The 144,179-nt window shown below is 42.5% G+C and overlaps 3 protein-coding genes across 3 annotated transcripts; 1 reads left to right on the forward strand and 2 right to left on the reverse strand.

Moving 5' to 3' along the window:
• Positions 1–30,411: 30,411 nt before the first annotated feature.
• LOC306696239 (protein ELFN1-like) lies at positions 30,412–35,973 on the forward strand (the record flags this gene model as incomplete). The annotated part of the gene is made up of 4 exons (XM_079159804.1): positions 30,412–30,701; positions 30,793–30,946; positions 32,322–32,488; positions 33,882–35,973. The coding sequence occupies 4 exons, from the start codon at positions 30,412–30,414 to the stop codon at positions 35,971–35,973; spliced, it is 2,703 nt and encodes a 900-aa protein (XP_079015930.1).
• Positions 35,974–50,249: 14,276 nt separating this feature from the next.
• Positions 50,250–98,496, reverse strand: mad1l1 (mitotic arrest deficient 1 like 1). The gene is made up of 18 exons (XM_079160285.1): positions 98,400–98,496; positions 97,887–98,102; positions 97,654–97,794; positions 97,380–97,559; positions 97,170–97,294; positions 96,978–97,059; positions 96,435–96,565; positions 95,594–95,708; positions 95,358–95,419; positions 91,633–91,719; positions 90,747–90,891; positions 87,316–87,456; positions 86,405–86,461; positions 84,856–84,947; positions 84,543–84,633; positions 73,291–73,522; positions 67,821–68,014; positions 50,250–52,104 (listed from the first exon to the last, which is right to left on the reverse strand). Exons 2-18 carry the CDS (start codon positions 98,028–98,030, stop codon positions 51,955–51,957), a joined length of 2,169 nt encoding a protein of 722 aa, XP_079016411.1. The 5' UTR covers positions 98,031–98,102; positions 98,400–98,496; the 3' UTR covers positions 50,250–51,954.
• Positions 98,497–129,982: 31,486 nt separating this feature from the next.
• On the reverse strand, positions 129,983–133,275 carry LOC306696333 (neuropeptide Y receptor type 2-like; the record flags this gene model as incomplete). The annotated part of the gene is made up of 2 exons (XM_079159918.1): positions 129,983–130,943; positions 132,410–133,275. The coding sequence occupies 2 exons, from the start codon at positions 133,273–133,275 to the stop codon at positions 129,983–129,985; spliced, it is 1,827 nt and encodes a 608-aa protein (XP_079016044.1).
• Between the last annotated feature and the right edge of the window lie 10,904 nt (positions 133,276–144,179).

Raw genomic sequence — 144,179 nt, forward strand, 5'->3', positions numbered from 1 at the left:
ACTAGTCTGTGAGCATAACAATAAACACCCAGCTCCTCTCTGCTATCCTCTCCATTCAGCCGAGGGGACCACAGAGGGGCAAACGCACTGCTGATGCACAAGGAATAGCTAAAGAGGAGTGCTGCGTGAGTGTGTCTGTGTTTGTGTGTGCGTGACAGTGCTGTAGTAGTTGTTTAGCTAATTTGCCAGCAATAATGCATCAGAGCCTCAGATTTTAGTTATTGTTTTTCTGCAGGCTTTCTCATCCATCTCTCCCCTCGTGTTTTTTCCCCTTTTGTTTCTCTTGTTTTTTTTTTTCCACCAAAGCTACGAGACCTGCTCTGTTTCCTCTTGCACTCCATGCTGCTTCACCTGAATGATTTTCATTTGTATTGTTTTCAGTGAAATGCTTAATGCCAAATGACGTAGATACAATAATGGCCAGGTGGACTAAAGCCAAATTTCCCTTCTGAGACCAAATTGTCCTCACAGTTATGTGTGCGTGTGTGTGTGTTTGTGTGTGTGTGTGTGTGTGCAGCTCTCTATTGGAAGAGTTTGTCTTCATGGCCTGCAGTGATTAAAGAACGTTGGTGTTGTTTGAGATGAAATACTGATCTCTGCAGTAGAACTCAGAGCTCAGAGATATTGACTGAATGTCTGACTGTTTATTTTGTCCAGCAGGCTCATAGGACTGCTTGGACACACATGCAAACATACGTCAATATCGCGACATGTGTTAGCATCTGTCATGTGCCAGTAACACTCAACAACTATTCATTTCAAACCGTTTGCTGTTCGGCTTTTTCACTCTTTTTTTCCAGCATCCCTCTCTTCCTCATTCAGTCTTTCTCTCTTTTGGTTCTGTCCATCTCTACATCCTCAGGCCTTGCTGCAAATAAAAAAAAGCATAGCTGCTGGATGTGTGTGTGTGTGTGTGTGTGTGTGTGTGTGTGTGTGTTGCTGTCTGTTCAGTTGTGTAACAGGGCTGTTTGTTCCATCATTCTTTTTTCTTTTCTTTTGATAATAGTAGGTCAACTAGTAGGTTGAGTGGATTTGGTTCAAGGACACTTGAGCTGGAGACTTTAGACATAATGACTCGACTGAAGACTCAACTAGTCTGGGAATAGACTTCGCCTGAGACTCGAAAGCAAAAACATTTGACCTCGTAAAATCCTTTATTATCATTTATATAATTTATTATTATCATTTATTAACATTATAAATTAGGTCTATTGAAAATAACATCTCATTGAAGTAAAAACATGATTTCCGTATCACATTTTCAAATACTGACCATTTTTTAACTCCTGGAATCACTGTTTGTAGAAAGACTTATGACCTGGACTTGAGAACTGACCTGTGACTTGCTTTGGCAGACTTGAAAAATAAAGACTGAGACTCTGAGGGGGTTGTGAATGGACCTTCATCATCAGGTTTTAAGCCAACACAGATGTGAGTTCCATAAAGTACTCACGCAAGGGGAGAAAACTGTTGGGAAAGTAGCGTGATAGAAAAACCACAGACTATTGAATTTCAATATTAATCAGCAACGAAATCACATCGGCAAGACCAGCAGAGATTAAAAGACTTGATTGAGACCTCAAATAGATTTAGACTCGACTTGTCCCGAAAGCTGTTGTGTAGGCGCCACATGTATACCAAACTGTGTGTGTGGTGTTGGGCAACTAGAGCGTCTTAAGATACACATTTGGTGATCGGTGCAACGCTGCCTATCCAGCATGTATTTTTCCTTTGCCTGTGTCATAAAATATTGCCTGATTTTTTATGTCTGTTCTGCACTGACAAAAGGTAATTCCCTGTCAGGGGAATGCTTTGAATATACTTTAAATGAAGAACCCTGTGTTTTTCGTAGGATTCGTGCTGCTCAGATGACAACCACTGCGTGCCAAATGATATCATAAAGAGGATGTGATGCAGCAAAGCGCCCTGACAGAAAACTCAACTTGTCAGAATAGTGGATGTATAATACAAACATTCAGTCAATTTGCATTATACTGTCATGCATAACGTAGATAATCAGATTAATTCGCTGACATTATTATTTCATTTTTGTCAAATCTAAATTATACATTGGGATTTGCAAATGTGCTGCAAGGGAATCAAATAACACATATTATCATGAGAACTATAGGTCTGTTAGACTTACAGGGATGAACTAAATAAAAAAAATCATAGAATAGCATGTAATAAAGAATATCATAAAAACGTTTTAGCATAGCGTGCCATTAAAATGTCATCGTGTAGTGTCATAAAAAGTCAAAGTATAATAAATATGGTATACCATAACAATATTAAAAAAAAAGAGTCATAGCATAGTATGCCATGGAAATAAAATATGTAAAATATGTAATAAAAACTCAAAGCATAACGTGAAATGAAAATGTAACCGCCTTAGAAAGTAATATTTAAAATCATAAAAAAGTTGCTAGTGAGCAATAAAGACGTACATAGCACAGTATCTCATAAAACAGTCATTGTATCGCATGTGAAGTCAGAGTAGTATATCAGTATATCAGTATATCTTTATGGAGTCCAATATGTTGAATCAAGGTTTCTGGTCACTTTTGGAGTCTCACTGTTGTGGAGGAGCTTGTCATATTTTGGTGGCGGGTTTGGACGAAATAACAGGACCACTTCAAAGTAGACCAGGAAGCTGCTGTCATTGCTGGGCCATTGTAAGCCTCTTATTGTTTTGACGACAGTCTGAACAATTGAAGTCTTTATTTACGTCCCTTTTATAGACTAAACGCACACATTCACACACACACACACACAGAGAGAGGTCTACTTGACACTTAAGGATGTCAGAACAGTCATGTGAGAGGATAAAGAAGGCTGTAAACGCTCTCTGTAGGAAATTGTATTTTTGCTGTGAGGCAGAGGCTCAGATTAGCCTTGGATATAGGAACTCTTTCTCGCAGTCTCCCTCCCTCTCTGTCCATCATCGTCGCCAACTGTCAGACGTTGCTGTCATCCTCAGCCGTCCCTTCATCTGTCTCTCTAATGGGAATCCCCCCTTTTGTTTTCTCCTCACACCGCCCTTATTTCAACAATCCCTCGCTTTTTTTCTCGTCTGTGTCCCATTTATGAGTCCATCCCTCCTCCCCACTTTGACACACATAGAGCTTTGAGGTGTCCTATTAATTGCGTTATATAAATCATTTTTTAATTATTATTTAACGAGTTTCACTTTACTACAGTAACCAAGTGAAAAAGCTGAGTCCAACCTAAATGTTCACTACTTTTTTTTATCTTTTATCTTAACTGTTTGAGATGTTTAATGTGGCAGACTGTCAGTCTCTGCTGCTGCCATTCTAACCACCCTCTGTCTCCCCCCCCCCTCCTCGCCATCTTCTCTCTTCTTGATAGTGATGTGAAAAGCGCACCGAGGCTGAAGGCTCTGCTGGTTCGGGGAGGTCCTCAATCTGCAAAGGTAAAGACGTCTTCCTCCTTCCTCTTTGCCTCTGTCTGTTTTCCATTCTGCTCTCCGTCTCCGGCTTCTGAACGCCAACCTTCGCCGACGTCAGCAGAATACAAAACATTGCTTTAACGGTCCGGACAGAAAATGGCATGCAGCAAATATTAAGAACACACACACACACACACACACACACACACACACACACACACACACACACACACACACACACACACGCACACGCACACGCACGCATGCTGAACAGGATATTCATCATGTGATTTACTCGTTATTTCCTTTGGGACACAAATACTAGAGTGTATTTGGTATTGCGTGACTGTGTGTGTGTGTGTGTGTGTGTGTGTGTGTGTGTGTGTGTGTGTGTGTGTGTGTGTGTGTGTGTGTGTGTGTTTGTGAGAGAGAGAGAGAGTGAAGGTGCAGAAAATCCTATTTTCTTTTCCCTTTATGAAAAATTGTGAGCTGTCAAAGGTTTAAGGGTTACAGCCACCCAAGGACGGTAAGATTTGTACCAGAAAAACAGAAAAGCTCAATGTACACGCAGCTCAATGCTGTGTGTATCAAGTAAACAATGCTATTAATCACGTTTAGCTTATCCAACATTACAATACGATCTATATATATTTTAGAGCATCTCTCATAATAAGGTCAGATTTTTCCGCTTTTTCCCCCAAATAAGAATCAGATCGGTGTTGCAGTATCACACGATGCAGCTGTGTTTCAGTGTTGAGGTGCCTTCAAATCTCTGACTCAATTCTCTCGAATCAATATTGTAACAGTAACACATATTCCCACCTGGAAGCTTCCTAATACAGTCTGATCTGTGGCTCACTGAGCACCGTGGAGCAGTGGTGAAGGCAGGTTAAGGGCCCCTCACAGGTGGGCACAGGGCAGAGCTGTAGATGATATTGAGGCCACTAAGTCTAAATCTTTGTCCTTTTTTTTTCTGGGAATTTGGCAACCTGAGGGTAGTTTTATTCTATGATTTAACAAACACTTAAATATTTTATGCTGATTCCAGTATGTTGAGACTGTATATTTCAATTTGATTCCTTTTCTTGGTAGACATCCAAGAATTTATCCACCAGGATGTTATTTTGGGCAGCGCTGAGAAAGCTTTGAAACAGACTTAATGTTTCAAAGCTTTCATTCTGGCCCTTCATGTTGGGAAGAATAATTAAAAAGATATATAATCTAATAGTTAACTGAATAAATAAGATGAGTGTAATGTAAGATGGGTGTGATTTTTGGTGATGCAGGGACACATGAGCGTGCCAACATCTTGGACAGAGTGGACTTAACTCTAACTGAGTTTGATTGATAGAGGTTTTGTTTGGATTTCAGATTCAGGGGATAACTTGTGCGATCTTTAAAGCTATGAACAATATTTTCCCTCAGCTCAACAGATGTTTTTTATTTTTATTTCACAGCTGGACCGTTACTGGTTTAGACTCTCTTAACATAGTGCCCAGCCACAGAAACAGCTCCAGGAGTTGGTAGAGACCAAAAACCAGAGCTAAAATAAGATAACCAGAGCTGAAGATTAGTATTTGCCAAGTAGCCAAAAACACAACTCTAAATGAATGTTGTCCAGAAGTGCGGTGACATATGAAGAGCGAGAAAGTCCTCCAAAAATATACTTTTTTTTAATACATTCTGTTAATTTGTACGCACAAATAACTCCTCCGGTGGAAAAAAAAATAATAATTTTCTAAATTTTCCCTCTGAAACCTGCCAGGCTCCGATGTCTATCAGAGCTGTGCACAAATCGAGATTCTTAGAACAAATTAACAGCGGGGGAGTTACTATCTAACCTGTCTGCCACGATCAATAATCTCTTCAGCTGCACCTCGGACTCTGAATTGCAGTTACGGTCGCAGTGCGGGAAGTCGTCAGTCAAACCTGGAGTTATCGCGGAGCCCATCGACAACATTCACGTGCAGCTGAAAAATCACGGGGCTTCATCGCTGAGGGAAAAGAAGAGATAAAGATTGAGAGAACATCATCATTATCTTCACTTGCATCGCTTATATTGCCACCGTGACCTTTATCAGTCATCGGTTTAATCACAATCAACATTAGTCCGACCTTCACGACTGTGTACATCGTTGTGGGTCCGTCTCTCACTTATTCCCGTTGCCTCTCCGCCAAACAGCATCTCTGATCTCATGTGGCCTCCTGCTCTCGTCTGTCAGCATTTACACACCAAATGATGTTTGACCAGGATTCAAGGCTTTTCTATTTCCACCCCCTAATGCATGTGAATGACCTGTTTGTCTATGTCTGTCTGCGTATGTGCGTGTGTGTGTGTGTGTGCGAGGGGCTGTGTATGTGTAAGGTTGTACGTAATGAGGTGATTTTTATTCGTCCTCTCTGTCCTATTGCCCTGTCAAGACCACCGATTCAATTTATGTGTCGAGATAGAAAGAGCAAGATTGTGTGTGTGTGTGTGTGTGTGTGTGTGCGTGCGTGCGTGCGTGTGTGTGTGTGTGTGTGTGTGTGTGTGTGGGTGTGAGACAGAGAAAGAGAGAGAAAATTTCCTGCCAAAGGATTCTCATCTTTGAGCCCAGAATCAGAGATGGATGCAGAGATGAATGCTATTTTTTGCCAGGCTGTGCTTACCTCTGTGTGTGTGTGTGTATGTGTGTGTGTGTGTGTGTGTGGGAAAGAAGATGGAAAACTCAAATTTAGCAACTTGGCATAAGCGTGCGTGTATGTGAGAAAGAGAGGAAAGGACATAGGAGGAGGAGAAAGGGGGCAGGAGAGAGGAAGAGAGGGGTTGTTGGGTGTGAACAGAAGAGTGTGTGGAGAATTGTATTTATAAGGACTTGAATCGCATTGTTAACACTTCACTTTAACTCTCCTATTCAGCATTTTAAGCAGAATACACTCAGTTATCATTTTATTAGGTACACCGAGCTGAAACTGATGCAGTCTAATACAACAGTCCTGCATTGAGCTCTCCCTTAAGGACGGGTCTAATGTTTAGTTTTTAAGACGTGTTGATTCGACCGTATGGTCATTTTGGAGGCCGCAGTTTGTGGCGCTGTTGCTTTGCATCACATTATACAGAGAGGTGTTTATTCACTTTACCATCTGTGATATAAATGGGGTGGACAAAGTCGCCTAAGTGCTCGCATAACGTGGTACAAAAGTGTAGCACTCTTTGTTTGACACCACAATCCAGACAGCGATTGTGTCTCCTGCAGAAGGTGATTGGGAAAATGAATTAGTAAAATATAAAAGGTGTTTCCAAGAGACAAACTCAAGCTATTGCACAGTAGTCATAAAAAACGCCGTAATAACAACGTCCCTTTAATGACTTGCGTTGTGCTTTTGCGATACTTACCCGGCAGAAATGTCTGCTGTGCAGAGGAAGTCACAACGATGAGAACTCAATGAAGGCTTGACTCCTTGAAAACTTGACTTGAAAGCAAAAAACTAAATGTACCTGTGCATTTCCAATTTCCAATTTTGACTTGGTAAAATCCTGGTACAATGGGGGAAAAAAACACAATAGCAAAAATCCGGGCTTGCACGATCACAGCTTGCACATGTATGCATTTTGTTCTCAGTCGTGTAAAAACACCATTAACACAGCTGCAAAAGCAGAGTATTCTGATGCTGTGTCGTTTTAATGGTCAAAATGTGTCTTTGAACACGAGATACAAACTAATCATGCAGTGGCCCCTGTGGTCGCTGCATGGTCCCTTTAATCTGTTCACAAGTTGAGTCCTGGGGCCTCAATAGAATCTCCCGCAGTGTAATTTGTACAAGCATGATTTTTATTCCAGCAAGAAGAGGAGCAAACAGCTTTACACATCACTCCAGACGTGCAGCAAAAACGCGTGTCAAGAAATAAATTATACCCATCCCTGAGTGATCAATCACGAGGCTGTTATGACTCGCAGTATGTAATGGTGCGTAGTGATACAATAGCTGCTGCGGGGCTGTTAGTGCATGCTGACTAAGCACGATTGAGTCTTATTTTCTGCCCTGCGATGATGATTGAAGTTTATGCTCGGGGAAATTTTAATCGAGGTGTTTCAGTGCTCATTCATGGTGGAGGCTGTGAACTCGGCATATGGCGTGCTCATTATAGAATTAAAAATGAAAATAAAAAACCTGTCCAGGAAGTAATTATAGCGCTCATTAAAAAATGTGAAAACCTGAGTGTGAATATATATCTATATATGTATATAAACATTATCAAAATGTTATTTTCAAACAAATTGTAGTTGGTGCAGAAACAGCCGTTTTCTCCATATTTTTCTCTTCACACTACCATTTTGAGACATTTTGCAGACATCATTTTCTGCAAACTATGGTAAATAGCAGCAGAAAACACACCAATATTTGGGTGTGTTGGAACTTAAAATTCAGGGTGAAATCAGACCAGTCAAACCAGTCTTCTTTTTAAAAAGGCAAGTTTTTAGGAACCTGGGAAAAAATACTGCGTATGCATGTTTTTCCATTTTTGTGCCGAACCCAACTTTTCTGCTTTTGACCAAATATACTTTATCATAGTAAAGTCCTTATGTTACAGATGACACAGAAGCCGAGCTACAGATTGAGCATTTTCCTTCAATATAGCTCTCGTTGATTTGATGAAGTAGGAAGGAAGTAGTGTGCGCAGCCTGATAAGATATCATTAAAGCCGTCGATCTCTCTCAGGTTGGGTGTAAGCTCCAATAAACAACTAAATCAGACGAGAAGGGAGCAGCACGCAGAGCAGATCCATCTTGGTTTATTGATAAAGTTGCAGCTGCAGAAACATTTCAGCACTCAGACATCATCAGCACCACACTCTAATTATGTGTCTATCTGACCGAACAGGCGCTACGTGTGCCATTTGTAAACACCGATACGTTTTTGTCAAATTAATAATTACAAAGCAGACCACGTCAATGACAGTCCATAGCTTTCCTGTGTGATTTTTTTTTTTTTTTAATTGAGAGCACATTTCCCATAAATAATACATTTCTGTCTTCCTGCCACTCTCTGGCATATATCTGCATACATTTATAGTCTTTTTGGGGTTTTCTGTAGAAGATAAATATGTTGTAATTTATTTTTCTATAACCTTCTCATTCCCTCCACATTCTACAACAGCAATACATCTGTTTATCTGCACTGCACAAATCTCCATATTGTCAAGCCATTAATTATCTTAAATGTTTTTTTTAGTGGAAAACAAGCAAACAAATCTGCCAGTGCAGTGTTAGTTTCGACGCGTTGCTAATACAAATTAACAGTTCAATGTGAATGAAGTGTTTGTAAACAACATTTGACTTTTATTGTCATCTTTCAAGATGATCCTGCTTTTTTTTCATACAGGAAGCTGGTCCACAAAAATCTCACTGCTGATCCTTTTTCACTCGTGTTGAGAAAAACAAGACATTTGTGGCTCCATGACTCAGCATCGGACACAAATGGCTCCAAAGAGACGGTGGTGTGCTCCAATGAGTTAATCTTGGGATGCACTCGGCAAACAAACACTGATGGTCTTGAGGAAAAAGGGTTGAAATCTTCAAACAACAACACGAGAGCAAATACCACACACTGGCGTGTAGAGGAGCGGGAGTTATTTGGAGTTTTGAATGAATGTATAAAAAGGTCAGGCAAGCATCCTCTCCTGATTTGAACCCTTAAGCGGACCGCCGAGGTCGAAACCAGACAGTTATCTAATTGTTTTCAATGAGCAGCTTCTCATCCAAACATTGCCCCTGTGAGAAGTTTGTACATGTTTCACAGAACAATACCCGAGATAACGCACAAATTCTGATTCAGAGGGATTTAGAGGAAAAGTAAGAAGCCGCCAATTCTCTCAGTCTCTTTTGCTTGCACTGATTATGCTAACGTCTTAAAATGTAGGTGGTAATGATGTGTTTATGTTGAAATGCTAAGCTTAGCGAAAGCAATAACACATGATGCATGTGATAAAAAAGAAAAAAAAAGTCCCGGGAAGATCCTGTCTGCGGCCTCGTGGTTCATTTGTCACCGTGGCGCAGCGGTGACAGCTACGCCACGGTGAAAGAGAGACAGACAGAGCAAAAGAAGGACGGAGAGAATATGATGCAGAGCCGGCTGACAGTTGAAAGAAGATCAAAATCAGCCACATAACTTCTCCTCGCTTTAACACGGGCCCACACATCCACGTGCACAGACGCCTCCGAGATGTGACAGACGATCGTCTGGCAAGGCGACGCGCGAGGAAAACCAAACCGAAAACCAACAAAACGGGCAACAAACTACTACCAGGAACATAGAGGGACAGAGCACAACAGACGGTGTGTGAGCCTGTGCCTTTACTTTGTGTGGGGGCCTTAAATAACTTTAAAAAGTGCTTTTTATCGACTAATGTAAACAAGGAAAACCCAATGAACAAATAAAATAAACTCATATACAGGGTAACAGAGCTGCAGCTGGAAAGTTTCTGGTTGACGGTTTTCCTTTCATTCACACACACACACACACACACACACACACACACGCGCACGCACCCTCCACAACACCACGCGCACTTTAAAAAGTCACGGTTTTAATTAGAATCAGATTTCAAAGTGCGTACATGCTCTGGGGCAACAAAGATGAGCCTCAAATAGCCGATTATCTGCAGGAAATTAGCATCTTTGCCTGTTTGCAAAAGTCTGTCTGTGTGTCTTGTCCTAAAGCATCTAATTTGAATTCTTCAAATGTGAAATTTGCAAGGTGGGACTCACATTCACAGACAGATGTCTCTTGGGATTATGCAAAACGGCCGAAACCTCGCTGTAAATCTGCAGCCTAGTCAGATCTTTTCCACCCGGCACCTAAAACCATCTTAAATCTTCCCCAGTACATTATTCTGGTGAGGAAAAATGACTAATAGAATAATCCCCCGTCCTCGCTTTTGAACCATACTGTAAGATCATCACAAATCCAAAACAATGCCCGGCTGTCGTCGGAGGCAGAGGAAAACCAAAAATAAGCTGTGAAGAGGGTTTTTTTGAGGGGGGGGGGGGGGGGGAAGAAAGAGCTCATTCCCAGCATCAAACAGTCCTTGAGAGATAGCTCCTGTGATAGCAGCTATGAATGCGGGGTGCTTCATTTGGAATACATTTGTAGAAGTGCCCAACTATGTTTCACCACATGAATATTCATCTGGGGAAAGCTCTTTATCCAGTGGAATATTTCTGTGAGGTATAGAGTACATTTTAAAAGCTGTAAAAAAAATCAACTGCAGGACCAAACAGCGGACAGATATTATGAGAGATATTTCCCACAGGAGTTGGTAGAGAGCAAAAACAGAGCTTAAAGCAGAGTAAATATTAAACTTTACAACCATGAATCCAAATCTGCTGGATTGGTGAAAAAAGAGGCAACTGTACGTTGACAAGTTTGCCATGTCAACATGACAAGGGGATATTATGTCATTGTTGTGTTCACAGTAGAGAGAGAGAGAGAGATTAAATCATCCATCGGAAATCTAATTAAGATAAAATTACAAAGGTATTAATAGCTAAATGTACTTAAACCTGCATCGACATATCAGCACATTTTGAGTGTTAAGATGTCAGCAAACAGTTGCTTTATTTATACGTCTTCTTCACCCAGTAGTGTTTCGTCATGGTGCAACATACTTATACCTACTGTGCTTCTGCATGTGATACGAGTGGGCCAAGGTGAAGTTAGTTTACTATAATGTTATGATAGCTTGTTTTAACCATAATAGTCTATAATCGGATCATTTGGTTCATGTGTAAAATCTTCTTCTTTAAAGTAACTACAGGTGGTAAATAGACGCTAAAAAGTACAATGTGTCCATCTAAAAGGTAGTGAAGTAGAGCTGTAAGGTGGCAACACATGATAATGCAAAAACAACCTCAGATTTGTCCAGCAGATGGGTAAATGTTAAGCTAGTTAAATTCAGACAGTGTATTCAAATTAGAGCGTATTGTTGTGTTAATAATAGCTACAACACACAGATGCAAAGGTCACTTGCTGCTATAGGAACAGGCTGGTCCACTGGTGCACGACACTGGTGTGTGCGTGTGTGCGTGTGTGTGTGTGTGTGTGTGTGTGTGTCTGTGTCTGTGTGTGTGTTTGTGAGAGATGTGATCTGAGAGAATTGATGAAGACACAGTTATAATCTTCAGCCGGAACGTCTTCGAAAGCGCCTGTATTACAGCGCGTCGCATGTTTTCAGGAAGATGTGACATCTCAAAGATAAGAGCATGAAATCATCAAGTGTGGTGGATTTTCCTGCTGTTCGAGAAGCGTTAAAGTCACTATTTTCAAGCGTGTCAGAGCTGAATTATGAAGAAATATCAACAGGATATCAACAGAAAACAGACACAGTCTGAAGTCTGACTTCTATCAGAACCAATATGTCAAACAGCTGGTTTATCTGTGAAGGAAATAAATATGTTTTTGTTTGAAATCCGGGCAAAAGAACATTGGTACAAAACATCATAAATCATGAAGAAGAAATGTAACTTGATGAAGAAGATGATTCAGGCAAGGAATTAAAAAAAAGTTACCTCTTGTGTCCGTGCTCCTTTATTTTCTGGTTCTATTTAATCAGATTTGACAGTTTGAATTATTCTCTTTTTGAGATTTCCACACCCGGCGACCTCAGACTTTATGGATGTACTTAATCTTCAGTGGACATCGTATAAAAAAAAGAGGAGAGGCAGGCATTACGATACATCGGAGTGCTGTTGAATGGCCCTTTCAATATGTGCATGTTGGCCAAGTATTCAAACACGATGCAGAGAAATGCGGAGGTTAGCATAACAAAGAAAGGAAGCGCTGGTGAAATACGACGGCGGCCAAACTGATTATTAATCGCTTGATGTGTGTCTGAGAGGAACTGTGACCGTGGAAATGGAGCTTTGATGCATGCACCTCCAGCTGGCTCCGAGATGTCCATCAAGCTGTTACGGCTGCTTGAGTAAGCAATTGTTCCCAGAGTATTTACACAAACAGTGGAGGTGGGAAATGATTTCTTAGCTGTTATTTTGGTTAATTATTTGTCGGGCCTTGTCACAAGTAATTCCAGCCTCTCTCCAGTTTACTGTCACTGACTAATTTTAACACTTCCAAAACCAAGGGAATCTATCTGCTGCTGTAACAGCCCCCTAATATTCTGGGATGTGTTTCCTGAAGACATTTGGTGGTTGCAGGGACTTGCTCCCATTCAAGTACAAGAGTTAGGGGGACCACTGTTGTTGGGCGATAAAGCCCGAGACTCACAGTCAACAGAGGTGTTGTATGAGGTTAAGATCAGGCCTCTGTAGTCAACTACACATTCCTGCAAGATTACTTTGTAACACTGTTTGCTGTACCTTGCAATTTATAAAGCCAGAAAAGAAAACGTTTGCTTTCGTGATAACTGTCGTGAGACTTCCTTTTAGTATTTAAACAGCTGTTTTTGGTGTTTGCATCCATTAGATTGCCACCGGGCTTTTGCTGCAGACAACATTATGCTTCTTCCTCCGTTGCTACTGCCTCCCTCCCTCTCTCCGTTTCTCTTTCCCTCTCCTTCCTGTTCCGTCAGTGGATGTGTTTGTATGAGAATGACTTTGTGTTTGTGTCCGGGATGTAACAACACATTTATCACACATTGTGCTAACCGTGGCTCGCTGCCTCCTCCTTTCCTTTCCAACCAATGTGTGAACATGTTCTGGAGGACTGAGCGTGAGTTTGCTTGTGTGCGAAGGCATTTTGTTTACACAAAGTCATGTTTTATGTATGTAGCGCACGGAAGCATTGTGGCTGCAATGTAACGCACGTCTTAGCAAATCAACAAGCTCTGCATTAAAGCCGTGTGTGTGTGTGTGTGTGTGTGTGTCAGCTATTTATTGGACGATTTAGTGAAGCGGCGTCCTCACGTCAACAGATTTTACGAGGTTTAGACACAAGGTTTACTGAGATCACGCACACTGAGCGTGTCCATGAAGGGTCATTCCAATCACACCTCTTGAGACGCTGTTGCTGTGAAATGACCTTGGTTCCTGTTGGTTTGTGCGGAGTCGGATGAAGCTCGAGCGGGATGAGGTGTTGACCTCGACTCCCATCTGGTTGGTAGCTGCTTTGTGGCTCATGTCACAGAGCAGCTTTCCGACACACACACACACACACACACACACACACACACACACACACACTCACAATTCAAGTTAAGAGGCGTGTACGATGTTGTTTTTCGCGTCCCCGTACACTGAAAAATAACGAGGCTGCTGGTTCCCATGATGCCCGACTAGCCGAGTCACCCTCCCCTCTCGGCCAATCAAGTGGTGGACACCCGCTCGTTAGAGCTTAAGCAGGCAGTCGGACATTGTTGTACGTACACCCACACACCCACACACACACACACACACACACACACACACACACACACACACGGTCTGACTTCACCTAATGCTGATTTAGCAGCACACACACCATCTGTCAAGAATGATTAACCTTTCCATCAATCATTGGTTTCTCCATTATTCCAGACACACATTTACAAAGCAGACACACACACCGGCTCTCACACGCACCGACATATTCATATAAACATGTTTTTATCTCCAATGTTTTAATTGACTGCCTGCCACAAGTTCATGGTTTTAAAAATCTATTTTCCTAATTAGCCTTTAAGCGATGTGTTCCTAGAATAGCATTAATCAAGTTATTAAAGGTACGATATGTAGTCACATTGTCTGTTGCTGTTGTTGACACAGAATTCAAAAGTGGCCTCTCCTTTCCGGATAGCAGTGCACAGCAGCGGTCGAGCCAGCTAGAGAGTGAATGAAGAGAGGGACCAATATGTTATTTTTCCAATTGTTTCACGGTGGTTATGTCTTAGAGCACAAATAAAACAGACCCGCACCTCCTTACAAACCTCCGGGAAGGTGTTGCTGTTGCCTGTCTGCTCTGTGTGTGTGTGTGTGTGTCACGTACCCTATAATAATAGAACAGGGTTAAAACATAACTACAGTACGTAAGTACAGTTGTAAGATCCTGAGTTGTCCCCCCCCCCCCCCCCCCCTCACATCTTGTCCCACCAGGGAAGCTGTGGTTATATATGTGTTGATCCATGACACCGCTAATACGGTAGAATCTTTCATTTTAAACTCTCTAAGATCAGCGTTTTCAAGACATGTACACGTCATAAATATTTACTTTGTATCCATGAGATTGGATTTCACCTTATTTAATCCTTTAATTAATGAATGCACAGATTGCGGTGATTCCATTGTCCTGAATTGATTTTGGTCTGAAGCGTTGCGGTTATAAATTCGGCCCTTACAATGGATTCAAACAGTGAACCGGAGTCATGTGAATAAAAAAGAAAACTTCAACTTTCAACAAACTAAACACACACTTCAACAGCGGAGAAATGAATTATGGTGCAGAAGTATAGTTTGAAAAGTTTTGACACATTTTAGTTTTGCCATGACTCACCATTGGGATCTATAGTAACAGCTGTGGATTCCAATAAATCACAGCTGTCATCCTCTGCAAAGAAAAGAGAAACCCGCAGAGCCGCCTTTCAAGCAACATATATTTCATGCTCAAAAGATAGACTGATCCAGTGGAATGCTCTTTCAACAACACCTGAAGACGAGTAACCTCACATCTTGTTCTCCAGTTCCTACATAATATGTGTCGGTAATACTGTACTGGTAGACTGCATGAGCTAGCCCGTCCGGCTATACGTAAACAAAGCACAGATAAACTCTGATTACAACACACACAGAGGGAGAGCAAATTCACTCTCTGCTCAGGTATAAATTACTCCACTACATCTTTAACATTGCAAATAGTTGTTTGCTGCTATATTACTGCTCTGAATATCGTAACGAGAACCTCTAAAATGAGCACACCCATCCAGTCAACACTCACTCACTTGTCTTGACACTCAGATGGGTTCGGATGAAATGATGCTCTTGAAGGTCCTTTGGGTGTTTCTATAAAGCATGTGTGTGTGTGTGTGCTTCTGTAGTCATTGTACTGTATCTGCATTTTCTGCTGACACACAACTGCATTTGCACTCATGAGCAACCACAAAGGCATACACATTTTTCAAGCGTGCGTGCGTGTGTGTGTGCGTGTGTGTGTGTGTGTGTGTGTGTGTGTGTGTGTGTGTGTGTGTGTGTGTGTGTGTGTGTGTGTGTGTGTGTGTGTGTGTGTGTGTGTGTGTGTGTGTGTGTGTGTGACCATGTGGTCCATTGGCCTGTTGTGTCATTGAGATGTCGAGACTGTAGGTGCCCTGCAGCTACTGTTTGGCAATTTGTGTTTTAGTGCAGACTAGGGAATAATACACTATTACATTTTTGAGAAAGATGACACACTTCATACTCAGGACAATACTGAGCTGAGAAAGGGGTTAGAAATGTTTGGTTACATTGTTAAAGGAGCCCTGGGCGGGATTTTTATGTGAAACTACAAAACATTTACCAGCCTAAATCACAAAGTAGAGCAGCATTAGAGAAGGACACCAAACTAAATGAGACACAGAGGATTTGGTGTGTATTATACGAAGTATTGTTGTTTTGCTAGCAGTAGAGATGTATCCAGTGTCCTCCTGCCCACATATAGCCAACGCTTCAGCATCAGTTGAGTTTCAAAGTAAAACAGTAAAGTGTTTGTGTAATCGATGTAGCTGGGCGAACATAATTCACTCTCTTCTTATTTTAATCTTTTCATAATATTTCGTATCCAACAGTTTCTCTTGGAGAGATGAGTCACAGCTCACATCTAGTGAAAGTTTGACTTTACTAGCTGTCTTTGGCAAGGATTGTCCAGCCATGTGCTGTTTACATCATGTTTTGACATTATGTCAGATGATTAATTGGCGTTAAAGCCTTGCAAATTGCCAGTGTGCATAATCGCAAAGTTCAAGACCAAACACTAAAAAAAGTAAAGATGACTTTTCATGGCAGTACAGCCGAGACAGCTGCTGTCATTTCATTCAGTGGCCGGGTCACCGCTCAGGGCCAGGAGGCGCAGGACGGCAAAATCAGGTGGGGCAAAATGTTAGGACAAATCATTACAACCAAATTGACAATTTCAAAAATGCTGCACAGACCAGACGGGGCTGCAATGGTACTGACAAAAGACAAAGGAAGCCTACGGAGTCAAACCAATGTCAAAATCCGCGAGCACAAATGAGATCCACGCGCGTGCAAATCAAACAGTCGCGCAACGTAAATGACTTTTGCGAGCGTTTTTACGTCACTCCGCGCTGAATATCTCCGCTCGCGCGAGCAAAATTGCAGCCTGCCGAGGAGAACGCCGTGCTTTGAGCGCGAGGATCGTCCCCTAGCGCGCAATTAATAGCACTGCTCAGATCTGCTCGTGAAACGTTCACCTTCTCACTCGCGAGTAGTTTTCCACTACATCTCAGAGGTAAATATTGTACTTTTACGAGCAGAAGACCAGTGAAAGATGCTGCGCGCTAGGGGATGGCCCCTCGCGTTCAAAAGCATGGTTTTCTCCTACCGGGCTGCAATTGTGCTCGCACAAGCAGAGATATTCTGCACGGAATGATGTAAAAGTAATATACATGCGCGGCTGTTTGATTTGCACGAGCGGGACCGCTACAGACACACGCGCGCGCTTGGATCTCATTTGTGCTCGTGGACTTTGACATTGATTTGCCTTCATAGAAGCCCCATTCCAAGCTCATGGTCTGCTGTGCAACCATCCTCTACATTTCCCTACATTCCCCAGCTCTTATATAGAATAAATGACATTGGGACAAGAATGAGCATTTTTTGCTGTAAAATCTTGTCATATGCACCAAGTAAAGTAACTGCGTGTACTCTTTGCCTCAGCCTGCTTCAGCTCCAAAAATGACACCATGACAGAGACCATGAACACAATCTGCTCACTTCAAAGCATCCATTTAGATTGCTAAAATGTAACCCGGTGTATGTTAAAGCAGATGGTTTCTGAAAGTTCGTAATCATAATGCATCACAGTGCGGGTGTTGGTGGTTGTTGCACAAAAAAAAACCCCGAAACATATGTTATCTGTAGTTGTACGGCGTCTGTGTGTGTGCTTGTCCCGTAGTGTTCCATTATTTGCATCATTTATCTCAATTGCCGGTCCCACCATCACAGCAGAGGTTGTCTCTGTCTCTGTCAACACAGCAGCAGCCTGGATAGCAGGTGAGCAGCATTCCCATTATGTTCAACCAGTCGCCAACCAACTGGTGTCTGTCACACACACACACACACACACACACAGAGTGAACAACACAAGCCGACAGGCACGCAGACATACAAACATGTGCTTCGTGGCAGAGTTACAGGTCGTGTGAATACTTTTAACCATAATGTGTTTATCAGGAAGTGGCAGTGAAAAAGGGATTTTGGTTATGTGTGTGTGTGTGTGTGTGTGTGTGTGTGTGTGTGTGTGTGTATGTGTGTGTGTGTGTGTGTGTGTGTGTGTGGATGTGCTCAGCGGACACACCGCTGTGCTTTTATAAAATTTTACAGTTGGCTGCATGTATCAAGACGAGAGGGAAATGAACAGCTTGAGGTGTCTGAGTGATGCCTCTTCAGCTGCTGCTAGGTGTGTGTGTGTGTGTGTGTGTGTGTGTGTGTGTGTGTGTGTGTGTGTGTGTGTGTGTGTGTGTGTGTGACAGATACTGTAGAAACAGAAAGAGAGAGCGAGAGATGCTTTCCTCCGTGAGTTATGGCATGCGTAGTCGTGGTCATTTGTCTGGCAAAGTTCTGAAGCTAAACTTTGCAAAAGTTTTCAGACAGGCCATAACACGGTCCACCTACCAGAGCACATAAGCTCTGCTTTCTATTACTGAGAAATCTCTCTCTCACTCTCACTCACTCTCTCAGCATAGAAATCCCATATTTTACTGCATGGCTCAGAAGAAAACAAATAACTACGGCGGAGCTGCGCGTTTGGTGAAATCCAGACCACTTGGCAGAGATCTATTTTCCGGAGGAGCTGTAGATTGATCCATAACACAGCCGTTTTTGAGGATTATCTGCCTAAAGAGATGTGCTCTTCATAATTCACACACACACACACAAAAAAAATCAATCTACCAAGTATCAAATACTCACTGCCTGCAGGCTTGAAAGGTGGCTCTGAGAGGTTTGTTGCAGCTTTAGTCAGCTTGGATTCACAGCAGTTAAGTGAGCGGTTAAACCAGAACGGAGCACTGTGAAATTAATTTGCCCCCTCGCGAGATAGGTGGTGCCAGAAGGATGGCGATGCAATGACTACGATCAACACACTCAACATCATGTTAGTTATTATCATACACCCCACTACTGTCACACGACGTGCATTGGATAACATGATACAGCTAATAATTAAATCTTCTTTTTTGCATTTTGCCTTTATTGGATAACAGATAAGACTTGATGGAAATAAAGCTTTTATGTTTGTTACAGGTTACAGTCTCTTCATCACGTTTAAGTCACATGATGAATTTGCTGAGTCGGTTTCCATTACACTCTTGCCTTTTGCTTTAATCAACATCACAACTTTTCCCCCTCACGCAAGCATAAAAACTCTTTTGCAATATTTTCCCTTATCTTTGCCAAATTCCTGGCGTATAAATTTGCAAATGAAAAACAGGCAGAGGGAAATGCACTCAGTTTGACACATTTTTGTTTTGCAATGACTCACCATTGGAATCTATAGTAACAGCTGTGGATTCCAATAAACCACAGCTGTCATCCTCTGCAAAGAAAAGAGAAACCTACAGACTTCTTTCAAGCAACATATATTTTATACTCAAAAGACAGACTGATGCAGTGCATCCTTTAACAACACCCGAAGACTAAAAGGTGTAGCATTAGTCCAACACTGATGCTGGACAGACATAATGGCATATTTGCACAGAGGATACAGCTTCCTGTGTGTCTGTGTTCTCATTGTGGCAGGTGTGTAAAGCCTCGTCTTCTGGAAATGAGTGAGCAACAGTAATGTTACCGTGTAGATATTGGAGTCCATTAGTTTTGCATGTGTACAATGTTGGAGCCTGACAAATCCTTTTATATCAGAGTGTGCATGTGTGGGTGTGCGTGTGTTTATCTGTCTGGGTTCACACATAGCTTTCAGACATGTTTATCTTCAACATTAGTGTGTCCGAGAGTGTATACGTGTGTGTACTTCGGAGTGTGAAATCCCATTAAGCGTGTTAAAACCCTCTTTGGCCTACTGCCTACACTCAGAGAGACAGACTACACACACACACACACACACACGCACACGCACAGTTACCACACCTGTGTACATGTTTGTTTTTGTGTGCAGGCCTGTGTATGTGTATCGGTTTTTGGAAAGGTGCCTCGTCAGGTGATGGTGGTAATTTTCTGATGTGCACTTCACACCATCTACCCCGTGATACCTCGTTACCTCATCTCACCGACGGAGTCTTTAGTGTCCCACACGAGTATTTATGGACTTTTTAAATGTTTAATTATAATCAATGAATAGATTAATACATTCTTTAAAAGCAACCATACGTTTGTGAACTAAACAGATTTAAATGACGCATTAAAAAAAATTCAGATGTTGGGAGATAAGACCCGGCTCCAAACTCATCCATTCCATTTGTTGGAAGTCAGTGCTGGAAAATAATTTCTTTTTGGAGCGATTTGTCATTTTGAAACAGGAAAGGTCCTTAATTAACTAAACTTCTGCCACAAAATTGGAAGCGTGTTATTGTAAATCCTTATAAATATATATTTTCTACTTCACAAAATGATCCATATTTTTGGGATTCTCTCTATTCCCTCTCTTTCTTGAAGGCCAGAAAATTAAATAATCTGGGAAGTGAAAATACTCACATGTTAAAAAACTTACAGATATCAAATTTCAAAAGTCCCAACAAATACGATTTTGGGAACCTCTGGTCTAAAACATTACGTAACACGCTCAAGGCCCAGACACACCAAACCGACAAAGAAGTTGCAGCGACGAGGGCGACTATCTTGGTGCATCTTTTTTCTCTGATACACTTCAACCAATGTGGTGAAGCACAGAGGGAGCAATAGAAAAAGAGAAAGAAAGAGCGACTGATGGTTAGAACATAACAGACGATGCATAATTGTGGACACGTGAGGACCAATATCGTGGCCAATCAATATCACGCTGAACAATAATCTCATCACATCATCCAATCCTAGTGGGCGCTATACGATTCCACGGCGTCGCCGTTGGTTGGGTCGCCGTCGGTTGGGACGCCTTTATTGGCTATAGAGGGGCACGCTCACATGCACTACTAACATGAACTAAGAGGCATGTGTGGCCGGCATGATTCAAATGCAATTTATTGACTGACTTAAAATAAATGCTGAAAAACTATATGTAGGATCGGTGAGGTTCGGAGTTCATTCTTGACCTTGGAAACATTTCCAACAGGTCCATTTTCTCCACAGCAGTCACAGAATGGAGCTCGAGGTGAGAGTGTTTTTGTAATTTATGTGAAGTATCGTATGTATAAAGTCATTCGAACAAACTCAAGATTTGGTCTTTGACCATAAAAAGGCACCGTTAAGATAAAAAAGATATTTCCACTCTAGCCTCTCATTTTCTCGACTCTCTTTCATGCAGCTCTGACTCTTTCCACCACTGCCTCCCATCTTTTCTCTGTCCCCGTTCTCATCCCTTTCTTTCCCCGCTTTCTCCTCTCTGAATACTAAACGCATTACGTAACCATACATTGCCTCGCCACAGAGGATCATCCATGGCGTCTCACATGTTCCCTTCCCTCGGCAGGGGAGTGACAAGTGGAGCACCGCAGGGCCGATGGAGGAGATTCATATCATCAGCGGTGCCTATTACTCTGGCGTAGCCCCCACACTGCGAAGACGGAGATAGAAAGACAGACAGTGAGAGACTCTGGCTTTAGAAAAAAAAAAAAGACAGAGACAGATGAGACAAAGATGTTATACCGTGATGAGAAAAATAAAATCTTGTATGAAAAGCATTGTTATTTTCCCCATTTTGGCCCATTTGCCATCGACTACAATACAGAAGAGAATCCCTCCCCTCCCCTCCCCTCCCCCTCTCCCCCCTCTCTCTCTCTGTCGACACCACAGGCTTCGTAGCAGGCAGTGAAATATTTCTATAATAGAAATGTCCGTCACGCTCCGTGTTTCCGTATCTCTTATAGAAATGTCCATCACGCCGAGTCTGGACGTCAAGCTCAACCCCCAAAACTCCACGACCCGTCAACACCCCCACCCACACCCCCCTTCTTTAAAAACCCCAGAGGCGGGGGAGAGGGGGGAGAAGAGACGTAGGCTTTCATTCCCCAGGGATGTGTGATGTTGCAGCCTTATTTCCGTAAAAGTCAATCACTCTTACAGATGGGGGGGGGGGTGTAAAATGGATGAGTGAGGATGGGAGTCAAAACAAATTACATTCTCATGGATGTCTTTGAATCGTGCGGACGACAGACAGACAGAGGAAGCTGTACTGCTTCTTGGTCTGACTCTCTTTCCCTGCCGTCGCCCCCTCTACTCTCTCTTTCCTCTTCACTTCTTCTCGCTCTGTGATCTGATCTAATCCACTTTCATCGATGGCACATATCACACGTGTCATTTATGCCCCGTAAAGCGTGTCTGTGTTTGCATATACTACACCAGGGGGCAAGTAGTTGTGTACTGCCCAGAACAGTTTGTGTAATGTGGTTTGATGTGAATTCCCGAGACGCCGAGATAAGATGTATTCTTCACAAGCTCGTCCACGGCTTGACCTCTTTGCGTCCTGGGGAATCAATAAACTTCATAATTAAAAGGACTGCAAAGGGAACTTTTATTTTCTTGGTTAAATCTATATTTTACCAGGTTAGACCTCCTGAGATCCAAAATCTGCAAGGGAGACCTCACCAACAAGGCAGCATACTATAGATGAAGTTTTAAATAAATAAACCAGAGGAGAAGGTTCTGGGGACAGACTGAGAGACTGAGAGACAGACGCCTCGCATCCCCCAAAAAACACACAAAAAAAACCCCAACTTATTCAGAGCAAAGACAACTCCCATGGATTCATCTCAAACAGCTCAAACGAAGGCTTTGAACTCCGGCAGAGAAATTAGTTTCAAGCTTTTAAGCAGACAAATTTACACGTTGAACTCAAAGCATCATAGGGACTGTCGAGCACATCTCTGTCAGAGCTTGAGGCAACAAAGGGAAGCGCTGTACACTACTAACGTCCATATTTCTGTGTTACATAAATATCTAAATTATTTGGGAGCAATCCTAAAATAGCCTTATATGTCAACATACAGCATTAGGAGAAGCTGCAGATGACAGGGCTTGCAGAGCAGCCGGAGAGAGTTTCAAAGTAAAATCAAGGACTTTGCAGTTGAAGCAAGGGGGGGAAAAAAACTAAAGTTGAACTCTCCACACTTTTTGTTTAAGGAAATATAAACTATAAAAAAGCTACTGCGCATCATTTTCCATTTTTCAGAAGAGCACTAAACTGTTTTTTGGACATACAGTATTTGTTGTAACAGTGTCTGAGCTTAGGCCTCTTGGGGGGCGATTTCCATGGCATTGATTCACTGACATTTAAGGGCCGGAGACGTGCTATCAATGTCTGTTGTGCCCTGACAACTGGAGCGTATCATAGCTTTTAACACATGACTTTAATACAAGACAGTTCCCCTGTTTTAACAACCACACTGTTCGAGCCTGTAAGCAAAGTCCACACTCAATGACACGTTGAAACTAGCTATTTTTATACTGAAGCTGTATTGCTATTTGGTGAACCACAGAGGTTTAAGATTTATCTCAGCTACTCTGGAGTAAAGTCCACACTAGCCACCATGACGTTGCAGAAAATTATGTTTTCCCTTCCTGTGCTCTATGGTAGTTATATAATATCTAATAATAGTGTGTGAAAAACAAGTCTCTCTGCCTGATTGTCTTTGAAACCTTTGCCCGGCAATAGCAAAGAGGCTAACGGCTAAAAACAGCTAACGTTACTCACCAAACAAAAAAAAAGGTAGATAACTACCGTAGAACAAAGCATTATGATCAGGTGATAACAATACAACTGCAATCTACAGTTAGTGCAAAAATGACAACAGTGAAACCATAAACTACAACATAATATATAGCAGCAAACCAGGAACCAGACAGGGCAGATGAAACTGTAACGTTATGAAGCATAAACACTGGCAAACTAATACTAACTAATGAATACCTTTGTAGTTGTAAGAGTTGAATCTAACCCTATAACCTGTCAAATGTCAAGTTACCAGCTAGAACATAGTGTAATGCTGTGTTGACGTTGGCTTGTGTACTGTTTCAGGTATTTGGCCAAGTCTGACTGTAAACCAACAGTTTACCAATTCACACATGAAGAAATCATCGTCCTGCTTTCAAAATATAACAAAACGGTATAATTCGCTCCTCCTCGAAGTTATCCCACCTTTCATGCCAACCGCTATGCTATGGAGGCTTTTACACCTATAGGCTCGCTGTGAGATGTAAGTTGTGAATTATCCCGACATTGGAACCATCGCAGCCGTTGCAGCCATTGAGATGTTACAGCGCATACACTCCAACCTAAGTATAACTTTCTATACCCCGTGCCGTCCCTTTACAACAATAATAATGTAAAAGACACAAAGTGCTATAAAGTCTGTATTTCACACAAATATTAGAAGAATACTGAAAAAGAGCATGTCTTGTTATGTATTTATCTTGGTTAGCACTGACTACAACAACACAACATTTCCTGTGGATGTTTCACAATGAAAAGCATTCCTTTTCTTATTAGTAGTTGAAAGTGAGACGCCAGCAGAAGGAAATGTTGGGTTTGCGTCAACAGCAGCTCGGCAGAGCTCTGTGTAAAGAGAGCGAGCCGTAAACAGTGAGGCTGATATCAATCAGATGAAATTGAGCTGGATTAGATGCATTCATCGTTTAGTCTGAATACAGACCAATAAAAACAAAACAAAAACATAGCGTTAATACTTTAAATGGCTATTGCATTGCAGACTTTAAAAAGGTATCAACAATGGGGTTTGAGATTATAACTTTATGAATAACACAGCAGTCCGATGCCACATTTTAACAAATGTAATCACATCTTTCTCTTTTGGAGCTGGACAGGTTTTTCTTCATCATTAGAGTATTCTCAGACAACTTTTGCTTGAAATACATTATGGATTTACTGTAAAGCCACACACACACACATGCACAGTACTGTATATGAGCATCATGGGTCATTTGTCTTGCTGCTTTTCCCTCACCTTCCTCATCATATTCCTGTTGATGGCTTCCTGTAGCTTTGTTGGTTGCTGCTCTTTTCCCCACTGGTTTGAAATAGCATATAATGGGAGTACTGGCAGACTGCGTGACGCCCCGCTACACACCGAGATGGTGATCTGTGCTGTGTGTTTGTGTGTCTCAGGTGCTCTGTTTATGTATGTGCCTATGTTAATGTCTGCCTGTTATTAATGTGCTCATATTTCTGCCTCGCTCACAACCTGCCCGGGAGAACAAGCCGTCTCCTAAGTGCTGTTCATCCGTCTCACGGAGGACTTAAGAAACGGACGGTGGGGTGTTGGGATGTGATGTGTAGTTGGTATCCATCATAATGTGGGGATGAAAATCTATTTCAGTAAAAGGATAATTCATCACAACTTTGTTTTGGCCATTATTAAGCATGTAATAAATATTTTTTTAGATCTGGTAACACAGCAGCAAGAAAACATCCGGTCACACAGGCTTTAAACAAATCCCCCCCCCCCCCCCCCCTCCAGGTTAGCGAATGAGAAATACAAGGAAAAAAAGTAAATTCTGATCCAAACAGTTTGTTAAAAACATCTATCACAAACATCCTGGTTTAACTTTGATGTCCTGTAATTACCGTAGTTGAGCACAGACACGGTTTTCTGGTCCAATTAAGGATTATTACCGCAATTAATCCAAATGGTTTTGATGAAACAACCAGACTAAACTGATAAGTGGCTTGTTTAGTCCGATCGTCCGAGACTGCTCATGTTTCTTGCCCTGTTGAACTTTTAACTGTTGTAGCAATGTTACAGAGAGATAGATAAGAAGACCGATACCACTTTAAAGCTTCAGTATGAAGACCTTTGCTTCATGTTCAATCCGTACAAAAACCAAGTTCAAAAGACAAGATGAGGTTTTTACGGGGAAATGACCAACAGCTTAGCGAATGCATCCCTAAAGCTGCACAATCCTCAAATGTTGCTATTTTAATACAAGAACATCTTCAAAGAGCAAATCAGCACCAAACTAAACTCACATGTTATTGGCAAACACTGAACATGTGTACCAGATTTGATTCATTCCAGTAAGAGCAGTTGTGTAAAGGCCTTTTCTTTGGCCCATGGCCTAACCTTCAAACAGATGCCACCGAAATCTTTTAAGCACCTGTATCAAACAAACAGGACTGAAAAATGTAGCTCTCTTGGCAGGGAAATATTAAAACTTTAACCTTCCTGTACCGGATACAACATCTTTGTTGTATTTCTTATCCTGAACTCTCTCTGACTCATCGTGTGGATCTTCTGTTGTTGCTCTTGTTGGATACTTCTGTGACACAGAGAGGTCTGAGAGGAGCATCAAACATTGGAAACACAATAAGATGTTTTTCTGTTGCAGAAGCTTAAAACTTTTAAGGAGGCGGTTCGATTTCAAATGTTCTCATATGCTGCCGTTCGCTTCTCTCTGACGAGCTACTGCCTCGCTGAGATGATGATCAATGAGTGTGTGAAGATATGAAGTTTTTAGATAGTTCCTAGATTCACTGACTCAAAGGACTCTGGACTTTTGTCGTTTTATCTCAGTCTTGTTTACAGCGAGTTTGGCTGCTTTTGACCACGTGCGTCTGTGTAGATGTGCTGAATGAAACAAGGTTGTTCTTCAGAAAAACACACTCCTGTAAAGAGGCTCGGTGTCCTCAGTAATGTGTGGGGAAGGTGACGCACCGCAGCCTCTTTGTGTGTCTCAATGTCACCAAGCACTGTTCTTCACGCTCTCTGGGTTTTTTCTCATTGCCTACATATTGTTTTTGTTTTTCATCGACACAGTTTATCCTGAAACCGCCTCGCCTACGACAACCATAGCCTTCAACCTTTCAGTAAAGCAAGGTGAGAGTCCACCTCAGTCTCTCTCCATATGCCGGTTTGTACGCTATAAATCTTTGAGTGTGACACGACTGGAGAGCGAGACGGTCATGATGCTGAGTGCTGGAATATTCCACACAGTTGTTCTCAGCGGCATGTGAGTGTTTGTGTGTGTGTGTGTGTATGCGGGGAAGGCAATGAATGATGCAAAATGGAAAAGAGGCCGACAGACTCTTAACAGTTCCTCTGCATGCATCACGTTAGCTACAACAAGTGTATTTACTACAAAAGGAGGTCAAGTGCAAACCAGTAACTGCTACTGTATCTATTCCTGCACTCCCGTTCTGTCTTCATGGCCCTTCAGCCGACATCACTTTACGTCGGTACAAAAAGAGGTCAGGCAGAAATCAGCAGTCTCTGCATGTTAACTAAAATGTTTGTTCCCCCCCCCCCCCCCCGCCCAGCCTGCTACGCATCCTTCGCTACACCCCCATGTTCCCCGTTCTCGACTGTTTGTTTACCCAGGCTTAACCCTTGGTCAGCAGAATGGACGTTTCCTGTGCATATGTGCGTTCGTGTGAGTCGCTGGCAGCGGTTCCTACGCTTTCTCTGGTGGCCTAAATGGGTAGTTTGTCTCATGCTACGTGGGAGGAAGTCTCACCATCAATTATAGATTGTGCTGACTGGGTGGAAAAGCCTTTGCTATTGCGTAAACGCCCACAAATCACATACGGCAGTGTGCAATTGTGACGTTTATATACGGAGCCTGTGAAGTCAGAACTTCTGGGTTCTGCTCTAGAGGGACACCTGTTTCGTATTCTCATTTACATTTGCAACAATACGCATTACAAATGCTCAGCAATATGTTGTGTGATTCACTCCGTTTGTCTCGACAGCGAGGGAACATTCTTTTAAAAACGTGTAATATATTGCTGTTTTTAGCTGCCTTTAAAAACGTTTCCCACAAGCCCAAGACTGTTGCAGATAAAATGTCACCAGGTTGACAGACTGAGGCCATTTGAGTGAGTGACAGTAGGGGAGAGCAATGTCACTAAATATGGTTTCGATACGATGCAAAGTAATACCAGGGCCAGAATCATCAATGCTAATAGCTTGTATGATTAAAAGTGTCTAATTTATTACTGTGTAGAGGAGAGCCATGTGTCATGATTTATGAGGGGCGTTTATCATTAAAAGGCTTCTGTATACATCTTCATTAACAACAAATGAACTGCAAGAACAACACACACACTTCTTTTCACTGTTCTTTGTTAATATCCTGATCACATGCACGTTAACACGCGGGACGGTTTTTATAGGTTAACAATAGAAATGTTATATTTGGGATGCGTACAACAGCAGCAGAGGTGCAAAGATACCATGCACTAAGAGTAGCGTTCATGTGTCTACAATGGGATCTAACATGAGATGGGTTTAGTTTTTGGTGTCAGTCTGGTTGCTATTTGCACAGATACTTAAAACAAGTTTGCTAAATTCAGAGCAGTAATAAAGCAGCAAATAACTATTTGCTATGTAAAGATATAATGGACCTTTGTTGTTTGCATTGCGTTGTTTGCACTGTTAGCGCTGCTAGACGCCGTTGGCGCTGCTAGTCGGCGCTAGCTGCCGCAAGCCGCTAGCTGCCGCAAGCCGCTAGCTGCCGCAAGCCGCTAGCTGCCGCTAGCTGCCGCAAGCCGCTAGCTGCCGCTAGTCGCCGCTAGCTGCTAGTTTAAAAGCTTGGGTTGGTAATCTTTAAAGAGACTAGCAAAAGTACGCTAGATTCTAAATCCAAAAAACAGCCCTACAGGGTTTTACTAGCTTCAAAAGTTTCTAAAGCTGGCGAGAAACATGACTATTGTTAATACTCACATCTGTCAAGCTAGCAACTTGTGGAAGACTCCGGTGAAGAGCAAAGAGTGCACAGGCAGATTACTCGCAGAGAGGCAGGCAAGTGGGCTGTCAGGATGTAATGAGATTTTCATCAAAAATGATTTTGAAGCAGATGAACCCTATCTCTAAAAAAATTCATAATTTTAATTTGTCAAAAAGTAACTACAAAATATCTACAAATCTAAAAATATTCTCATCAACCTCAGCTGTACTCTGTTAAGTATGAATTATCAAATCTAGCATGCAACATTAGATAGTGAACATTATACATGCAAAGCATCAGCACAGAGCCACTAGCGTGACTGTAGAAGCTCTTGTTCAGACAGCAGAGATTACAGCTAAGAAGCTGGAAAGATAGTAGAAGAGAGCGTTGGTCAACATCATGGATAATGAAGCGTGTTGTAAGGACATACAGTACATCATAATATGCTTAGAATATGCGTGGTTGATGCCCTTTTTTAAAAGAAAGATCAAAGAGACAGTCTAATGAGAGATAAGAAGGAGTCACAGAAGCTAGTGGAACGGTGGTTAGCCAGGATGTGACATCAGGACTTTTGTTCTCCACAAAGACACCAGAAAGTTCAGAAAGGCTTTGTCCCATTCTCAAAAAGAGCTTTGCTCTCCTTCTCAGAATAGAGGTGAAACACCTCTCTGCCTCGGCATTCATCTGTAATCAATAAGGAGGGAACAGCAGCCAAACGATGCTTGAGAGGATGGACGGACCTTTTGCTCCTCCCGACTCCGTCTTCTTCCCCCCTCCATAATGTCACATCCTGTTTGTTGCTCTTACAGCTGAGAAAAAAAAGGCTCTCAAAGAGAAGAGGGAGCCACTATTCTAGCAAATTCCCCCTGACAGAGAGCCACTCTACACCCCTCTCTCTCTTCCCAGCCTACTCTTTCTCTCACAGAATCACTGCCTCTTTATCTTCTTACTGCCTTATCCCTTCCCCTCTACCCCACTCGTCGCTCCATCTCGCCATCTCTCTCACCACTCTCTTGCACCCACTTCTTCATCATCCTCCTCCTCCTCGCTGCTCCGCAGCCCTTTGCAAGCCTTTTTCTCTTCCCCTCCCTCCGTTTCTCCTGTTCCATCAGACATCAGCTGTTTTTTTTTTTATCCCAGGAAGTGTTTTATTTAGAGCAGATTAATTAATCAGATACAGTATCGGAGTAAGGGCCATTCTTAGCCCAGGTCCATCAAGGCCCCGAGGCTAATAGCGTGGCAGAAAAATGTGCGTGGGCACGCATCAACAAGCGGTGTGTATTTTTAAGATTTGCAGGTGCCTATTGTGTATCTGCACCAATGTGCGCTAATTGGACTTGTCAAGAAAGGTCCTTTGAGCATAGGAAGTGAGTGTGCATGCATAAATTTGAGTGTGTTTGAGTGCCAGTCGGTTATATAAGAAGAAATAACTACCCCTATCTCATCATGCTGGTAACAGGGTTGTGTTTGTTGGTATAAACCGCTGCGTTTCATTAGCGAGTCTTTTCTAACACCCTCCTCCCATCTCTCTCTCTCTCTCTTTCTCTCTCCCCCCTTTCCCTCCAGGGACGAGTTCTCACACCAAGTGCAGAGCAGCGAGCGATGAGGAAGAAAGAAAAGAGGTGCTTGTCCAATCAGAGATGCAGATGGCCACAGAAGACATGAGCACCAGCCAATCTGGCACCAGGACGACTTCCTCTTGCCAATTTGTACATAACAAATCAAATGCGACCCCATAATTGAACAACTGATACAGTTTACCTAGACACGCATACTGCCAATGAAGTGATACGTCCCATTCCTGCATTTATCATTTCTACATTGATAAATCACAAATTCCTAACGTGAGTTTTATTCAACTCAATGTACAATTACAGGTCCAGCTAAGGAGAAACGGGGACATTTTTACCATGCTGTGACTTCTTTAGCAGTATAGACTCAAATCTGACAAAAAAAGGCAACACCGAGATATCACTGTACAACCAGGCCCTCGCTCCCTTTCAAATGGCGCTAGCCTGCATGAATGAATGTTAGATGGCAAGCATCTCTGCCCGGCTTTCTCCAATGGATATTGTGACGACATCCCAAATGGCCCAGAGGACAAGACAGGGACGGCAGAGACGCAACGTGACCGGAGGTTCCTCGTCAGTGGTCCTGTCCACAGCCAGCTCCTTCCTCTGTTGGCTCGCCCTGCTGTCAATAATGCGATTGCCGATGGTAACAGCTGACTGCTGGCTTATCGAAGGCGAGAAAGGCTTCGTGTGGCTGGCTATCTGCAGTATGAACCAGCCGCCTTATGAGGCCATCCCCTCCCACATTAACAGGTAAGGAAACTTAGGATAAAAGAGTTTTGTCGATACTATTTTGCCTTTTGTCAAAAAAAAAAATCTAACGCCTTCCCGCTTATCTCAACAGCACTATTGTGGATCTGAGGCTGAATGAGAACAAGATACGATCGGTCCATTATTCTTCGCTCAGTCGCTTTGGCAACCTCACCTATCTGAACCTCACCAAGAACGATATCAGCTACGTGGAAGACGGAGCGTTCTCAGCACAATTCAACCTGCAGGTGAGCAGTTCTAGATACAGGTTAATGGATGCACTTGTTCATGCACATTCACACAATACAGGAAAGTGCATTCACCATGTACTGTGTGTTTTTGGTTGACATATTTGGGTATGTTAAGAGAACAGTATGTTAAGACACTTTACAACTCAGCCCGTTCGCACTTCCAAGTCATCAAACACAGCAGCTTGGTCAGTAACCCTACACTTCAATCTATGATGCTCTATGTGGCCGTAGTATAAAGATAGGTCAAAACATGCAGGACTTTCACCCAGGAGGCCATCGTTAATGTCCTGTGTGAAACTGAAAGTCAGTGTTGAGTTATTTTAAAAGTAGTGTATGACGTAACATACTTAACTTACTTCAGGTACGTAGCATAACCTACTTAATTACACAACGAACACACTTACACTTATCACTAACCACGATCTTTTCCGTAACCCAACTGAGTAGTTTTGTTGCCTAAACCTAACTAAGTTGATTTCTGTGACCGCGGTATATTTAGAAAATGTAACGAGCATAACTGTACACATGCACAACTGACGCCACAGAGGTATACGTGGAGCTTCATAGTTTGACCAAGCTGCCGTATGTGACTACTTCACCTAATTTCAAGGGGAAATAATTTCCACATTTACATGTATTTGAGAGTTATGTTGGATAATGTTATCGTGTACTTAATGTTTTAGACAAAAGCTTTGATCAGCATTCTTACAAATTAAACTACCAGACAGTGTGTATGGTAGTTAAAGTTAGCTCCAGTTTAACCAACAGCAATATTAAAATGCAGCTTGCACATTAATGCATAACTTTCTTTTGGTAAATAGAAGAAAAAAAGGTATAATTTTGTTATTGGTACTGAACATTCTTGAGTTCTTCATAATGGCTACTATCACTTACTCAACACTTCAGAATAATTCATGCTAATTATGAATGAAGGACTTATCAAGGGGAGTATTTCCACACTGTGCTGCTTCCGCTACTTTTACTTGGGTAAAGGATCTAAATTATTCCAGAATTATACACACAGATGGACTCGCGGAAAAAACAAGAAAGAAAACACTCGCTCATTATGGCTTCCAGAAGCATTGAAGGCAAAAGTGTTTTCACCAAACTGAGCTGAACGCAGCCATAATGAGCTGGCGTACTTAGACATACACTACCCAAGCTGCTGGAGCTGTGCCAGGAGGTAAAATGTGAACAAAAAAGATCTTAGTAAATTGAGCACAGCATAGAGGCTTAGATCACCATGTGAAACATGAATTGTACTGAACCGTCGTCTGTTTGTTCTGCATGTTTCCAGCTTGTCGTGTGTGATGCTTGGCGCCGGCCGGCTCTTCAGAGATTAGAATAATCCCACTTGTGTTTGCCTCTCCAGGTTCTCCAGATGGGTTTTAACAAGTTGAGGAACCTGACGGAGGGAATGCTGCGTGGCCTGGGCAAGCTGCAGTATCTCTACCTGCAAGCCAACCTCATCGAGACCGTTACACCCAACACCTTCTGGGAATGCCCCAACATAGAGAACATAGACCTCTCCATGAACAGGTATCGACCTGGGTCCATGTATGTGTGTCTAACGAGAGACAGAAAACATGCTGTGGTGTTTCTAGATTAATCAATTACATCATTTTGAGAAAGGAATACTCAGCACTTATCAAGATTTGGTTTAAGATCTGTTTCATGACTGTGAATTGAATATATTTGGTTATTTAAACTGACAAAACAAGCTATTTACAATGTGATGATTATTATATAGACCAAACAATCTAACGAATAATAAATTGGAATTATTGCAGCAGTTTTGTCGTTTAATGACATAACATAAAAGGGGAATTCAACAGAAAAGCTGAAAAAGGCTCGTCGCAATCAAACTTTCTTTATGGGTTCATGATTCTGTGTTCATTGGTGTATGATGCTGACTTAAAACGATTTGAAACATTTTTAGATAGGAGAATATATTAACTTTCTTAAATGCAGCCAAAACATCAATGATAAATGCCAGGCTTGGTGTCATCAACCCATGATCAAAGATCAAGAGCCGCTTTCTAAAGTCACCAATTTGCACTGATGTTTTGCAGACTTGCTGAGAAAAAAGCATTGCAGAAGATGCATAGATACACTTTCTTTTCCTTCTCACTGACAGTATCCTCATTAAACCATGTTGCAAAGCTGCAAGAAGCCATTCTTTCAACACAAGTTGAGATACTTTTTCCTCAGTGGGAATAACTTGTCTTGTTCATACTATTAGTACCTTAACTGGTATTGATCCCTTGACTGAAAAGCAACAGCAGAATGTAAGTTGAACTGCTCTTTGGGGCTTGTTCAATTTGGGAAAATGTTTTACTGAAGTACAAGAAGACTAAGTAACAAGTGGATTTAAAGCGAGAGCCTGTAGATTTTGATCATTAAAGTGTGTTTACAGGTCTTGAGGAATACTACTGCATATGTGGAAAACGTTCAGAAAATATATATTCAATGTCGGATCGCTCAATTGCCTCCAGTGATGTTACTTGAGGAGTATGAAGACTAGAAGTTTGAAAATGATAAAATCTTGGGTTGACAGAAGTGAGTTTACCAGAACTCTGTAGCCCGCTCCTCATCTCTGCCTAAGCCAACATTGGCAGATAGAAGCATAATATATATATATATAATAGGATATATTATGTATGATATATAGCCTGCCGATTGAGTTTGATTGTGAGTACTGTAGGAGGTTTTGATGAGAAAGAAGAATACGTGGATACAAACTGTAGATACATTTTTCCCCCCACTGTCCATCATGAGTCCGACAGTGTAACAGACGTGCAATGCTTAATAGGTGAAAACACTTTTTGAAATTGATTGTTGACAGATTGACGATACTGAATTCAGCTATGAGAGAGTAGATGAAGGGGACATTTATCTAAAAATCTATAATTTTCCCTTTGTTCCTTTTCAGGATCCAGGTGCTGGATGGCAGTTTGTTCTCTGGACTCTCTAAGCTGACCACTTGTGAACTTTACACCAACCCCTTCAACTGCTCTTGTGAGCTGCTGGGTTTCCTTCGCTGGCTCTCATCCTTCCCCAACAGGACCAGTGAGAGGATGGTGTGCGACTCCCCTCAAGGATTCTTCGGCTACAACCTCCTGAGCCAGAACCCCCGCATGCCGACCCAACGCAACGCTCTGCACGTGCTCAGTCTCGTTTGCACAGACGACGGCAGCAGCGTGACGACCTACTACACGATTGGCATGGCAGATTCCACCACCCTGCCCCCAGATTTTGCCTCTCCCTGCGGATTGGACGATTGTGCTTCCGGGACTCCTCCTGATGAGGTCATCAACATAAGCCCCATTTTCTCTGACACCAAGCCGCTAATTATGCTAAAGCAGGTGCTTCATTCGATCGTTGTGATTACGGTTCAGATTCCTCACCCGTACAGGAAAATGTACATCCTGGTACTTTACAACAACAGCTTCTTCACGGATATCCAGAATCTGAAAAATCAAAGGGAAGATATTGAGCTCAAGAACTTAAAACCTAACACCGACTACACATACTGTGTGGCTTCTATAAGAAACTCCTTGCGCTTCAACCACACCTGTCTGACCATCTCCACTGGCCGCCAGGCCAGAGAAGAGACGACAGCCAATCAGTCATCGGCCACCCACTACATTATGACTATTTTGGGCTGTTTGTTTGGCATGTTACTCTTCCTTGGCCTTGTTGTCCACTGCATGAGGAAGAAAAGGATCAGCCAGGAGAAGGAGAGGAAGATGAACAGGATCCAAAGGACTCTGATAGAGCTCAAGTATGGTGGAGAAGGAGACATAGAGGGAGGGAGCGGAGGATCTGTTTCCCAGAAGCTTGGTGCCGGGGAGAGTCTGTCCAGAATGCCTTACCTTCCTCAGGGCGGTGAGATTGATCCATACAAGCTGCAGGAAGTGATAGAAACACCGGTGCACAAGCCTGCCAAACTTAACTACATGGAGGTGAGAGGGTCTGGCATCGAAAGGGAGAGAGATCGAGAACGGGAGCGAGAAAGAGAGATGTCGCCACAAGCGAATCCCCAGGGCTCAGTGGCAGAGATCTCAACCATTGCTAAAGAAGTTGATAAAGTTAACCAGATCATCAACAACTGCATAGATGCTCTCAAATCGGAGTCTACCTCCTTCCAACAGGGGATGAAATCTCCCTCCTCTGCAGGCGGAGGGGCGGTTTCTACTGCAGAGCCGCAGCTGGTGCTTCTTTCTGAGCAAGTAGAGAGAGAAAGAGGAAGCGAGTTCCTCTCCCCGGTGTATAAGGGAGGAAGAGGAGGAAGAGAAGAGAGGGGGAGAAGCTATCACCACTCTCTGCAGCGACACCACAGCATGGAGGCGCCACCGACCTCCAAAAGGCCCAGCACCTCCTCTTCTCCAGGTTCTGCCCGAAGCCCTCGCTCATTCCGTTCGGAGGGAGGCTACCACTCGTCCGAGACCCGTTACATCGAGAGGACCTCAACCGGAGAGCGAGGAGAAAGGGGAGGCGGAGAGGCCATTCGTACGGTCAACCCTGCGGCGGCTATCTTACGAGCTGAAGCACAGAGAATCCGCCAGTACAACGAGCACCGTCACTCCTATCCCGGCTCCCAGCAGCACCTCCAGGAGCTGCAGCACCACCCCCAGATCATGCAGGAGCTCCACCACCACCCGGGTGGCCGTAAGCCCTCCATGTTGGACCCCCTCACCCTCAGCAGGCAGGCCAAGCAGCGGGAGCTGGCCTACTCCCAGCTCTCGCCGCACTACCCGCTCTCGCCCCAGTACCACAACCTCAGCTACTGCTCCAGCCCGGACGAGGACGAGGAGGACGAAGGGCTCCTCTGCACCCCGACCCTGGGGCTGTGGGAGAGGTTCAAAATGCACCGGAAGCGGCACCGGCAGGCGTCCATGGAGGACGAGGGATACGTGGCAGCCGGACACGCCCTTAGGCGAAAGGTTCAGTTTGCCAAGGATGAGGATCTTCACGACATACTGGACTACTGGAAGGGTGTGTCCGCCCAGCAGAAGACCTGAACCCACATCTGGAGACCCCAAACACTTTGAAGATGGAAAATAACAACACAGACTGATACAAAAACGACCTGTAAATACACACAAACACACACACACACAACTCGCAGGATCTACGGAATCAAACTGCCCACATACATCTACACACACACACACACACACACACACACACACACACACAGACACGCACACACTTTACACAAACCAAGCCTTTGCTTCTGAGAACATGAAGGAGGACCAAACTAATATATTATATTGAACAACAGAAATCATAGCTTATAGAGAGAGACTGAGTTACTTTTTGTAATGTAATAAACATTATAGCTCAGACTTATGTAGCTATTTGTACTAAGTTTAAAAAAACAAAAAAAACATCAACATTAAGAGCCGAAACCTTAAATATTGCCAGGCAACCCATCCTGAACCGCCTGGCTGCGCTTTTAATCTGCCTCGAGAGCGACATTCTTTACACCTGACCGCGGCAGATTAACCTCTCCAATTATTGTCACCGCGGTGGATTGATTAAGGTGTTGCCTTGCCGGGAAAAAAAGGTTGTTTTTGCATCGCGCCCTGCGACGCTGCTTCGGTAAAAACAAGACATTTTGAAAGATCTACCGTGATTCGGGAGATTTAAATCGTCAACATGACAAATTCTGGATGGGTCGCCAGGCAACAGTAATATTCAACTGTGCTGAGAATGAGTAGGTAGCTCTCACCAGGAAGTGAGTATAATGTGCCAAATCAACCAAGTGGTGGGGGGGGGGGGGGGTAGTAGAGCCCTACTGTGTACCAACGTCTCCTCGCCACTGTTTTTATATAGAGAATTTAAAAACCTAGAATGATATGTTATTACTATTAATTATTCTTATTACATTACTGGTCTTCTTATTATTCCTATGCTCCACATCATTAATATTCTATTATTTGAATATGGCATGGCTCTGTCGTGTGACTGTGTTTTGACTGTTTTCGAACCTCTCAGCTGAGAAGCGAACACCAACAGAGACAAACAGAATAATGGACGAGACATTTGAGTTCTTCTTTTCTACCAAGAGGAACGCGCTCTCTGCTGAGCCCGTCGTTTCTCTCGGTGAACCCCCCCCCGACTTCACCTGCTCCTCATCCTCCTAAAGAGGGACCGCTGTACAGACGAGAGAGAGAGAGAAGTTCTATATTTGCAACAGAGGTGACTGTTTTTGTTTGTACAACATGGTTTTGGAATCGTTCAGACTTTTCAAAAACCAGAATCCCAAGTTAGTTACCTACCTGCTCACTTACAAAACGGTACGTTTTTGATTTTGAAAAAAATCGAACTAAAAATTCTAATCTTCAAATGAATGTCTTTTAACTCCCACAGGGGAAACATATCTGCACTGTTCAAAATCAAAAAACGACTCTTAGGAAAAAAAACTCTCAGCTTCCCGATACACTGTAGCTCCACTGTGTTCTATCAACAAATCATTTCCTTTTATTTCTCTCCTCCCACCGCCCAGGTTTTCACTTGTTTTTGTTTTTTGGGGGATTCCTCTGGTTCCACTGTGGTGCCATTGTGCCAACTTGACAAATCACCAAGAAGTATTTGAAATGATTTTAAATACTACTATTTACAGACCTCGTCTCCTTCTCATCGACACACATCAGTTTGCCAGAACAACGACAATTTGCACAAAACGATCCAAACCCCATTGGCTCACTGCTCCTCTTCTATCCTCCAATCATGTCTAAGACCAAAGTACTGTGGTAGTAAATTGACCCCTATAGCCCCTGACCCGGCCCCAGCTGTTTACCCACCATCACCCTTGCAGTAACAACTCTAGCACATGCATACACATTCAAGTGTACCCACACACACACAGATGAATGTATTCATTGAGAAATTAATACTGTTTAGCAGCTGGAATCTCTGTTTTCTAATGTACAAGCTGTATTCGAACAGTGTCCTCATCTGTCTTATAGAAACCTCTCTCCAGATGGCCACACGTGTTTCAGAACTGGACTTAAATAACGAATATTTGATAGATCTGACCACTCGGGGCAGATTCTCACGGACGACTTTCATCACATCAGTTCGTGTCACCAATTGAACCAAATGTTGTCCGCAAGAAGCCCAAATTTGCCACCGCAGACGTCTATTGAAGTAATAGCAATGGGGTTTTGCCTTATCAAAAGGTTTTCAGCCGGAAAATGTTCCCGGTATTAGAAGTGTTGTAGTAAAACGTGATAAGAATCAGTAGCGTGATGAAAAGGGACTACATGTATATCTGTGGGGATCTAAATACCGGAGGCTGAAAAGACGAGTAAAATGTGATAAAGAATACTGCTGTTTATTCTATACAGAGCTGTGCTACAGCAACTCATTTCAGAGGACTGTAAAGCAGGGATGGAGTCGAGAACATTTCAATTCACTGGATTTTGAATTTAACATGCTTGAGGTTTTCGCAGTATTGACAACCAATTTATAATTACAAAAAGGACTTTTTGAATTGAAACAGAAATGACTCCAGCCTTGAAGCGACGATGAAAACTACACTCTGGAAACAACAGAGCTGACAAACAATGAAACGTTTATTGGTGAATGGAAACACTGTATAAAATTGTCTTTTTCTCTGCTATAATGAGTTCAGAATGCTCAAGTCATTAAGCCCAGTTAAAGCCATAATCGTGGGTTAGTGAAATCACCACAGCTGTTTGTAGCACTGCAAAAGCACATTCATTAGTGTGTTTTTTTTTTCCTCTCCTCATACTGCTGCAGCTATAACGTGGTTCCTCTGCTGCTGCAGCAAACCATCCAGCTCTGATCCAAGAGGAAACAGATGAGCCGTGGTTGTTTCTGCATTACACGTCCCAGATTGTGGCTTTAACTTAACAACAGCCTTAAAAACATTCGATTTTCTTTAATCTTTTTAAAGTCGAAGAAGTTCCTGGTTTTCTTAACTTATACTTTCATGACTGCAATTTTTATAATTGCTTGATTCTTAAGCCTCACTTGAGCATTCTTTCAGTAACAGTAATATCAATGTAGCGATGTATTATAGTACTGTTTTTCTTTCCTGTTCTGTTTATGAACAATAATGGCCTGAATTGTTCCCGTGTCAGAGAGTAGCAGAGCTCGTCTGGAATCAGACGACAACAAGCTGACGGTCGAGGCGACTAGTCGCCAGTGACCCTAATCAGCGCTGCTATTCTGTGAAGCGTGAAGAAGATAAACTGTTTTTGAAACTACAATGCCTAGAAAGTGGAAATAAATAGAGGTCCTACTGACAACGGACAGAAACAACGGAGCATGATGCAAGGGAATCCTCAGCGGATGCTTGTGTTACATTCTTCTAGTGAATGACTCAGGAGCGAGAGAGAGAGAGTGTAAGAGAGAGAGAGAGAGAACGATCTGCCATAGGATCTCTCCGAGGCTTTCTTTCTTTTCTTGTCAAAAAATCTAAATGAGCACAATAAAATAGCTTTTCTTTCACCGTCTCCTTTCCTGGAGAAACCATACGTATGGCAGAAGTTTTAAACACACTCAGGACTTTCACATTTCTAACTATGTTTGATTGGTTGCTTTTGCCTAAGCACATCCTTGACGAGTCGGTTTGCCAAAATCATAAGCATGAATGTGCAGGTATCAGGCAATGGACAGGTTTGTGGTGCAGTTTGTTAAGGTTTTGAGATATTAGTCTCTGAAATGTCTGCTTCCCACCACAACACAACGGAGATGAACAAAATTGTGGTGCTCATTTTTGTAAAAACATGTTAAAAAAACAACCCACAGACCACACTGTCAAAAGCTGTCCATGAGGTAGTTGATGGTCAGTGTCCCTATTATTCTGGATTACCTCCCAAATAACAGGGACACTGTTTCGGAGAATGAAAAAACTAGCAAACAATTAAGACAATAAGCTCGAGTCATGCCGCGGCTGCTGCTCCTTCAGAAGCTTATCTGTAGTTAAACCTGTGTTGTCTGTGTTAAAGTCACGTGATTGCTGCGTCCTCAGAAGAGGCGTAAACAGCGGCTGTGGTTTAGTCTGAAGAAAGAAACTAAAGGCCGTTCCCAATATTAGCAGTAACAGCTTAGCAACATAGATAAAATGATAATGATAGTTCCATTGCCCCAGTGGATGATGTTGAAGCTCTCTGACTCGCATACGGTGGACGGCTCAGATCCCCGGTTCAGCTCGAGTATCGCCGTACAATCTATCTGGACCCGTCGTGAACCACAGCTCATCGAGTCGGGTGCAAAGTGACAGAACAACGGCCCTGCAGAGTTCAAAAACAACATTTTCTAACCTAACCTCAAGGGGCATCTTGCCACACAGAGAGTTTGGGTTTCACTGCCAAAAGGTTGCGATCTGTCTCCCGTGTCTGCCTCCAACCAACACGATGAAGATGAATGACATTGTGTTGGAGTTGCTCACAGCGTCGAGCCATTTTAAACAAGACAAAGAGCCTACGGCCATACTCGCTAAATGCTAACGTCTCCATGCTGCCATGCATCTGTACCGCTGAGGCTGATGGGAAAGTCAGTAGTTTTGCAGGTATTTGGTCATAAATGAAAGCACTGGACAAATTGGAATTTTGACCAGATGATGGAGCTTGAAGAGAAATTAAGGGACCGCCAAAGTTATTACCATTCATCCCGAAGGGAACAATGTGGGAAGAGTCATGAGCATACATTGTAAATCTCTATAAATGTCTCTGTGCAAAACTGTGTACCAATCATCCAAGTAGATGTTGAGGTATTTTACTAGATAAGTGGAAAAGTTGCTTTTCATAGAGCCGCTAGCATGGCAAAAATTGTGTTTGTTTAGAATTGTCTCCTTGGCAGATTTACCCAAAACTATCTGTCTGACTCCGTACTACTGGAGGCAAATGAGAAAACTAAATTTGACAGTGTCTGGTATGTTGTTTACTCTGTGGTTGCACAAAGTCATACAGAGTTCAATGATCGCTTTAACGTATAACGTGTAGCCAGTTTGTAGTTTTATAACATCAAACAACATGAAAACTTCACAATCATTAATATTTCAAATTGGTTAATCCATGACTGACTGGTATCTGTGAACAGTTTTTGGCTTGTAGTTAAATATAATCTCGTTAAATAAAAAAAATATTTTGGCATATCTACACTTTTTATGTCTCAGTCCAAGAGAAATATGGGTAAAACGTAAATATGGGCCGAATGCACTGCAGGAAAAACTTGGATGAAAATGGATACTGACAAACCCGGGGCACCCTCCGTCAAAACACCGCTTCAAGAAAGACTTCAAAAAAGGGAAGAAATGAAGTAATGTCATGTTGTATTGGCACTGTGGATGAAAGGCCTATTCGGAGCGTGTCCTTGGTGAGAGGAATTATTATGCTTGCTTTGCTGGATTTTTATTTGACAGCAGCAAGTGATCCATCTAAAGAGGAGTGCACCCGCTCTGAAATGTGGCGTTTAATAGGCAGAGAAAATGTCGCGTTTAAAATAACTTAAAAAATTAGAGACAATGTTTTTGTGTGTGTGTGTGTGTGTGTGTGTGAAGAACTACACAGCGTGTGTCGATATAATGCTTGATGATGTAACCTACTTCTCCAGCAATTTCAGGATGTTTTGTGCCAAACAAAAGGTTTGACGTGGTTGGAGTTTGAACTGTCAGCAGCTTAAACATCATCATCTGAAATCTAGGCTACCTTTAGTTACAAAAAAAGGGCTCCTAACTTTCTTTTTTCCTCCCACACTGCCGTTTTCTACAGCTATACCGTCCAATTTCATTCAGACTTTAAATGAGAAGCTTTACTGTGCATGACGCAGGTAAGTGCATGGCTCTGGGAGACGGCAGCGCTGCAGGACAAGGCAACAGTCTTTTCCCTTTTTTGATGCACGTGTTATAACACTGTGTGATACTGCGGTTACAAAAGGAAAAACTGAAAAATCCTCAATAATTCTCACAAAAACACGACTGCTTATGTTTTACTACAGTAGGGACACACGGATGACACTTTTGACACAAGTATATATATTTGGTACCTGCTGATACCGAGTGCCGATTTGAGTACTTAATGCCGTTACAGTGCTAAATGTCACTTAGAGAGTCAGGAATATCTGATGAAAATAAAACATGCTTTCAGACTGTAACAAATTAAATATAATACATGTTGTTTAACAGACAATAACAATGTTGATCATCAGTAAAAAAAATGTAAAAGCTTTAATGTGCAGGGTTACAAGCAAGACCTGGTCCTTTAGGACTTGTAACATTTTATTCAACAACAAATAAAGTGTACAACTGCTGCACTGCTACGTTCACGGCCATTACGTTACTGATAACTTCATACGGGCATCAGGCAGGTAAGGTCTCATGTGAACACACAATATAGCTGCATTTTCATAGTTTTTGGGGCTTGACCCACATTAGAGACTTACAGTACAGTCTTAAAGTTAGTTTATAATAAAAACATTGCTGTTGTCAGCTATAATTTTTGTAAAATGCAGAGTTCTTAAAACTTGTTTCCATTTTAAACATTATCTAAAGTGCTTAAAGGTATAGTTTCACCTTTTGGGGAATAAGCTTATTCACTTTCTTGCCGACTGGTCTCAGTTTAGCAAGTAGCTACAGCCGGGAGGTGATTAGCTTAGCTTAGCTTAGCATAAAGATTAGAAGTTAGAAAGTCTGGCGAGTCACTTCACCGAGTGGTTCGCCAACTATCCTTACAACCACAAATTGCTATTTTTAAATGTACGTTTGCGTACGGATTAAACAACCAAGATATAAAGTGTAAATTAGAGAACGGAGCCGAGCTAGAGTTATGCTAAGCTAACCGCCTTTTCCTGAAAACATCCCGAAAGAGCAACATGTTAATACAAACACAGTGACTCTGTGTAAAGGGACATAAATGTGCTTCTAGAATCAGCCACAGCTCCACCGGACTCAACTGTCATTTAAGCGAATAAGCATTTTTGGAAAATCTAAATGTCTGTTCTATTAAGAAATGGTTCTCAAAGAGTAGAGGAGCATGTAATTGATCTAAATGCTACATTTCTAATTTATAATACAATTTCATTGTCAAAAGCACATGTGGGCAACGACCCAGTACAATAAGCCTGGACCAGCGGCTCATCTTTTCAGGTGAAATAAGCCCTCAGAGTCATAATGGTGGTGCAATACATGTGCAGGAGCTCAATCCTTTTCCACCGTGAACTGAGTGAGAGAAAATTGCAACTTCAGTACAACAACGAAGAGGTTCATTACTCCTTATCTTCAAACTGCTGCGGTACAAATGGCTAAAGGGCCTGACGGTTGGAGGCTTCGAATGAAGGCGAGAACATGTCCTAACAGGGTCTTTTCATTATCCTTACATCTCCTATCTGTCCTGTGTGATTTTAACCCAGGGCAGGTGAGTCTGGTATGTCTCCGCGGTTACATCATCTTTCTCCCAAACCTCATTTTCCTCCCTTTACGGCACCTCAGATCTCTCCCTCACTCTCGGGGCTCAGGCAGACCGGCGAGCTCACAAGCAGAACTTATAAACCAACTGGGAGAGCGAGGCACACTGTTTATACTGAGACACTGCAATTCTTTCATTTGAAACTTTTTTTTTTTTTTTTTCGAGATCTGGGATTCCGGATGTTGAACTTTTAAAACTACACGTGATATTTTTGCAGAAATGCACACGACGTAGTCACGACGCGGTGCGGCTTATTATTAAAGAGCTCTCCCGGGCCGGCAGGAATGAAAGATTTCAGTCCCGTATAACCGGGTGGAGCGGTTGAAAAGGGCAGCCAAACAAACTCCTGGTATTACTGCAGGAACCTACATTAAGTCTAGTTGTGAAGTGCTGTGGTTGAGGGCTGCCCTTTCTAGATGCGCTCTTATCAAAAGCAGTCTGACGCAGAGCGGAGAGGAAGCCTCCAGCTTGCCCCGCTGTCAGAGTTTGGAACACAAGTAGTTGTCAGGCTCGTCACAAGCCGGAGCCGCAGTGACCAAAATATCTGTCTTTTTATGTGTGCGCCGCCTGTCTACGCCCCCGTCACTCTACAGCCGTCCATGGAGTACAAAAAGAGGCCCTCCCCAGGCACACACAATAACTCCCCGCTCCTCCATTCTCCACGTGGCATTTGCAGTGACACTTCCGGCAGAGATGGAGGGCAGAAAAGATACGAGGGACAGAAAGGGATGGAGAGAAAAAAAACAAAAAAAAACAGAAAGCAGCAGGAAACGGAATTTAAGAATAAGGGGTTAAGGAAGATAAAAGAGGACAGAAAGACAGGGTTCTTTGCTCATTTCCAGTGTTTTGATTTCTTTCAGAGCCTGGGGGGGTTGTCTTTGTGAAATAACCTTTTGAAAAACGGGAATCGGGCTCGCCGTCAGCGCCTAATGTGGGTCAGCCTGTGAAAGGAGGCGGCTTGATATAGAGCGCGATGTTAAGAGTCATAAAGGGAAACATTCTCACCACTGTATTACTACATATTAAAATCAACCCGCTAAAGAGAGGAGCCTGTGTCTCACTGCATCACACACACGCACGCGCACAAGAGGCCATGCAGCATTAATAATGTACAGGGTAAGTGAGAGAACACTGTGGAAAGGTCGAGGCTGACTGAGAGGCGAACAACATGACTTATGAGTTATTAGGTCAGCGGTTACAGTGGTTATCTCATCTTTGACTGGGTGAAAGCATCTATCTGCCTGCTGTTTAAATATCTTTACGAGGGGCCAATCATTTGGGAGATATGATCTCGGAGCGGAGCAGTGACACTGCCAGTCTAAAGTCTTTGAAAACGAGGCTAATTGCGTTTAGTTTTAAAAACACAGACAACGACTGAACAACTAGAGCCGGAGATTGTTGACCCTGAAAGTCGTCTGCTTTCATTTAAGAGAGTGCGAGGAGCACTTATGTGTGGAGAACTCCGGGGCCATATGCAGAAAAACAGGAACGAGGTGAGAGCTATGAACTGAAGCACACTTATAAAAGACTAAACGAATAAGCAGAGAATGAGAAGTAGAGGATGGACAAGTGATGGAGGCTAAATGACAGATATTTCCTCTTTTAGCCTTCCTCAAACTAGCTCACTTTTCCAAATGAACACACGAGGTGACACTGAAACATTGCTCGAAATGTACAAACTGTGCACACCAGCGCGCATTCCTGCACACGCGCCCAGATTGAAGGAGGTTAAGACGAAAGATCAAGGCAGTGCAAATTAAAAGCGCTCTAATTAGCCAAACTGTCACTCTCATGCAGCTCTGGCAGCCATATAGTGGAGTCTGCCTGGAGACCTGCCTGCACATTTTCCACTGGCCCTCTGATCAGCCATATATACTGTTTGGGAGTGAGGATTAGAGGCAGCGGCTGTTGAGAATTACATTTGCCAGACGTTCAGCACTGCAACGGCTCCAAAAACGTTATAATGAATGGACAGAGATGTGTTAATGAAACTGCTCTGCGGAGCTCCATCATCAAGAGGTATAAACGCTGCCCCGGTGCAGCAGCTCCGTCCAAATCTGTTCTCCTGGTCCCGCACCAACTCTGAGTGCATCATCGCGCCATCAGCCGTGGCTAATTGTTATGCCAGAGGAGGATCATGAATTCGTAGCCACTGCTAACTGCACAAAATATACCCAAATTTCAGTTTTTAGGTTTATGTCTTCTTTTTTTAAAGGAACAGGGTATTGCATGCTTTGACTGATAAACAACTGTGAATAGGACTTTATCGCAGATCAAAAAACACACTATGAGTTGATCGTGGTGAATTTCCATTATCGGGATAATCGGGAATATTGTCGCGAGTGACTTGGAAAAAGCCGTCTTACTATCTACCGTGGTAAAGAAGGAAAAATAGAGCCTGGTTTAAAAATACAGGAATTTTTAACAACAAAATGTTGCAATTTTGTATTTATATATTTATGCAGGAGGACCTTATGATTGATTGTTCACGAGAAAAGGTATGTATCCTATCTGTGATGCAGTAGAAATATGTGTTCCTTACTTTCACACAATTTATCTCACAATTTATTTTGGCTGAGATAATTGGGGACATAAACAACTATCTCAATATTAAGCTTTCTAGTGTAGCTTGAAGTCACTTTGTTGTATTGATTTTGTCATTAAAGCATCCATTAGTTTGCTTTGATAAGTATATTGTATTCAAGGACAAAATCCAATAAAGCTAGAGCAGCAGTCTGTGTTGCTCTCGGTTTCTTTTACTACATATTGCCACCATCACGATTTGACCTCGCAGGTTAGTAATCAGACGCTCATCACCTGGGAGTGAATTGAAAACCATCTGCACTGCTGCTCAACATTTTCCAAACACTGATTTCCCAACTTCCTTCCTCTGACAATCAGTTCATGAAAGAAAAAGCATGAAAAGCTGCAGAAGCTCGAAATGTGGTAGAGTTTGGTAATCCATCCCAACAAAGCGTTCTTTTCCTTTGGGTTTAGTCAGTTATGTTATTGTCATGAGGAAGGAGCACGTTCTAGAAGCTCCGCCTGTTGGTGCTTTCACGCGCACACTGACAGTTGAGCTTTCAGAGTCGGCCACAGAACACTTCATTTAGTTCATGCAAGAAACAAAAAAATACACATTTTTTTTATTTCCCTCAAATACTGTAGCTTGTCGATCCAATGCTTTCATTGGTCGACTGTTTATCTTAGATGTTAGAACTTCGTCTATGCGACAAAGAGTTTAGAGTCTAGATTATAACATCACAGCAGCATAAACAAGAAGTGTTCAATGTAAGAAAAGGACGCCTGGAAGGTCGGGAATCAATCACATCTTTGTTTTTTTAAAGGGTTTGCTTTGAAAATGTTAAACAAATGTAAACACAATATAGTGAATGAGCCGAGTCAGACGTTCACATGTCATATCTGTGGAGTCATAAGAGATTAAAGGGAGAACACAGAACATGATATGTAGCTGTTGGACAAACATGTTTATTTTCTGATTTCTGACTCTTGGATATTCTCAACTTTTAATTAAAATAGTAATAATTTAAGAGGACAAATCCACACTAAGGCCGTGACCTGTGATGAGGGGGTCACAAAATAGACACAGCTTCAATTTGAGGGGCAACAAGGTTGTGATTCATTTTGAAGCACATTCAAGTCAAACAATGATTAAGGTCAATTACACCTGAATTTAAAATGTCCTTAGTTAAAGGGGAACTCAACCCATTTTACACACCAGAGTCTCTTTGCAGGGGTCTTGAGTTCTACTGTATGTTTAAAAAGAAAAAGTTGTAAAAAGACTTCTGAGGCTCCGGAGCGAGCTGCGTGAAATCTGATAAATTGCCTCAAGTGATGTTAACTTGAGTCAGCGTTGTGAAGACCGAGAGGTCAAGAAATCCGAGCAGTCCGACGTTCAGACATGTTGTAAAGAAGTAAAAGTTCAAATCAGGTTAAAGTACACACTTGATCTGGATGTAAGACGGACTTTGCCTTATTTGTGTGCTGTAAATGTTGGTATAACCCCACATTTATAAGAACAAAAAGAATGTGTGCACAGCTACAGGGAGTACAGTAGGTCAAATATGAACCAGTGGGTCGTCTGTAAACTGTGATGAATGTTAACTTGTTATTGTAACAGCTGGAAATGTGAAAATATGACAATAAATTGCAATAAATAGGAACAATCCTTTAAAAGATGATCAGCTGCAATCACAAACACTATTTCAGGTAAATGTTGGACCCCAAATACACACACACACACACACACACACACACCTTTCCCAGTGAGTACAGCATCGTGCTTATTCTACTCTTCGGGGAACCCCAGGAACAGAAACTGGGATCTGAACTAAAACATGACAGCTGCTCGGCCTCTCTCTCTGTTGGGGCTTTTGAGAAGGAGCGACCAGAGGGCTGTGGGAGAAAGAATCACTTCAAGATACGGAGCTTCCTGTGCGATTTGAAGGCAGATGAAGACTTTAGCGAGGAAGGTATAGATTGGAAGAATAGAGGGATTAGCGATGAAAGAAAGACGTGACAGGACCCGTCTCTCTCTTTCTGTCCCATCGGCCTCTCTGTTTCCAGCTGAGACTCGTCTCTGTAGTGATGTCTCTTCACAGAAAGTCTCACTAATCAATATTTCTCTGTGGTGAAAAAAATATATAATCTGAGAGATGAAGTTGAAATGCCACTCCTAAACTTTTTTAATAAATTAAACATGCATGAGAATCGCCTTTAAAGTGCTGCCTCAAAATGATTTCTGCTTTTTTTTTTTTTTTTTTTTAAAGCATGCCTTTCAAAATGATTGTTTACCGCTTGATGAGGATTGGTGTGAGAAATGTGATGTATGCTGCAGAGCTTATAAAGCTCCGCTTTGGCATTTTCAATCTCAGTCTACCACTTCATTTATAGTTAATGAGATATCAGCGGGTGCACTAATTGTTTTCGACTGAGAGATGATGGGCTGATGAAATAAAGATAAAGGAATGAATAAAAGAGTGGAAAGAAGAGGAAAGAGCAGAGAAGATGAGGGGAAGGAAGACAATTAAGGTTACAAAGGTAGTGGAATAATGAAATGGGGGGGGGGGAACATGGGTGAAAGCTGGGTGGACAAAATCTTTTTTCTCTGTAGACAAAACTCAAAGAACAGAACATTGCAGCCATGTAAAAATATCAAGAGGACGGCCGCAGAGATGCTTCCTGCGCCGTTATCTACACCTTTCTAGGTTTTACCAGCACGTTAATGACAGTGGCATTCACTTCCTACCTGTTGTGTAACGACCATTACTCTTCATCATGTTCAGAGAATACTTCCCCCTTTATTTTATTACTTGCGGGTCGGTTAATTCTCACCGGTGAAATGGAGCCAACCATCGGTTAAATTGACTACAAGCAAAACCTTTAAAAAAAAAAAAAATGAATGGCGGCTTAAACACAGCTCCTCGGTCGGGCTTTAGCTGGAGGCCGTGTGGTGGAAGCACAATCATACACCGAGGAGCCACGAAGGCCTGGCCGGGGACAAGAACGATCAAAATAAAAAGCAGGATTACGACGTCATGACTTCCTCCAACGCTTCCCAAATCTGAGTTGTTTCTTACAACGTGATAGTAGACCCCAAAAAAAACCTTGTTCTTCAGCTCAACAGCTTCCTTCCCCACTAGCGTCCAGCACTGACTTACTGGGTTGCAACGAAGAACAAACTATCTTCTGGTCACCACTTCAAAAAAAAAGAGCGTCCAGCCTCTATCGGGGGTAGAGTTGCCGTTATCTACTTGGTGATGCTCCACCTTCCACAAGCTCTGGCGACAAAGAGGTGAAATTTCGACATCCAAAACAGCCAGCATCAAAAGGTGCCTGCCACCCAACTGGCAACATACTGAACTAGTGCAACTTTGTGGATGGTTGACCTAGCGTTGCCTAGATTGAGGCACAGCAGGGCAATGGGTACAACGGCCCAACCGCCAGACAATAAGCTGTGACCCCAGGGGGCCCGTGTGGTATCCTAGTTCAGCCAGGGAGAGGTCTTTGAATCACACTTGATGCCAATGGATATATTATTATTATTATTCCTTCAAATGATTGCAAAGTCAAGAAAAGAATAACAGCATTCAGATTCTACCTGGAATGTGAATTTGCATGCATGAATGGCCGACGCAGCACTTTGCCAGACGCAATCGCAAAAGCCAGTTACACAAAAAACCTCGCACGCAGTCCGGTGAGTTTTATTTTTAGTTCGTCGTGATAAAAAAAAAAATCCAAGACAAAGCTGAATTGAGTAGAAGGCTGCATTAGATAGTGCACCTAATGGATCCAATGAATAAATGACATTAGCAAGAAGCTCATCGTTTAACAGTCTACAGAACAATCAAGCGTCTAATCTTTCGTACGTTCTTCGTTTTGCGACCATGACCGTCACTTTATGAGCGCTATGTGCTGAGAGACCAACGAACGTGAAGTGAATCAGCTTATCAGATGACACTTCTGGATGCTGGTTGCATTTACGGTGGCAGTGAGTGGTCGAACAACTCTGGAGCCTGAGTCAGAGCGTAAAAGCGATTGACACAACACGAGGTCGTAATGTGTCATTTTTTTCTGTTTTTTTTTAAAATGTGCAACACTTTCGGACAGAAAATAAGGACTTGGTGTGCAAAGGCCTTTAGTCTAACTGCTGATCTGGGGTCTGACGGCCTTTGGGGAACCGGACAGAGCCATTACAAACCTGGCAACACAGCACTCAGTCTCAGCATCAACAATGTGGTGAAAACAAATCTTCCAGTTCCTCGGACTCTGGGTACTGAGTGTCGTGGTCACAGGTACAGGAGACCAGTTGCTGCAAAAATGAATATTCATTCTAGTCAAGTCACACATAAAGCTTTATTGATCACATTTGCATTTCAATTATAAAACAGTAAGGAGGTACAGCAGCTTTATTGAATGAGGACAGTCGTGATGAAGCCACAAAAGCGTCGCATCGCACAGCTTACACAAACCCCTCCTATATTATCTCAAGGTGAGAGCTGCGGGGGTGTGTGCAGAAGATGTGCTTGTGTTGTGAAAAAAAAAGTGTGAAAAAAAATAAAAATAAACAAGGACAGTATGTGGCATGTGCAGTACAGGAGAATATGTTTTCCCATGAGACATATGGCTGCACCAGCTGGAGTTCTTCTTCCGTCGCTGTGATAAGTGGCTTTATTCTGCGCTCGCTTCCTTTTGTTTCTCAGTTTTGTTGGACAGCTCCCCTGCTTCCTCCTCACCTCGTGTTCATTTCTGCCTCTTCTCTTTGCTGCTGCCTGGAAATTTCCCTCGTCTTATCTCGAGTACTCGTACTCACGAACAACACGCGCGGTCATTAACGAAGTTCAAAAACAGGAGGAATCTAGAGTTCTTTCCGATCCGATTCATGTCCAAAGACTTCGTTCAGTGTCAAAAAGGTTACAACAGTAGGAACAAATAAATGCATTCTTAGTGAACTTCAGACATTAAAGCTGCTACTATGAACAATGTGTACGAGGCCTGCGAGGAGAGGACACAACAGCTAACGCTGTGATGAAAAAGAATGAGAACTGTTGATTCGTTTGAATCAATTTAATCCAGACTGATGCGGTTCTCTTCATTCGCTGTTCGCCTTTTAACTGCCTCACATGAGAGTGACTTGTTGCAGTAATGAAATGGTAAAACATTAGCATTTTTCAAAAGGGGGGGGGGGGGTAATAATTACCTCTCAAATAGTTTGGTGTTATGATTATCGGTTCAGTTTTCTCCATTTTTAGACGAGCTGAACGAAACGTTCACAGACTCTCTGCACCCCGTTAGTGTGGAAGAATACATCGGCTCTCAGCGATAGTTATTTTTTTCACCGGTTGTTGGAAACATTTTAACACGTCGTCCAACCTTACGTCGCCCTTATACACTGTAAACTTTGAATTTAGTGAGGTTATTACAGATCTAATACAACATTTTTGATTTATCCCAATGAGAGAAAGAACAAGAATCCACAGATGATGTTTTCACTGGATTGGACTAGTTGTAAGCACACAAGATCAGTGTGAAACCTTCTACATACGGTCCCGAGAGAGAGAGGACTCAAAAGAAAGAATAAAAAGAGGAAAAAGACCTCGCAGCATGCATCTACTGCAGATCCAGAGGACCACACTGTGTGTGTTCAACGTGGTGGGAAATGTACTTCAACCTGCCACACTGTAAAAAAAAAACATGCTCTTAACCCAAATATCAGAGGCTCGTGTGACATTTTCACAACAATTTTGTCATGTTAAGAAAAAATATATTTCTCAATGTTTCATTGATCAAATATTCAGCGTAGCCTTTTTGAATACAAGATGGAGGTATTCCATCAAAGGTGTTCATCCTGCACAACACAGCACCGACTACACTATTCATATGTCAGAGCTTTTGAAAGAACTCTGTGAATATTGTATGAGATGAGAAAAAAAGAAGAAAAAAAAAAGGCATGAAAGGGAGCGGAAAACAGGAAATTAAAAAACAGAACCAATCCCATCTTTAATCTTTACAGCCCCGTGTCTGAGTTGGCGTCAAGTTACTTCAGACGGTGGTTTGTCGGCTGAAGAGGTCGACGGTCACAGCGGAGAGGAACGCTGGGATGCTCTTCTGGTGATGCAGATGAAGGGCCACCATCTCCCCCAGAGTTTTGGAAAACTCGGTCTCCATGAGCTGCATGCTTCCATTGGAGCCCTGAGCACACACAGACACACACACACAGACGCACACACACACACACACACACACACACACACACACACACACACACACACACACACACACACACACACACACACACACACACACACACACAGACAGACACTGTTATCAAAAGACAATATCAAACAATAAGTCCTGGGTTTTTACATCCATCTCCAGAGAAAAACGTTCAAAGTGAAGCAAGAACACTTAAAGTTGTTATTATCTACAGGGGATTGTCAGAGCATGTTCATGTGTGTGTGTGTGTGTGTGCGCATGTGTGTGTGTGGCACTCATTCACAGCAGGGTGAAGGTGTCTAAATCTGTGTGGATTAATTAAAAGGAATGAGGAGCAGCTCGGGGCGATGGAGTGAAGGAGAAAGGGATGAGAGAAACGAGGGATAAAGTAATTAAAGCATCGCAGGGATGGAGGACGGCAGCACGGAGCAGAGTCCCATGACATGCAGGGAAGATATTGAGCCGTCTGAGGAACGTCTCGTGTCATGTGTGCAAGAGACACAAGATCTCTTATTTGAAGTATCGTGAGAAGGCTCGTAAAACAGACGGCGAAGGTCCGCAAAGAAAAAGTTAATACGGCGTTACATTATTTCCCACATGGACACTTTTTTTTTTTTTTTTTACGGAAATCCCGACTCAGTAAATGTTCACAGTGATTTGGAGCGGAATACCTTTAAATATATATATAATTAAAAAAATTAATCCCACTTGAGCTCAGTGTTATTATTTGAAAATGTAATAGACTTTAGCTATAGGACTTTAGAAAGTGGTGTTGATGCAGAAAAAGAGAAAAAGAAGTGAAACCTACTTGATAAACCAATTAGTGTGCTTCCTCACACACAACAGGCCGAGGTGAACTCAGCTGTTCACTTCTGTGTGAACAGCGGCAAATCTCCAAGGGCTGAGCGGAGAGGATGACTGAACTAATGGCATCGGGCCAGCTGACTGCACAACGCTAAACACTGCTCGAGAGAAACGGACCCGATGACTTGATGACTTGCTGTTTCAATGTTGCTTTTAAACCCGATGCACCAACAGGAGCTCATAGAGCCAGCGCTGACTACAAGCTAGCACGCCGCTAAAACACTGACGGACTTTCATGGCAGCGACAGTTTTGTTTTCATCTTTACTTCAAAAAGACGTAATGTGGTTTCATTTGGTAGAGTTGTGCTTTAGTGGAGTCTCCTCAAAAGAGTACGCTTACACTAAATCCACTTTTTTTGAGTTAGGAAATGATCCCTTAAGTCACTTTATTATTCAATCAGGGAAACAACTTACGATTATTGTCGTCATCTATTCATCTGCTGATCGTTTTTTTAGAATAATCGATCTATTGTTTGGCCAATAAAATGTCAGAAAGAAACAACATTTCTCAAAATCTACGGTGAGGTCTTCAAATGTCGTTTTCCCAATTAAACCCCAAAGATATTTAGTTTTGTATGATGCAAGACAAATGAAATAAAAGCAAGAAATCGCCATATTTGAGGAGCTTTTTTTGTACAGTTTACGAGGGTGTAAGTTTTAAGTAGATATTATTTTCATACTTGCTAACAAGTCGTACGGTATGACCCTTGTGGTATTATAATAATCATAATAATTTCATTTATATAGCAGCGTTTACAAGGTGCTTTGAGAGACAAAGCAACAGTATCGCCTCTTCAGTATTTATTGGCAATCAGCCCTTTATGATTGTACACACGAAGAGGCTGGAGAGAAGAAATCAGGGAGGGATGGAGGATGACGTGCAAACAAGGTCTCCAGCTGGATTTGTTGCGGTTGTGTGGTAAGCGCCTCAGACTACTGGGCCACCATGACACACAACCATGCTGGTGGAAGTGGGAACTCCCGCTGTCTTTAATTGGGTAATTATCAAAAAGTTAGAAATCCTTTCATTAAAACAAAATTAAAAAGGGGTTACTTCAGCTTCCTCTGGGTCCCACAGTTCAAACAAAGCCTCTCCAATAACCTGCTCGACACGTTTGAGTACGATTACTGTGACTTTAGCAGACTGATGTGTATCACATAAACAATCTGATCCGATCTCACAGATACTTTGTGATGATGCTGTAATTTATCTTCTCATCATCCTCTACCTGCTGCATCCAGAGAGTTAACCAGAGAACTCTGGTTGATGCCGGGGAAGTTTCACACTGTCAGAAATGTGTTCCTCCTACCAAACATCATTTACATCCAGCCGGTTATCCGCCTTCTATTATCTTTCGGAAATGAAATACTTTCGTTGAAAAGGGTCCAATAATTCAAAAGCATCTCCAATAATCTGCTTCATAAGTAAGACTGCTGTGACTTTCTCAATAACATCTGCACAATGGACCAACTTCAACACATCTGCCACTGAGAACCGTCTCACACCGACAGAAAACCTCACAATGGTTCATATTTTTTTTTTTTTTTTGTATTCATCCTAAATCCATGTGCAGCACACAGGCCTGGACGCTGCAGCCGGGCAAACCTTTCCTAATCACTCCGGCTTTCTCACGTCGTCCTCCCACCGCGCTCTGTCTGAGTGCCCTCACTCTGTGGCTTTACTTCCCCGACGGTCCCGGGTGTTTCTCTCTGAAAGCTACGCCATGTCCTCAGGCTGCTGCTCTCATCTAAACGTGCGTGCGTGCGTGCGTGCGTGCGTGCGTGCGTGCGTGCGTGCGTGCGCACACGACACTAGAAACGGCCGGGGCTCTGGGAACATACACCAAAGACCAGTTACCATGGAAAACTCAATGTCTGTACCACGTGTTTGTCCACACAATTCGTGTGCGTGTGTGCGTGCGTGATAATGTTGCTTTGAATGCTCTTTCAAACTCTACCTGCTGCATTCGTATCGTTTTACATTGCAGCGTAAAGCCTGTAATAATAGTGATCGTCATGCCGGGGATGTTTCTCATTGTGTAACATAATGTCTCTCCTCCCTGACTCTAACATGATAACATAGTTTACACTCAGCTTGGTATAAATGGAGAAAAAGAAGCGTTACACCACCGAACAACACAAAGTGGAACCCATAGATGCAGAATTACTCAACATAGCTTCTCTTTTTTTTTGTGTTTCTCTGGTAAATGTGTGTTTTTGTGTCAGACCAGTGTAAAATAAAGAAGATAGTGTTTCATGATGTCCTAGTCTGTTTTGGGGCAATCTTTCTTTATGAATATAAAGTTGATTGTGCAAAAACTAGAGGTATTAAAAGCTGAAGGTTTGTCATGAGGACGAAAAACAGGTTGAAAAAAACCCCAAAAATAATTCTTGAATTGATAAACAGTTGGATAAATATACGCGCGTTACTGATTTACTGAACAACTAAATACAATTATCATGCTTCACAGAGGGTGACTGTACATTCAGCTGTACTTCGGCTAATCTGCCTGACAAAGCACTTGCGACGTCATGCGATTATATTCTTAACACACCGTGCTCTTTGGTTCAGATGAAGCGGCGGCGTCATTTCTGCTGATCACCACCTTTAAGGCCATATTCTGGTAACTTACGGATTTAGTTCTTGGTTAAAACTGTATTATATGAGGGCTAAATAGTGCAGTCACAGGTGGAAAAAGGCCTTTTTTGATGGTTAAAACATTGAGCAACACTTGTTATTATTCTACGCATCTCTTTCCTCTTGGATGGAAAAATTCAGAAACAAGTTAATAAAAGGTCAAGAGAGGTTTTTCTGAAATCAGCTTTATTCAAATATCGACCTTATCAATTTACATTTGCATATTCACGCTTCCTTATTGGGTGTTTTAAACAATATCTGACCTTTATGAAAACAACAAGGTGCTGTTTATATTTGAAAATAACTGGAGTTCCGTCATTCAGCGGCGTGAGCGCCATGCGGAACACATGTAAGGCGGGGTTAAGGTACTACAGTCTCTCCCTAATGTGAGTAAAAACAGACACGAGTGGGAAGAAAAACGTGGATTTGTTTCCTTCGGGATCAGCGGTAAGAATCAAAAGACGTAAGATTCGGAATCTAAGAAGGACAGACCTCAACAATGGAGATGAGGAGTGCGGCCCCATTCTCCCCCTCCTTTCATTAGTCCATCCAATTAAAGGAAATCGATACGTCCTGGCTTGAGATGCGGGGCGGGGCTTTGTAGTGACCTCATCCAACCAAGGAGCGGCATGCTGCCTGAATGACAATCGCGCTCCTACTCCCAAAGTAGACGGAGTCAGAGTGAAGGTGCACGCCCTGAGACAGCTCGCCGGACAGCAGAAAAACTAAACGAGCGAGGATTCAGAAGACACGAGGCAACACGGCACGTCTTCTTGAAACGAGCTTTGCCTCTACATCGTGTAAAATTGTATTTATTCGCAACGCTATCTTTTGCTTTGCCCCGCACAGCATGCATTGGGCCATGCACATTTACCTCAAAGGAATCGACCAAAATAACACAGTAGTGTTGAAACTTCTATTTCTAACTGCCATTAATCCTTTTCGTGACTATTTGCATGTTTATGCTCGCAGCCACAGCAGGAGTCCTTCTATTGTACATGTGCGTCGGCTCACTACTGCAGCACAAACAACCCGTACAGAAATCCTAGTAATGCCAGTCTCGTCTTTTAAGATCTCTGCAACTAGAGGATTCATCCACGGCAACATTAACAAACCAGCGATGCAAAATGAATGCGACTCTAACAAGAAGGCCAGTACAGCGGTCCGTAGTGAGCTTAAGATCCACAGCATCGGTCACGCTCACCTGTTTCTACACTAATGGGTCACACACAGGCGTCTGCGGCATCCGATCTGAAAAGTGTCGTTACCCACAATCCTTCACTCCACTTAGAACCTTCACAATCTCACAGAAAAAAACACCAGATTGATGCCAAACAAATAACCACAGACTTCTGCACACATCAGACTCTTTCCTACCAATCCATTCGCCAACCTCCCCCCCCCCTCTCTCTCTCTCTCTCTCTCTCTCTCTCTCTCTCTCTCTCTCTCTCTCTCTCTCTCTCTCTCTCTCTCTCTCTCTCTCTCTCTCTCTCTCTCTCTCTCTCTCTCTCTCTCTCTCTCTCTCTCTCTCTCTCTCTCTCTCTCTCTCTCTCTCTCTCTCTCTCTCTCTCTCCCTCGTCTCCGTCTGCCACACTGCGCTCATCCAAAAACCACTGGGTTACCATGGGCAACAGCCATGCGAGATGTGGCCCTCTTTCCAATGTGACTAAAGCGGCGTTTCATTTTTATACCTAAAATATATATACTTTTCATTTAGATATGAGAGAAGGAAGAATTGTGGTTGTAATTGTTGTAATTTAACAGCTAATAATAAACTATTGCTTCATTCATCATTTAGATATTCACCAATAATTACATTATACTTGCACGTAAATGTACCAAACCTGATGAAATGAAACCTTATTGATCACGCCAGCACAACAGGCTGTAGAGACTTCTATTATACTCATTTGGATGTTGCAGAAAAGAAAAACAAGAAACCGCACAAACTTGGAGAAGCTCTCTGCATCCTCGTTCACATATTTGATGAGTTTCTGTTATCTGTAAACGATTAATCATCACTCTCCTACACTACACAACTCTCCCCGGCTCTTTACGCGTTAAATGCTGTGAGACAGCTCCACTGTCCCTGCAGACAGGACGTGCTACTTTGCAACCTCATGTTTTTTTGTTTTTTTTAATAGAGGCCTCAGACGTGACAGATGGGCTTATATTGAGGTGGTGACACGCAGTTCACAGATCAGTTGACCCTCGGCTCCGCTCTCCAGCGTTAACGAGGGACTTCTCTTCATCCATGTCTTGCTGCGTCCTCCGGCTGCTGCATTGATTTCTCTCCGGTTCATCTCAATGCAGCGGCGGAGATGAATAGAAAATCTAAAATTATCCAATTCAATTCTCATTTACACCTTTTGCCTCCTTTCAGATCCCACCTTCACCCAACATGCTCACGCATCCACACAACGCTGTCCCACCGACAGCAGCAGCAGCGTCGACAACACACACCTCCGCTGCACGGCTGCTGATTGGTGGGGTTCAAAAAAACAGAAGGCATTTTAAGTGGATAATCAGAAATATGCAGATGAATAGCTTTCAATTTAAATGCAGATTTTCGCATTTTTCTGCAGTCGGGAGGAGGATGAAGAGCGAGAGCGAGAGAGAGAGATAGAGAGCGAGAGAGCGAGCAGAGCTCACACCAAAAATAATTAATTCTATCCATATTTATATTCTAATCATCTTTTTGTTTACCACTTTTAGAGCGTTATTCATGTGTCTGGGCAATAATTAACAAATGACGATGTACATCTAACGGGGAACTATTTTTTTGCGTGGCTTACCGAACGACTCATCAACCTGATCCTCACGCGCACAAATACATTAAACATGTTATTAGTTACAGCTGTCAATTTAAAACTTCAGATGCAGCTAAATGTCAAAGACGTCTTTTGTTTACTTCTAGAAATGTTTCCTCTAAGCTAATCAAATACTTCACCAGGATGTTGGCTAAATAAATAGATGATTATATTCGTCACAGACTATCATATTTGATATTTCAGCTGTTTGTTCTGATGCATTCATAGTACTGTATATGTACCTCTGTCACACCAAACGTGTGAGCAGAGTTTTCATGAGCTTATCTTTGCTCATATTTTAAATACAGAGTCAGGACTTGACATTAAACTTTGGGCCGGTAGCTGAAATGTTTTACTTGCCTGACGGCCAAACTTAACCGAAAATAGAAAATGTAGGCCTATGAATAAATACATAAAATCAACAGAGATTTGCACAATTTGGCAAAAAAAAGAAAAGATTTCTAAATGTTATCCTTTTTACTTGATTTGTCATCTAATAAGGTTGAGACCAGGAAGCAGAGTCGCAGTCTTTTTTTGTTTTTTTGTCAATTCTCTGCGGCTGCCCACCCAAAACAAACCCATGGAGACTGCGTCTGCCCCGCGGCCATTTCAATTAATGAAATCACAAGCAAACGGAAGAAGAGTTACAACAAAATAACCTAATACGGGTTAACACCACCAACGCAACAGTGCAACAGAATAGGATAATTAAATGTGGACTCGTCTGAAGCTGTGTTAGTAGATTTAATATCAGGTAATCATATTGATTTATTGTGTCTTCCTGAAACCTGTGTCATGAGGAGTCTAAATGAATCAACTCCTCCGGGTCATAATAACACTCGCATTCCTCGAGGCAGCGGCCGAGGAGGTGGAGGAGCAGCCATCTTTGACTCAAGCCTATTAATAAACCCAAAACCTAAATTAAATTGTAACTCATTTTAAAGCCTCGTTTCTTAAGTTCACACTCAACCTGGAAACGCTACAGCCTCTTCTGTTTGTTATAGTGTACCGGAGCCCCGGGTCCGTATTCTGAAATGAGTTAAACATCACATTTATTTTTCATTTGCACCGATCGGACAACTGCATGAGTCATTCCCCTCGCTGGAACACAGCCTCCATCTATCAATTCAACCACTTTTGCAGTAAAACATTTATTAAAGAATCCATTTCTTATGTAGAGAATATGAAAAACATTAGCTGTGCTTTGTTCTACCTCTAGCAGGAGTTTATCAAGATGTTGGGAGCCTTCCTATTAGCTTTTAATCTCCCAGGAATGCCATCAGCAACTGTTAATTGTGTCCTTGTTGGTTTTAAACTGCAATTCCATCGTTTGTTTTCCTCTCAAATGTTTGGTTTTTAATTATTTTTGTCACAGAGGAGAAAACTCCACATAAGCATTGCAGCTCTGCCCTGAACGTCAGATGTGTGATTGACAGGTTATTAATCAGCTCATTAAGAGTTCAGTGAACAACCTCTGAAGAATTGAACAAAAAGGCTGGACTGTTACAGAGTAAACTCTACTGTAAACTCTCACCATTAACATCCAGACAACGTAGCCAACACATATTCTTCCTGCAGCCAGAGCTGAATAGGAAACATGATATGCTGTATGCATTTCAGATTGGACTCCAAGCAAAACAAACTGTTAAACAGGATTGAGTGGCTGGAATGTTAAGAAGCTCAGCAACTAAATAGACCGTGAATGTGCATTCATACTGTGTTCATACTGTGTTTGTTAACATTTATACCGTCACAGAATGAAAGGTTGTTTGTTTGAATCGCTAAGATGATGCAGACATCTCACTTTTAGTTGCAGGTTGGGTTTAACTGCTTTCTTATATTTTGATTGAATTTGTGTATAAAAAGTGTCTATTTTGTTCGAGACTTCTGAAGAAACAATTGTGTTGTCCCATTTAAAAAAAAAAAGTGATATTTGAATGTCTTCTTTATTATAAATAAGGTCGAAGTGTTATAAATAATGTGAAGAGCTTCAGACACAGGGTGACTACGGGTATATTAGGACAGACAGTATGAGAAGAAGAGTGTTCTAGTGGAAACACAAAATACAAAATATGAACCTGAGAATGAGCACAAACATCATTGATAGTTTGCATTGCTTTAGCTGCAGTACATCACATGCACAGTACACATAGCTGCAAATAAACTTAAACACAAACCCACATCAAGTTCATAAATCAAATGACACTTAAGTAGCCTTCTATAAACCCGCTTTTATTTTTTGAGCGATGAGATTAGGTGGGTAATCACGACGAAGCATTGCAGCGACCATGCTACAGATCTGCACCGCTAGCATCCCTCTTAAAGGGGAAACTTCACAAAAGGATCAAAGTCGTTGCAGCTGAATAAATATCGTCTTTTTCCATTCTTCTTCACTTTAATCCTGGTGCCGAACATTACCCACAATGCAACCGACCGTTGGATCGGTGAGATCCGGGTATGTCACGGTAGTAGCGGCGAAGCGTAGCCTCGAGCTGCTAGCCTCGAGCTACGGAGGTCTCGTAATCTTTGCTTCTTCCCAGCTCTACACCCTCAGATGTTTCAAACGCGTAGCCTTCAGTGATCAGACTTCACGCCGCTCCCTCTGGAGCCACAAAAAGGGGGCTCGATACAACTCCTTCCACACACGCAAGTAGATCTCCTATAAACAAACTTTGAAGTGCCTTTAGAAGATTTTCATCAATAGCGTCCATTCACTCTACGGTGCACAAGATCATGTTCAAGTCCATTTTGAAACATGGCAGTCAAGCTGATCCTTTCTAAATGCACACACGGTGCCGGTGAAATGTGAGTGACTGGTGAAGACAACCATGATGTGAGAGTCTGCCGAGAGTCTGCCGCTCCGCTCAGGAACAGTCACAACCTCAGTTGGACTTCAGTGTTGTTCTGGCGGATCGTGTTACCATGGAGACAGCAGACATATGTTCCGATCGACCGGAGTGACGCGCACACACACACACACACACGCACGCACAGACACGCACACACACACACACACACACGCACACACAAACCCCCCGAGGGCAAGCAGGACAGGAAACTGTCGGGAGAAATCAGAGTCAACATTCTCTGCTTTCTCTGGGACTCTTAACGCAGAGATTTCTCTCTCTGAGGGTTTTCAAACACAAAGTCGTATTCACGGAGAAGAGCGGTTAATTTAGTCACTGTTGGATTCCCATCAGCCTTTTGTGTTTGCTGTTCGTTAGCGCTCGGCTCGTGTTTACCTTCATAGCTATCGGCGATCTATCGGCGAGTGTTTTGTTTCAGTCGGAGAGCAAAAAGTGAGATTCAGTCCCAGCATGCCTTCTCTCTCTCTGCCCGAAACGTTTAAAAGCAGCCGCTCATCTTTTCCTTTTTAGTTTCATTGTCGACGCCGTTTTACACACATGAAGAGATCGTGCGTGTGCACACACACACACACACACACTTAGCCATTTTAGACAACGTAAAAGTGGGACTGGGAGAGATTTCAGATTAACATATGTTACGCACAAACATTCATCCACTCACACACACACAACGGCTCAGCATCTTCACAGAGCATTCTATTAGAACTGCACTGGTCTTTATTCAGCATCACAGGGCTGCACGATTATGGCTATAATGATAATCACGATCATTTTGATGTTGACATCACGATTATGCACACATTTAAATAAACGGAGCACTGCTTTCACCTACATGTTGTAATTTAAAGCACGTACATTGCTGCTACAGATCTGTGCATCAAAATGAAACGTATTCACAGCGCATCTGCTGGAAGCAAAATAAAATTGTCCCTCAAAATGAAATCAACAGAGCGCTGCTTTCATTATGTGCTACATTCGGGCTCATGAACAAATCTTTGCATCAAAAAGACTTCAAATAAGGTAATTTTTCAACTCAATTCAGTGCATTTTCATTTGGCAAAACTAGTAATATAGAGCATTCTAATTCTTTGAACAGAAATGAAACATTTAAAAGCGATTTGTTTATTTCTGTTCATAAATTCATAAAGGAGGAAGTAAGTACATAAGTGGTTCGTAACATCATTTGAGCTGTTGCAGAGTTCGGACTCGTTATCCTCGGCTCACTAACTTGGAATGCAAACGTCGGCTGCTGACGGGTTAGCTAGCGTTAACTGCAACGTCACCATGCGTTTATTCTAACGGTACGTTTCTTTCAACTCTCTTGAGTTAAGTCTATTAAGTTCCATCCTCTCTGATCCTATTTGTATCGTCTGCGGGACGACTGGGCGTCCTGAAGCTCGAGCCCCGAGGACAACTCCCCAAAACCTCTCCATCGCCCCCTGGTGGGGCACGACTTTTGATCGTCGAAATCTCAGTGGAGCATGTTCATCTGATTGTGGGAAGCCAAAATTGATTGATCGCGATTGATATTCGATAAAATGTGCAGCCTATACATATCGATCAGATCCAGGTATGACATAGGTATACTACAGTGCTACAGCAAAAGCATAACCCTGATTATAAACAGGATGGTTCTCCAACTGTCTAAAATCAGCCGTAATGATTTTTCTACACCCTACCGGCTGCAGTCAATAGGGTTGTTGTGGTGCTTAAACTGCCATTCAGTTTAAAATGAGCTCACTCATTCCCCTTTACTCCCTGTTCAATAAAAAGACATGGCTTAAGACGAAAACACCTTTATCGGCTCTAATCATTTTAAGTAGCCGCCCCAGTGCGTGCTGCAAATAACACAAACACTCCAGTGACATTAAATGGGATTGGTCTGAAAATAAGAGAGGCCGAGCGAACAGGCTCCTCACCGGGTGATAAAGGGCGACACCGTGAACCTTTGTGGCCCCCGCTGGGCCACAGTGCTCCCGTCCGACCCAGCGCTCCCGTGGCTTTAGCCTTCTGGCCCCGTTGCTAGCGTCAACTCTGACGGTTAGAGCTGTGCCTTAAAGTTACTTTAAAAATGAAGCTTCAACGGACGAATGACTCAACCATCCAGGCAGTGACGGCTTATACACGCCGTCTGACACACACACACACACACACACACACACACACACACACACACACACACACACACACACACACACACACACACACACACACACACACACACACACACACACACACACACACACACACACACACACGCGCAAACGCAGTGTGGCGTTAATCATTCCCCAGCGGCTGATAAAAACAGAGACAGGTCATTAAGACTCGACAGTGTTCATAAACTGTACTTTATCAACTGTCCTCCCCACTCTCACACACAGTCACAACTTATGTTGCTTTTTTTCCTCCAAAAACCATCATTTTTTTTAAACGTTCTGCTCCGTCTACGCGTCACCTTCCCTCAGAACATCCTCTGCTTTCCCTCCGTCTCTCTAAGGGTGAACGTTAATTGGGAGTGTGCGCTAATGAGCTGGCCCTGAGATTCTATCGTCTGCTTTCATTAGGAAGGGAAGGCGGTAAGGAGGGAGTGTCAAGGAAGTGAAGGAGGAGTGCGGGAGAGCAAGGGAGGGAAAGAAAGAAGGAGACAGAGGAGTCAATCGGTCGATAGGGAACATGTAGAAGCTTTCGGTCTCTGCTGTGGAGTGTATGTGTGTGTTTGTTTGTTAATGAGCTAATCAATAGTAGGTGTGTAAGCCCGGGAGAGGGTCTGCTTCTGGAGATTACTTACAGAGACACACAACTTGTTTATCTGCAACGTACCTCTGTTGTTGTTGTTGTTGTTGTTGTTTTTCTATTATGGCTCAACTAAAGTTGCTCAACTGGAGTTTCTCAATTTTTAAGTCTATCTGAAACATGCACTGCTTCATTCCGTCTCTCGTCAGCATTATATGATGACAATTTTGTACATTTTTCTAATAAGAAAATACTGTGTGTGCATAAAACAAACAGTCAACCAAGTCAGACTGACTTTTATGGACTTTGTGTTTATCTGAACCTTTGAATCACTAAATGTTAATGTTGTACAATGAAAGCAGTGCCTCCCTCTACTTGAAACTTCTGGAGGAAACATAAATACTCAGTCGCTCTCACAGCTAAGATGTTTGTCTCGCTGATTAGCAGAGCCTCATAAATACCTAATCACTGATGCTAATCAGCCCTCTCACCTAGGGTTGAGCTAAAAATATCAATCACACACACACACACACACACACACACACACACACACGCTCACGTTAGCCTAACACACATTCCCCCCCCCCCCCCCCCCGTCTAAATAATCCTGCCATCACAGGCATTTTAACATAACATTGCATTCATCCATTATTAATTGACAAACAGCATTTATCCACATAAACTAGCTATGACTGAGTAGCTTTAGCACCGTACTGGAATCTTGTTTGCAACATTATAAAAGACTTTGTCGACTATGATTAACTTTTGATCTCCCACGACTCAGAAACACACACTCTAACTTCTGACTTTATTCTGAAAAATTGATCCAAAACAACAGCACGAAGGTGCCATCACGGTTAGACTCCTTTTGCCTTTGAAGTCTACAAAAGTCTGTAAAAGTCAAGACATGTGATGGTAAATACTGTGGGGTTGCATATCTTGATTAAACAGGAAATTAAGTTAATGCAATGATGAAACGAACAGGTAACTTTGAACACGACTAACCGTCTGTTTGTCACCATATCGTTACGGTAAAATGCATATACTAACATGCAATCATTTTGCATGGGATTTTTGGAATTGCATAGATTATATGTAACTGTAAAGCCGAGACTCTACTGGATCTAATGAGCCCAATTGCATTTACGTGTGATGACGTTCGTCCCCATAGAACATTTCACACAGTGAGACCATTTTTTTTTTTTTAAACTTGACGTCGCTGTATAAAATGTTGTCAACCTCTCGGGTAGTCACGGCATAATACAACTTTACAATCACAAACTACAGACAAAGTGCATTCAGAGGATGTTGTATGTTGGCAATAAGGGGATATCCGAGCGGTTTCCCAAAACACAAGTTCTCGCCATCCAGTTGCCAAAAAATGTAATTCTTGCAGAAATTTCAAAAGTGTTATGGTGTTCTCAAGGTCTCTGTGTTTTATTGTGGTATTTGGAAGGGGGGGGGGGGGGGTTTATTTATATTTATTAGTTCTTCAGTGGTGACAAAGAACTAAGACAGAACAAACAAAACACTCCTTTCAGTCATGATTACCACCACCATCATTGTGTCTCCACCATCCCTGTTTAAACTCACACTGAACGAGTGAAACAGACAGAAAAAGCATCTCATTTTAATTTGAAATATTTCAATTACCAAATGATGGTGATGTTTAGGAGCTGAACAGTGAACGTGATTAACGGGTGAAGAAAACATTTGAATTAGAATGAGACACAACAAATGAGCGCATGAGAAAAGAGGGAGCGAGGGAACGTGACAGTTGCAGGTTAAACAGCTTACACCATAGGAGGGGGATTTGGGTGCCTCTGCTTGAGGGGGATATTAGCAGGATTAACTGGCAACCCTGTTGCTGAGGTGAATAACTTTAGAATCCTATTTGTAAAGACAACCATGCTTCCTGTCCAATATCCCCCAGTTGATCTGCACTCACACGTTCCTCATCCCACAATTAGTCCAATTATATTCTCATAACACAGACTGCACACACACACCTGTAAAGAGCATGTTATGTATATTGTTATTCCTGTCTGTGTGTGTGTGTGTGTGTGTTCCTTTAAGTGTGTGCGTGTGAGTGTTGTATGCCATTAGTAGGACAGGCCTCTCTGCTCCCATAGGCCACCAGCCGTGTGTGTCATACAGAGAGAACACCCTGAATACTAATACAGGACGTGTTAGCATCTGCCTTGTGTGTGTGTGTATGTCTTTGCACATCTGTATGCATGCGCGTCGAGAGGGGGGTTGAGATTGGAGTGAGTGTGTGTGCATTTGAGTGTGACAGTGCGTACTATGAGGGTATTACGACTGCGTGTGTGTGTGTGTGTGTGTGTGTGTGTGTGTGATGGACGCAGTCTGAGGTTAATAAATATTGACAGTGAGTTATCTCTTCTGGCAGGGTCGCAGGTGGGTTCGATGGAGCAGATTGGACACACCAGCGAGAAGAGAAAAACATACATGCGTACGCCCACATGCCATGTTCAAATCCCCGTTCTCTACTCCGCTGGCATTCACGCGAGTCCTTGAGCAAGGCAGTAATGAACAGTCGCAGTCGTCGAGCACTTGACCGCGGTAATCACACTGCCCAGATAATAGAGCTGCCTTCTACCTCGCCGGTATGGATTCTCTCCGCGGCGTCCGTTCTAGCTAGAGGGCCCCCCTATCATATCGCAACACGGCAACAACACGGTGATTAGCTTCTGCTACACACTCAGATCAGAGAGCAACAGAGAGAGGCGCATAGATAAACAACAAGAGGGAGATAAAGACAGAAAAAAAAAAAGAGTGTTGCAGGACAGGAAGGAGAGAGGAGGGAGAGGGGGGAAAGAAGGAGACGAAGAAGGAGAGCGCGAAGGGAGCACAAACATGTTTTTTTCTTTTACTGTAACGCTACAGGATTCGTTCAACAGCTGAGAGACGGACACGCATGAAGGTTTTATCTGGCCCTCTCAATGAGGGTATGGGGAGCGGTGATCGATTAATGCAGCCCAACCCTGTGACATTGCCCAGTCATCACTCTCTCCCTGATGCACGCACACGCACACGCACGCGCGCACGCGCACGCGCACATGCACACGCACACTCACGCCTCAGTCGGGTACAAAGCTGTAACGTGGTGTAATGGTGCATAAATGTGGATGTGGGGGATTCAGTAAGAGAACGAAATAAACACCTTTGCAAGGTCAAATGTGCACTTCCTGAAGCACTCCTGAAAGATCCCACCGAGACAGATATCAGCACTCACACAGACGCTACAGCCTGTAGGAAGTTCGATGTTGACAGCGCTTCCCTTTCAACTTCACACATCTACGTTAATGATCACGACGCTTACAGAAATACACGCTGCCCCGTAGGCTCGTAGCCACACGCAACCGCATCCGATCTCAGCGGGCGTGGAGGTGTATAGATGCACGCAGAGCTAGAAATACATTGATGTCGTTACATGAAACCGTGTCATATATTACTACCGTGAACAAAATCCCAGATATCCAGTTTCAATTTGTCACATCGTATTTAAGCATCACTTTTAACCCTTAATAAAATCCTTTGTATTCGTGGAAACTCTCTTTACTTTCTGACAGCAATGACATTATTGGATGGCTTACCTACCTACCCGCTTTATCTTGCCAGTGCTTCCACAAGGCTAGGCAGACAAAATTTCCCAATACTAACATGACACCTAATACTACTACTATAAATGTAAAGTACTACGAACTGTGTGTGTGCGTGTCCACAGTGCCCGGCCCCATGTGTGACGTATGCATGTACCTTTTTGAAGAGCAAGGAGTCGTCCATGTGCTCTGCGTAGACTGAGGTGAGCCTGTACTGGTTCTCAGTGGTGATGTCCATCTGATAGCCGGTCAGGACGTAGCAGACTGTGCGAAACTCCTGGATTTTCCTCTGAAACACCTCCTTCAGCCTCTGGTTCCTGAGCTCCGAGCTCTCCATCTGCTTGCGTAAATCTGAAGACGCACACAAAAGTTAGGGAGGATACGGTCAGACATTCTCACAGTGCATTTTTACAACATCACTCTTTATGTACATGATCAAACATTCCCCTCTACGATTCTGAAACACTTGCGAGACTTCTTCTCCACGGAAGTACTCGACTCCCAACGCTAATGCAGCATAGATGGCCGGCTCCGTATCAACGACACACTCCTTGAGGCCCTCCATCTGCTCACTTAGGGTCCAACTAAACACGATAATGTGTGTCGTTGGTGACTAAAGCAGTCAGCTGCGTCTCCGAACCGGGAGCAGAGAGGAGAAGCAGGACGGCGCGCTCGACTTTAATTTGCCGAAAATCTATTTGCGATAATTACTTTAATTGGAAGACTTGATTTGAGAAGGCAGAGAAATGACTTTGTCTGAGCAAAAAACATGAGTCGTTCTGGAGGGAAGTATTCAAAATGTTATTAAAAAGGTCAAAGCGATGCACCTGAGTGCGATTGTGTATGAATATAGTGTAACATTAGAGATGGTGAAAGGAGTGAGGAGAACATCCGACCACAGCTTTTATCCACACACTAAAGTCTCCATAGCTACTGGCAGAGCCATCAATAGTTAACATCATTTGACTGCCGTTTCTATGACTCCAGCCAGAAAAACGTCGTTTAGTTTGGAGGCTTTTATGTGCGTGCTCTCCCCTTTCCTGAGATTCCATGAAAAGTGGACAAATTGCTCTAAATAAATAGCAGTGAGTCATTTCCTCAATCTTGTTCCTGCCATTTACAAAACGCTGCTGTATGTTGGCGTTCTTCTCATTTCTGCCAAACTGAAACAAAAGTAAGTATTAATGCAAAAGAGCATGTAATAAAAAAACGGGCAAGAGAACCAGAAAAAAAAAAAAAAGGGTGAAAAACAGTTCAGACCGAGGCAGATAAAATGCTCTTTTATTAACACAGAAAGATTAGCTTGTGTTGATTCGTTTCTACTCGGTCAGAAGCGTTTCAAATGTGAATTTACTTTGATGAGAATGATTAAAGAACCGGGGCTATTGACCCGTTTACAGCAAACACCGACAAGCCACCGATTCTCTTGTGCCATCACAAACGCATACGTCTCATATTCCTGCAGGGCTTCTGCTCCTGCCTCGACCGATACGTATTCCTCCTCATCCATCTTCTCTTCATACATCTTAGCCCATTACGTTTTAATTTGTCATCATCAAACACGTAAATGGCCAGAAAGGATAAACTTCAAGAGACTGTGGGCGTCTCCTGGGCTCGTCTTGAGTGTCAGTCGGCGCTGATAAATACCGTTTCAAGACTTCAGCATTGTGGCCAAACTGTCACTGTGTGACAGCTATCAAAGTGCCCCGAAAATGGATGGAAATTCTCAAGTGACAGCAGGAAGCAGACGCCGTTTAAATTGACTGCATTATGCAGACAAATGGACACGAATGCTGGGAAATAAACACGATATTGTCCAAAGACAGAAGTGTACACACACACACACGTGTGCCAAATGTGTGTGTTTAGTTGCTAATTCAAAGCATTCGGGGGAAGAAGATTTTTACACCAACTGTCAAGTTTTGAGAAAGTTAGTGATTTCTGACTTTTGCCCTTAATTGGTCTCAGTGGATCTCTGCGCGCTGTCTCCTAAAACCTGTCGAGACATTCTGAGGGAGGAGCTTAATTATATATTTTCCAACCTGAACGACGCTCAAAGTCTTGTATCCGTAGAGTGTAACGTGGAGAAATGAAAAAAAAATGGGTAATGACACCAATCATCCGTTTTACCAACAAAAAACAGCAGGAGTTTAGGAAGAGTGAAGCATCTGCATTCTTGTGACTTCTGAAGACTCGTCAGGTTCAAAGGGAGAAAGGGAAACTACTCTTCAGGTAAAATGTTTATAAAAACAAATGAAAGCTTGAATCAATAGGTAAAAGCATTCTGACATTTGACCAAATTAAAATCACTCAGCGTGAAGATGGTAAAGCAGAGACGGGTTATAAAGGTAAAGGCAGAGGGAGTGGGGTGTGTGTGTGTGTGGGCAGTTTGATTCCATAGATGGGGGGGGGGGGGGGGGGGGGGGGGGGGGGGGGGGTCATAGAGGCTATTTTTGATTTTAAAAAGCGGAAATCTCATCCATTTTTTCCAATATACTATTGGTTTAAATATCAGCATTTCATTCACTTCTGTGAAGGAAACAATATTGAATTGTTCTTTTTCAACTTTGGATTATTATTTAAGATATAAACAGCATGAGGGCACGGTGAAGACCTGAACACAGTTAAAACAACAATAGAGCTAACAGAACAATGGCCAAGCCTCAGTGAGAGGAAAGCACTGGATACATTTCAAAAAGATAAAACAGATTCATAGATTATAGTGTAAACTTACATCAGAGGCAATATTGACAAGAAATAATCTGCTCAAAATTATCCAATTGCTCGTTTTACACAAACTTCCTGCAGTGATTGGGTGCACTATTTGGGTTAATTGTGCAGTGTATCAGTTGTGCTGTACCGTTAGTTATGCATTGAATTAAATATGAAATACACTGCAGTTTACTGCATGATGGGGAAAGTAGTCCCTGAAGGCAAAAGGTTGGGAACCACTTAAATCCCTGCCTACATTACAGACCACTGTTAAAACCTGTCACTGAAGTCAAATCTATGTAAAAGCCCCACAGCAGAAGTGAAGCGTGTGCTCAAAAGCAATATGTTCAATCATATTTTAAACTTTCCACTGCAAAGTAACCCTCAGGATGCACCTGAGCAGCAGCAGCAGCACACAAAACACAGTAATGCGTAAAGCCAGGAATGATACTTACCAACAGCAGCTTCATTCAATGGTTTAATTCAATTTAAAAAGGGTATTCAAGTGCAAAAATGAGCCAAATTAAAGAATAAGTCCCGTCGCTGTAATCCTCCGCTTCATTTTACATGTTTTTTTAAAAAATCCTAATTGTTTTAAAATCTCATTAAAAATGTAATAGAGCATACTTAGCTCTGAGGTCACTGACAGCAGGGCTCACTTATACATAAACACCGCCGTCGATTCACATTTTTCGGCTGCATTTAAAAATCTTCTTTTTAGAATGTAAATGGACATTTCATGAGTGCATTCATTCATACAAAAATCGAAGAGATACGGTTTATGGAGAATATATGGAAAACAAGACATCAATCACAAATTTATAGTCACATAAAAATGATCCAACTGACTAAAAACATGATATTATTAACAATGACTCAATATCCACAATGTATTGGAGCACAATCAGGGATTTTTGTTGTATTAAGAGGAGATAATATCTTTCAAAGGGTCTATTTGAGATCATTTAAGTGATTCTATAGGGTTTATAACTAATGTTTAGTCACACGGAGAATGTGAAGTAATACTTTGTTAAAGAAATTTGTGCCAATCTCAAAGACATGACAGTCATTCCGTTTATCTTTGATACTTTTTCAGACTTCCCTTTGGCCCTGGTTTGAAGATAAGAACAGATATCACACATTAAGTCCGTATTATCTGCTACAAGTTAAATCGAGCACACCGGTAAGAAAGTCCATTATCATTTCGGGAGAAGAATGGGTCCTGAAGCAGACTGGGGAGCATGACAGAGAAGAGACAAGCGTGGATGGAAGTGTTAAAAAAAAAAAAAGGAAAGATAATGATGGAAGTTGTAAAGAGAGAGGAGATGAGTTAGAGTGAGGGAGAGAAAGAGAGAGACAGAAAGAAAGAGAGAGGGAGAGAGAGCTCTGTGGTCCTCAGAAGAAGAATTAGCCAACAGACTTCCGCCGATGAACCGCCCTGAACTCCAATTAAATATTTAACTCCGTCATAGCGACACTTCACCCAGCTGTCTGTCACGTACTCACACCTCAGAGGGCAAAGGCCTCAGAGGCCTCAGATATCAGTGAAGCGGTTCCCTTCTTACGTCGGTTTAGGTGGCAGCCAGTAGAGGGCGTCGGTAAACGGACCGGACTACTGGTCCACATGTGCCGTGTGGAAAGAATAGCTTACGCTTCCTTTAAGTTAACAATGACATGTCACTAGGTCTTCTTACCCGCGCTTACCTAAACCTCAGTAATCAAATAAGTTAACATTCAAACATAATGAACTGTCCTACTGAACGGAGCGGTTTCTATCGTACATTGAGGAACTTGTTATGACCCAATTACAGCTGGTATTGAGCCCTTCCTGAGCATGTACTGAGCATTAACCCTCTGAAGCTGTAAATGAAACATGTAGAATAAAATGGTTTTAATGAAATATCACAATTTCAAGCTTAGTTTCGGTTCACATCCCGGGCGTTCAGAGTGTTAATGTACTCTGTGTGTTGGTCGTGATTTATTTCCCCATTAAATGTGTTCCGTGGCCCTTCTCTGGCTAACTGGATGCAGACTGTGGGTACAAACCTGCAATTGGCCCCTATTTCAGCCAGCGCTCTCTTCCCCTTCTGCTATCTGCACTAATTTACAAAAGCACCATCGCTGCATCCTGTGCCTAGAGCCGCCTAAGACAGTGATAGGTTGAAATACAAACAAACCGGGGCGTGTTGTTCCCCTATAGCAGGCCGATAATATGAGGAGCCAGACCTTCCTTGATGCTGACACAGCGCTGTTGTCACGATACCAGAATTATGACTTTGATACGATACCGGCCTAAAGTGTCTGGGTACTGAAACGATACCACGGCAAAAGCCCAAAACATCAGGAAAATGAACGGGAGAGTAGACGACAGAACATGGAACTTATTATTATTCTTTTCTGTGTCATTAATACAAAAACAGGACATGTTTTGACGACGCAATTTCAAGGCAGTGGAGGTAGTGAAAAGAAGCCGTAAAACTACAGGAGTGTATTATTGAACCATAGTGTGTTAATACATTTTAATATCCAACCGGTTGTGGAGAAACTCTTATATTAGCTCAGCTTTACGTTCAAATCTCTCCAGAGAGAGATAAGAAGGAAGCAGGAGTGGAAGCGGTTTTGTTTAAGCTACAGTACTTGCAGAACGCCGTGGACGGTCGGCAAGAGAACTTGTATTTGCAGAGTGCATATGAGAAAGGAAAAAAAAAACGGCCACTGTGCCTGGAGGTGAAGGCAGAGCGCCGCTTCTCCCACTGCACACACACACCAAAACACTTGAAGTATCGGCACAAATAAAACGGGGTATTGAACCGTTTTAACCGCAGATACTTTTCTAGTATCGATACACGGTGTTCAGAGCCATAAAGTACTTATGGTAATGTGATATGTGTCTCTTTGTCTGTTGTTGATCTTACCCAGAACCTCCTTCGACGGCGGTAAACTGAGGCCGCGGCTGGCGGCGTGCACGCCGGAGTCGTCTTGCAAATGGTCCGCAGCGCCTCCATCCTGCAGCGAGCGCACCAGCTCCGTGAGACGTGTCACTTCCTCCCGAAGAGCCTCGACATCCTGCTGGCGCTGCTGCTTGGCGGTCGCGGTCGGGTTCATTTTGAAGTGGAGAACTCGGGTTTTGACGGGATCGTAGTCTCCCTGAGACGGAGACAGACAGAAAGAGCAGACGTCCATTAGTCAGAAAGCTTGTCTTTGGATTTCCTTAACGTGAGTGGAATGCAATTTTCTGAATTAAAGAAATTGACATTTGATAACTTAACAGTAGTACATACATGTATAGAGTAGGGTACAATCCACGTGAAGTCGAGTTATGTCTAACACAGCATTAGCTTCAGTACTAAAGCTGGTCAATAAAAGGTTGTTAGTTTTGACTTTAAAAGACATTTCTTCTTCTGTTGTCTAGGAATACACATTATTACTCAGCTCTTTGAAGGGAATATTGTCAATTTGTGTCCAGAAATGTTATTTCACACACATTGTTACACATCCTGCTGAACCAGTGGGCAGTTTTAACCATTTTCTCATAAGTGCCATCATTTCTATGTTCCTATAATAGCAAGAAACTCAGAAAGAGTGTAAAATGTGTTTGTGAAGGAGTGCTTTGTAAACGTTCCCATTAAGTTGCAGTTTCACCCCTGACTGTAGGGCCATGACTTAGTATTTGAAATGAACAATTATTTGATTCATATTTTGACAAAAAAAAAAGTCTGAAAATAGTCAAAAAGTCTGAAGCTTCTCAAAGTCCTGGGTGACATCTGCAAAGGCCTCGTTCTGTTTCGACTAACTGTCCAAAACTCAGATAATTAAGTAACCAAAAAACAGAGAAAAGCCTCAAATCCCTCACACTGAAGAAGCTGAAACCAGAGAACGGTTGACATTTAGTGTTCACAAACAAGATGTAAACAAGTAACCGATTACATCTCGGCTGTAAAGCCTTTGTTCAGCCCTTCATTCATCCGTAGTCCATCCAGGAGCGTCTGGTCTTGGTTTGGATGAACGAGGACACGGGGCTGAATAGTATTTGTATCCAGGAGAGAAAATGTGTCTCTCTGTCCTCTCCCTTCCTCCCTCCCTCCCTCCCTCATTGATCAAGTAAACAGCATTTGAAGTTCTCGCTCATAATAACTCACAGGCCTTTAGAATGTGTGCTACAGCGCACACAACACCAGACACGTGTGGTGAAAACAACATGTGTGTGTGTGTGTGACTCAGAGGAATAAACGGGGAGGAGATGAGAGCTGAAGTGGTTTCCAGGAAATCAATCCATGCTTTCAGTCACAATGACTCAAGAAAACTTGTACATTTGAAAGATTAAGCACTCTGTTGCCATTTACGCTCCTATTTCTTTTTCACTTTGTCTACTCAAGTGCTGCTAAAGAGATTTCTGGGATGTAATAAATGGCCCTCGTCCACATTCTCTTAGTGTACCGCTGTGAGACCGTGGGTAGTGAAACACAAACTGTTTTTTGGGATGAAAGTTTGAAAGCATTATTTTTTAGTACTTTAGGTCACTATATTATTAAGTCTGACCTTTCTTGGTTAAGCGACAAGACTGTGCCAAAAACTAAAATGCACAGGAATATTTACACCCTGCACATTGCACAAAGGTTATCTTTTCATTCTTTCTGGTCGCGAAACATGCAACAAGAGTCCAGTTGTTACTTCACTTTCCAGAAAGATACCAGAACATTTCAGGAGAGCAGATGCATAGCACACGTCAGGTTTCCATCCAGAAATGTAGCGCAAATGTTATCCCAATGTTGCAGAAAATTAGCAAAAAGGAAATGCGAATGAATGTGCACTCTCCGTCCACCACCGGTTTGTCAACACCAAAAGTTGAGCGCATCGAGTTAAACAGCTCGCGGCGCTAATTCTCCAGCCGCACTGCGTAATGAGAGGGTGAGGACGTGGACCAACATGACGGATTGATGGCGTTTTTGTTTGGAACCTTCTTCAAATGAACAGTCTCCACATTGGTACACACACATATCTTATGTTATGACAAATATATCACATGCACGTTTAGATATATTTGATAAGTCTGTTTCCATCGCATTGTATTTTTATCTGAACCCTGACTTTTCAAGCTCAGCCAAAGCATAAGAACTTTTTTTCTTTTTTTTAAATATCTTCTTTTTTCCGGCGTTTCCAGAACGAAACTTGCAAACATCTCGACCCTCACGAGGTACGGCAGCAATCTATTGAACCCCTTTTGTAGCTCACGGTCGCGGTTATTCGACGCACGGGTGAAGCGGCTCCGTTGTGTAGGAGGCGGGGCACTTGGAATTCAAAACGAGCAGCCTCATTTCCAACAAAGATATTTATTCTCTGTGCAACCTATGACTGGGTCCGCTTTGCCTAGCCTGCCAAAATCCTCTCTGCAGAGGCTACCGGAGCATACAGTGAAGTTATGAGCATCACACTGCCTACCTGCTTTATTTCCCAGCGTGCTCCTCTTTGCCCTCAGCACAGAATGGCCCGCTCTGATTTACAGCCAACACAAGGAGCTTTTAATGTGCTGTTGTGGTTTAAGCTTAGAAACACATATGTGAAGATATATATATACTGTATGTATGTATGTATGTATGTATGTATGTATGTATGTATGTATGTATGTATGTATGTATGTATGTATGTATGTATGTATGTATGTATGTATGTATGTATGTATGTATGTATGTATGTATACACACACACACACACACACAGCAATAATTAATAAATAAGTAATTAAAATAGTTTTAGTAAATGTTTCATAATCACTTCATTTACTGAAACTAAAACACTGGGAACAGGAGAGTTTCAGCAAATGTTTCATTATATCTCGATGCCATCATTATATTTCACTACAGTCCAAAATGTAATCATCAAAACACACTAACAGCAAATTACGTAACATCCAATGAGTGGTGAATACAGATGGATGTTAGCGAAGAGAAAAAAAAACACACAGAACAGGAAGCAAAAGCTGAAATGGGAACGTTGTTTTGTCTTCCACGGAACACATGATTTCCTTTTCTTACTTTGTTTGCTTGTGACTCTATAAGGTCTGGGTAAATGAGAAGAGTCTATCTTAGCTTAATGCCAATAAAAGGAGACGCACACAAAACAGGAACACACACACACACACACACACACACACACACACACACACACACACACACACACACACACACACACACACACACACACACACACACACACACACACACACACACACACACACACACACACACACACACACATCTCAGCTCTTGATTACTGGCTAAATTAGATTCCACGTGCCCTCGAGCGACTGTTGCCAAATAAACTGCGGGCGTGTGGGAGAGCAAGAAGCAGACGAGGAGAAATGGTGAAGCAGGACACAGAAAAGAACACGGTAAAAACAAAGAGGGTAACGTTGCCTCCAGCGTACGGGGAAAACAGCATGGATGAAGAGGGGAAAAAATGCCTTGCACGCTTATAAATAACGCTTTGTATAATTTAAAAAGGAACAGAGTGATTGAGCTTTTCTAAAATCAGAATGCGTGTATTTATATCGCAACATTTTCAACCGGACTGCGCACACACGCACATACACACACACACAAGTCACAGCCAGATAAAGTCAAGGCTTATTTGCTTCCTGCGTAAATCTTTTGAAGTCCTACATCTGTATACGGAGGGTTTATTCGAGGCTGCCTCTGTATGGGTGTGTTGTGATAAACAGCCAGAGAAAATAGAAGGCAGAGCCAGATAGTGTGAGACAGATATGTAGATTAGAGCGCAAGAAGAAGAGTCAAGTCCTCAAAAACGCAGCCAACAGCTACGTGCTGTCAAAAAGCGGAAAAAAAAACTCTTACAAACATACTTCCTTGAAATTAGGCCAAGCAAAAGAAAATTAGAATGATTTGGCCGTGGAATTCATACTTTACTGTTTTTTGGGATGCCTGGACTGAGCCGCGGGGCAAAGTTTTAATTGACTGCTCAACAGCAATAACAAAAGGAAATGTATTTCTCTTTGGCATTAAAGCGCATCGCTTTCAGAGCAAGCCAAGAAATAGCATAATCTTTTTTTAATTGGTTGAACTCTCATGTATCACAATAAAGTGAGAAAACGGGGGGGGGAAAAAGGCCATCTTCCCGTCTTCATCCATTTTACCTTCTGTGCAGAAAAAGAGGGCAAGAAAAAAAAAAAAAAGAAGATGTAATCAGGTGATTAAGTATGATGCACTGAAGTAGAAAACATGAAATCTAAAAGTACAAACAAAGACAATCATTTATAAAATGCAAAAAGGTATTATTACCTTTCACTGTACATGCAAGTCTGCGTTTAAGAAGAAAAAAAGGGAAAGCGGTGCACTTCGCGTTTATAAATTATAATTTTGTTTGCCGCCGCAACATCAGGAAAACGCCAAATTGCCTGAGTTCCACAGTGGATGTTAGCAAACTGCTTAATATTACAGTTGGCCTATTTTATGTGTGTGTGTGTATTTACATGCATATATCCAGGCTGCTCTTCCACACAGTATTTACAGTGCAGCAAGGTGGAGAGCCGTTCTTAAAGTGCCCGAGGCTACATATCTCTTATTCATAGAACAACAATAACAACACATCTAATACCAGGGAGTAGAGTCTGTTCTGAAAAAATAAACAAGAGGCAGAGAGGGAGAGGGAGAAAGAGACATATAGAGGGAGGGGATTACAGTCCAGGGGAACAATGTCTGTTTTTAACGCCGCTGAACAAATGGCTCTGAAACAACCACTTATACACTAAATACTGCATCGACCACAGGGGACACAGGAGTCACTGATGGAACAGGTGACACACTAATGGTGGGTGAGAGTGTGCATGAGTGTGTGAGCAGAGGGGGTACTATAAAAAAAAAAAAATAACAAATATAAAAGCTCAGTTAAACCCCATGGACTGAGAGACACTGGAGAGGCAAAGCTCTTCTTTTGAGTCACATCATCCCAAACACATCGGGGCCCCTCTCCTTTACAAATGAACTACACAGGGCCGTGCTAAAGTATTCTACAGTTGTCCATTATCCAGAAACATAGTTTGTGGAATAAATGTAACTGTTATGTTACTTTACAGTATTAATTACAGCTGCTGACATGATGGTGTCCTCCGTGTTTACAGTGCAGATGATCCATTCACTCATTTTGTGGGTACGCTCTGCCTCTTGCTCCTCGTTTCATGCAAGTTTTGAGTTGTTCCCTTTTTTGTAATCACGCAGTAAACATTTACAGAGATACATGTTTTTTTTCTAACACTAGTACTTCTGTTATCAAACCTGGATGTAATATAACAAATGTAATAAAAGATTGTTTTGTAAACATACATCAACTGCATTGACATAAATAAGTTATAAGCCACCCTAAAATTGTATACAAAGACGTTGTAAAGATGTTCATGAATATTGTACTGTGTATTAGGTGATGGCAATAATGCGTCAACGTTGTTCGAGCAATGTCAGACACTGTTGTCTCCATATATCACATGTGGGATTAAATGTGGCACACGTGCTTCATGCAGTGAACCTCGAGAGGTAAGCTACTGATAACTGCTCCTCGACAACAGTGTGATGTCAATAAAAGAGCAATCACCACAAGCAGAAATCCCACTGTGGCTCTTTGTGATACGGGCCGTGTGTGAACGCGCAGCACTTGCTAAGCAGGTACCGTGGAGGAATCTAGGTGGATGTTAGACTTCAGTGGGTTTCTCCTACGTGGGTTTCTCCTACGTGGGCTGAATTTCAGCTGCTGCTCAGACATCTTAGGGAGAAATAAGACCAATGAAGTGAGGCGTAATGGCAGATGTGCAACAGCATCCACTAAACACTGAGAAAGAGTTGTTTGCTAATGTGCAAGGCTTTAGTCCACGACACAAATATCTGATATCCTTTGATTAAATGCTTGGTAGAAGAGACCCTGTGGAGTTTTCTTGTAAATCAACAACAGTCATGTTTACATTCAGTGTCACTCACCAGAAAGCATTGTGTGTATCCTGGAGATCTAACAAACGTGTCGAGTGCATTTCCCTCCTCATAAAATATTCGTAAAGAAGATATCTAAAGTATTTGTTGTTTGTTTCCATCCATGTTTACTAGCTTGCAGTCGTCGTCTTCGTTGCTTGGAGTGTTACAGACACAAGTTTATCAGTGGAATAGTGTGCGCACATGGACATGATAAACAAGAACAGGGAAAACACTCATACAAAAACAGCTCCATAGGTCTAAAACTGTGATTCTTTAAAGTTTAAGCTCAGACACGCATGCAAAACACAAACTGAGAATAGAACATGCTGTTCTGATGAGCAGTAGGATCAAAGCTGAAGGTCTCCAAGATCCACAGGTCAGCGCGTGAGATGGTCGTCTTTGGGATAAAAGCTGAATTCATGAAAAAAGAAACACGCCTGGTGTGTAAAGGCCTGAAAGTGAACTCCTGATTCCATGGTGTAAATCTAGTACTGGCAAGTTGCAATGGCAGGGTATGAATATCACCCTTTTGCTTCTCTATGGTTAGAACTAACTAGCAACGACATCTTAAAAGGCAGCACCTGCACGTCAACGTCTTCAGTTGGTATTGTGAGGGTCCACAGATCGATCGCTAAATCCAAAGAAGTAGGGAAAAGGTCTGGAGACAGATCACAGCATCTGGGCCTTTTTACAGAAGAGTAGACCCGTTCTTCCATGGAAGGTCTCTCCTCTTCCTCCTTATTATCACACCTCCTGAACAAGGAGGACAGGAGTAACTGCAATGTGTCCTCTTCCTCATCAAACTCTGATCACGTTGAACGTCCCACCTGTACGTAACAAGTGTTGGGAGTGACCTTTGTGTCTTTTCGATGGTAATTGGACTCCCAGTTGCTGTGCCTGCCACCGAAATATTTATTTGTATGACAAGACATAGCTGTAATTCATATCAGAGGATCGAACCGTCGAGCCTCTGATTGAAGGAAGGCCCTGCTCTCCACTTAGCCACGGTCGCCCCGTCATCAGAGTGAGTGAGTGCAGGTTCTATGCGGACGTCCACGAATGACTGCGTGTCATTGTACCCGTTCATTTGGGAGTATAAGCGAGGCTCATCTATTACTGACATTTCACTCTCAAATTGCATCTTACGCCGAGCAGGCTGCAGACGTCTCATATCACTTCACCGCTTTACTGGGTAAGAATGGAGCAGCGCTGACATCATCTCTTTGGCTCAAAAGTCTGAAGGCTGTTTTCAGTTCCATTCAGAAACGTCAAGTTTCTCCCTACCAGATGCACACAACTCCCTACATGCCAGACCGGTGACGGGTGATGGAAAGACACGCCGTCTGATGGGAGCGGAGCTCCGTCAGTAGTTACTGAGTTACAAACACGGGAACAAAAGTCTCAAAAGGGAAGGCTCTCAGAAGTTTAGACAAATTCAAAATTAAGGTTGGAATGTGGAAGGCTGGTGCGATGTGGGACACTGACACCCTAACCTGATTGAAAAGACGCCTCCTTCTTGCCCTCAATTGTTGCTGCCGTCCTTCAGCCACCAATCATCATCAATCTGAGCTCAACTGTCCACACAATGCAACAGCCTCATTAATTTAAGGATCCGGCGGTCAAAAGAGGACATTGGTAAATAGCCGTCTTTGGCATTGTCATTGAAAATATGTCGAACAATATCGTATTCAAACGTCTCAGTGAAATATAGCAGAGACAATGATGCCCAAAGGAAATTAGTTATGACAGTGGTAAGTGTTGTTTTATTAGTCCAAGATTTTATTTTCCCTTGTGTGTCAGCTGCTGGCAATTACCTGATGTCCACTTGCCAAAACATTATGAAGAGCAGAAAATCAACTTGCCACAACACTCTATATTCAGGATGAGCTATATTTTTTGCCCCAAAAGCAAAAATGCAGCCTCATGTTTGTCTTCAGGCCTTACACATGTAGTCATATGTTCACCTATATTTAATGCTTAAACTGTCTTCATGATTTCAGCTTTGATTAAACCTTCAAATAGGTAACTGCCATTAAAATGAAAACATGACATAATAAATCCATCCATCCATTGTAATAAGAAACAAATAAGCTATATTAGCAGGAATGATCAGATTACATCATTACCAAAGCTAAATGACTGTATATATTATTGAGAGTTTTAAACAAGAAAACTAAATAGATAAATACACTTTAAACACTCACTCTTTTTCAGATGGTATTGATCCCAAACATGTACTAGAGTTTGTAGCTGAAGTTGCTCCACTGGCCACAAAGCATGCCATTGTCAAGACAAGTACGATGTCTCTATCCAAGTTGTGAGTACCACAATGGGGCATGCCCATGTCAGCACACACACACAACAGAGAGAGCACGTTGATGCAACCTCTTGCAATGGCAACGATCATCTTTGTCTAGACACCGGCATGACAGCTCGAGCAACAAGACAAAGCACTGCTGTATCAAGTCCACTATTGTTCTCACCAGACAGTAAACCGGGTCCAAACCACAGAGGGGGCGACGTAAAGGAAGAACAGACGTCGACAGGTTCTGAAAACTCTCTCTTCAAATGATAACGTTCGTCATAATAAGACTGACTGTTTGACTGGCTTTCTTTAAGACGGCCATCATGTCAAGAGAGATTTGGAGCAAACATCCTTAAAACCACCCTTCAAAAATTCAATACAGCAATCATCCAGCACTCTCTGCTCACATCTACACCGTCACGGATTCAGTAGCACCTGAAACCAACTCATAAAGCCTCCACACTCATTATTCCGAACAACCGAGTAGGTGGCGGGAACACAACAAACCTAACGTGTTTACTTGTCTGTCATCAAGAAATGAATGTTTGGAATGAAAAAGAGAATCCAGTAGTTCTGGAAATAAAAAGCTCTGCTCCTTTAATCTTAATGTCGACATTCCCAGAACTCATTAGTCGGCATGACCAACAGCAGAGACACAGACCTGACGACTTTGATCATGAGTGGAATTCTACACCTAAATAAAAGACATATAGGAATATGACTGCGTTCAAAGATGTACCCGAAATACACAGATGTCATTATTACTTGTAGAAATTAGGTTTGCACATTTCAAATGTGTGCACTTTGACTTCTAGAATATAGTACGTTTAGTAAGACAAGTAGTGTATTAGAAATGGTACGTTTGCACAGCAAGGAGGCCTTTGAGGACAGTGACAGCTCTTACATTGCAGGACCACCAAACAGTACGTACATAGATATACATTGACGTACATTGGTATTTGTTTAATTATTTCAATAATTGCATGTTGCAAGTCACAGGTTGCATGTTGAAGCGTGTGTCTGCCTTTAGTTTGTTGCCGATAACCGAGACAGAGAAGATGCATTTCACGCACGAGAACACTGGCTGCCTCAAGGAGGCGGCAATTAATTAGATCTGCCTGTGACGAAGGTTTCATTTCAGCTTTGTAACCGTAGACCGTATGGAAGAAGTGGACGTAGTCGTCGGGACGTCACACACTGGTTTGTGGACTGTCGTTTAGAGGACTCGAGTTCGGCATTTTGACTGTCGCCATCTTTGTTTTTTTTTTTGCAACCAGTCAACAGAAGTGACCATGTTTAGACCTGTCAATCACAATGTGGCCACGCCCTAAACCATACCCTGCTTTACGGTTTATTTTACTCTAAATGAAACTAGAATTTACTAAATAAACATCACGCTGTATTGAAGAAGACTTTAAACTAACGACTGAGGCCATTAAACTCATGTTTACAATGTTATCTGTTTCACTGACGTAATAAATCAAGTGAGAAGTCGGGTCATTTTCTCATAGACTTCTATACAATCAGACTTTTTGCCATGTTGCCGTTTGAGAGAATGCCAGTTTAAGGAACAGAGTCCTCCAGCTGTGAACAGATTCTAATATAGTAGTAGTAATAGTGACTTATAGTAAGTTACAGATATATCTGAGAGCAGTATTACAAAGTTTTCAATTGTAGCAGGAAGATGTGACACTGCCACATGCCTGATGATTACTTCATGACGCAGATTGAATCAGATGCATTAGTCGTATCTCTTTAAATGTCCATTGTAAAACACATATATATATACTTGTCATGCAGATGAATGAGATCAGAATTTCTCAGGAGTGCCTCCTGTCAGATTACTGGTGGGGATGATGGAGCACGAGTCCAAGCAGTCTCATTACGCTGGTAATCTGAGTGGCTGACAGTCACACTCGGTGTGATGTCAATATAAAGACGGGGCGGAGATGACGGGTTATGCTACGACAATCTGACATGCAAGTTAATGTAATGAAAACCCCCCGCCGTCAATTCATTCAGGCATTCAATTCTGTGCCTCTTTCATGCCTATTCATTCAGCCATTTATTTCTCCTTTCAAACGCTTCGCCATTCAGTCACTCATCTCGTCACTCGGTCTGATGTGGCGGTCTCTCTCTGTGTGCATTAGACCGTGGAGGAGTCATAAAAATTACTCCTAAGAACTGACCTGATCCGTTGACCGCGCAACCTTGAAACCTGTATGCACGCACACACACACACACTCAGACACACACAGACAAACCTACGCACACTCAGTTGTCAATTGCCTTAAAAGTGGTGGTCATGCTTGAGAACACATGGATTTCATTCACCCCGCGGCTAAATGGAACCAACACGCTTGCCCACACACGCTTCATTAAAGTGCCCTGGTAGGCTTAGTTTGGTACAGTATGAGTCAGGGGAGTTAGAGGACCTGACTGAGATGAAACACACACACACACACACAAACAGACAGACACACACAGACAGACAGACAGACAGAGCCAATTTAAAAAGGAGAAGGGATCGGGGATAACTTTGGGAGTTAATTAAGCAACTTTGCAAGATGAAAGTAGCTGGATTAGATGCACACAGACATGAATGTGTGTGTTAGTGATGTTAAGGTGGCTACCAACAAGGATTAATTTCATTTCAGCCAGTTCCACTCTAATCCCTTCAACCAATAAAGCAGGATTTTAAATCAGCCACAGGTCCTGAGACTTTTCCGCTGGAATCACACCTGTGTGCACCCGATTGTACACGGAACAACTGTCAGATATGGCGAGTGTTTGTGTGAATCAATCTGCAATGTCATACGGGGCCTTGGGGATTTCAAACGTGTTCCTTTGTGCCAGACGAGTAAATCCATCCCAGAAAACTGTTGCCTACCTGTAGGTTGTGTCTCTCCAGTCTCATCTCCAGAATGTTGTTCTGCTGCTCCAAGCGCTGGCGCTCTGCCTCCAAATCTTCAATTTTCTGTCTGAAAAATGCACACACACACACATTCACAGACTAGTTTATTAATATAACGACTATGCAAATTGTTGACTCAGTAGGGTAATCCAGCTCCGCTCACAGTTAATCCACTCTTATATATATATATGCACCCTTGTATATGCATTCATCTTTCAAGTCTGAGGTGTTGAATTGGTTGTCTTTGCAATAGGTTGTGTGTGTGTGTGTGTGTGTGCGCTCTAACTACCTGAGTATGCTGACCTCTTCTTTGGTCCCTGAAGAGCTGCTATCAGCAGCAGAGGCCTGCTGCTTCTTTAGAGACTCCAGCTCCAGCTCCAGCTGCACAGACAGAAGAAGATGGGCCTGCTGCGCTAACATCAGATCACCTTTGGCTGTGTGCCTTGCACAAACCTTTTGGCTGCAGATAGAGCCCGAGGACTCTATTCCGGTGCGCCGCTATCTTTTCGAGACAGGCATCCAGACAAATGGCTATATCATTTATAAACCATTAGCAAAACCGACACATTTTACAATGTCACAATCCCCCCCCCCCCCCCTAGTACTTTTTTTAGTTTGTAGTTTTCGCCCCAATCTTGCTCTCCTGTCTGCAATTAGCCCTCATTTCCATTTGCACAGCCGTTTTCCTCTTTTTTCAGAGAGCATCTGTCCGTCTCGCAGCTCATCCTCCCTCCCAGTCTTTACCCAGACGTATAAGTAATTACTGCTGTACCAGACAGGTGGATTTCACGCGTCAATATTCATTGCCATGGCTATGTTGATGTCTCCTCGGAAACAAGGAGCCACAAAAAAAAAAGGGAGATCGTAAAACAAGAGGCAGAATCACAGAGTGTGTAAGAGAGGTTAGGTCATACCTGCCAACTCTTTTCTTTATCCCGGTTTTATAACATATTTTAACGCAGTCTACTTTCCTGTAACTCTTCAGTAATCAAACCCTTAATTAAGAAAGATATACGTGTCCTGATACTATGTTTTCATTCCCCGATTCAGATGCCTGAACGAGTACAGATCCGATAATAAACTGTGCATACACCACCAACGACAATTTCAGTTTGTGCGTGTAAATTCGCTGCAGGGAACACGACCGTGCTGTCAGCGGCACAGAGCGCACCGGAGACACAAACACTCCAGTCACCTCATCTTCACCACCACAGATACCGGTCAATGCTGAGGCACAGCGGGTTTTCTAAAAAAGGAAGTAATTATCGAGCTCCACACCTCGGTGAGCTCTACGGCTGGTGGTTCCAATATTGGTAGCATGGCTTCTTGTCACCCGTCAATTAGCATCACTTTAGTCAGGATGTAAGAGAACTCAACGCAGGAGAGCTACTGTACCAATACCATGAATACAAATCCAGGTGGTAAATTATGAAAAAGGTCTACGGGACCAACATCATTGTTTGGCAAACTGGAAAAAATCCTGTTAGTCAGCACGTTAGTCAGAGACGTATTCAAGTGTCTTTGAGTCACAGAAAAAGGCCAAATACACCTGCCAGGATTACAGTTACCGAGACCGCTTGAGCGCTAATGGCTGAGGTTACAATGACTAATCATGAAGTACTAATTAAGATTTCTAGAGCTTTAATAAACCTTTCACTTTTTTGCATCATTGTTTCTTTTGTTAGTTACTGGTGGAAAACGAATAGAAGTTAATTGGGGTCAAATATGTAAGAAAACAATGTATTTTGTCTGTACCTCACAGAATAAAAAGCTACAAAGCCAGCGTGGGAGTGTGTGTGTGGGTGTGTGTGTGGGTGTGTGTGTTCATGTATACTTACGGTTTGCAGCTGCAGTTTTAAATTCCCCGTCTCCTCCTGTGCTTTGGTCAGCTGGCCCTGAAGCAAAGGACAAAACAAAGCGAAAAAATATAAATACAAAACTAGAATTACCACCTCGTGGTTGTAAGCCTCCGCAAACCAGTCATGTTGCAGTTTACATCTACGTCTGTCCAAAATGTCATCATTACATCTTATTTGAAATTTGTGTGAAATTGTCATAATTAGCATTTCTTGCGTTCTGGCAAAGAATGTGTTTTCTGAGGTCACAGAGACCTTTGACCACCAGATTCCTATCAGTTCATCCTTGATTCCAAGAGCAGCGTTTCCCCTACCATTATATTAGGGGGGCTCTTCAGGCCTTTGTGAGAGGTTCACAAGAACGGACCAGATGGACGGACAGACGGACGGACAGACAACCTAAAAACATAATGCCTCCAGCCACAACTGCCCGCAGCTATAAAAATGAAAGACGTCTTCCTGTCCTTATCTCACCGAGATACAATATTGACAGAAACGAAGGCTATGAGGGGGAACAGAGGCAGCGGCATACCATATATTTTCCCAAAGTGTGAACTTCATTCAGTTTTGAGACAATGACACTCCAGTCTTCTCACATTTCGTTCCAGTGTCGCTCACAGTAGCCCCGTCCACCACAAGTGCCATTTTATCAGTTTTCAGCACAGATATCTGTCAATTTGTCCACTAAGCAAGAGCACTGAGCGTGTCGACAAGGAGCAGCTGAGTGCCACACATTTACAGTGCCTTTAGCTGTGAGCAAAGTGTCACTCAACGGCGACGCTAAATAAACTGTCCGGCAGCTTGGAGGTGCATAAATGAGTGCTTCACATTCAAATTTGTTCCAGGATACTCTAAATGCACGTGCGGGCGGGCTTGTGCACACACACACACACCTCCATCTCTGTGTTGTGGTTCTGGGTCCTCTGCAGCACTTCCTCTGCCTCTCTGAGGCGTTTGCTGAGTTGAGGAGAGTACTCAGTGGGTGCCAGCGCGCTGTCATAGGACTCCAGTATGGCACGCATTCCATCACGCTCCTGTAACACACACACACACACACACACACACACATGCATTAACATAACACGACAAAGGAAATCCTGCAGTACACTTAACTCATTTGCATGGTGCCGAGGAGGAAGAAAGTCATGGCTCAGCAGACTGCTGTGCTATCGGATATGTAATGTTTGCGTGTAACAGAGAGTGAATTGAGAATGCCAAAGCTCTTTGACGTTTTTCGGATTTGTCTGCATTGAGTTTGCTTGTTTGGTGTGTTAATATGACGGGCAAATGCCTTTGTAAATGAGTAACAAAGCACGAGGCAGCTGCTCCTTTCTCCTCCAAGCTTTGACAAGAGAAGCTTCGGGTTACGGTCGTGAAAAGACAAATGTCTTCAAAGATAAAAGGATAAACAATCAGACAGACAGTCATAAGAGAGAAATTAAGCATATGATATCATGCTGCCTCATAATTAATTATAATAATAATTCTTTCCTCTAAAATACTTGAATGAAAGACGTGTCCTCAACATGTCCAGTTCATCAACACATCAAGCATCTCTTTAAGAGAAAACATCCTCACGTTCACGTCTTCACTCCGACTGACCGTCGTTTCTAAAAAGCACTTTGAAGAACTAGTCTGCTATGCTCTACTTGTTAATATATGTTCATTTGAAGTTTGAGGAGAAAGGAAAGGTGCATACTGTACTTTATATTTTACAGAGTTAATGTACACATTAATGAAGCAACAATGATATCAGCCTCCGGTTAATCATCTGTGACACTTTAAAAACACCATTTAGTGATTAACATCAATTTCAACAAACAATGTACCTGAAGCAACATTTTAACAGTAATAAATGATTACTGCATTGAACTAATGCGTTACATAGTAAATGCGTACTGGTTTTGCCCGCAACACGATGAGAGAGAAGTAAATCGGTTTAAAAACTGGCAAACTGCCCGTTTATCGATGCGAAGTCAACGTGAGTCAAGACCGTTGTAATGGTGCGTCTCCTCCCCTCCCTTTGTCATAAAGCGAAGCCGGCTGCGTTCTGTGGCAGTCGAGCTTTTAATAAACACAAACAGCCAGGCTGCTGAGGACCGTCCTTGAATTGTGAGGGTCAACGAAAGCTCAATAGTCGATTATTAACGGGGCTAATTTGGGGGACGCGTATGAAACTCGGGTTGAAGTCAAGGTAATAAAACAGTGAGTATCATTTCAGATAACTGCATCTAATATATGTTGATTGCCGAGTAATGCTGTCTTTTTAAAAAAAAAAAAAAAACGGCTTGTAATTCCTGGTTGTAAAGTCTATGAATAATGGACTGCAATTTCTCTGTCAGATTAGCTCACAGGCTTGTATCTGAAAACAAAACACGATTACCCTAATCAGATTCTGCCTGTGATGAGCCAACGTAATCACTTTAAAGATGACTGAGTCGGGTTCATTTAAAAACACTATATGGGAAATCACGCTTAATTCAACTTTATTAGTTTTGGCTCCGAAGCAGCATGGTTCGTCATGCAACATTTCCTAATGCATCCTGGGAGAAGCTTCGGAAGGGAGAGAAGAAGAGCGACGGGAGGACAGACTGAACAGAAGTCAAAATGGTCCAAACACATTTAGAGGTCAGCGTGTATACTGCCAATCCCAACCAGCAAGCCCCTCTGGCTATTTACGGTCTATTAACGCGCAATGAAATTCAGCCAATCTAAATCAAAAATCTGTCGACTCCTCTCCGATAAAAACTCTAATTTTAGAAGACAAACAAAGAGGGCGCGGGAGGACAGGGCGATAAAACTATCGTTACCGTTTTCATCATCTTTTTTTTTTTTTTAAATTGCTTTTATGTCGACTGTTTTATCTGGTGCGTGAAGATGTGACGGCGCCTCTAATGGGTCAGCGAGTCTGTCCCGCTGAAGGATGTTTAGAAGAAAACATCCGAGTGGGGCAGACGGCAGCGTAAAGGAGTCAGAGCCTCGTGGCAGAGAGGGAAGGATGACATTTGTCCTCTTCTCCGCTTCCTTAACAACCTGCTGTCTAGATGCGGCTGAGCAAGGCAGTCGATCATCATTGATTGGTGAGCTAAAGTGTGGCTACGGTCATTCACACAGGTGAGGGGGGGGGGGGGGGGGGGGGGGGGCTCAAACGGTTGGTCGATTAATCGAATAGTTGATTGGGAATTGACAACAACTTGTTAGTGGATTTGTAGTTCAAGTCGATTCTTTTTAAATGTGAAGATTTGCAGCTTTCCTCCATTTTATTTCCTGCTTGGCCACCTACCAGATTCATTCATTCACGTTGTTGTTATTGCACAATGTAGATAAAGAGGTTACTTTGATTCAGAATGCAACGACAATGATAGCTTCAGGTGTGTTGTATTATAATAATAAAAGCATTGATTGGTTGCAGCCCGACCAAATTAAATTAGAGAGAGCCAAAAGTAACCCTCCGAGTGCTTGGCTAAGTGAAAATGGTAGCAGGCGGTCTCTGCCAAATCAGTCTTAGGCCGAGTCATATTTTCAGCATGCCTGTAGCTCCGCTTAGTTATGGTGGTGCCTGAGAGTGTGTGTGTGTGTGTGTGATTTGTGTACTAACAGACTGAGCATGTTGACCTCGGGAATTACACACAGTGAGAAATCAATATCACAGGGAGGTCTAGTCAGGAACTGCAGAGCAGGGGGAAGCAAGATAGATAGAGAGAGATAGAGGAGGCACATGACTTCCATCGACCAATCAGAAGGCGGGGGGGGGGGGGGGGGGGGGGGGGGGGGGGGGGGTAAAGGGCAGATTAGGAATTCAGTGCTGGCCTTGAGATTCAAGGGCCTTCATGTTCCCCGAGTGAACCCGTATGTACCTAAAGACGATAACTTGTAGCATAAAGAAAAACGCCACTTTTCTTCCGATTGGTCTTAAGTCTTGAAATCCGGTACACACACACTTTGTGCAAATATCTAACAATACAACTTTTACACGGCATATGTGTGCATATCTTATTCAACTTGTTATGAATTCATAGACACCAAATACTTGATTGTGCTTCTTGTAGTTTGAGTCATTTTCTTATAATGAAATATTAGTCTTTGGGCAGATGGAACTAATGTATTTTAATGAAATATAAAATAAAGAATGATGAGGAAAAACTCACTTAGTTTGAATTTTTTCAAGCCACGATTCTAAATTCCAGGCACAGATGAGTTAAAGGGAAATTCTGGCATTGGGTGACGGTGGAAACATTGTGTCGCCAGGGTTTGAATGCTCGTTAGTGTGTCTGCATGTCTGGGTTGTTGTCGTCGTTTGTGTTCGTCACTGACTGTCGGTCACCTTGGTTAACAGCAGCACTCTCTTCTGTAGCCGGCGGACGAGAGCGTCCTGCGCCTCCCTCTTCTTCTGCTCCTCCAGAGCCTTGCTGCGCTGCTGGGACAGCTCTGCCCGGAGCTCGGACTGCGAACGCTCGGCGCTCCTCACGCTGACGCACCGGGAGAAATGACCGGGAGGAAAGAGAAGGAGGGAGGGGAAGGGGGGGGGGGGCGCATAAATAACAGGTGGCAGGGAAAACAGGTCGCTTAGTGCTGAATGTTCAGAAGAGCCGAGAGAATCAATTCATAGTCAATGTAGAACAATACTGCTCACCGAATAATTCCCGGACGACCGGCCAGAAATTATTTGCAGCAGGTCTGATCAATAGGACAATAATTATAAAACACGCTCCCCTCATCCCCTCCCACACCCGGTGCTCTCCCATTCTGCCGTTTCTAATATTTCATAATGAGCCCAATACGCTGAGCAGAAGAGAGAGACGCTTGTTAGGTGGACTGAGCTGCAGCACGACTAGACCCGAGCATGCGCGCATCCCTCCCTACAGACATCACCTCTGCCTAAACAGGACAAGTTTAATTAGTGAATTCCCTCTCTCTCACTCACTCACAATCCTTCACACTCACACACCAGTGGTTACTGTCAGGAGTGCTATCAGAATCAGGACCAGTTTAATTAACTTTGTGACAATTAAAGGACTTCTCAGAGATACGCTCTAATAGATACATGGGGGAAGGGAGGCAGAGGGAGTGAGAGGTTGAGAAAAGGTCTGAATGCAGAGAGGACAGAGATTCTGTGTGCGTGTGAAGAAGCATGTGTGTGTGTGTGTGTGTGTGTGTGTGTGTGTGTGTGTGTGTGTGTGTGTGTGTGTGTGTGTGTGTGTGTGTGTTACCGGCTGTTGAGTGTGTAGTTCTGCTCTTTCAGAGAAATTTCTATCTGCTGGATCTGAATCACCTCCCTGGAGAGATCCTCTGGTTTCCTACGGACAGACGCACACAGGACAGTTAGCATACACACGTGTACCCGCGGACACACACAATGGAAAATCAATAGGACCGAGAGTGCAGCAAAGGACGGAGAATAGATGGAAGCGGCGGCGCTTTCATATTCTTTTGTTACTCGGCCAGTGGGGAGCTGGGAAAGAAAATGACACGAGCAGCAGAGGGAGAGATGAGAGGAGGATAGTGGGCTAAATACTGGTCACAGTTCTGCAAAACAAACTCACTCCATGGGAGAGATTGACAGATTACAAAACACACACACACACACACACACACACACACACACACTCTCACAATGGGAAGGCAACAAAGCAGAAGGTCACATACTTCAACGGAGACGCGCCACACAACCTCCAAACTCTAAAATCCCGGCCGTTACTATGGATCGGTCCAAAAGAAAAGCGAATGCCATTATCTCTTTATCTCTTGTGAAATGGGCGTACATTAGGGGAGCTTAGCTTAGCTCAAAAGCACGCCGTAGCTCATGAAGGCAAGAGACTTTTAGTTGCATTGCTTTTTCTCCCAGCATGTCATCAAACTTTAGCTTTCACTAGAGACTTTCAGTAACCTGACACCTGGTATCATGAGATATATAGATATAGAGATATAGATATTTATATGGAAGGAAATGACTGGGCAGTCAGGGTTAACACCAAGGCTGAAATGTGCGAGTGCGCCACGTGAAAGTTGACTGGCGTGGATTTATCACCACTTCCAATTCTGCTAGGTCGGAGCCTTAGGCATGAAAATAATATCATGACTAAAATATGAGTCCATGAATCAGATGATGGAATAACTATGGTACCCAAAGTGGGTAATTTCACGTAGACCTGAGCAGAGAGCGACTCGCGGGTCACGAGCCAGTCGTCTCCGTTCGTGTGGCAGAATAACACGTCGGTTTGCATATTATTGGGTGAGCCGGTGAGAACACGATGTTGGTTCCAGAGTCTTGTTAAAGTGTTGCGGGTTTAGTTTTGGAAAAGGTTTGTGGTCAGAAGCGTTTAAGTACAATTTAAGCAACATTTTCACCAGATGTTTCTCATTCACACAATTAAAGTGTGCCAACACCAGGCTTTTGCACAACTAATTATTATCATTATCTTCTATTTTTCATCTTCAAATTGCTGTTTTTTTCCCCATCCGACACTGTAAAACGCAAAGCAGTTTATAAAGACAGAAAACTGCAGTAAATCCTCACGTTTCAGTGGTTAGAAGATGGAACCGGTCATCGTTTGGCTTGATAAGTTAAAAATGGCTGCAAATTAACATTATTCTAGCTTCACTGTTTTAGGATAATCTATATTGGAGGTCTGTACATTTTCGGATCATTTAGTAGCATTGGCAAACTGAGCTAAACTCTAACACGAGATGCATGACACAACTTTTCAACTTTGGGAGCAGGTGAGGAGATAAAAAGAAAAGAAAAGTCAGAACCCATTATTGTGGGAAACAAGATCAAGACACACACACACACACACACACAAATAAACACCACAATCTGCATTTCTTTTTTCTTGAGACACAAACACTAACTTCTCTCTTCAGCTGGTGAAAACATTACTGAAAAGGAAATCCATTTCCAGAAAACCTTCACCAACATTTTCGTCGTCTGTCCCTTCAAATCTTTGCTCCACTTAACAGCCTTATTTTAAGAAAAATATTTCCATCACTCTGACATTCAATTGTCAGCCACATGGGTGCACACGTAAGCAAGCACACTGTTATCAGACTGCGGAACAGAAGGAATGGAAATAAACACCAGCAAACCGGCCAACTGCTGGCAAATCCAAGCTGCGGACTGCGAGGCAGCCACAGTGACTGTTGCTGGGGAGAGTTCGCTTCTGTCCAAAAAGTTAGCTTTCCGTGTGGCAAAACGGCACAAAATGGCCAAATCCTGTGTTGCAGGAGACAAACGGCACCAATGTGTTCACTCCTCATTAACAACCCGCTCCACAACGTGTTCTTTTCACACCACTAATGACCAGCCCCAACTGCCCGGTGACACAAAGAGTTATTATATGTAAACTAAAGCAAAAACAAAGTATGAAGCAACAGCTTGCAGTTATGAGAAATTACCAAATCACTAACACAAACACACAAAACGCCGCCACCCTAATGCAATATTTCACATGTAATGACGGAACAAGAAGCAGCCTGAACATGGGCTCTAAGACGAGGCTTTGTTTTGACGTGTCGGTTCAGACGCTGCTTCATTGTCATTCATTTGCGTTTCTATTGAAATCATTTTTAACTCCAAAAGCAGCATAATGACGTAAATCCAGATTCAATTTCACCTACGCCGCCGTTCTTTAACGTCCTCACAAAAGCACATGAAGCGGACGCACCTGAAAAGATTCAGCACATTACAAATGATGATGATGATGAGAACGTCTGCTTAACAGCCTCGAAGGCGATCACAATGTGCCACTAATGCAAAAATCTGAGAGTCAGTACTCGCAATGTGTTGTACTCGGTGAACTAAAGGTGAACAGACTGCTAAATGAAAACACTCCATTTTGCCTCCACATCCCAGGAAAACAACATCCTGACAATTAACTTGGCCATTTAGTAAACAGTAAAAACAGCTGGAAGGAGTTTCTAACTGTTGATTTGCAAGCTGCATTAACCTTTACTTTTGATCAGTACGAGCCTCACACATGTGGCTGCCCTTTGGAAGCCGTATGTGCAATGCAGTCTTTTATTTATTTTTCGGTTTTTCAGCTACAGCACTCAGGCAAGCCAATGACATGGCAGTCCGAACACCTGAATTTTCAGGAGGCTTTCAAATTTTCAACTCAATTTATCCAGGGTGACAGCCTCGTCCGACATACGATTTTCAGAAAAATGATGGACAGCCCGGCCAAATTATTGCCTGTATTAAAGTGAGATTGGTATTACCTTCCTGTGATCCTTCCAGGTCTCTTAATAACTGCAAATTTAACAAACGCCATCGGGTCCCTTGACACATTACGCAAGACCAAAATTAAACCTTACATGAGGAAATACTTCATTTCATTTCAGAATTTCTTTACAATACTTCTAACTTTTTCTTCCTACCCTGGAGGAAGGTGTGACACACACACACACACACATACGCACACGCACGCAGTGTGGAAATGGTTCCATTTAACATTCTGTTTACATCGCAGCCAGAGTTAATCATCATGAAAATGGTGAGCGTGCACGTGTGCATGCGATGGACAAGGCTGCAGTGTTTATAATCTGTCAGCTCTGCTTCGCTGCGCACAGGGAAACATGCAATCATTCTCTCATTACCAGTTTACACTTACACACACACACACACACACACACACACACACACACACACACACACACACACACACACACACACACACACACACACACACACACACACACACACACACACACACACACACACACACACACACACACACACACACACACACACACACACACACACAGGTGGAATCAATCCACAGTGATGAGGCACATTTATTTGGAGTGACCACAGCTCCACCTAGTGGTACTCAATCAGATTTCATAAAATAAATATATACTGATAAAACAAAACACACGTCTGCCTCTGTTTTTCTGCCTCATATTCACACACACACACACGTTGACAGCGTCTGACCTGATGTTGAGGCCAGTAGATTGCCCGATGTTTTCCCAGGCTCGGAGCTTCTCCGCCAACCTCTAAGGATCCAAGAAACATTACGTCACCTGTTTGTCCACGTATTGGACCTGCATGCTACTGTTATTATCATGGCAGCAGTCGAGTGCAAGAAATATACAAGACACACAGTTGAAGAAAATAACACTACAAACAACACTACAACACCTCACAGCTCCACGTGGTCTCGGGTTTACCTCCTTCTCCAGTTCCATATTCACCAGCTCCTCCTTTGCTTTCTCCATCCTCTCCAGCTTCCTCCTCAGCCCCTCCACCTCCTCTTTCAACAGGCTGCAATTCTCCCTGCTCTCCCTGGACAGCCGGGGGGAGAAGAGCAAAAACAAAACTCAATATTAGCTTCAAGGCTGTGGACTAGGTTTCTGATGTAGAAATGGCATTTTTTCAGTAGCAAGTTCACAGAAACTACATCTATGAGCACACGATGAAAAATAAAACATTTAGAACTGGCTAACATGATTGCATTACTCTTATAATTCTAAATCAACAGCGTATATATGTCATTTCCCTCTACAAAAGAAAAAGGTTTTGTTTTGTTAAATCTTTTAGTACTGCAGAGGACAGCCAATAGATGATAACAGTGATGACGGATGTTACCCATACTGCTTCTATTCAAGGAAAACTTGCTTATTTCAAAAGTAGCAATGACTTAATGTGTGACCAAGCCGTTGCAGTATATTCAGCAGAATTCTAGTTGTGTAACCAACATCATATTTTAATACATTATCTTCAGAAATGAAATTGAGTTCCACGCTTTAAATTTCACCATGAGCCTGATGGATGCTGTGTTTCTGCACCGACTCCTGATGAGATTAACATTCCTCACGACTCTCCCTCCTCAAAGGTTACCATCTAATGCCTCCTTGTGCGGCATGAGGACCCAAAGTCACGCTGACATGTCAAGAGGTTTGAAGCAGGCTTTTCGACCTCTGTGGGGTCGCACTAAGCCGTAGTCTATAAAAAAAAAAAAAAAAGAAAGCCCGTCTATTCTATTGAAAGGCATTAAAACATGTATTTGACCTGAGAAAGGCATTTTCCTCTCTGAGGCGCTTCACATGCTTTTCCAGGTCTGGAACCTTGGCCACCTCTGACTTTACATTCTTCACGATGGCAAAGTCTTGCTCCTGGAGGGCGAGACGCCTCTCCAACTCCTGTCAGAACACGGAGAGAGAGAGAGATTAACTAAACAGAAATACCAACGGCACGTGTGTATTGGGTCCACTGCTAAAGCATTCACTGCCCTTTGTTTCACATACAGGAACCTTTGAATGACGTTATTCAAACATTATCACGTAAAAATGTGAAAAAGTGAGGTAAAAAACATTCCAAACCAACATTTAAAAATGGAAAAAGTAACTAAATTAGAAAGCGAACATGTCCAATAACTCAAATGATAAACTATACATGTGACATCGAGTATGATTAGAGGACTGTCTTACAGTTTGTAATGATATGGGATATGATGCGACTCACTCTGAGTTGCATGTAAACACCACATTGCTGTAAACAATATTAAGGTTTCTGATTGTCAGTCATCAGTAATGTCAGCTGTGTGTAACACACCTTAATCTTGATGATGTGCTCTGAGCAGGAGGTCTGGGCCGCTTGGAGACTTTGGCAAAGCTGAGAGACTTCCTGATGCTTCCTGATTATAATACCAAGCAGAGAGAAGTGTTGGGTCAGCGTTTTTCTTGCTCAGTACAGCATGAAACAGAGCTAGTAGCAAGTTGGTAGTCTCAGTGTGTGTGCCTGTACCTGCGCTGTAAATCTAACTGTTCCTGCAGTTCCTGGTTTTCAAGGGTTTGAGAAGAAACTGCCGAGTCTTGGTTTTGAATCTTCTGCTTCAGCTCTCGGATTTCATCCTTCAAAGAACTGATGGTCTGGGAATAGATTGCAGAAGTAAGTCAAGGTAACATAAGAGACATTACCAGTGTACAGAAGCAGTAAATGTGTGAGTGTGTGCACCTGGTTAGCGGTGTTCAGTCTCGTATCTCGCTCCTCCAGTTTCCTGTTCAGGCCGTCCAGGTTCTTACGTAGAGAACGATTTACCGTCACCTGCTCGGAGAGGTTCTTAGCTGCATCCGTCTCTCTCTCCTCCAACTTTTTGATTCGCCCCAAGAGATCCTGGTTCCGGTCAACCTCATGCTGTTGCATAAAAAGGTGAGGTACAAGTTTTACCCAATGTCTTCTCTGATGTTCATTTGTGTTATATGAATGGGTACGGGTGTGAGACCTGTACCTCCAAGTCTCGTGAGCTGTCAGAAGCAGCCCTCTCGAGTTCATATCGCGCTCGCTTGTGACTCAGCTCCATCTGCTTCTTCTCCTGGTCCAGCTGAAGGTAGCGATTCTTGGATTGAACCTTCTCTGCTGCTTCCAACAACTACAGGGAGAAACAAGTCAGTCAGTGCAGAAGGTTGCATGTTAACACCGCCTTCACAAAGCTTACTGTAGATGCTGTCAGTTTCTGTATACCTCCATGCTGCGTTTGTACTGATTCTGCAGGTTTGCAGGTCCTGCTGAGTGCTCCGACAGCCGCTGTGGAGGGTCAGTGCGGCTGATGAAGGAATTGAAGGACTTCAAGGTTGTTAATACAGTGGTGTCATCTTCTAAGTCCATGTTTAGAACCACTGGTGTTCTAATGCAGAGATGGGAGGTTCAGGGATAAGAGCAGGAGTCAGTGAAGCTATACTGCAGAAATAGAAACAACACATAGCTATGTCAGCGAATGCATGATAGAGTGATAGATAGATAGATAGAAAACACCAATGGCTAGCCGTTAGCTAACATTAAATACAAGATAGCTATGTAACTGCTGCTAAAACTAGCTTCCTGTCTCACCAACACAAACAGCAACAGAAGTTATCCAAGTTAAGCTAGCAGCTAAAAATAAAAGCTAATGTTTGGGCGCTACATAACGTACAATCTTAAGAGAACCAGCTAGCATTTCCGTTAATACAGTTAGCACTTGAAGCATAATGTCCTCACCTCAGAACTGACTTAGCGGGCTAGTAGCAACGTTAGATAAGTTATCTTCGGACTGCTAGCATGTTAGCTCCACACTCTGCATACAGAAATCCCTCCAGTTGAGCTCAAATGAGATGCGTGAAGTATCGCGAGACTTCTTTACATATACGAGAGTGTCGGTTTCAGACTGCTTCTGACGGATGGAGGGGGGTCCGGAAGAAAATAAACTTCACAGCAGCGCTGCAAACTTGTTTTACACGACTAAACACGTGTTTGCACGTTGGAAAATTAGTAACATGAATTCAGGTAAAAGTATATCAGGGTTTTGGACCTCAGGCCGTAGATAAGGAGCTGTTATGAGAGGTTTTTATGCCTTTTTATGAGGAGACAAGACATTATTTAGCCTCTTATATGAATGCATCTTTAGGCGGATGGAGTCAGAAAGAAGACTAAAGCAAGATCATCATCAACACCACATTTGACAGCTTTTCAGACATTGGCCTAATAAAATAGAGGAAATAACAACAGAATACATTGGAATAATTTAGTATATTAAACAATGTATATCATCAGCTTGGCACCTGTATGTATGCTATACAAGGAAGAATGTTCCTTCATTGACATCATGTAGTTGCACAGTTTTTCCCACAGAGAGCAGCACCGCTATATTCATCAGTCTGCGTTTAACAGGTTGTTGAATGAGCTGGACAACAGCAAGCTGTGACTGTCTGTTCTATATGAAAATGCACATGCTATTCTCACAGTAAGTGTGAACAAATAGATATGGGCATTGTACCCACATAGCAAAGTGACAGGGCACTGTCGGCATTCATTTGAGCCCCTGACATTCATATTGACCCAAGTGTGGCGCTAATTACACAGTTTTAAAGACGGCAAATGGGCTGATTTGAGCCACAATGTTGTGGCCAGAGGCATCAGAATCCACGTTGAATTTAATCACCACAAACTACCACAAATAAGGCCGCTGTGTCAAACAAATGAGCAGAGAAAACACAGAGTACGTAGAGATGCATACATAGAGGTCATCCAAATTACTTTCCCAGGTCCCAAGCAGCCACAGAGACAAATCACTCTATGTGCAAACAGTTTGATGTATTTATAATCTCGGACGAAACATTGTTTACTTGTTTCAAAGGTCATACGCACAGGAAGGCTCAGGGTGGGCAAATGCCAACAAGACAAACCACAACCCCTCTGAACTTAAGTGGCAAACAATCTAACCTGAAATAAAATAAATGAACCAAAATACCATCTAAAAAAACAATCTATACAGGATTATTTTTTTTTTACAGTATTTAATAGTCTTCAGGAAATGGTCAGAAGCAACACCTTTACATCCTCGACATTAGCTGTCTAATCCAGAGCGATTTGCAACACCAGTAAACAAGCCATGACCACACCAAGTTCACCGTGGAGAGCAGTGGCTCAATAGGTCAATAGTCGATGCCCTGCCTCCACCAATATTCATGTGAGAAAAGAGCTGGAAAACATTGAATAGAAGCTAGGGGGAGCCACAGAGAGCAGGGTCTTTAAATGTTGTGCGAGATCCAAGAGGAACAGGGTGGAGGGCTGTGAATTTGTCTGAAAAGGTCAGACAGAAGACACGTCCTCCTCAGAGCTCTCCATCACTGTCTCTTTCTGTCTCGTCCTTTCACCCCCAAGAGTATTCTGTCTGTTCCGGTCCGCTGTCCTCACGCCCCTTGCCCCTCCCATCAGCTCTTGTCTCCTTTTCTGGGACTCCATATCTCACCTGCTCAGCGGCACAATAACACTTTTCTCGCCCCCGCTGTCTGTCTTTATCCGTCTGACTCAGTCGCTCCCCCTTCTCTCTCGGGTATCCCGTCGCCCTCCTCGCAATCTCCACCTGCCCTCGCTCCCTCCTGAGGTCGGCCTGGATGCAGAGATCTCTGTAAGATGACGTAAATGCACAAAAACACATACACATTCAGATGCGCATACATGTTTACACACACACACCATAAGAAGTACATCAGCAGAAGTGCCTGCAGATGTGCCCTTCATTGCCATCTGCTGTGAAACAAATGTGAAAGCGGCTCAGAGAAAGCCATCTTACATTCAGTGGCTTGCCCACCCACAGCATGTAAACATCACCACAAACATACACTCACCGGCCACTTTATTAGGCACACCTGTTCAATTGCTTGTTAACACAAATAAATAATCAGCCAATCACATGGCAGCAACTCAATACATTTAGGCATCTAGGCGTGGTGAAGACGACTTGCTGAAGTTCAAAGCGAGCATCAGAATGAGGAAGAAAGGGGATTTAAGTGACTTTGAACGTGACATGGTTGTTGGTGCTGATCTACTGGGATTTTCACGCACAACCATCTCTAGGGTTTATGGAGAATGGTTCAAAAGAGAAGATATCCAGTGAGCGGCAGTTGTGTGGAGGAAAATGCCTTGTTAATGTCAGAGGTCAGAGGAGAATGGGCAGAGTGATTCGAGATGATAGAAAGGCAACAGTAACTCAAATAACCACTTGTTACAACCAAGGTCTGCAGAATACCATCTCTGAACGCACAACACGTGGAGCCTTGAAGCAGATGGGCTACAGCAGCAGAAGACCACACTGGGGGCAACTCCTGTCAGCTAAGAACAGGAAACCGAGGCTACAATTCGCACAGGCTCACCAACATTGGACAATAGAAGATTGGAAAAACGTTGCGAGTCTCGATTTCTGCTGCGACATTCAGATGATAGGGTCAGAATTTGGCGTAAACAACATGAAAGCATGGATCCATCCTGTCTTCTATCAACGGTTCAGGCTGCTGGTGGTGGTGTAATGGTGTGGGGGATATTTTCTTGGCACACTTTGGGCCCCTTAGTACCAATTGAGCATCGTTTAAACGCCACGGCCTACCAGAGTATTGTTGCTGACCATGTCCATCCCTTTATGACCACAGTGTACCCATCTTCTGATGGCTTCTTCCAGCAGGATAATGCACCATGTCACAAAAGCTCAAATCATCTCAAACTGGTTTCTTGAACATGACGATGAGTTGACTGTACTCCAATGGCCTCCACAGTCACCAGATCTCAATCCAATAGAGCACCTTTGGGATGTGGTGGAACGGGAGATTCGCATCGTGGATGTGCAGCCGACAAATCTGCAGCAACTGCGTGATGCTCTCATGTCAATATGGACCAAAATCTGTGATGAATGTTTCCAACACCTTGCTGAATCTATGCTATGAGGAATTAAGGCAGTTCTGAAGGCAAAAGGGGGTCTAACCCGGTACTAGTAAGGTGTACCTAAATGGTTCAGTTTTATGTAAATTATAAAACGTTTGGCAGCTGACATCTAATCTATATAAATCTACTTTATACGTCGTTATCTTGTCTTGTTGGTAGCAACTTTAAAATCTTTTCAATCAAGTTCAGAATGATTAGAACGAATAATCTGTTGATGCAAATAGCCGTAAAAAAAAGAAGCTTTTAGCAGCACCAGTCAATTGAGGCGGTTAAGTCCTTCAGCTCAATTACCACACACTATTAAGCTTTTTGCACAACTCCTTTCATTGCTTCAGCGCATTTGAATCGTCTTTTTATCTCCTTTATTTCATATTCACGTCTCGTAGTAAACTGCGAAGCTTCGCGTTAATATTTTTGAATTTTTGAGCCACGACGTCTTTGTGATGCAGAAGATGCCCCGCATGGGAGCTGCTGTGTGAAGGGGCCGGAAATAGAAGTGAAGTCAGTCAAATCATGTTTCGCTCACAGTAGACAGAGAGAGAGACGTCACTCCAAGGTCCCCCAGACACAAGGTGTTGATTAAATAACGAATTTAAAAACTGTGAATCTGTGAGGGGAGGACTGAGGAGGAAAGTGGGCAATTTGGAGGAAAACATTTATATTAAATATAAGAGGAAGCAGAGGGCAGAAGAATTTGGAATTTGCAGTTCACGATGGGTCCATGAGGTGGAAGGCAGGGAGGGATGGAAAGAAAGGAAGACATAAAGGAGGATAATGCCAAAAAAAAGCACAGAGATGGACTGAAAAACAATGTTAGGGATCAAATGAGGCAAAGGTTATAGACCCTGAATCAATAAAGTAGTGATTTAATATTCTTCTAATGAAGGAGGACAGAGTCAATAGCTGATTCAGGCTTCCTGTGTTGTCGAGCCCCAGGCAATACTTCAACAATATTAGTTTATGGCTGACGTGCATGCTCGTATACGCTCATGCACGCAAACATACACACACACACACACACACAGAGAGAGAGGGGGACGGACGAAAAAGGCGACTGATGATGCACAAACAAACCAAAATCAGAAATTATAAATAAATTGCACTTACTAATTAATAAAATAAGCAAACACAGTGAAGCAGTCAAGATGGGGAGGGGAGGGTGTGTTACACATGCTTTTCTGAATCCCCCCCCCCCCCCCCACCCCAAAGGTTTCCATCATCCAGAACATTTCTGCAGTCCGCAGGCCAGACCTCCAGAGAGCAGCAATGTCAGTGCAGAACACATCACAAAAACATGAGCATTTCTCTTCTGCATGACCCCCAAATGTAGATCTAAAGGTATACATTATACATAGCATGATTGCGTGAGTGTGCATGTGTGTAGTCTGCATTTTATTTCCACGAACTACTGTCACTCGCCTGTTTTCAGATCAATAATCTACCCAACAGCATTTCCATCGGGACTCAGTTGGGACGAGGATGGGACTTGGACGTTGGTGTGTGTTGGTAGTGCGTCTAATGTGAGCCATCGGCTGGAACACAACCAATCGCACAGATGCATTTTTAGCCACAGGGTGGCTTGATTGACATGCAGAAAGAAGAAGCTGCTGCAGGTGAGTCGAGCAAATGGGAGCGTGAGGAAAGGGATGCGGTGTGCCGAGAAGGAGGGAAAGGGTAGAAGACTGAGAGTAAGATGTGGGGAAAACAGCTGCAATAGTCAGTGGTGTGTGTTCTTACTGTAGTGCTCTGATATGGCAGTTCCCAGATTTAAAAGGCTGATACGAATGTGAATATCTAATATCATCCAATCATGGACGATGTCATTAATAGGGTAAGACAATTCCTAAAGGTCAGCAGCTGTTCATATAATGTTCCACCTCACTTATTCTTAATGTCCACTGATAACCCTGTTTCTCCGCTTATTCAGCAGGGAAATAATTAAAAGGAGTGTTTTCCATCTTTGAAATAAATAAATGAGTATGTCTGCTGTTTATGAAGCTCCTTAGTGACTTAATGTTTTCTTCTTTTTTCTTTGCCAAAGCATGTTCAGCCCCGGCAGCAGTCTCTGGTTCTAAAGAGGGAGCTAATGTGGAAATGTCTTAAACTTGCATTCTCTCTACTGGCCATCAAGGGGCGACTCCTTGAGTTGTGAAAATAAGTCTGATTGTATGGAAAGGACCCTACCTCTCACTTGATTTATTACCTCAGTACACATTGTAAACATGAGTTTATGGTCTCATTCGCTAGTTTTAAGTCTTCTTCAATACAGCATGATGCTCATTTAGTAAATGATGGTCCATTTAGAGTTAACTAGACCATAAAGCAGGGTATGCTTTAGGGCGTGGCTACATTGTAATTGACAGGTTGCTACCAGAGCCGTATACGACGTCTCTACGTCACTCCTCCGCCGTCTAAACATGGTCACTGACGTTGGTTGCAAAGAGCCAAGATGAATTACGGCCAAAACGCCGAACTCGAGGCTTCAAAACGGCAGTCCACAAACCAATGGGTGACGTCACGACGACTCCGTCCACTTCTTTTATACAGTCTATGGTTGAGCCTCCTATCTGACTGTGACTGGCTCATGGTAATATCTAAAAGCCATATCTCTTGCAGTATAGCTAGTTAAATTCACTCCAAGAAAAGATGCATTTTTCTATCATCAAATTAATTTTGATTTCATCGTATAAAGACTGCACAGGAATTAGACGAGCATTGTGTAAATTGGTTAATTTATGTGCTGCTTAGGTCACCAATTAACTTGTCATAATGTAGAATGATTTTGGGGCCAATTTGCCTACTTTATGAACAGTGTCGATGCAAAACAAGAAGGAAGAATCAGCAGGGCCCTTCTGCAAAATATCTTATCTCTGCCAATGTCTAACACATTGGAAGTAGATGCAGTGAGTGTTACAGGTACACTCCTTTCCTACCTTTACATTCGTTTTCATTTGTTCTTCTCTACCGGTCAGCGGATAAGTATTGAGACAGACATGAAACGAGTGGTATGAAGTGCAACAATGAGCCAATGAGGTATGCTGACCATTTGTCTCCTGGGACAAAATGCTGCTTTGAAAAACGACACATCCGTATGGCTTAAGGCTTTGTTTGGTGTTAATTCCCAGGTGTCGAGCTTCATGTGTATATATACAGTATGTGCTTGGAAACTCAATTCCCGGACACATTTCAAATGCTCACAGATGACCTAGTGTGACATCGTTTGGATCCTTGTTGATTCATGACCTTTGCTTTGTCTAAGATATTGTTTTGTTTTGCTTCACAGCACCAACCTGCTGCTGTGTCCGGCCATGCAGTGGTGATAAGTGGCGCTATCACAGTAATGCCAATGCTTATTTGCAGCTGTGGAGCCAGCAGCAGTTTCAGTAGCAGTACATCTTCTCTTCCCCAAATTTATATTCTTCTCTTCTTCTTTTGCAGTGGAGCTTTTACACTTAGTATACTGATGTGACTGCACATTAGTCAAGTCAATAGTATTCATAGAGCCAAACATCACAAATCTCAATTTGCCTCATGGGGCTTTCCTGTCCTTAGAGCCTTCTCTAAAAAAAACAAAAAAACTTTAACATGGAAAAATGGAAGAAACCACAGGAAGAGCAACTGAGAAGGAATTTCTCTCCCAGGACGGACAGACAGATCGACATGATATAATTACAATATAGATAATCCAAAATGACATAAAATTATATATAGAAGGTGCCACACAACCTCTTCTCCTCTATGTTACCTTGAAAGACGACAGGCTGCACAAACACAGATAGGAGAATGAAACAAACACACAGAGGGAGAAAGAGAGCGAGACAAGATGAGAGGCTGAATCTCCTGGACGGAGATCCAACATTTGGAATGAGGACGACAGGAGAGAGAGAGAGAAGGTCGCTGGACAGCCCAGCACAGAGAAGCCTGAGATGAGAGAGAGAGAGAGAGAGAGAGAGAGAGAAAGAGAGAGAGAGAGAGAGGGGGGTGGGGTACACAGCTGTGCTTGTGGGACACAAACACAGACCTGCGGTGGCTATCCTTGGTAATCAGTGAAGCCTCACAGATTAAGTCTGCTGCGCTCTGTGATCTGTGCGACGCTACGTAGGAAATGACTATTTCCACCTCGACCTTTTGCAGATCTGATAGCTTTGGCTGAATTTGGCGCAAGCCAGATAGAGGGTGGCGTGTCTCAGAGTCTCGCAGCAGGGCAGAGGAGTGGGAGGGACCAGCTTCTAACAGAATTTGGGTCCCGTCGTTCCTCGGGCAATCAGTTCATCAGTTGACACCTCTGCCCCGATTGATTTTCTGCCCTACTCCCCCTTCAAACATGATTACTGTTAGACCTACAGTTGCCTTTGTGGGGAAACTTCATACATGGTGAGCACAGCTTTACTTTTATGCAGCAGACAGCTGCCGTGGTCACAAAGGCGATGAAAACGCCTAAATGAAAGAGGGATGAACGCCACTGGTTCACGGAACATCTGGAATTGGATGCATATTCAATCACAAGGGCCCAGCAGCTGTTTCAACATTTCCTTTGAAATTAATCACAAGACACAAATATTACAAATGACAGAACATAGAAAACAGAGAAATTGCTTTCAGATTGTTATTATTCTTTCATTTACATTAATATTGTTGCCCTGATGTGCTGACATACAGACAGCAAAGTAATTTGTGGTTATAGAAATGAAAAATCCATCTTCCCACAGGGCCTCCTGGTGTTAAGGGAACCAAAGAGAGGAGAAGCTTCACAAGAAATTCATTATTCCATGTGTCCTGCTTAAAATCATAAACAGTTATAACAGTGGCATTGAGTGGTGAGGTTGCAGATTGCAACCAATTAAATACCCTTCCGCTCAACCCTTCCTTCCCAATCGCGCCTCTCCGGTAACGTAAAAAGGCAAAAGGCCAGTGTCTGTCCATTCTGGGCTACTGGAGAAACATGGAGGTGCAACATGGCGGACTCCATGAACAGGACCTGCTCCCTATAAATGAAGAGCTCATTCTAAGGTAACAAAAGCACAACAATTCTCAGTTTAAGGTGATTATACAATAATGAAAACATAATCATGAATATTTGTATTCCATTTCAGCCATTGAAGCCCTCTAAATTAACAACAATGAGAACCAGATAATAACGCATTTGTTTTTTGGAGCGATGAATTACATTTTTTGGCTACATGGGGTGTAAACAACAGGTGCCTATTACACATTCAGCAGACGTGGAGCACTCATTTAGAGTTGTGTGTTTTGGCTCCGTTGGCGAGGTCTCTGAATTTTGTCCTTTATTGCATTGCTTTGTTTTACAGTGTTTCAGGTCATTGGTGTGCATCTAACTGTTATTATGTAATAACATTTTTTAAATTACTCATTGTTGTTTTATATGTTGCTGTCATTGTGTGTGTGTGTGTGTGTGTGTGTGTGTGTGTGTGTGTGTGTGTGTGTGTGTGTGTGTGTGTGTGTGTGTGTGTGTGTGTGTGTTTATGTATATATTACTTGTGTTGTGGGGACATAAATCTTTTTTTTTTTTTCATTGTGAGGACTTGCCTTCCTTCCTTTAAGACAAAATGCACGTCCCCATAATGTAAATCATTACATTTTAGGCCAAAGACTTGGTTTAAGGTTTGGGTAAAGGTTAGGATTTGGCAAGTAGCAGTTATGGTTTGGTTAAGTCTCCAGGAAATTAATGTAAGTTAATGTAATGTCCTCCAAAGTGATGGAGGCACGACTGTGTGTGTGTTTGTGTCTTAGCCGTGCTAGCGGCGTGACTCCTGGGAAGTCGGTACTGTGTTCAAATATCTCAACAATTGTCACATTGCCATGAAATCAAAATAGATGTTCAAGTCGCTTTATTGCATATTTATTGTGCTGGTCTTCAGCTATATGCCAGTATTTAGCACAACATTACTAAAAAAGTGGTTTTGTGGGTAATGTTAATGTTATTATTATATATATTATGTTATATATTATTATATAATTTCCTGGAAAAACGATAAAAAAACAATATTGATGACTCATCCTGCATTCAAGGCTTGTAGTGGCCGTTTGTCTGGAAAAAGCAAAACCAAACATAAATCAAAGGTCCACTGATGCGCCATAGGTTTGTGGTTTATGCAGGCAAAGGAGTTCATTGTCTCTACAGGATTCCTTGTTTCTCATGATTTATTTCACAAAACAAAATAAGCAAGCCAACGAAAGAACAGAGGAAATCCAATCGCCTCTCCTGCTCTGGTAAAAAAAAAACATAGGCCCATAGGTACATTACTACTCATATATACGCAACCACAGGTGCCCACAGTGTTACCCAATACACAAACAAACCAAAAAACTAAGTATACTAAACAACCACAAATATTTAAACTAAACAAATGACTATCAAAAAATCTAATCCAAATAAGCAAACAATCTAGAATATTCAAACAATACTACTCGTGAATAAAATAACTAATCTAAATAAATAAATAGCTGCTACAGGGGTGTACACTCGTTTTGTGTCCAATCACGCCGTACGATAAGATAGACACAAGCCTACCGTTGTGATTCATCCGCTCCATCGCAGGAATGAGCGTCTCTCATTAAACCAGCAGCAGCACCTCAGCTCATCCACTACTGCTTCACTCCAAAACTACTTTTTAATGGCCATCTTCTTCCTCCATCTCATCCCTGTCTGATGAATCTGCAAAATCCGCAAGTGTAAGTGATGGTGGCGGGGAGAAGTCTCCATGTTGAGCAAGTAACTATACTATCAATCTGAAATGTGGCTGAGGGGCCAAGAGCAAACACGTAAGTATGCAGAATCAAATTGCACTCTCGTTCTGCGTGAATTGTTTCAACAACCATCAGGTGAATTGCCATAAACGTTGGTACAGACATTTATGTTGTGCTCAAGATGAATTGCAGTAAGCACCATCATCAGGTCTAAATTTAGGTTTGTCCAATACTTTGGTTTTTGACCTGCAAAACTAACTCCCATCAGCCTCAGTTGTGTGTTGGTGTTTGGTGCTAATTAATATTAGCATGCTAACACACTAAACTAAGATTGGGAACATTCTACCTGCTAAACATCAGCATGCTAGCATTGTCATTGTGAGCATGTTAGCATGCTGATGTTAGCATTTATCTCAAAACGTCGCTGTGCCTAAGTCGAGTCTCACAGAGCCGCTAGCGTGGCTGTTAACTCTTAGTCTCGTTGTTATGAAGCGCAGACACTCTCTATACTATATTCATATCGTCCTTGTAGTGAACAAATAAAATATTGGCTTGTTTGGCTCGAACATGAGCCTCAGATCTTCAAGTGTGACAATAAAAGTGTGAACAGAAAGATTTAACTATAAGCAATAAGCCATGAGACGCTGTGGTTTACAGGGATTTTAGAACAGCTGACGATGTCAAGGAAGATTAAAAAATGTTCTGTTTGCTTCATTTATCAGGTTTATTGCACGTTTACCTCCTCACTCCTTCGGCATCATGAACCGGCAGAATGAACGTCTGTTGAAAATTAATTATTACCTATCAGGACATCACAATATGGCTGCCAATTGTGAAACCCAATCGCCTGCTACACATTAAGGTGCAATGTGCCGTGCTTTTTGCTTCAATGTTTACTAATTAGGCGATGCACTAGAAAAATGTTAAGTCTATTAGGGTCAAAAGCAACACAAAGAAGCCTATAGAAGCACATTTTGGGTAGATAGCGGTGTATAGGAGGTGCTCTAGTTAATGAAATAGCAGAAAAATTGTCATAGTATGATATTATGGGTTCACAATTTCACAAACTAAACCTAGAAAGCATGGATGACCAAATATTGTGGCTCTCCATTTACAGCTCATGTTTTTGTGATATTGCTATATTTATAGTTTATATTTGTAAGATGGAAAATACAAAGCGTCAGTATCAGTTCAATGTCAAACATGTTCACTGGTTTTGTTGCTTTAAATAGGCCACCACCCTCTGAGTACGAAAGAAACAGAAGAAAGGGAAACATAAATCAGAGAAATAAAAAAAGCCTTGTACGATAGATCGACCTATCTCAAATAAAAGGCCTCTAACATTAGCAGAGGGGTGTGTGTGTGTGTGTGTGTGTGTGTGTGTGTGTGTGTGTGTGTGTGTGTGTGTGTGTGGGTGTGTGTGTGGGTGTGTGTGTGTGTGTGAGGGGAGGGAGAGAGATTACTGAATCTCTTGTCTAAATATGGATTTTATCTCTCCCAAATGTCTCCCGTAAAATGTTTGTCATTAGTGGGGTTTTTTATTTGATTATTCTCTCTTGTCATCAAACACGCACTGATTCACACACAAATCCACATCCGGCTTCTGTTCTTTATTGCCAAAAGGTTGCGCTCGTCGTTTCCATCTCTGATTAATATTAGCAGCCAGCTTTTGAAATCTCTCCTCTATGGACCCGTCAGCAGTCGCCCGCTGTACTTCAAACAACGAACACTCCAAAGGAGCTGGTCACACACAAAAATAGCTGATGAAAGTGTGAAAGATTAAAGAAAAATAGCTTCCCTGTATATGCAAATTCACATAATATGTATTTTATCCAGACTGGATGCAGCTAGTCGAAATAATATGGTGTACAAAGGTTACTGACTGAGTATCTAAAGTATAAACTTGAGATACTTGTGCTTTAGTAGAGTATTTCTATGTCAGTCCATTATATGCCTCTACTTCAATACATTTAAGAGAAAATAAGCAATATTACTTTACAAATTAAGATTTTACATACACACATAATGAGCTCATGATACATATAGATTTAACTACCCAACGGTTCAGAAAATTAGCCAAGATGAAATGTGTCATTAATCTATTGTACATCATTAGTTCATCATTAATGGTTAATAAATGAATGACTTATAAATGTTGATATCTACAGCTGCATTCATTTATTTCTAGACCACTTGGGGGGGATACACATCTATAAACACAAAATACTTATAAAGTTTCCTGTGACATCCAGCAGACGCAGAGCAACAGTGGCATTCATTAAGAGTCGTGTTTCTGACCACCTAACGAATGTAAAGTCCGAGAGTCGTTACTCTCCTTCAGCTCCTTTTATCAGGGTCGCCAAACAAATTTGCAGAATTTCCTCCACTGTCTTTTATTTAGGATTTATATCTGCAGTACACAAAATGGAGTCTAAATGTTGCTATTGTTTGGATGATTGTAGCCTATAACATTTAATCTGATGTGAAAGGCTGGCGTACATTCTGTTCGGAAAAAAAACGTAGACTCCGAAATGCATTTATTTGGTCTCATTTATAAAGTATTTAACATGTCTTCCACTAGTGACCTATTATGCATGTGCAGGTTACTTTGTGTGTGTTATTGTACGCTTCCTTGGCTCATTGAGAATAATATGGATTTGAAAGCAACATGAAGCAATGCTATTCTAATGAAAGGTCATGGAGAACATTGAAACAGACAAATGTGTTTTATGTCTTTATTTCCAGTGCTGCCATCTGTACTTAGTATAATTGCAGACTCATCTTTGTCAGTCAGTGACTCTGCAAAATAACCGGCTATTGCCTCAGTGTGATAAATAGGCATGCCATATACCGACGTTAACTGGTGTCTCTCAATATGATGCATGTGGACGAGACGGGAACCTTTGTCACTCGCTGCTGTTTTTTCTGTCTCTTATCTCTCTTGTCTCTTCCGTCAGTGTGATGGACCTCGATGTCACCAACACTAATAATGTTGACCGCATTCATGCCCTGGTGGGTTGCTGCCCTTGGAGAGTTTAACAGAAGATGTTTCACGGATGACTCAGTGATGGATGACCTGTTGCCCTTTGGGCCTCGATTAGTCAGCATGCCTTGTTAGGGAGCCCCGGGGCACAGATTTCCACCGTGCATTGTGAAAGATCCCTTTTGCCTCCAAGTTCCCAGTAAGAACAGTGCAGCACAGCAGCTTTATTATGTGACCTAGAAACCAACCAGTGAACAGGACCCAGGTTTTCCTCTTGTCTGTTTGTGGTAATTTGATCGAGCACTTTCATTAAGGAATATGCACCAAGAGCACAATATAGACCAAATAATTGAAGCGGCTATAATCAATATTTTTATATTAGCAAAGGATTGATCGCCAGGAGGTTCCTATTAGTGATGATGACAGCACAGACAATTGTTACCCGACGCTACAGTTATCCTCCGCTCCCCTGAGAGTTCTCAGCATGTTTTCGTCTCTGTCTTTTTTCTCGGCAAATTCACAGTTTTCTTTCACCAGCATCATATCAGACCCAGTCAGCTGTTTTCAGCTGAAAAATGTCGACAGAAAAACGGAGTTAAAAGGGTGCGTTGGCATTGGACTCACATTCACGTAGACACTAACATAACTCCATATGAATGGTAATGTTGCTCCGTGTTTGCTGAATGTGTAAATAAACTACTGCTGGCCGCGATATTCCTCTATGAATATGTCAGATTTGCATAACTTGTTTGCCAAAATAATCAGTTAATGCAGGTCAAGCCAAGGCGACGTCATTTCTAAAGCACGACATCACAAATCACACATCTGCCTCAGGGGGCCTCTACTGTATGCTTGTACACTCAAAATTAGATTTTGGCACAGTGCCCTTCTACAAGACAAGGCTTTATGATCAAATAGTAATGCAGGTCTTGCCTTCGTTAATACTGTATTATGGGGTGCAAATTGCCTGATAAATGTGAATTCAATCAAATTACCAAAAACAGTAAACCTCTGGGTTTGGGTGCTTGGTCTGCTCATTAATCGACCTTCATCAGTCACAAAGCCAAAGGATGAGAGGGAGGAAAGGAGGAGCTTTATGGAGTAAGTGAGTGAGTGAGTGAGTGAGTGAGTGAGTGAGTGAGTGATGGAGTGAGTGAGTGAGTGAGTGAGTGAGTGAGTGAGTGAGTGATGGAGTAAGTGAGTGATGGAATGAGTGAGTGATGGAGTGAGTGAGTGAGTGAGTGATGGAGTGAGTGAGTGATGGAGTAAGTGAGTGATGGAATGAGTGAGTGATGGAGTGAGTGAGTGAGTGAGTGAGTGATGGAGTGAGTGAGTGATGGAGTGAGTGAGTGAGTGATGGAGTGAGTGAGTGATGGAGTGAATGAGTGAGTGAGTGAGTGATGGAGTGAGTGAGTGAGTGATGGAGTGAATGAGTGAGTGAGTAAGTGAGTGATGGAATGAGTGAGTGATGGAGTGAGTGAGTGAGTGAGTGAGTGATGGAGTGAGTGAGTGATGGAGTAAGTGAGTGATGGAATGAGTGAGTGATGGAGTGAGTGAGTGAGTGAGTGATGGAGTGAGTGAGTGATGGAGTAAGTGAGTGATGGAATGAGTGAGTGATGGAGTGAGTGAGTGAGTGAGTGATGGAGTGAGTGAGTGATGGAGTGAGTGATGGAGTGAGTGAGTGAGTGAGTGAGTGATGGAGTGAGTGAGTGAGTGAGTGAGTGATGGAGTGAGTGAGTGAGTGAGTGAGTGAGTGAGTGAGTGAGTGAGTGAGTGATGGAGTGAATGAGTGAGTGAGTGAGTGAGTGAGTGAGTGAGTGAGTGAGTGAGTGAGTGAGTGATGGAGTGAGTGAGTGATTGAGTGATGGAGTGAGTGAGTGAGTGATTGAGTGAGAGATCAAGGGCCCATTCCATAAAACGAGCTAAAGAAAACCTGAGTTGAAAACCTGCCATAGTCGCCATATAACTGAGCTTGAACTACGTTAAATTGGCTTCATGGAAGCGAATCAACTGAAATTGAGCCGGACTAACCGAAATAAGCCTGGCTTATTTGTTAAATTTGCGTTATGAAACATGATCCAGGAGGGATTTGAGACCGTAGGTACCTTTGGGGGAACTCCTCGAGACGAACATAAATTTAGCCTCAGGGTTTTTATGCTGAACGTAGCTCCTCAGTTTCCCTCAAGCATTGCATCAACGGATGATAGTTAATCAATACCATCGTAGTGATGGATAAAATGTTCATGCATAACGACATCTTGTATAAATAATTAAGACTGTGATTACACTAATTAGAAATAGTAGAATTGTATAACATTCAGATCAGAATGTCAGAAATATAACTCAATTTGAACCAAACAAACAGATGTTATTAAACATTACGTCACTTACAGTCGTACACTCTTATTCAATGTACTACACAAAGACCTGTCTTCACAAGCCCGTGAGATTAATCAGATTTTCCGGGTTCAGCTGTGGAGGGAAGCAGTTTCATGGGGGCAGTGTTCAGTGGTAAATTTGGGGATTTATGAATTCGCCCACTAGATCAGCCCTGTGGCGAGGAACATAGTTTTTTGTACCAGACAGTAAGTGGTCACAGCATGCGCAAGTCTGGTAAGTCAGGTGTGGCTCGGCTGGTGTGATATTGTAACAATAAAGGGTCTATTTAATTCAGACGGAAGCAGGCAGAAAGCCATCTCAGCAGGCAGCTGAAACACAATGATCTTTATAGTCTTCATAATCGTCATGGTGTTACATAAACTGGCCTCCATTTTTCTGAGTCTTTCTTTAATAAACAGGATTATTAGAGGTCTTTCAAGTTAACTGTAAAAGTGAGGGCATGTACATAATAGTTCTGTGTTTACTTTTACCCATCTTTGTTCAGCTTGTTATTTAGCTGTATTTCCATTGAAGTGCAAATTGTGTCAAATTCCTTGTGCATGTACAGATACCAATACAATCAGCCCTGTTTCAGCTGCAACAGGCTTGTTTTTAGCACACATAAAAAGGTAAACAGCTCCAATTTGACTTGCCGAGCACCAAACAGAAGACACAGTTAGCAACTATGGTGAACAAAGTGGAACATTTAGCAGCCAAAGAGCCAAATAGTTCTTCGAGGAGTTGGTAGAGACCAAAACAGAGCTAAAGGAGAATGAATATATGAATAATATAATATACATTCGTCAGCTGGCCAGAAACACAACTCCAAATGAATACTAATGTTGCTCCATACCTGCTGGATACAACAAACTAATGTATCAATAATGATAATAATAATATTATATGTGTTAATGCTATTAACAAAAGGATTTATAAAAACGGTTGTGGACCACTTTGAAAAACATAGAAGTTGTACATTCTAAATAAAGCTGCAGGGATGTTGCCAACTGTGCAAAGCTTTTAGAAGATTGGTTTGAATGAAAGCCAATTCCCTCCAAGCTAACCTCTTAGAACATTTGTTGTTCAAGATGGCCATCGTAAATGAGTTAATTTTACTATAAGATTCGTTCTGCTCGGTGCTTACTGACCTTCCTTCTCTCAGAAAGGATATCGTACTCCCCTCACTTCAGAGGCTGCCAAATATTCAAATGCAGGATTGCAAGAAATCACAATTCACTCTCTTATAGCAAACACAAGGGATGATTAATGCAGAGGCACTGAAGAGTGAAATCACCTCAATGTAATTAACAAAAACATTTCAAAGAGGCTTGATCATTCCCACCTTAAAAGGTTCTTTAATTGATATTCAGAGCATTGATATAGCAGCAAACAACTACTGGCTACGTAACGCGAAGTAATGTCTCCCTCTGTGTGTTGCTACCCGAGCTTCTCCGTCCTTTGTTGACGTGGCCAGGCCGGCCATGTGTGCCTTTTAATGAATGTGTAAAGTTAACAGCTCAGTCTAACAGCACTGTTGCGTTCGACAGCGCTGTCCACGGTGGGGCTCTCTAATTAAAGCTTCAGATAAAACTTAATTGAAGAAGGTGTCAGGAAATTCCCAAAACAGTCTGACTTGTAATAGGAGAGCAAAAGTTTGCTTGATATTAATGTACAAGAACCACTTTCAGGTAAGAGAAAGATTGTTGGTAAATCTAATGTCAACACTGACTACTAGTTTGACGGAGGTAATATTTGTGGAAATGTGCTTATTCGCTCTCTTGCCAAGAGTTTCAAGGATTCAAGGATCATTTATTGTCATCAACTTTGACTGTGTTTGAGCAGCAAGCATCATGATGTTAACACAGAGTTCCGCTCCTCTCGTCCCACCGGAGTGCTTCTCTCCGTCCTGCTCTCCGCCCGTCAACTGCAGCTTGATTCAGGATGAATGATGGAGTGAGGTCTCTGTGACGATGTGGGCTCAACAGTCATCGATCTCCTGCTGCTTTCATCCATCTTATTTTTCTGCGAGCGGGCATAAGACAGCCAGAAGTGGGCTGGGTAGTGGAGTAGCTTTAGGTCCTGGATGAGTTAGCTTAGTTTCCATCTCGGCTCCCCTCCCTGGGGCAGTTTTTTGGCGTTAGATGCTGATGAATGTATTCTCTCATATGCCATTAGTGATGAACATGAGAAAAACATGGGAGCTACCGCCCACAGCATGCACATGCGCCGCTGTATAGCATCAAAGATGAAAAGATTGATCCCACACTCACGTTGCCACATTAAGCATGGAGCTGGAGCCAGGAAACAACTTCAATCAGGAAAGACTTGTTTATTTGTTTAATGTTTATTTTATTTGATATGGACATCACAGTAGCATTAGAATTGTAACATACATTTATGCACAAAGCCCAGATGCACTGTGTTAAGTGTTTGTAGCAAAATGCTAATTTACAACACCTGTCCACAGGAGGCTTATTTTTCTTTTTAAAAAGAAGTTTAAAATGGAAATAAAAAAGTTAAAATAGAAAATAGGAACAGAGAAAGAAAATATATCCACAGATACATACATACTTCATAGGAAAGAGGCTTGAGGAGTAATTTGAAAAACTGTTGAGAGTGATCTGTGTGCATTAATTAAAGGGACAGTGAGTAGGATTTAGTGGCATCTAGAGATGTTGGTTGCAGATTACAACCAACTGAATACCCGTCCGCTCACTCCTCCCTTTACAAAACTACAAAAATGTGAAACGCTGATTATAAAACCGTTTCAGGACCTTTGCCTCCATTACTCTAGGAGCAACAAATTTCAGACAGTTTGCTGGCGGTACCACGGTGTTGCACTTGGCGATCTGGGTTACTGCATACAAACATGGCGGTGCAACATGGTGGACTGCGTGAAGAGGGCCCGCTCCCTATCTAGAAATGAAGAGCTCATCTAAGCTAACAAAAACACAATGATTCTTAGTTTCAGGTGATTGGAAGCAGTCATGAAATATTATATTCCATACCTGCCGAAAGATCCTACACACTGGCCCTTTAAGGTGCTTTGTTCGTATTGTTGAGATATGGTCCAATGTCGCTCACGCCCAAGGGTGTTTACACCTTCAGATGTGCACACACAAATACCTCACATGCCCGGCTGCAGTAACAAACAGCACAATAAATGGGAGGTTAATTGAGCGGTTTCGTAAGAGCTTATAATAAGATAATAATATGATTTTTGTAATGAAAGATTTTTACAATAAAAGCAAGGTGAACTGCAATAAGGGATAAGACGGAATATAAGAATATAGTAGACAAGGGCAATGAAAAAGTGATGGGTGCAGATGATGAAGGGAATAAACTCCTTTGAACTCTGGGTAAGGTGACACAGTCTGTATCTACCACAGGTGTGAGTGTACTCCCTTGAATACGCAATGGAACTATATCATGCGGGATAAAGTGCTGATACCACCTCCACCCAGAACCCTGGCTACCTCCCATCACCAGACATCTGTCTTCCAAGCTGGCTGTATTGCCTGCTGTTCTTTCCAGGCGTGTGTGCGTGGCCAGCGCGGATATGCAACAATTAGAAGAAGGATGACAGAAATAAGCTCAGATAAACATTAGCAATGCTTAAAAAACAAAGCCAGCAAAAGCTAACGGGCTGGAACAACAGGATTGTTGATGCGGGGCTGTCTGGCATCACATGAGGAAGCTGCCTCAACTTTTGTCACAACGCAGTGAAATGTCAGCCAGCAACAAAAATCCACATCTCAGTTAGATTACCTTATTGTGTGCAGCATATAGCATTGTATTACCTCTGTTGTTTCCCACCTCAGCGTCATGATGAAGGAGACAATTCCTTCGCACCATCTCTTCTTCCAACAGGCCTTTGAACTTTATAGTTTGCGTTTCATTTTATTACCCACAGCAACACTCTCACACCTGCACAGGCTGCTGTGTTTTAACGGCGCTATTTTTGGTCTGATTTCAGCCTCAGGGAGGAAGACTAGAGGGCAGACACAGAAACAGGCAGCTATCGTGGGGGTTTTCTGAACATCAGTGTGTTGTTGGGATGGAACATTAGGCTCACTGCTGCAGGGGAGCCAGAAGGCTGATAGCCCTGAACCCCTGGATGTCCTGACTTTTACTGTTGTTGTTTTTTGCAATTGCTGACACACTAGAAGTAAATGCTCAGACAAAAGCATAAAAACGTTTTGTAACCATGCCAGTATACAAACACATGCTCTGCTTGCAGGTCTTAAACACACTTCTCACAAAACACTACACACCGTTTCCTACATTAGACACACACGTTCAAGAATGACATCTATACACTAATTGAACACCAATCAGTCTAAACCTTAAAACTACGAATAGACCTCAGGAAACATCACCTCTTTGCGAGAACTTTGCAAAGAGGCAGTGAGAGCGAGAGGAAGAGGAGGACTGTCATTTTACAATCATTCTTTTTTGTTTCAGAGAGTTCACAGTAGCATAATGGATTACTGTAATGCACTTCTACTATGTCACAAAACCTGCCTCTCCCTCCCTGTTCTTCTAGTGTTTAGGTTTGTAAATGTTCAATCTTGACAGCTGAGATCTGTTCCGGGCTCGGCAGCGAAATAAACCACAGAGAACCACTACATACTGTGCAGCATGTGGGCTGTTGAAAGACACAATGAAAGTAAAAGCACTTGTTATATTTTGGATCCCTGTACTTCTGGAACTTGAATGCTAATTTAAATTCCAATTTGGGATTTGGGGATTTCTCTCATAAAGCCAATGTTACTGCTGGAGAAGAATATCACTCACTTGCTTTTTAGCTGAAAAACAGAAAACCTCTATTTCTGGAGCTCATTCGTCTCCATTACTGCATTACTGGGATTGACTGCAGCTCTATCGCTGGGCCATTCTCACCGGGTTGACTCTGTTATTTGGCGCCAAGTCAGAATATGTTGTGCTTTCCGCTTCACTCGATTTGGATATTGAGTATTGGAAATCGGTGATGGAGGCGCCACACACCAGATTACCGACAGAGCCTCCGCCATATGGGGAGCGCTGATCTTTATTTCAGGCTACAGTGAGTCCATCAACGAGGGGCAAAAAGATTTCTAGCGCTCATAGTAACCCCTGGATTCAAACACAAACATATATGCACACGCACTCACACAGATAAATGCACAGTTCCCATCTTGGTTGTTGCGCATCTGCTTCTCTCAGAATAACACACTCAGTGACCTTCCAGAAGTAGATCTCAAGGCTATTATCTGGGTTTGCTGACCGTCTTCATCCTCTGTATACAAGCTCACTTTCTACTCTTTCCAATCATTTCACATTCGCTCAGTCCACTCAGGGCTTGTGTGTTTTTGCAGACTACAAATGAGAGAAAGCAATAAGGTCAAAGTTTGTGTGGAAGAAAAGAGAAATGTGAAAATAAGTAAGAAAGCCAATATGTGTGTGTCCAGATTTGTATAACACCTGAGGCAGAATACGTGTGAATGTGTGTCTGCCTCTGTGACAAAGCAGTTTGCACAGCTGAGAGGGCAAGATAACAGAAGTTTGAGTGTAAAGTGGAGATGATAATTACAGTGCAGACTGATTCACCACTACAGCTATACACAAAAAGAAAATCATGGTAAAGAGTGCGAAGAATTTCAAGTGTATAGCCTTCAAACATATCCAATATATTTTCATAACGGCTGCAGTTTGTGTGTCTGTAAAGCACAAGGTAATCCTTTACAACGCCCTGGCTCCATTCAAATGTGAGGAAAAAGCAAACTGACAGGCTGCCCTCATGCAGCGTTCGTAGCTTAACCAACGGAAATGACTGCACTGTAATTTGTACATATCCAGCAAAATCATTTTGTATATAATCCACGTAATCATGAACCAGGAAGTTTAAATGGCAAAAACAACACAGGGTGGTAGGAAAAGTGGGTGGGTCAAACAAAAAAAACACTGTGAAACGTGAAGTCAATATTGATTTATTTATCACGAAACCCCGCACATAAGCAGCGTCACTTCGGTAATTATTTTAACCCAAACAACAATCTTTTCCTAAAATTAAGTAGTTTTGTTGCCTAAACCATGTAAACGATGTTGTGTAGAGGGACGTTTATAAGTGTATGCATGTGTCGAGCAGAAGTTTACACGTCTTGCTGAACTCTCGTAATGGATATTGACACTTGTTGCTGGACTTTAGCAGACTTTAACTTTAGTCTGTAATGAGGTTTGCTATCTTGCAACGACAAATATGTTCTGTTCTGTTTAGAAATGTAATTAGATGACAGATTATTTACTCAACATAATAGAAACGTATTAACAAGTTAATGAATAAGTGATCAGCAAAAAGGCATTTCCTCTGTTTTGATATTGTCGTGATCATCATACGGAAATAGTCAATATGTGACTTATTTCTCAGTGTTATATATTATGTCCTATTGAGTTGCTGTGAGGCTTCGAAGATTACAAGACAATCAGGTTTTATGTTGTCAAGTGGAAGAAGAGAATAAAGAACAGTGACAGTTTGATGAATACCTTTAATTGTTCTGTTACAGCATGTTTTCACAACTGCTTTAGAACTAAGGCATAAAAGTTCAAAGCCCAGCAAACTTAAAACGACTGCAGATCACTTTCCTCACACAAAGAAAACAAAAGAAGAAGGCTGCTATCTCGGCCCTGAAGCCAGACTAGCCCATAAAACGTTTAGATGGCAAAATAAACTTCATTAGGTTGAAGAGGCATCAATCCGGGACATCTGGGACTGGCTTGTTAATGGGTTTCCTGCCACCACGTTTCCTCAGGGATTCAAAGTAAAACACTTAAACTAGAAACACACAGGTTATACTGCAAAACTATCAAAAGGAGGAATCTTATATCATGAAGGTCCGATGGTGTTTTAGCTACTCTGTTAGAGCGGCTCTCGGGATTGCAATATATCGGCCTGTCGGCTTGTTGGTCCACACACCGACTGAAATATTAATAACAACTATTGGATATATTGCCTGACATCGAATACAGATATCTATGCCGCCCAGAGGATGAATCCTAATGACTTTTGTGATCCCCTGACTTTTCTTTTGGGCCATTATGACCACTACGACACAGCTTACCATGATGTTTTTCAATTCTTTGGTTTAATGACTAAACACCTTCAAAACTAATGGCATTCCCGTCATCTTCAGCCGTACTCACTGCTTAGCATTAGCAACTATTAGCATGCTTAAATTACAGGGTGAACGTGGTAATACCTGCTGAACATCAGCAGGTTAGCATTGTCATTGGCAGCATGTTAGCATGCTGACATTAGCATTTAGCTTACTACCGAGCCTAAGTGCAGCATCACAGTGCTGCTAGCATGGCTGTGGACTCCTCTGACAGATGGGCAACATCTTCTGGACGCCACGGGGAAAAACAAACAGTCTAACGGATTGTCAGGACAGCAAAACACAATAAAATATATTAGATTGAATTATTTCGTTCGTACAATTCTATGTAATCATTCTAGTAATGTGCGCAGCTATAAAATGAAGCTTTCTTTTAATATTCTATTGCAAACTTAAACAACTTTCCTTCCTGTGTGAGCGAGCTACGTAACATCCAGTTGTAAAGACGGCAAAACGCTCAATTATTTGAACTTTGGATGGCAATGCCGTCTACAGTTTCCGTTACCGGTATTCTCTCCCACTCTCACCTTTTACCGTCCTGCTCTCGTCCACTTACACGATGAATATCAGAAACATCCGGTTTGCAGTCTACCGTCTGCCTGATTCCATCTAAATGCAGTTTTGTTTGGGTTTTAGATGCACTTATCTTGTTTTACCATTTAGTTACACAAAATAGCATTCAGCAGATTCCTCACTGCATTAGTATCGGCTACTTCCGACCTTGTGCTGCCGACCGCTGACTCCGGAACAGAAGTTCAACAGAATTTTCTTTTCAGTCCGTCACGTGTATTCAGTATCCCATCACGGCTCATTAACTCCAAAACTTTTTAAATGTGCCGTATTATGATAGTTTACAGGGGCAGAGGGAAAAATTAAGCTTTTGCATACAACTGTGTTGCCAGCTGTAGAAAGCAAAGACTAACTAGCTAATTGATGAAGATGTTAATCACACAACGACAGCACCCGAGAGTTCACGACTGTTGAGGATTATCATTTTAAATGAGGACATAAAGATGGAAAGAAAGAAAAGTAAAGTAGCAGCTGGGACACAGTTGATGATGGACGGGTCCCCAACAGCCTAGACGTATATTCTCGTAAAAGTGCGATCCTGAGCTAATTATTGCTTTAAATATGACAATCCAATACTTAAAAGGGGACTGATTGCATGCAAAGGTGCCAACTGACTGAAGCCATTATCACAAGCTGCAGCAGAGCCCAGCTTTATTTCCTCACGGCTGACATCCGGCCAATGCCGACAGAATGCTGTCCATATTTTCAACACATTTCACACTCCCTCACTCTGTACACAATCAAACAGACAACGGGCTTTGTTTCAACATTTGGGCTATCTGCTTTTAAAAAAATTTAAGATTTGAACTGCGCCAGACTTATTTCAGCGTGTTCATATTTAGCAGGATGAGGTCGTCTGTTTATCTGGCTAAATTACATTTGGTAGAACAGTGACCTCCTGTTCGTCTGGTCAGTTCTCGAGTGTCTCAGTCGTGGCTGATTAAATCTTGAGATGATGGGATTGAGGGAAGACATTACACGAGCCCTTTTATGAGAAAGTATTAAATAGCGTTTATAAGTTTTTCCAGCCTGTGCTTTGCTCATTCCTCTTGAGACCCTTTCACCGTCACGCCGAGTTTATCATCCCGCCAGGCATCTCAAGGTTTAATGTGCTTGTTAATTCTGTAGACTCAGCTGTTTGAGTAACAGCATGGCTTTTTTTGTTTTACTTAGGCAATGGACTAAATCAATATCAAAGCAGCAATTGCCTCCATTGAAGAGTGAGTATCAGAAACACACATTTCTGAAACACTTGGCAAAAGTCAGAGTAAAGAAATACAGAACAAAGGTCGAATAAGCACTTTCAAAAACACAAGAAACTTACGACTGGAACATTCACTGACACAACTGCAAACGGAGCAAAAAGACTAATACAAAAAAAGGAATGATGGAGTTAAATTAATCAGGGGAGAATCTTAAACAAGAGATGAGGAGAGTATTTAAAAAATAAAACAGAAAACACTGAACAAGAATGACCGAAACATGAAACAAAAGAATATCATAAGAGCACAGCCTATCATGACAGTGAGGGTGAAAACAACTAAGACCAAACAGGGACAACAGAACCAAAGAAATGACCCACAGTACACCGTATCTACTTGCCCAGGGCAACTGAGTTCCCATTACTGTTGAGACGTGAATAACAAAGTGCAGACCTGTATTGTGTATTTTTAAGGGGAACAGTCACTTCAGCTTTAGGCAAAAACAAATATTTGATGCCTTATTTTTAAGAGTAATCTCTGGTTGTCTGATAGCACTGCAAGTCACAATGTGTTGACACTTGGAGCTGAAACATTGACAGAAATGAATCGGTTTTGGGTTTTGTACTGTTGGTTGAGCTAAATTGAAAAGAATTGTTAGTTGCGGCCCTAACTGTAAATTATTTTAAAACATAATCAGTGAGTAGAGAGGCGCTGCTGGCCTGGGGTTCAGGTGCCGACAATCAACCATAACTTCTCTGGTTTGAGTCGGTCGTTTGTTTCATGTCTGCCTCCCCTCCTGATGAAAGCATGAAATGCCTCAAAAAGAAGAGAAAACGTGGGGTTTATTGCAGGAAAAAAGCTCTGTGGCAAACACAAGTTTATGATATCGGCACGTTTTGTTTAGGAAAAAAAATCCTCTTTTATTTTTGAAAAGTGAATGCAATCGGCAAAAGTAAAAAGCTAACGTTAGGCTATAAAAGAACCACCCCACGGTCACATGAGCGCGATTATAAAAACGAGGCTGTGAAGGTGACTAGTCGGCGTGATGGCATTGAGCATATTGCAGGACGGCAGGTGCAGACTCAATACATTTGCTTACATGATGATGAAGCGGTTTCAGCGCAAACATGTGCAGGAATAGAAAAGTGTGGCCTTGAAAAACAAGCAGCTTTTTCACCACCTCATTAAACCTAAAATGTTGACATCAATCAAATTTAATAGCAATTTAAGACTCATACAGCTATGATTAAACAGTAATAAAAGCAGATTACAACGCATTATAAGTATGTGTATCTTCTCTTACCATAGATGTGAACATCTTTTTTTTGCCTGCTATCAATGCTTAATTTTTTTAGGTAAAAGCAATTTGACGATTTGTCACTAGTGGAACGTGGTTTCTGTACGACCTTCCTCAAATATAAACTGTTTTCGACTTTGCAACAGAGGTCTCACATTGTGGATATTGTTTCAAAGCATTTTTAGTTCATTCTTTCAGTGTGCATTGCACCCCTCTGGGTGAGCTCTCGACTGTTTAATGGCCCGTGTCTTGTTGCCAAAAACAGGAAATATGAAGATGATAATGAAGAGAAAGAAAAACAGGCTATTGTTAGCACAACTCTGACACTGGTGCAGCAATGACGCAAGAAGACCGAACGGAAAGAAACAAGAAAAGAGAGGCGAGGAGAGAGTAAGACAAATACCGATTGATGAGAGGGTTTGCTGAAAAGATTAGGGGATAAACAAGACCATCTGGAGAAATGAAAGCAATCATGAGTCCTTGGTAAACCTGAAATTGTAGAATGAAGTTGTGTGTGTGTGTGTGTGTTTGCCAATCACATCCTTGTGAGTGCTTCAAAAACAATAATGGCAATTCACTTACATTACATGCAGTTAGAAGCTGACATTCCAGAGATTTCACCAAACAAGTGATTTGAAAAAAATAAATATGTTTTGTGGTTGAATTGAAGACTATGCGACGGGAGGAACAAGCAGAACTGTTCGGTTTTACGGAGAATAAAGGGCTGGACCCAAATGCAGGGAGACACTGGAAACAGAGGGTAGGATACATGTGGATTCAATGGCAACAAAGAAGTATTCAACACAAAAATGTGTGAATCAAAAGTCCAAAGAATAAGTCACAAAAAGTCCACAAAAATAAAACATCCGGGCAGGAAATAAAGTCCAAGACACAATCAGAATCAGAACCGTTTATTGCCAAGGACGTTTGCACCAACAAGGAATTTGTCATGGCGGGTGGTGCGTAACATTTAACAATCAACAACAGTCAACACAGTGCAGAAAATAGAATCATATTGAAATTTACAATAAAATATAAAATAAAGTGCGCAACAAAACAGATACAGGACTGTAAAACAAGTGAATGTAAGTGAAATGTTAAAAGTGTCGAGTGTGTTTAAATAAAGAAACAGGGATGTGCAGGGGAGTGACCAGGAGGAAATGTCCTGGGGATGACAGAGTCAGTGGGGGACTGCAGACGGGACGAAGCTGTTCATGTGGTGTGAGGTCTTGGTCCTGATGGACCTCAGCCTCCTGCCAGATGGAAGGGGCACGAACAGTTTTTGTCCAGGGTGAGAGGGGTCGGCTACAATCATCCTTGCCCGCTTCAGGGTCCTTGAAGCAAACAAGTCCTGGAGGGACGGCAGATTGCAGCCAATCACCGTCTCAGCAGAGCGAATGAGGCAGGGAACATCTAAATAAAACATAAATCGTGACAAGAACTCTGTACTTTGATACTGAAATAGTGTGCTGGAGCAAGATGTTGAAGAAAAAGATACTACAAAAAAAAAAGCATCAATGTTTTTTACCCATAAAATGCATTCATTAAGTTGTTGGACCCGTTCACTTTGTTCACATATTGTTATGTTGCAACCTTATGGCTCTACACAGAAGAATGGGAGAAAATATTATTAAGGTGTACAAAGCGTGTCGCGTTAGACTCAAGGCTCCAATTGCTGCCAAAGGAGCGTTTAATATAGAATTAAAGGAGTAACTCGCCCCTCACACATGCATTTACTTTAAACCCTTACTATTTAAAACACTTTGGACTCACATGGACAAGTAGTGCGCCTGCACAAGCATGAGGATGTTTGTGTGGAAGTGTCAAGGAAACACAAGGTGAGTAATTGATATACAAATGATCACTTTGTGGGCGAATTATTCCCTTAAAAAGGCCTGATAACGTACGTCAAATGTGATATTTAAGTTATTTACGAAAATGGCTAAAATCCTGTTTTTAGACTTAGATCTTTTGCTCCGGCCATCTTCATCCAAGTCAACTCAAGTCTAACTGGGCCGATGGGCTCAGCATTTTTATTCGCCCAGAGCATAATAATTGGATCATGCAGCACAGCTGTACAGAAGCATCAGCATTTGTTACGTTCCTCCACTCTTTTATTCAGGTTTTCTTTTACTTCCTTCTGTATGTTGATAATGAAATGTTTCGGTATTGTCAGCTGTATTCTTGTACTAACCTTTAGACTGTTGCATGTCGTGACCACTGAGAAGAATCTGTTTTGTTTACGGTGCAATAATGATTGCAGAGGCATTCACTGTTTCTTTGACAAAGCTTTCGATTTGTTGAAGGTACCCTTGACGTCTTTGCCCACGTGGCTATGGAACAATGCAGGGAATAAAACTGTTTACAGAAAATCGAATGTGCAAATGTTTTATGCAGAAAGGAATGCATTCAAACTTGTTTGTAAAGTCTCAAGAATACACAACATACCTTTTAGTGATAAGCTGTGAATGTTAACGTACCTTTAGTTAGAATGGACTCCAGAGTGCAAAAACATACCTGAAACTCAATCGACTAGAAACAGTTGCTGGCACCAAATTGCCTCTGTATAAGCCTGAACTTAATCCAAACAAAAGTTTCTGAAGTCTCTTAACTAACTTTGCTACATTCTTTAGTCACTAATCAAAATGATGGTGGTCCGATGTCCGTTTCACCCAAATTTGATGAGACTGTCTCTGAGTGGCTCCTTCAACTTCCCTGTAACTCATTTGATAAAGGAGTGGGAGCTGCTCATCACTACATTCAGATCCCATTAAGGTTTAATCAAGCCTGAGGGAAGAACAAGCTAAGAGTGGACCTAAGAACTGTACAGAAAACCTGTATCTGTCTACTTCAAGCCTCCCACCATTTATTACGGCCACGCTAAAGATAACTTGTAAAATCTAATTTCGTCCTCCCTGTGAAGATGGGCAGAGGGGCGGGCGGACCCTCAGTTAGCGGTTAGCTGTAGCAACGCACATTCAGCCAGCACAAACCCCAGTGTCACAGCGGGCAGCAACAGGAAGTGTGCTGACCCGATAGGGGGGTCGAGGGGATCAGACGCTGAATGCTAAGTTGCTACAGCTAACCGCTAACTGAAGGTCCGTCTCCTGGAGTCGCCGTCCGCCCTCCACGCGGTGCAGTAGTCTTCTAGTGGCTAGGAGGACGAACAAAAATACAAGTCGTTTTTCTCTTTTCTGCCACTTTGAATTTAATCCAATAAGCAAACCATAAAAAGTACACAGACCCTGTATCTCCACCTTAATGGACAAGCCCTCGGGGGCTACAGTGACTCACTACCTCCTCTCGAGGTACAGGTGGTATTACAAGACAGGATGGCCCGGGGCTAGCAGGTTAGCATGCTCTTTTCTGCAGATATCTCTGCAACACAATACATAGACGTCTGCAACTTCTTCACATGCAGTTGATAATGCTGGTTTATCTTTTGAATGTTTTAAACTAAAATTCTGGATTTTCAGTCGCAGGTACAGGTGACCATAGACAGACAGACTCTTTTTTTTTTTTTTTTTTTAATGAAACACCAAATGCACAGTATTCAGTACACATAGCCTCTATTGACACAGTGCAAAACTGAGAAAGAGAGAGAGAGGTAGATGATAGAATAGAGAGGAAGAAGCGGGAGGAAAGACACGTCAAAGCATAATGGCATTGAGAGTTCCCCAGGTACAAAGCAACCGTATCCAATGACATAAATAGGACAGTTTCAACACAGTTCGATGCCTTTAGTGTTACTTTTTTTCACTTCACCACTTCACTTTTGCTGCGAGGACAAGAGTGTGATTAGCAGCTTGATGTCACAGGAGTTCATGCTATTCACCACCTCTGTCTTGCAGACAACTGGAAGCAGCCTGAGGGTAGATTAGATTTGGTTGTCTGTGTGCATGCATCTGCGCATGTGTGAGTATGTTTTACCTCTTTAACCGTTAAAGCTATTTCAGCACCTTGTTTAAGTTCTTTGCTCAACAAGGCATGTGCTGGTTATTAAACAGGCAGTGTGTCTCCAAACTCTCCTGTTGTCAAATATTAAAACTGATATACTCTTGTTTTCTTCTGTAGCTATTCACAGTGCAGTCAATGTGATAAATAAAAGAGTTAAGGGTCTGCTCACCCAAATTGCAAACATGTTGTCTATTGTGTAGGATCTGGCTGCATCTAGTGGAGAGGTTGCAAATTGCATCCAACTGAAACTTCTCACGTGTGCCAAGCGTGTCGGAGAACAACATTGGCTGATGTGAAAACACAAAAAATGCGAATGCTCCTATTTAGAGCCAGTGTTTGGTTTGGCCGTTCAGGGCAAGCCCCTTGGAAGAGCGCATAGCTTTGAAGTAACTTTTATTTAGTGGTATTACATTTTCCTGGTCCGTCACATGAAGCCTAACCCTAACCCTAACCGTTCCCACAGACTTGCATTGGGAAAGAGACGTCTGTAATTTCAATTAAATTCCCAGAACCAACACATGAATAGTCCTTATTTAAATCATTATGTCCTAAAAGTTATAAAATGCACAAATAGTCAAATCCAGAGATATTTTCCCTTTATCTGAATGAGCCCGAGAACGAGGCTGGACCAAGGGATGGGAGGCGGGGTTAAAGAAAACGCTAGTGGTCGAATGCGGAAGATCGCAAAAAAAGATCCGGTTATTTTATACTCAGACTTTTTTTGCTTCATGCACCTTTCACAGGAATGAACGGGGACGCTGTATCCAGTTCTCTTTATACATCCATGGATCTGGGCTACTGTAGAAAAATGGCAGCCGGCTCAGTGAAGAGGAAATGCTCCGTTTGTTGATATAAGCGACTCAGTCTACAGTAACGAAAATACGATTCTTATTTTCAGGTGAAAATAAAAAAAAGAATAATATTACATTCATTTCCTGCCAATAGATCTCCTGAATGCTACACACTGTTCCTTTAAAATAACAATTCACTGGGCACCCTTGAGTGGCATATTTGTTCTATATAGACATAAAAAAGTGAACTGCTCCTCGCCAGGCAAAAGTGCAGTGAATGATGAAGTGAAAGTAAAATGAGAATTCATTATCAGGCTAGGACACCGATTCTGGAAAAGCACTTTGAAGTTGATTAATGTTTTTTTTTTTAAAAGCAATTATTAAATTCTGTGACCTGAGACTCTAAACACAATTGTAATTACCAAAATTACATTTTGAGGTGGCATCAGAAAAGTCACCACCAGGCCAATAAAACCAAAACTATCTCCGTGATTACAAACCACTTCAGTCACAAAGTCATGAAAAGAAACGTGTCTTTTGGGTGAGCCGACCCTTAAAATTCCCTCTGAATGAAGAAAAATGGCTTGTTCTGGCTGACAAAGGCCTAGCTTTCAAAAAATCTGATGGACCTTGAAAGTCATTTCATACCAAAATAGCAACGTCACAGAGTTATTATATGCAAAACGGAACCATTCATTGTGTGTTTGGGTTTTAGATTCTCTGGTTCAGTTTATCTCACATTCCCTGCAAATCACCTGTGTGACTGCACACGTGAACAAGCTGGGGGTACATATCTTTCACAGACTGCAGACATTGATGGTGACATTATCCTGTAGAGACCTGATACAGTATGTCTCTACAATAGCAAAGCAATAAGAAAGAACACGGATACGTCCTGCTGGGTTATTGTCTTAAGCACGACTGTGACAAGCAGCTCAGTTACCTATGATATGACTTGCGTGTAATGGTGCACCGCTTCAATCAGTGACCCATCCCCCCACCCCACCCCCCTCCCCTCCCCCCCAAGTCTTCCCCTGCAGGCTTCCCTCCATCACTGCTCCCTCCACTTGTCTTCAAAAACCTGAACTCATCTGTGCAAACGTCCACCCCGGATCCCCGGTGATTGTGATGATACTGAGAGAATACTTCACAGAGACAGACGGAGTGTGTGGGCCAGGTCAGTTTATCCTCAAGACAAACAATTGCCTTTGCAAGGGATTAACCCGCACTGTCCGCTGCAAACTGAATCAGGAGCTGTGTGTGTTTTTTCTGCCTGCAGGACAGACAAGGTGAAAAAACAACCTCCCTGCTGGTACTTAGCTGCAGCTTTCACAGGCTGGTCATCTCGGTTGTGTCATCCTCCCCGTCTCCTACCAGAAAGTAGGTTTGTGATGTTTTGCCTCTGTGCTGCCCGGTGTAACAAAGAGCATCCCTGCCGATGGTAATGATGTCTCTCTTATCAGCTGACAGACTATATATTCTACCCCCCGAATGCCTCCTTAAAGGCAGCACGTCTATTTCCACCGACTCGATTCTTAAAGGTAATGATCCCGCGCTCTCATTTACAGAGTGTCTCCTTGCGGGCAGGAGGTCTGCGCTTTGTATGGAGTGCTGGAGTGTGTGGAGCTGGCAGGGAAACAAGGAGCTGTCACAAACACTGGGACTGGAGTGACACCAGTCTGAGATGCTGTGGTGGGACCCTGCTCGGCTGTCTACGACCTTCTGTCCCAGCCCCTGGCCTCGAGCCAAGCCCAACAGCCTGGGGATTGTAGCGGCGGCAATATGGCGGCGCTCGGCGGCTGTCCCTTTGGTGTCTGTAATCACCGAGGTGGGAGAAGCCGCGCGGGCTGAGCTGGAGAACGAGGAGGAGCCAAACAGAGCGGCGACTTTCTGGTAGTAGCGGGTCCGTATCACTTTTGCTGAGCGGTACAGATCCCCTATGAAACAGTAACAGATGGGGTTGAGGCTGGAGTTTGTCAGGCCCAGCCACTGGGCGAACGGGCGCGTCTGCAGGAGCCAAGACGGCGGCCTTTGCTCGCAGTCGATCCAAAGGTCGACCAAGTAGAGCGGCAGCCAGGACACCGCGAACAGCAGCACCAGGCACACCACCATCTTGGCGATCTTCTGGCGCGTCTTCAGGCGCGAGGCGTGCAGAGCTTCGCTGCGGGGATCGAGGTCGGCGAAAGTGGATTTCTTCCCTCCCCAAAGCCGCCTGCCAGTTAAGAAGCCTATGGTGAGGTTAAAGGTCACCGGCAGGCAGTAGAGCATCACGAACAGCAGCACATTGTATCTGTGGGAGAAAAGCGGAACGCTTTATTCGTCACTATAAACTGAAATTGATAATGTTTCATGAAGATCTATCTATTATATCCACCTGTGTTGTGGTGAAACACTGAAAATATCATTTCCGCTGCTGGAGAAGCTCTCTGCCTGATGAATCAAGGACATTTCTATGACATGCTCCCTATGTCATGGCAATAGTGTAGGCAGCAGCACTAAACTCCCAACAGATTTATGTTCGATGGTATCTCTGGATAATAAACTATTTCTAACAGATTCCAGCACACGGTCGCAAAGTGAGTGGCAGGCAATGAAGCTATAATGGCATATAAAGAAAAATACAGAGCGAACACAATAGAAGTCATTCTGAGTCACTGAGTCACAATTCGTGATTACGGACCACAAAACAAGAAAGGAAAGTCTCTCAAGCCACTGTTATGCGTACAAAATGGAGCTGAATTTGACTGTCTGAGCTCCTCAAGCACAGCATTTAAAAACCTCAAAGGCAAGTTGGTCTCTATGTGAGAAACTAAAGGCCCCCGACACACAAAACCAAACTTTACGAACTAGTAGACAATCGCTAAAAGACAACTTAGCCTCTAGTTCCCTCAAGTTGCGAAGATTACAGACAACCACCAGACAGACAACCTATTTATATGTTATGCGCCTGTTAGTGATCCACAAACATATCATTGAGAGACATGGCGAATCAAAAAGTCTTATTTCATCCTCAAAGCATCAATTTTCAGATACGTCTTGCAAGAAGTTGCAGCTAGCACACTAAAGTTAAACTTTGCTTTGGGCTGTTTTTAACCAGTCTGTGGTCTTTTCCTTCTCTTATGGGGAAAAACAGGAGATATCACTGATTCACTGGGTTGACCAGCCAATCAGAGAGCATCTCATTGACAACGCCCTCCAATTCCACTCGCTCAGTCGGCCATTAAAGGCCATTAAGGGATTTAACTCAAATCCTTCGCATTTGATTGGACCACTAAAAAGTGGACGGGCTTAGAGTGCAGCGCCATGGGGAGCTACAGAGGACTGTTGGCTCCACACACACACACACACACACACCTGTTGTTAGATCAAGAGGAGGAGGAGGGAGAGATGAAAGGTAACGTTGCAGATTTTCGCCCGGCTCTGTCTCACTGCAGTGTGGGCAGTACATGCAGATGACTGGCGCCCGAGCGCCACTCTCATTTTGATTGGATCATTTATTTGTTAACGCCCCTGAGTGCCGAATGAGTCATCCAACATTTGAACTGTAACAGGAACTAAGCACTCTGACCTCAGTTTCACTGGGACTTTTGAGAGCCAATTACTGTAAAACAGAGCTGGACACGACAACAACTAATGGATGGTAATGGCTGAAACGTAACCATGGCCCAACAGCATCTAATGGCTCACTGGATTTGGACAAATAGATCCGAAATTTAGCTGGAGAGCATTGGATCTGCTGCTACATTCAGAACCTACCCCTGTTTAAGGCGATGCTGAGGCCACTTCTCCTCGCAGACCAGGACGGCAAAAGTCCCAAAGCTGATCCTGCGTCGCCGGTTCATCACTGCGATAGGAGCGCACATGATCGAAGACACTGTCCACACAACGGCGACGGTCGCCAAGATCCGACGGCGGGTAAACATGGAGCGAGCTCGCAGCGGGGATCGAACACTGTAGTAGCGGTTCACGCTGATCACGGTCAGCGTTAACACGCTGGCCGACACCGAGACGGCCTGCGTGAAGGGCACCGCTCGACAAAGGAGGTCACCGTAGACCCAGGCGGTGTAGATCTGGCTGCCCAGGGTGATGGGCATGCACACGCACACCACCGCCAGGTCACACACCGCCAGGTTCACCAGGAGACTGCGCGTGGCGCTCACACCGGCCAGCCGCCGGCTCCGCCTGTTGGTGAGGACGCGCAGGGACATCAAATTCCCGGCGAATCCCAAAATGAAAGACAGACAGTACATGATGGTCAGAGCGATCGTGCTGGGCTCGTGGAGAGTCCAGAGCAGCATGCTCTCCAGGTCGGCCAGGTCGTTGGCAGAAAAGGTGGACAGGGACAAAGGGAGGGAGGAGGAGGAGGGCTGGAGGACTAGAGTGGACGTCTGTCGAGTGGCCGAGGTGGTGGGGAACAAAGGGGAGGAGATGAGGGAGGAGGGCAGCAGAGAGGGTAAGGGTTGACGGAGGGAGGCAGTGGGGGAACTGAAGGTGGAGGGCAGCATCATGGAGCTGTGGAAGCTGTAGGTGTGGTTGAGTCTTTCCTGAGAGCCGTGATGCTGCGGCAGCGGAGAGAAGCTGGGCTGGACTGAGCTCCAGTCCGACGGCCGGTCCGGATCCATGCTGCTCCGCCAGTGGGAACGAAACCACAGTAGGGGAGGCTGCAGAGGGGTATGAAAATCTGTCGACTGTGGGGGTCACTGTACAGGTTTCCCCCGGTCCTCATTAAAACCCATTCACAGACACGGCAGAGGGAAACAGCAAAACAGCAAAATCAGGATCCAGAATCCTTACTGATAACATCATTTCAGGTTTCAGTCATGTGGTCTGCAGGTCCAACATCTTTGTAAATCACACATCCTATGAGTCGGCTGGTGTCATGGTGCTGTTCTGCACCGGTCCCCGATAATTCCTCCAGGAAGTGAACCCGGTTATCCCCACAGGCTGTTAATAGACTTCCTCACCTTCAAGGAAGGAAAAACATCATGCAGACCTCTCCCTCCACACACTCTCTCTCTCTCTTCCTCTTCCTTCTCCTAACACCTTCAGTCCATCACGGGGATGCTATCAGATCTGTTTAGAGAAAACATCACAGACATCAGAGGCTGTATAAATAGCTCTGTAGCAGACCAAACAACAGGGAACAACACATTCCTGGTAAAGAGAAGCAAAGGTTTGCTCAGGAAACGATTCGATACTTTCTGTAATTTTAAGAATGGTAAGGAAATGTTTGCGGTACAGCTTTAATATGAATTATTCATTGATTGCACACAGATGGCAGAGTGTCACCGGGGGCATAAATCTCATTTTGCAGATATTTTTTTTATGAACAAAGAGAGTCCAGCAACATCAAATTATTGGCATTAAAAAAGGGCAAACAAAAACTTTAGCATTTCCACCACAGCCACATCCTACAAAAGACATATTTTAATCCTAATTTGATAAAAGGCAGATGGGAGAAGCTGTTTGTTCAAATAGTGATCTTACCCTCAGAGAAAATATTGTGGATAATGTGCGGATCCTCTCTCAAGGCTGAAGATGTAGAGAAGGCATGCCAGGTGCTGGCTGAAGATCTGTACCAAGAAGAGATGAACACAACAGAAACAGTGGCAAAGTTGCACCTGAATCTTTTGCAGCCGGTACACGCGCTTTTAAATAATCCGTCTGTGGGTCTCAAACTGCGGAGAGATTCGCTGTTGGTTAAAAAAAAAAACTCCTCAGATGTCTGCGCTCCTGCCGACTCCGCCACTGCAGGACTGAAGACGAGAGAGAGAGTAAAGTCAGGGAGGGATCAGCAGCTGCTGCTGCGCGCGCGCGCGCACACGCAAACACACACACACACGCACACACAACCATGCAGCAATATCTTACCGTAATGAATCAGAAAGTGGCCGTCACCGCGCGCTCTGCAGGCTTCTCCTCCGGCTAACGTTACTTTAACGTTTCCTTTGCAACAGTGTTGCCTTAAAAGCATCCGAATGACTTGATTGTCTCTCCTCTGGTTCGTCATCAGGCAGCCAAATGGCTCATTTGGTGGCAGCATATGTTTAATCGTTTTCACAGCAACAACGATTTCTGAAGTTCGATCATGGAGTACATCAATTATTATATTATTTTACTATAAAAAATAAATGATGCAACAATAAAAGAGCAGCAACAGAAATGTTGCAGGAAAGACAGATAGACATATTAAGAAATGAAATAAACAGATCAGCATCATCTTAGCGCATTATACCAAGATTAATAGGAGGTCGATAATGTTATAATAACAAACTGAAAATAAATGGTTCCAATGCTTCCATTGGGAATACCTGTGAATCCACCAGTGACATGAGGCTACTGTCTGATTTGTTGAGCATCTTGCTTGACATTTTCATGCATGAAACCGCTGATCAGATGACCTTATTAATCAAACTTTAACCCCTGGTCATAAAGTGAAATCTTTCATGTTGTAACAATAAGTCTTGGCGTTGTAACATGAACGGTTTCACATTACAATGAAACAATTAGTATATCGTTGTAACCAGGCGGCAAACCTCAGGCTCTGAAAAGTGAAGCTAATGCTGAAGCGCCTTAAACTTGCATTCTCTCTAATGGCCATCAGGGGGCGACTACTCTGTATGCGCAAATAAGTCTGATTGTATAGAAGTCTATGAGAAAATGACCCGACTTCTCACTTGATTTATTACCTCAGTAAACATTGTAAACATGAGTTGATGGTCTGAATCTAGTTAATAATAAGACTTCTTCCATACAGCATGATGTTCATTTAGTAAATAATGGTCCCATTTACATACGGTTGATAAATTGCACAGTATTTACACAAACTAGTCAACTAAATGTCGTGATATCATCTCTGTCTTAACCTCTTGGCACAGAAAGTTATATTTGAACATTTCTGCCGTTTCTGTTTGTTACATCTTAACATCAGACAGATTTACATCTTACATTTACATTTCATCGTAATGTTTTAAGTTGGCCCTTAAGCCACAAACAGAAACCAGTATTTGGCAGTTCATGCCTGTTCTAACTTTGCTTATTTACAAACAACATCATAATAGTTAAAGTGGGCACTGTAGTAGAGCTTAACTTAAAAGTATTGAAATTTAAAAGCAGCAGATACAGAAATATGTTTTTGTAAAATGTGGGCACGCCAGTAAACAACTGTAATGCCAAAGGTTAAACAGTATAATCGTGTTGCAGAGATATTTTCAAAGAAAATTATTTTTGTTTATGGCACATGAGGTTTTCTTGGAGTGTAACTGGTTGAAAACAAAGCATTTACTGTTGTTTGGCCCGTGACTCCTTAAACAATCAAAAAACGATTGGCCACCACTGCAGAAGAACAACAACTTTAATCCAAACACAATGAAAGAGTGTTTTTACTGGCCGACGGATCATCCGCTCCTCCAAAGATGAACAAAGGTGAACTCTGGATATCACGTAGAAACAGGAAACACGTGTGAATTTGTCATTTGCCGTACCTTAATAGTTTCCATGCATAATGAATCCCTCTAGACACTTTGTTGAGATCGACTGTGTGGTTTTATATCATTTGAGATTGGGCAAAAACAAAAACATTGCATAATTTATGAAGACTTGTATTATTAATCCTGGGAGGCAAAACACACACTACGTTCATATAAAACCACTCAAACATTCATCATGAATCATTGTAACAGATGTTTCCTACGTGATACTGAGAAGATTCTAATTCAGACTGTGTGAAAGCAATTTAATGCTTTTAACTGCTGTTGGTTAGAACAGAAAATGTATTTTTAATTAGTAAGACGAGGAGGAATAATTGGACAGGGCCCCAGTATTGACCACGACACACATTCTTTAGCGAGCTCAGAGATCTCTCTGATGACTGAGGCTCCAGAGGTGACAGACCTTTGGAACAAAAGCTTTACCCCTTGGATCAAAAAGAGAAACATTTATTCTCAACTAATTAACTTTGAAGGTTATATTTACATAGCACGGACCTGAATATCTGGGCTTCCTATTTTCGGCCCATTATCAGTGAATTAATAATTCCCTGTCAGGTCGCGTTTTGATCAAATGGTCTGAGATCAGATTTGTGCCGTCCTGCTGTCATTGGGACCCATGTACTTTGTCTCAGGTCGACAGGTTGCTTCTCTTGTCCATTTATAGACGGTGAGTTCATGGCCCACAGCAAAATAATCGGCTCTCACATTCTTTATGTGACTCTAAACCAAGCCGCACATTCTCTACAGCATGTCTGAGAAACTTTTACAGTGTTTTATTAACCACCTTTGTTTTAGCGTATAACAACAACAACAAAATACTGCCACAGCTTTGAAACTATGTATTCTGCAATATCATAATCTCAAGTCACGTATCATAAAGCACTGAACCAGTCCGTATTTAAAGAGTTTAGCTCAGACACCCACGATAACATTATAGACAGAAAAAGATCACTGCAATAGTGAGTTCTGGAGCCAAAGTTGGCGTTATGAGTCACCTCATGAGATATATATTATTTAGTTAAATTTTTATAGAGTGAATCATTTATGTTTTTTTCCCCCATATTCCCCTGGTGATTCTCAGATCTGTATCCAAACAGACAGATCCAAAGAGCATTTTTTAGTTAAACTTTGTTTAAACAGTGTTCGTTTCCGTATTTATATACCAGATCAACTCAGTTTCTTTTGCGGGGGTACGAACCTCTCTGAAAACAGTACGTTTGTAATTCACTTTTGACTTACAAATCATCACATTTAGTGAAGTAAATTTAACAATATTGTGCGCTAAAACTCTTCCCAGCCTCTGCTGTGTAGCTTTTCATAAAAGTAATTGCTGAAAACGTGTGAAGTCTTTGAACTGTAGCGTAGTGAATTGTGGAGTTAGACCGGCGAAACAGTTTTTTCACTATTTTTGTGTTTAGGATGTTTTGTGCAGACAGTCAGACAGCTGGACAATAACGTCCACAACGTAAAATAAGCTCTCAGTGGTTAAAATACTAACCCTTTCACGCTTAATACTGCTTAATTTCTCACCGTGAAACCTGATTTTATATACTTGGTCAATTTTATAATCATTTGGTCACATATTTATGTTCGCTTCCCCCTGAGCTTTACTGAGCTGTAAGTATTTTTTCCGTAAGTGCAGAAGGCAGCGTATCTTACTCACATTAAGAGGGTGATCACATTCCTTTTGCCTTGAATTGCTGACTATTAAAAACATAAAAAAGTGTGCCATGTTTGAATACACTTCAGTCTGTGGAAGTGCTGCAGAATAAATGCCATTTGGACTCTTTACGGCTCCTCCGGTGATGAGCGTTAGCAGCTCCTTGCTCAGAATCCGTCTTTGTGTTTCAGCCTGTAAAGGGCAGCAAAATAAAAGGGCAGCAGCATTCACTCGCTTCCTCGTGCACTCCTGTGAATTCAGTCAAAGTTTGTCACGACGCACACCTTCACACATCGGGACCATTCTGACTCAAATCACAGCATGAGCAAAGGACCATGCAGGTGCTGTGTCACTCATACCAGCTCATTGTAACTGGAACAAAACTTTCAATCTTCTGCCGTAAATTTTAGTTTTATAGACAAATAAAATGATGTGTTGGTTTTACGCCGGAAAAACTCCGACCTGTGGCGAGCTGCCATGCATTTTGCTATGGCAGCGGTGGCCAAAACGCTGCCCGCCAGTGTCCAAAGGGAGCGGATGAGTCGCCCACAAGCATGTTTCTAAAAATACCACGAGTCCCTGGTACAGCCAGTGTATTTTTTTAATTCTTTGCCATGACGAGGCACTGAGCGCTGTATACGTTTGGAGTTTATTTCTGGTGGCCGAGAGTTGAAAAAATGTTAAACTTTGGGTAGAACGCTGTGCATAGCAACCACACTAAAGCTCTCAGCTGAAAAAAAAACAGCGCTTTGCTGGACACACACCTTTATACAATGTGATATTGTATGGATATGAATACATATACCTTGAGTAACTGGGTCATGATTTCTGTTTATTGCTGTTGAGCTTTTCAAATGTATTTTCGTGGTGCTTTCAGCATCGCAAGCCGAGTGCCAACCAGTCCCATTGTATCGGAGAGAGCAGACATCTATGGCCGATACCGCTAACCTTCGCCAACAAAACAGTCTATTGATAAATAGCCCTGGGCCTTTAAAGTGCCTCAGGTTTAGTATCCAAGAGTTGAATAGCCTTAAGAAGTGTACTTCTTTCAACCTCTTCAATTTAAAGTGGAGTAAAAGTTCTTGCCAGAGGGCATTTCCTCAAAGAGGGGAGCTGAAGGCCTTTCGGTGAAGCCAAACTTTGTTAACTGAATAGAGACTGGAGGACATGGCCAGGGATTTGCAGTAAATGTAGTTTACAGGTCCAATTTAGGAACTCATTTAAAATGGATTTATAGGGAAATGACAGCAGTCTGGTCGTAGATGCCCTCCGTGTATGTTTTGATAGCTCAGCGCGGGATTTGAACTTTTATTTCATCTGATAATGAGGTGTGCAGTTTCCGCGTTTAAGTTATTTCATTCACTGCGGAAGAGCAACGACTGCAGCTAGCAGAAGGTTTGCAGTTGTCACAGTGTAGTCAAGGAAAAGATGCAAGATAACAAATGTGCCCCGGGCCGCGCTAACTGAGGCCAAGACACTTTTGCTTGAGTTGCAAATGTTTCAACAAAAATTCACACTCGGGCTTTATGAAGCATTACTTTACTAGCGTTACTTAAGAAAAGGCAAAGAAACAAGACGGAAAGGGAGAGAGATGAAGTTCATGGTGAGCTCTGAGATAAGTCAGAGGCTGATCTGACACACAAACACACACACAGGCACGCCCCCGCCGCACACACTGTTAGTTATGAGCATATATAGACTGTATATAAGAAGTGGACGTAATCCTCGTTATGTCATCGTTTTGGTTTGTGGCTACTGTTTTGTAGCCTCGAGTTCAGCATTTTGGCCATCGCCATCTTGTTTTTTGCAACCAGTGAGCACAAGTGACCATGTTTGTACGGTGGAGGAGGGATGCAGAGACGCCGTTTCAACCGGCCAATCACAAGGTAGCCACGCCCTAAAGCACACTCTTTATGGTCTATTTGACTCTAATTGGACCATAATTTACTAAATGAACATCATGCTGTACTGAAGAAGACTTGAAACTATTGAGACAATAAACTCATGTTTAATGAGGTAATAAATCATAGACCTCTATACAATCAGACTTCTTTTAACCAGAGGAGTCGCTGCTGCACACAACTGAGTCTTTCTCTAACTTCCTTATTTTACTCTTGGCAATCTCTAGGCTCTACTTGTAAACTTGGCAGAAACTTGGAAGGAGAAAACAGAGCAGTCCAAGCAGCCAAGTAGCCAGTACGTAGCAGCAACTTCATAGCACCCAACCACAGATAAACCATGTATTACTACGCTGACATCGACAAAAAAATCTTGTAGGTCATTTTTTTTATTTGACTTGATTCATTGTAAGTAAAACAGAAGTGGCAACCAAGTAAAAATGGGGTACAAACATTCCTTACGCAGATACATTTCCACTCATTGTGAAAGACAAAATCCTGCTGACCGATCTCATCATGAACCTGAAAGAAAAACGCAGTGTTCATTCTCTGTGCAGCTGAAACAAGCTGACTTGATTGCTTGAGTCAATAACTTTCACCCTGACCGCAAGTGTGCCGTGGGTTTTTACAAAGTGGTTAATGGGTTTTTCAGTGCAGATTTACTCATGTGGCCCGTGGCTCTATTGGAACAACGGCGTGATCATTAAATGAGGCAAAAGAAGGAAATAGAACGGCTTGTATTGTCTCCCATTTTCATTCTAGAGTGGACATTTATTTGCTCCAGGGTCCACTTCAAAGAAAGGCGCTCTCTCTGTGTGTGTGTGTGTGTGTGTGTGTGTGTGTGTGTGTGTGTGTGTGTGTGTGTGTGTGTGTGTGTGTGTGTGTGTGTGTGTGTGTGTGTGTGTGTGTGTGTGTGTGTGTGTGTGTGACAAACTGTTCATTTGCGTGTGTGATGACCAGAATCCTGTTGACACGATGCTTTTGAAGTTGCTACAATGAAGGGCGGTGATGTGCACCCACCCACACATGTTTACTCGGCTCACTTTTGGAGACATTACATAGATTTAATTAATTTCCTGAAGACTTACAATAACCAATACTTGCTTAACCCTAATCTTAACTAATGTACCAAAAATCTTAAAAAACACTTTTTCTCAAATGGGCTTCCAGAGGATCTGAGAGTAGCTGCAATATTGATATTTTAAAACAAACTATATACTATATCTATTCATTCTGGCTTTTATGCAGTGTTTCATAATTTTATGATTTTTATTATTGTTGCTTAATATTACATCTGCTTTTATACAGTGTCTTATGTGTTTTTACACTATGGTTTTAGTATTTATACATATTCTTTTTTTAATGTTGCCCTACTTTGATTATAATTTTCTTTACTGTTTTAACATGATCAATTTATTCAGTGTTGTCTTTTATTTATTTATTCTTCTTAACTTAATTTGGAGTGCATTAGTCTCTTCATCTTCAATCCATTTCCATCAATTCTTCCCCATCATTTGTAAAGCACTTTTAATTGTGCTATAATAGAAGTTGATTAATTGATTGATTACTCCCACCCACGTTAGCTCTGGTCCAATTAGACACTGATATGATTGTGACATGCAGAGATAAGTTAATTATTTTTAAATTGAAGCACTGAAAATCAGTAAGCCGTCCCCAATTAACTGGTCCTTATTCTTAAATGTGTCCCCAAAGATAGCCTGAATTAAGAATACATGCGCGCACACACACACACACACACACACACACACACACACACAAAGTCTGATTGGGCCAGTGTGACAGTCTATTTTGTATTAAAGATAAGAGTTTGTTTTCCATCACGGTTTGCAGGAAGCAAAATTATGAATGTAGGATTTTCTTTGAGTACAATGTTCGGAAATATAAAATTTAATAGAGATTTTTTCTTGGATGAAATTATTCAGGAGGAAGTGAGCAAACAAACATCTCATCCTCCTGTTGGTTGATTCAATCAGTCTTTCATTCCAGTGAATCTATAAACCGCTGACACACAGCACAAACATCACGCTATGAAGTGTAGACTAACAGACGGATGGGTTTTCATCTGCAGATAGTAAACATGTTGGCAGAAAGCTTCCTCACACACACAAACACACACTGAGTTATTGGCATGATGTCTCTGTGATAATAAATGGAAACTTATCCCACAGAGATCTCTGGACTCTCACTGTTGGATGCGAAACACACAGTCATCCCTCCTCTGTGCATCATTACTCTGAGGCCAAAGTCTGGGTGAATGAGGTCAAACTATTCAAACATCATCTGGTAGCGCTGTCAGCTTTTGTTACTTGCCTAGTTTTCATGGATTTCTGGCTTGTCTGCTTGAATTATTGAGTTATTTTAAGGTTAAAAGATGCAGAAATAGCCGTTGAAAAAACAATGTCACCTCTGATTAGTAAACGTTCTGAGTGTGTCAGGTCATAAACATGCACATAATCATATATTTTGAGGACAATTGCTCATGTAATGCATTCCCTTATCTTAACCATTACAATTACTTCCCCAATCTTTAACCTTAACAAAACACTGAACTAAATCCTAAATCAGAATGTCAGCCCTAAAACAGAATTTTTAAAGGTCCAGTAACAACAGAAAGCGGAACCACAGTGAAGTTTATCCAAGTTGGTTAACTACTGCAAACACGCTAGCACATGATGAACTTGCTGTCCTGATTCAGTTCTGTAGTTCTTGTAGTCAAATACCATGAGTTCTGTGTCTGAAGTGAATGCTTGTGACTTTTTTTGTTGTTGTCCCAATTTTCCTGTTGTATTGTTGTGGTAATCAAGACGTGTGTGTAATCTTTTTGGGATGTTAACCACAGGATTTTTACCACATGTTCTGCAGCAGTTACTTATAGCTCCAAGCTAACTAGCTTGCTAACTGTCAGTTAGGGTCGCGTGTGTAGATGGTAACCCTCCATTTGCGAAACTCTGGCGAGATGGTTGAGGTTAGGCTTCGATCTTGAATGGTTAAAGTTAGCATTGGTCGTCAGGCAGCGAGTCTCTTGAGTATTCTCAAATTTATGGTGACCGTGTAGACACAACTGTTAGCAAGCTTGTTAGCTCGATTGCTAACGGGACAAAAAGTTCACCCAATTTATTGAAAATACTTGTGCTATGGACGCTCATAACTGTCTGCAAACCATGCAGCAGTTAAGAATCAAACAAATAAAATAAAGTGGGTGGTGCAGTAGAGCCAATAAACTAGAGTTTACATTGTGGGCTCCCTTTTCCCTCTTCACGTTGAACTTGACACAAAAGGATTTCCCTCGGCTCGGTTAGCGATAATGCCATTGAAATTAATTTTGAAATATTGTTATGTTGTGCTGAGAGAATATAAAGAGGGAAGGATGCGCCGGGTTAATCAAACAAAAAATGAATTCAACAGATGAGAACTTGCATCACGTCTGTTTTATATGCTGTTCACAGTTTGTCTTATTGTCTTTCTTTTGTGTTTCCGGATGTGCATATTTTATGTTTAGGTTTTAATCTGTGTGCTTTTGTTTGTGTGATCATTTTGATTTCATTTGAGGGGGGAAAATCAATGATACAAAATATAAATACCAGTTGCAGCACAAATACTGCTATATTTTTATGTGAAAACTTGAAGATAAATTAATAATAAATAAGATAATTGGTGAGATGAATGATGGACTGTCTACAGGTGGACGTGTCACTGAAATGAAGTTCCGCTTGAACCAGTGATACAACCTGAGTTCAGTACCCTCTGTTTGGTGTCTCCTTTCCTCTGACATATTTCATGTTGCTCTTCCTCTGGGGACAGGAAGTGATTATAATAAATTATTAGAGCTTCTCTGCTGGGACCGCTGAAAGCACACATGAATCATGCCCTACACACACACACACACACACACACATGCACAAACATACGTTTGCATGCACATGCACACAGAATGATCTAATTTCTGCCATTAATTGAATCTCTGAAAAGCGTTTAATGAACCATCTCTGCCATCAGGATGTGTGTACGGCGACAATCAATTTCCAGAGGCATCGCTAACCCCATCCACACACACACACACACACACACACACACACACACACACACCCACACACAAAGTGCCCATGTCACCCCTCTCTCTCTCTCTCTGATTGCAAACAGTTTCTTTCCCTGCCTCATCGTGACCTTTCACATTTGCGTCTGAAACCATTTAATGTACTCGTCTCTTTTCCGGCACTATTTATACCACAGCGAACGCACACGCACAATTAGCATGACATCTGAATCATTAAGTTGAAAAGCGACACCTAGAGACAGCAGCAGCCCGAAAAAAATCCATATAACGGCATTCCTGTTTATTGCCTAACGATGTCGTCATGACCTTTAACGTGTGCCGCCACAGCAACGATATACCTATCAATGAAAATGCTGATTGGTTCTAACATCCCAACATATCTCTAACCTCTACAGCTCAGGCT

This window comes from Pholis gunnellus (assembly GCF_910591455.1).
Source record: "Pholis gunnellus genome assembly, chromosome: 5".
In the NCBI taxonomy this organism is placed as follows: domain Eukaryota; kingdom Metazoa; phylum Chordata; class Actinopteri; order Perciformes; family Pholidae; genus Pholis; species Pholis gunnellus.

Excerpts from the sequence above, each read along its gene's own strand:
- mad1l1 (XM_079160285.1), bottom strand. The coding sequence starts at position 98,030 with ATGGACTTAGAAGATGACACCACTGTATTAACAACCTTGAAGTCCTTC. Across the intron at positions 90,892-91,632 it reads AACTACACACTCAACAGCCG|CGTGAGGAGCGCCGAGCGTT; the intron begins GTAACACACACA and ends CCGGTGCGTCAG. Across the intron at positions 87,457-90,746 it reads GAGTGCTGCTGTTAACCAAG|GAGCGTGATGGAATGCGTGC; the intron begins GTGACCGACAGT and ends TGTGTGTTACAG.